The 133462-nt window shown below is 63.7% G+C and overlaps 6 protein-coding genes and 2 non-coding genes across 15 annotated transcripts in view; 6 read left to right on the top strand and 2 right to left on the bottom strand.

Annotated features, from left to right (window-relative positions):
• Window positions 1–39212, top strand: part of DNMT3A (DNA methyltransferase 3 alpha) — a 57734-nt gene extending 18522 nt beyond the window's left edge. For 2 of the 3 annotated variants that reach the window (XM_062571262.1, XM_062571261.1), the window contains 20 exons: window positions 3141–3480; window positions 20021–20067; window positions 20408–20554; window positions 34035–34247; window positions 34563–34721; window positions 34941–35048; window positions 35141–35297; window positions 35614–35763; window positions 35942–35986; window positions 36202–36281; window positions 36436–36548; window positions 36725–36908; window positions 36997–37081; window positions 37173–37318; window positions 37614–37704; window positions 37793–37941; window positions 38107–38192; window positions 38305–38374; window positions 38459–38577; window positions 38664–39212. In XM_062571262.1, coding sequence (XP_062427246.1) covers window positions 3141–3480; window positions 20021–20067; window positions 20408–20554; window positions 34035–34247; window positions 34563–34721; window positions 34941–35048; window positions 35141–35297; window positions 35614–35763; window positions 35942–35986; window positions 36202–36281; window positions 36436–36548; window positions 36725–36908; window positions 36997–37081; window positions 37173–37318; window positions 37614–37704; window positions 37793–37941; window positions 38107–38192; window positions 38305–38374; window positions 38459–38577; window positions 38664–38805 — 2631 coding nt within the window. In that variant the 3' untranslated portion in view covers window positions 38806–39212. Of the gene's footprint in view, window positions 1–3140; window positions 3481–20020; window positions 20068–20407; window positions 20555–34034; window positions 34248–34562; window positions 34722–34940; window positions 35049–35140; window positions 35298–35613; window positions 35764–35941; window positions 35987–36201; window positions 36282–36435; window positions 36549–36724; window positions 36909–36996; window positions 37082–37172; window positions 37319–37613; window positions 37705–37792; window positions 37942–38106; window positions 38193–38304; window positions 38375–38458; window positions 38578–38663 lie in introns of those variants that run through there. The other variant, XM_062571263.1, reaches the window with a different exon arrangement.
• Window positions 39213–51786: 12574 nt separating this feature from the next.
• On the top strand, window positions 51787–62393 carry DPYSL5 (dihydropyrimidinase like 5). Its single transcript, XM_062571259.1, has 12 exons — window positions 51787–52047; window positions 53204–53362; window positions 54186–54365; window positions 54463–54531; window positions 55400–55444; window positions 55622–55697; window positions 55796–55952; window positions 56736–56877; window positions 57105–57247; window positions 57339–57546; window positions 57878–58046; window positions 62308–62393. Exons 1-12 carry the CDS (start codon window positions 51787–51789, stop codon window positions 62391–62393), a joined length of 1695 nt encoding a protein of 564 aa, XP_062427243.1.
• A 3829-nt stretch (window positions 62394–66222) lies between these two features.
• On the top strand, window positions 66223–76954 carry MAPRE3 (microtubule associated protein RP/EB family member 3). 3 transcript variants are annotated; one of them, XM_062573354.1, is made up of 7 exons: window positions 66223–66319; window positions 72993–73120; window positions 73210–73355; window positions 73443–73599; window positions 75321–75472; window positions 75571–75723; window positions 75932–76954. In XM_062573354.1, the coding sequence occupies exons 2-7, from the start codon at window positions 73000–73002 to the stop codon at window positions 75998–76000; spliced, it is 798 nt and encodes a 265-aa protein (XP_062429338.1). In that variant the 5' UTR covers window positions 66223–66319; window positions 72993–72999; the 3' UTR covers window positions 76001–76954. The 3 variants fall into 3 exon arrangements, with proteins under 3 accessions (XP_062429338.1, XP_062429336.1, XP_062429337.1); XM_062573352.1 differs by having other exon boundaries at window positions 73443–73644; XM_062573353.1 differs by lacking the exon at window positions 66223–66319 and adding an exon at window positions 66987–67005 and having other exon boundaries at window positions 73443–73644.
• A 1190-nt stretch (window positions 76955–78144) lies between these two features.
• LOC134139339 (U1 spliceosomal RNA) lies at window positions 78145–78308 on the bottom strand. The gene has a single exon (XR_009958119.1). It is a non-coding gene; the product is annotated as a U1 spliceosomal RNA (small nuclear RNA).
• Window positions 78282–102510, top strand: TMEM214 (transmembrane protein 214). Its single transcript, XM_062573141.1, has 19 exons — window positions 78282–78300; window positions 79274–79364; window positions 79664–79779; window positions 80787–80992; window positions 83442–83592; window positions 85075–85209; window positions 87293–87375; window positions 88224–88329; window positions 89600–89681; window positions 91995–92096; window positions 93477–93618; window positions 94716–94807; window positions 95560–95608; window positions 96783–96896; window positions 97480–97597; window positions 98132–98228; window positions 98488–98656; window positions 99411–99562; window positions 100746–102510. The coding sequence occupies exons 1-19, from the start codon at window positions 78282–78284 to the stop codon at window positions 100870–100872; spliced, it is 2151 nt and encodes a 716-aa protein (XP_062429125.1). The 3' UTR covers window positions 100873–102510.
• Window positions 102511–103151: 641 nt separating this feature from the next.
• TRNAA-AGC (transfer RNA alanine (anticodon AGC)) lies at window positions 103152–103224 on the top strand. The gene has a single exon. It is a non-coding gene; the product is annotated as a tRNA-Ala (tRNA).
• A 201-nt stretch (window positions 103225–103425) lies between these two features.
• AGBL5 (AGBL carboxypeptidase 5) lies at window positions 103426–129715 on the top strand. Of its 4 annotated transcripts, XM_062573347.1 has the most exons (17): window positions 103426–103677; window positions 103796–103967; window positions 105252–105418; window positions 107146–107323; window positions 108285–108463; window positions 110175–110733; window positions 111423–111592; window positions 118223–118358; window positions 119064–119251; window positions 120039–120247; window positions 124843–124956; window positions 126202–126366; window positions 127897–127985; window positions 128264–128310; window positions 128475–128632; window positions 128761–128849; window positions 129035–129715. In XM_062573347.1, exons 1-17 carry the CDS (start codon window positions 103475–103477, stop codon window positions 129110–129112), a joined length of 2901 nt encoding a protein of 966 aa, XP_062429331.1. In that variant the 5' UTR covers window positions 103426–103474; the 3' UTR covers window positions 129113–129715. The 4 variants fall into 4 exon arrangements, with proteins under 4 accessions (XP_062429331.1, XP_062429332.1, XP_062429334.1 ...); XM_062573348.1 differs by lacking the exon at window positions 124843–124956; XM_062573350.1 differs by lacking the exons at window positions 127897–127985; window positions 128264–128310; window positions 128475–128632; window positions 128761–128849; window positions 129035–129715 and adding an exon at window positions 125097–125180 and having other exon boundaries at window positions 126202–126286.
• OST4 (oligosaccharyltransferase complex subunit 4, non-catalytic) lies at window positions 129673–130615 on the bottom strand. The gene is made up of 3 exons (XM_062573351.1): window positions 130513–130615; window positions 129906–130033; window positions 129673–129826 (listed from the first exon to the last, which is right to left on the bottom strand). Exon 2 carries the CDS (start codon window positions 130030–130032, stop codon window positions 129919–129921), a length of 114 nt encoding a protein of 37 aa, XP_062429335.1. The 5' UTR covers window position 130033; window positions 130513–130615; the 3' UTR covers window positions 129673–129826; window positions 129906–129918.
• Window positions 130616–133462: the final 2847 nt, after the last annotated feature.

Raw genomic sequence — 133462 nt, 5'->3', positions numbered from 1 at the left:
CGCGCCCTGCCTGCGTTCCCGCGCCCTGCCTGCGTTCCCGCGCCCTGCCTGCGTTCCCGCGCTGCACTGGCGTTCCCATGCTGCGCCGGCATTCCCGTTGCCATGCAGTGACGCCCCATTTCCTGAAACCGGAGCGGGCCTGGAACGAGCCGGCCGTGCCCGCAGGAAGCTCTGCGAGCGCCGCTGCGAAGGGGCTGCCAGGGGAAGAGCTGGCGCGGGGCCCGGGCTCCGTCCCGGCGCTGCAGAGGCACAAAGCCGAGCGGCGGCATCAGCTCGGCGCGGCCACGGCCCCGGGCCGGCGGCAGTGGTGCAAGAGTTAACAGCGGCGCTGCGGGGGGGCCGGGCGGGCGCGCGGAGCTGCCCCTCCGGGGGGACCCCGGGGGCTCCGGGGAGGGTGGCCGAGCCCCGTGCTGGCCCGGCGCGGCGCCGGCCCGGACGCTCCCAGGCTCCCCCGCGCCGCTGTTGCTGCTGCGCCGGCCCTCGCCGCCGCCTGGTCCGAGCCGGGCCGGGCGGCCTCCCGCTCCCCCCCCCCGGCTCCTCCCCGCTTCAGGCCCCCTCCCCGAGCCCCCGGCCGGGCGACGCCGCGCGCGGTGCCCGGCCCCGGGCAGGGGGCCAAGGCGGCAGGTGCCGCCCGCTTGGGAAGGCCGGGGGGCGGCTGCCGGCTGCGGCTGCTCGCTGGAAGGTTGGCGGCTCCCTCGGCCCCGAGGGCTCCACCGCCGGAGCCAGGCGGCTCCCGGAGAGGGGCCGAAGTGGGGCCGTGGCGAGCGGGTGCACGTGTGTGCGTGTGCATGTGCATGTGTGTGCACATGTGCATGTGTGCGCGTGTGCCTGTGTGTACGTGTGCGCGTGTGCCTGTGTGTACGTGTGCATGCGTGTGTGAGCACATGTGCATGCGTGTGCGTGTGCACGCGTGCTGGGCGCTTGCAGCGTCCTTGCGCCCCCGGGCCAGTGCCTGCTCTCGGTGCCGCGGGGCCTGGCAGGATCGTTGGGCGGCACACGGGCCGAAGCATGCCATGCCATACCGTGCCGTGCTGTGCCATGCCAGGCCACCCCCAGCACGAGTGGTGCCAGCGCCCCGCAGGACTGGGGCAGCAAGGGGAGAGCAGGCGGCAGCGCTGGCTCCGGCTCGCCCCGGTGTCGGCGTTGCAGCCAGAGGCCCCGCGGCAGCCATCCGGCTCTGGGTGCCGGCGGGCGGCCGGGCTTGCAAAGGGTCCCGCCGCGCGCGGAGCCGCCGTCGCCGTCCCACCCGCGCGGCCCCTTCCTCCGGGCTCGTCCCCTCCTTCCCGGCTCCGCTCGCCGCCGCCGGGCCGCCAGCGAAGGAAGTGACTGTGCCGGGAGCCCGGGCCGGGGCCGAGCAGGAAGCGGCAGCCGCGGGGAGGAGGCGCCTAGCGCGCAGCAGGCGCCCGCCGGCCGGGGCCTCGGCGCCGATCCGCGGGGGACGCGCCATGGTAAGGGGCGCCCCCCACCCCTGCTCCGCCGTGGGGGGCGGCGGGGCAGGCGGGGAGGGGGGTCCGCCGCATCCCGGCATCGCGGGGGGCGCGGGGAGCCGCGCGGGCGGCCGCAGGGCGCGCGTGGCACGCGGGGCGCAGCGCGGCGTGCACCTGCCCCGAGCCGCCCGGGCGCCCTCGCCGGCGCCCGGCCGCCTCCCCGCCGCCCGCGGGCGCCGCGTCCTGGCGCGGGTCGTCCACGGGGCGACGGTGCCCGCGGCGGGCGGGCGGCCCCGGGCCCCCCGCGCTGCCGGGCGCCGGGGCCGTGCCGGGGCGCCGTGCCGGGGCGCAGACGCCCGAGCACTTTCACTCTCCCCGGCCACCAAAACCGCCGAGCCGGGCGGGCTCCTTTCGCTCTGACTCCGCGCGGGCGCCGCCGGCCGCCCCGGCTCCCCCGGCCGGCGGCTTTCCGGCAGCAGCTGGAGCCGCCGGAAGGGGCCGGGGCCGGGGCCCGGCTCGGCGCCCGCAGCACGACGGGAAGAGCAGCGCCGCGGCCGGCGGCCGGCGTGGGCACGCGGGTGCCGCGGCCTCCCGCCGCCGGCCCCGCGCGTCCCGCTCGCCGCCGCGTCTCCCACGGCGCCGCTCTGCTCTTCCTGTCCCGGGCACACGCACGTGTGCGCGACGCGGGCCGTGCACTACCCGTCATGCACACGCACGCACATGCACAACCTTGTCACCGGCCCTAGGTCTTCCTGTCGCGTGCGCAGGGCGTGCTGCCTGCCACGCGCACACCTGTGCGCACACACGCGCGTCGTGATCCCCGGTACTGCCCGTCTCCTATGCAAACATGCGTAGTGCAGTCCTTGCACGTGTGTCACACACACACACATGTCGTGATTCCAGGTTCTACCTGGCTCTTGCACAAACACACATAGTGCAATCCTTGCACGTGTCACACACACACGTTGTGACACCCAGTTCTGCCTGTCTTACACAAACACACACAGTGCAGTCCTTGCACGTGTGTCACACACAGGTGCACACCGTGCTGCATGCACGCACGAACACAGGGCCGCTGTGTCAGCCTGCCGTAAACACCTGTGTCACGGGCCCTAGGTGGACACACAGGCATGCCCACGCACCACGGTGCTGGTGAAGCGTGCGTGCACGTGCGAGCTCGCACAGCTCTTGCTAGATGTGCCGGCACAGCCTGCACCGGCCCGGTGTGCCCACGGGCAATGGGGGCTGACCCCGTGGGGCCTCAGCGTTGGAGGGGCTGATGATGGTGGCTGTGGTGGTGATTGCCATGGTGGTGGTGGCCATGGTGGTAGTGGCCATCTCAGTGGGGGCCGCGGTGGTGATTGCGGTGGTGGTAGTGGCCGTGGTGGTAGTGGCCATCTCAATAGGGGCTGCTGTGGCAGTCGTGGCTATGGTGGTGGTAGCCACCTCAGTGGGGGCTGTGGTGGTGATTGCCATGGTGGTGGTGGCCACAGTGATGGTGGCCATCTCAGTGGGGGCTGTTGTGGTGGCGGTGGCCATGGTGGTGGTGGCCATCTCAGTGGGGTCTGTGGTGGTGGTTGCCACAGTGGTGGTGGCCCAGGTGGTGGTGGCCGTGGCAGCGGTGACCCTGGCAGCAGTGGCCGTGGTGTTGATGTCTGTGGCAGTGGTGGCCATGGTGCCGAGCTCTCAGCCGCTCCCTCTCTGCCTCGGCAGGTGGAAAGCAGTGAAGCACCCAAAGACGCCGCTGCCGTCCCCAAGTGCCCCCCGCCCTGCCCGGAGCCCGGCGCCGCCGAGCAGGTGCCGAACGGAGACGCGGAGGCGGACGGCGCCCAGTGGAAGGGGTCGGAGGAGAGCAACGCGAGTCCCAAGGGCGGGCGCCACGACGAGGACGAAACGGAGAGCCTGCCGGACGGCGAAACCGGCCGGACCCTGGAGAACGGCCGCTGCACCCCGAAGGAGGGCCTGGACCCCCAGGCCAATGAGGGTGAGCTGGCCCCTTCCGACCCCCAGAAGAAACGAGGCAGGAGGAAACTCTTGGAGGCAGCCGAGAAAAGTAAGACCTTAGCGTTTAGGGCTGCCCGCTACGGGGCTGCCGGCAGGACTCAGGAGCGCGGCGGCCCCGGCCCCGCCGAGCCCCCCGGGGACCGCCCCCCGGCATGCCGCGTCCCCGGGGCGAGGGAGGGTGGCCCCGGGCCTGGGCGGGGGGACAGCTCTCCGAGGGCCCCCCGCGCCGCGCATGGCAGCCGCGCGCGTGCGCGCCCGAGGCGGGTCGCGAGGCTGCATGGCAGAGCCGGGAGATGCATGTGCATGGGCACGGCTCCGGCGCGGCCCCGCGCCCCTTCCCGAGCCGGGAGCCTCCCGGCCCGGCCGGCCCGAAGCGCTCTGCCGGGCTGCTGGAGCCGAGCCCGGTGTGGCGGCCGGGCGGCCAGGGCACAGGCACTAGCGTGGTCCAGGTGGCATCCAGGGGACAGGCGCTGGTGTGGCTGGGTGGCATCCATAGGACGGGCTGGTGCGTCTGCGCTGTGTGCTGGTGGCATCCAGGCCAGAGGTGCTGGTGTGGCTGGGTGGTGTCTAGGTGACACGTGCTGGTAGGGCCAGGATGTTTTGCAGGAGATGCGCTAGTGTGGCCAGGTGGCATCTAGGGGACAGGCACTGATGTGGCCCAGGTGGTGTCCAGGTAACAGGCCCTTGTGTGGACAGGGTGGTGTCCTGGTGACAGGGGCTGGTGTAGCCACAGAGGTGTCCTGGTGACAGGTGTTGGTGTGGCTGCGGAGGTGTCCAGGGAACAAGCACTGCTGTGGCTGGCTGCGTCCAGGACATAGGCGGAGGTGTGACCAGGTGGCATCCAGGACACAGGCACTGGTGTGGCTGTGGTGGTGTCCAGAGGACAGGTGCTGGTGTGTGTGTGGTAGCATCCAGGACACAGGCACTGGTGTGGCTGCAGTGTCATCCAGGGCACGGGAACTGGTGTAGCTGCAGTGATGTCCAGAGGACAGGTGCTGGTGTGTCTGCGGTAGCATCGAAGACACAGGCAGTGGTGTAGCTGCAGTGCTGTCTAGAGGACAGATGCTAGTGTGTCTATAGTGGCATCCAGGACACAAGCACTGATGTGGCTGCGGTGGTGTCCAGGACACAGGCACTGGTGTAGCTGTAGTGGTGTCCAGAGGACAGGGAGTGGTGTGTCTGCGGTGGCATCAAGGACACAGGCACTGGTGTAGCTGCAGTGATGTCCAGAGGACAGGCACTGGTGTGTCTGTGGTGGCATCCAGGACACAGGCAGTGGTGTAGACATGGTGGTATCCAGAGGACATGTGCTGATGTGTCTGTGGTGGCATCCAGGGCACAGGCAGTGGTGTAGCTGCGATGGTGTCCAGAGGATATGTAATGGTATGGCTGTGGTGGTGTCCAGAGGACAGGTCTGGTGTGTCTGCGGTGGCATCCAGGACACAGGCAGTGGTGTAGCTGCGGTGGTGTCCAGAGGACAGACACTAGTGTGGCTGTGGTGGCATCCAGAGGACAGGTGCTGATGTGTCTGTGGTGGCATCCAGGGCACAGGCACTGTTGTGGCTGTAGTAGTGTCCAGAGGACAGGCACTGGTGTGGCTGCGGTGGCACCTGCGACACAGGTGGTGGTGTAGCCACGGTGGTGTCCAGAGGACATGCGCTTGTGTGGCTGCAGTAGCATCCAAGACACAGGCACTAGTGGAGCCGTGGTGGTGTCCAGGGCACAGGTGCTGGTGTGTCTGTGGTGACATCCAGGACACAGGTGCTGGTGTAGTAACGGTGGTGTCCAGAGGACAGGCACTAGTGTGTCTGTGGTGGCATTCAGGACACAGGCACTGGTGTGTCTGTGGTGTCCCGAGGACAGGCGCTTCTGTGTCTGTGGTGGCATCCAGGACGGAGGCACTGGTGTGGCTGTGGTGATGTCCAGGACACAGGTGCTGATGTAGCCACAGTGGTATCCAGAGGACAGATCATAGAATCATAGAATCAGTAAGGTTGGCAGGGACCTCTGGAGATCATCTAGTCCAACCCCCCTGCTCAGCAGGGTCACCTAGAGCATGTTAGACAGGGTTGCATCCAGGCAGGCCTTGAAGATCTCCAGAGAAGGAGACTCCACAACCTCTCTGGGAAACCTGCTCCAGTGCTCCGTCACTCTCACAGTGAAGAAATTCCCCCTCACATTCAGGCAGAACTTCCTGTGCTTCAACGTCTGCCCATTGCCTCTTGTCCTGTCACACGGGACAACTGAAAAGAGTTTGTCCCCGTCCCCCTGACACCCTCCCTTCAGGTACTTGTACACATTGATCAGATCCCCCCTCAGTCTGCTCTTCCCCAGGCTGAACAGGCCCAGCTCTCGCAGCCGTTCCTCACAGGGCAGGTGCTCCAGCCCTCCGATCATCTTTGTAGCCCTACGCTGGACTCTCTCCAGTAGCTCCATGTCTCTCTTGGACTGGGGAGCCCAGAACTGGACACAGTACTCCAGATGAGGCCTCCCCAGGGCTGAGGAGAGGGGCAGGATCACCTCCCTCCACCTGCTGGCAACACTCTTCCCAATGCAGCCCAGCAGACCATTGGCCTTCTTGGCCACAAGGGCACCTTGCTGGCTCGTGGTCAACTTGTCCACCAGCACCCGCAGGTCCTTCTCTGCAGAGCTGCTTTCCAGCAGGTCAGCCCCCAGCTTGTCCTGGTGCCTAGGGTTATTCCTCCCTAGGTGCAGGACTCTGCACTTGCCCTTGTTGAACCTCAGGAGGTTCCTCTCTGCCCAACTCTCCAGCCTGTCCAGGTCTCTCTGAATGGCAGCACAGCCCTCACGTGTGTCAGCCACTCCTCTCAGCTTGGTATCATCAGCAAACTTGCTGAGGAGGCACTCTGTCCCCTCATCCAGGTCCTTGATGAAGAAGTTGAACAGGATGGGACCCAGTCCTGAGCCCTGGGGGACTGCACTAGCCACAGGCCTCCAACTGGACTCCACGCCACTGATGACGATCCTCTGAGCTCTGCCTTTCAGCCACTTCTCAATCCACCTCACTGTCCACTCATCTAACCCACACTTCCTGAGCTTATTGAGGAGGATGTTATGGGAGAGTGTGTCCAAAGCCTTGCTGAAGTCAAGGGGCACAATGTCCACTGCTCTCCCCTCATCTACCCAGCCAGTCAGTCCATCATAGAAGGCTATCAGGTTGGTTAAGCAGGGTTTCCCCTTGGTGAATCCGTGCTGGCTACTCCTCATCACCTTCTTCTCCTCCATAAGTCTGGAGATGACATCCCGAATGAGCTGTTCCATCACCTTTCCATGGATGGAGGTGAGGCTGACCAGCCTATAGTTTCCTGGGTCCTCCTTCTTGCCCTTCTTGAAGACTGGAGTGACGCTGGCTTTCCTCCAGTCCTAAGGCACCTCTCCAGTTCTCCACAACCTTTCAAAGATGATGGAGAGTGGCCTGGCTACAACATCCGCCAGCTCCCTCAGTACCCATGGGTGTATCCCATCTGGGCCCACGGATTTGTGGATGTCCAGCCTGCCCAGAAGGTCTCTAATCCTTTCCTCCTCAACCAAAGGAAAGTCTTCCCTTCTCCAGACTTTCTCCCTCATGTCCAGGCTACGGGATTCCTGAGGGCTGCCCTTAGCAGTGAAGACTGAAGCACAGAAGGCATACAGTAATTCTGCCTTCTCCGTATCCCTTGTCACCAGGGCCCCCGCCCCATTCAGTAGCGGGCCCACATTTTCCCTAGTCCTCCTCTTGCTGCTGATGCCTTTGAAGAAGCCCTTCCTGTTGTCCTTGACATCCCTTGCAAGACTCAATTCCAGCTGGGCCTTAGCCTTTCTCGCCACATCTCTACGTACTCTGATTGCATTCCTGTAATTCTCCCAGGTAGCCTGTCCCCTCTTCCACGTTCTGTGTACTTTCTTCTTTTTGAATTTGGCCAGGAGCTCCTTGCTCACCCATGCAGGTCTCCTGCCCCTTTTGCTGCACTTCTTACTCATAGGGATGCAACACTCTTGAGCTTGAAGGAAGTGATGTTTGAATACTAGCCCGTTCTCCTGGACCCCCCTTCCCTCTAGAGCCTTAACCTGTGAGATTCCTGCAATTAGGTCTCTGAAGAGCTCAGTGTTCGCTCTCCTGAAGTCCAGGGTTGCAATCCTGCTTGTTGCCTTACTTCTTTCGTGCAGGATCCTGAACTCCACCATCTCGTGGTCACTGCAGCCAAGGCTGCCCCCAACCTTCACATCTCCAACCAGTCCCTCTCTGTTGGTTAGGACAAGATCCAGCAGGACACCCTTCCTTGTAGGCTCCTCCACCATTTGTGACAAGAAGTTATGCTGGTCTGTCTGTGGTGGAATCCAGGACACAGGCACTGGTGTAGCTGTGGTGGTGTCTAGAGGACATGTGCATGTGTGTCGGTAGTGGCATCCAGCACACAGGCATTGATGTGGCTGCAGTGGTGTCCAGAGGACAGGTGCTGGTGTGGCTGTGGTGATGTCCTGGGCACAGGTGCATGTGTATCTGTGGTGGCATCCAGGTCACATGCACTGGTATGTCTTTGGTGGCATCCAGGACACTGGCAGTGGTGTGTCTGTGGTGGAATCCACGGCACAGGCACTGGTGTAGCCATGGTGGTGTCCAGAGGACAGGTGCTGGTGTGGCTGCAGTGACATCCAGGACACAGGCAGTGGTGTAGCCACGGTGGTACCCGGAAGACAGGTGCTGGTGTGTCTGTGGTGGCACCCAGGACACAGGCAGTGGTGTAGCTGTGGTGGTGTCCAGAGGACAGGTGCTGGGGTAGCTGTGGTGGCATCCAGGACACAGGCAGTGGTGTAGCTGTGGTGGTGTCCAGAGGACAGGTGCTGGGGTAGCTGTGGTGGCATCCAGGACACAGGCAGTGGTGTAGCTGTGGTGGTGTCCAGAGGACAGGGAGTGGTGTAGCTGCGGTGACATCCAGGACACAGGCAGTGGTGTAGCTGCGGTGGTGTCCAGAGGACAGGTGCTGGGGTAGCTGCGGTGGCATCCAGGACACAGGCAGTGGTGTAACTGCGGTGGTGTCCAGAGGACAGGGAGTAGTGTGGCTGTGGAGACATCCAGGACTGAGGCACTGGTGTGGCTGCGGTAGTGTCCAGAGGACAGGCAGTGGTGTGTCTGTGGTGGCATCCAGGACACAGGCACTGGTGTAGCCATGGTGGCATCCAGAGGACATGTGCTGGTGTGTCTGTGGTGGTGTCTAGAGGACAGGTGCATATGTGTCTATTGTGGCATCCAGGACACAGGCACTGGTGTAGCTGTAGTGGTGTCCAGAGGACAGGTCTGGTGTGTCTGTGGTGGCATCCAAGACACAGGCACTGATGTGGCTGCAGTGGTGTCCTGAGGACAGGCAGTGGTGTGGCTGTGGTGACATCCTGGGCACAGGTGTGTGTGTGGCCAGGTGGCATCCAGGTCACATGCACTGGTGTGACTAAGGTGGTTGCCAGGTCACAGGCGCTGGTGTGGCCGGTGGCATCCAGGGCACAGTTTCTGGTATGGCAGAGTAGCATCCAATGCACAGGCTTTGGTATGGCCAGGTCGGCATCCAGAGGACAGGCACTGGTGTGGCCAGGTACCCAGGCCATAGACGCTGCTGTGGCCTGTGTGGCATCCAGGGGAAGGGTGCTGGTGTGGCCAGGTGGTGTCCATGGAGACAGATGCTGGTATGACCAGGATGGCATCCAGGGAACAGGTGCTGGTGTGGCCAGGAGGTGTTACCAGCACAAGCGCTGGTGTAGCTGGGTACTATCCAGGACACAGGAATTGATGCAGTTGGAGTCATGTGCAGGGGACAGGCACTGATGTGGCCATGTGGCATCCAGGCCAGAGGCCCTGGTGCGGCTGGGTCGTGTCCAGGTGACAGATGCTGGTATGACCAGACTGTTTTCCAGGGGACCAGTGCTGGTGTGGCAGGGTGGTGTCACAGAAACACAGAATGGTTGAGGTTGGCAGGGACCTCTGGAGATCATCTAGTCCAACCTCCCTGCTCAAGCAGGGTCACCTAGAGCATGTTAGACAGGATCGCGTCTGGGCAGGTTTTGAGTATCTCCAGAGGAGGAGACTCCACAACCTCTCTGGGCAACCTGGTCCAGTGCTCTGTCACTCACAGTCAAGAAGTTCTTCCTTGTATTTGGGTGTAAGTTGCTGTGTTTCAGTTTGTTCCCATTACCCCTTGTCCTGTCACTTTGCAACACAGAAGAGAGTCGGGCCCCATCCTCATTGATGTGATCCCCTCTCCATCTTCTCTTCTTCAAGCTGGACAGGCCCAGCTCTCGCAGCCATTCCTCACAGGGCAGGTGCTCCAGCCCTCGGATCATCTTCATAGCCCTACGCTGGACTCTCTCCAGTAGCTCCATGTCTCTCTTGGACTGGGGAGCCCAGAACTGGACACAGGACTCGAGATGAGGCCTCCCCAGGGCTGAGCAGAGGGGCAGGATCACCTCCCTCCACCTGCTGGCAACACTCTTCCCAATGCAGAAGGCCACAATGCTAGTGGCCTTCTTGGCTGCAACACCACATTGCTGGCTCACAGTCAACTTGTTGTCTACCAGGACCCCAAGGTTATGCTCCACAGAGCTGCTTTCCATCAGGTCAGCCCCCAGCCTGTCCTAATGCATGGAGTTATTCCTCCCTAAGTGCAGGACCCTGCACTTGCCTCTGTTGGATTTCATGCGGTTCCTCTCCGCCCAGCTCTCCAGCCTGTCCAGGTCTCTCTGACTGGCAGCACAGCCTTCTACTCGTGGGTCAGCCACTGCTCTCACCTTGGTATCAGCCGCAAACTTGCTGAGGAGGCACTCGGTCCCTTCATTCAGGTCACTGATGAAGACGTGGAAGAAGACGGGTTCCACTACTGACCCCTGGTGGACACTGCTAGCTACAGGCCTCCAACTAGACTGCGCCACTGGTGACAACACTCGCTTTTACTTTCAGCCGGTTCTCGAGCCACCTCACTGTCTGCTCGTCTAACCCGCACTTGCTGAGCTTACCTAGGAGGATGTGATATCTTCTTGTGCAGGGCACAGACCTTGGTGTGGCCTAGTGGTGTCCAGGACACAGGCGCTGATGTGGCCAGGTGGCGTCTATAGGTCAGGCACTGTTTTGGCTGGTGTGGTGTCCAGGGGACAGGCACTGGTGTGACTGGGTGATGTCCAGGACACATGCACTAGTGTGATCAGGTGGTGTCCGGGGCACAGGTGCTGGTGTGACCAGGTGGTGTCCAGGGGACAGGCACTAGTATGACCAGGTGTTGTCCAGGGCGCAGGCACTGGTGTGACCAGGTGGTGTCCAGGACACATGCATTAGTCTGACCAGGTGTTGTCCAGGACACAGGTACTGGTGTGACCAGGTGGTGTCCAAGGGACAGGCACTGGTGTGACCAGGTGGTGTCCAGGACACATGCACTAGTGTGACCAGGTTTTGTCCAGGGGACAGGCACTGGTGTGACCAGGTGTTGTCCAGGGCACAGGCTCTGGTGTGACTAGGTCATGTCCAAGGGACAGGCACTGGTGTGACCAGGTGGTGTCCAGGACACATGCACTGGTGTGACCAGGTGTTCTCCAGGGGACAGGCACTGGTGTGACTGAGTGTTGTCCAGGACACATGCAGTGGTGTGACCAGGTGTTGTCCAGTCCACATGCACTAGTGTGACCAGGTGGTGTCCAGGGCACAGGTGCTGGTGTGATCAGGTGTTGTCCAGGACACAGGCTCTAGTGTGACCAGGTGGTGTCCAAGGGACAGGCACTAGTGTGACCAGGTGTTTTCAAGGGCACAGGCTCTGATGTGACCAGGTGTTGTCTATGGCACAGGTGCTGGTGTGACCAGGTGGTGTCCAGGGCACAGGCAGTGATGTGACCAGATGGTGTCCAGGGCACGGGCACTGGTGTGGCTGGGTGTTGTCCAGGACACATGCAGAGGTGTGATCAGGTGTTGTCCAAGGGACAGGTGCTGGTGTGATCAGGTGTTGTCCAGGACACTTGCACTAGTGTGACCAGGTGTTGTCCAGGGCACAGGCGCTGGTGTGGCTGGGGTGGTGCCTGGGCACAGGCACTGGTGTGACCAGGTGTTGTCTGGGGCACAGGCAGTGGTGTGACCAGGTGGTGTCCAAGACACAGGCACTGGTGTGACCAGGTGGTGTCCAGGACACATGCAGTGGTGTGACCAGGTGTTGTCCAGGGCGCAGGCACTGGTGTGACTGGTGTTCTCCAGGACACAGGCACTGGTGTGACTGGGTGATGTCCAGGACACATGCACTAGTGTGATCAGGTTGTGTCCGGGGCACAGGTGCTGGTGTGACCAGGTGGTGTCCAGGATACATGCACTAGTGTGACCAGGTGTTGTCCAGTCCACAGGCGCAGGTGTGACCAGGTTTTGTCCAGGGTACAGGCACTGGGGTGGCCAGGTGTTGTCCAGGACACAGGTGCTGGTATGACCAGGTGTTGTCCAGGATACATGCAGTGGTGTGACCAGGTGTTGTCTAGGGCACAGGTGCTGGTATGACCAGGTGTTGTCCAGGGCACATGTGCTGGTGTGACCAGGTGTGGTCCCAGGGCACAGGTACTGGTGTGACCAGGTGGTGTCCAAGGGACAGGCACTAGTGTGACCAGGTGTTGTCCAGGGCATAGGCACTGGTGTGACCAGGTGGTGTCTAGGGCACAGGTGCTGGTGTGACCAGGTGTTGTCCAGGGCACAGGCACTAGTGTGACCAGGTGTTATCCAGGGGACAGGTGCTGGTGTGACGAGATGGTGTCCAGGGCACAGGCAGTGATGTGACCAGGTGTTGTCCAGGACACATGCAGTGGTGTGACCAGGTGGTGTCCAGGGCACAGGCGCAGGTGTGACCAGGTGGTGTCTAGGGCACAGGTGCTGGTATGACCAGGTGGTATCCAGGGCGCAGGCACTGGTGTGACTGGTGTTGTCCAGGACACGGGCACTGGTGTGACCAGGTGTTGTCCAGGGCACAGGCGCAGGTGTGACCAGGTGCTGTCCAGGGCACATGTGCTGGTGTGACCAGGTGTTGTCTAGGGCACAGGTGCTGGTGTGACCAGGTGCTGTCCAGGGCGCAGGCACTGGTGTGACTGGTGTTGTCCAGGACACGGGCACTGGTGTGACCAGGTGGTGTCCAGGGCACAGGCACAGGTGTGACCAGGTGGTATCCAGGGTACAGGCACTAGTGTGACCAGGTGTTGTCTAGGGCACATGTGCTGGTGTGACCAGGTGTTGTCTAGGGCACAGGTGCTGGTGTGACCAGGTGTTGTCCAGGGCACAGGCACTAGTGTGACCAGGTGTTGTCCAGGGGACAGGCACTGGTGTGACCAGGTGGTGTCTAGGGCACATGTGCTGGTGTGACCAGGTGCTGTCCAGGGCACATGTGCTGGTGTGACCAGGTGGTGTCTAGGGCACAGGTGCTGGTATGACCAGGTGGTATCCAGGGCGCAGGCACTGGTGTGACTGGTGTTGTCCAGGACACGGGCACTGGTGTGACCAGGTGTTGTCCAGGGCACAGGCGCAGGTGTGACCAGGTGCTGTCCAGGGAACATGTGCTGGTGTGACCAGGTGCTGTCCAGGGCACAGGCACTGGTGTGACTGGTGTTGTCCAGGACACAGGCACTGGTATGACCAGGTGTTGTCCAGGGTACAGGCGCAGGTGTGACCAGGTTTTGTCCAGGGTACAGGCACTGGTGTGACCAGGTGTTGTCTAGGGCACAGGTGCTGGTATGACCAGGTGTTGTCCAGGATACATGCAGTGGTGTGACCAGGTGTTGTCCAAGGAACAGGCACTGGTGTGACCAGGTGTTTTCTAGGGCACAGGTGCTGGTATGACCAGGTGTTGTCCAGGGCACAGGCAGTGGTGTGACCAGGTGTTGTCCAGGGCACAGGCTCTGATGTGACCAGGTGTTGTCTAGGGCACAGGTGCTGGTGTGACGAGGTGGTGTCCAGGGTACAGGCACTAGTGTGACCAGGTGTTGTCCAGGGGACGGGCACTGGTGTGACCAGATGTTGTCCAGGACACAGGCGCAGGTGTGACCAGGTGCTGTCCAGGACACATGCACTGGTGTGACCAGGTGTTGTCCAGGGGACAGGTGCTGGTGTGACGAGATGGTGTCCAGGGCACAGGCAGTGATGTGACCAGGTGTTTTCCAGGACACATGCAGTGGTGTGACCAGGTGGTGTCCAGGGCACAGGCGCAGGTGTGACCAGGTGGTGTCTAGGGCACAGGTGCTGGTATGACCAGGTGGTATCCAGGGCGCAGGCACTGGTGTGACTGGTGTTGTCCAGGACACGGGCACTGGTGTGACCAGGTGTTGTCCAGGGCACAGGCGCAGGTGTGACCAGGTGCTGTCCAGGGCGCAGCACTGGTGTGACTGGTGTTGTCCAGGACACGGGCACTGGTGTGACCAGGTGTTGTCCAGGGCACAGGCGTAGGTGTGACCAGGTGCTGTCCAGGGCGCAGGCACTGGTGCGACTGGTGTGGTCCAGGGCACAGGCACTGGTATGACCAGGTGTTGTCCAGGACACAGGCACTGGTGTGACCAGGTGCTGTCCAGGGCGCAGGCACTGGTGTGACTGGTGTTGTCCAGGGCGCAGGCACTGGTGTGACCAGGTGCTGTCCAGGGCACAGGTGCTGGTGTGACCAGGTGCTGTCCAGGGCGCAGGCACTGGTGTGACTGGTGTTGTCCAGGGCGCAGGCACTGGTGTGACCAGGTGCTGTCCAGGGCACAGGCACTGGTATGACCAGGTGCTGTCCAGGGCGCAGGCACTGGTGTGACTGGTGTGGTCCAGGGCACAGGCACTGGTATGACCAGGTGTTGTCCAGGGCACAGGCGCAGGTGTGACCAGGTGCTGTCCAGGGCGCAGGCACTGGTGTGACTGGTGTTGTCCAGGACACACGCACTGGTATGACCAGGTGTTGTCCAGGGCACAGGCGCAGGTGTGACCAGGTGCTGTCCAGGGCGCAGGCACTGGTGTGACTGGTGTTGTCCAGGACACACGCACTGGTATGACCAGGTGTTGTCCAGGGCACAGGCGCAGGTGTGACCAGGTGCTGTCCAGGGTGCAGGCACTGGTATGACCAGGTGCTGTCCAGGGCGCAGGCACTGGTGTGACTGGTGTTGTCCAGGGCGCAGGCACTGGTATGACCAGGTGCTGTCCAGGGCGCAGGCACTGGTGTGACTGGTGTGGTCCAGGGCACAGGCACTGGTATGACCAGGTGTTGTCCAGGGCACAGGCGCTGGTGTGGCTGGGGTGGTGCCTGGGCGCTGGTGCAGCCGCGTGGTGTCCGGGACGGAGGCGGTGGCCTGACCGCTGGCTGTGCAGGTGCCAGGAGTGGCCCCGGTGCCCGCGCTGCCCCGGGCGCCGCGGCGAGGGGCCGGCAGCGCCCTGCTCCCGTTGCGCTAACGAGCCGCCTTGCGGGCGGGCGGCCCCGCCGAGGGCTCGCGGCCCCGCCGAGGGCTCGCGGCCCCGCGCTGCCCCGCGGGACGCGGCTGCGCCGGCGCTGCCTGCAGCCGCGCTGGCGCCAGCCGTGCGCGCGGTGCCGCCGTGCCCGTGCGGCTCGGCAGGGCCCGCGGTGGCAGGGCCGCGGGCACGGCCGCCTGCCGCCGCGACCCATCTCCCCAGGGCTGCTCGCCGACCGCCGCTGGCCCCCGGCGCCTGGCACAGAGCTGTCCCCTGCCTGGGGAGAGGCTCTGTCCCAGCACCTTCCTCCCTCGGCTCCGGCTACCAGCCCTGGCCCACTTCGCTGGCACGTACCAGGCTGTGAGCTGGCCCTAGGTGGTGGGCTGGGGGCCTCTCACCTGCCCCCCGTGTCTGCGCAAGGAGGGCATGGCTGTTTGGAGGGCGTTGGGTGCTGTCTCGTGGTGGCGTCTCGAGGTGGAGCGGTGCAAGGTGCCTGCTGGCAGTGCTGGGTGTGCATGAGGGCGAGGAGCACCCATCCGACCTGCCCAGGCTGCTCCCCAGCAAATCCTCCCGCTGCCCCTGCTCCCACAGCCCATCCCTGGCGTCTGGGCAGGTGGCACTGAGAGGACACCACAGCAGCCACCAGCAGCTGGGGCCTCCTACCCTGAATGAGTCTTCTGTCCTAGCTCTAAGCCACGTCCTAGAGCATCAGGGGCTTGTAGGAGATGCAGAGCTTCACCAGCCTGAGCCATAACTTGCTCGCAGAAGTGTGTGATGGGGCCAGGCTCGGAGTCCTTGGGGGCTGAGCGTCACGGCCCTGCTGGGAGGTCTCAGGAAGGAACCACTTGCTCTCTGGGTGCATGGTGGGGAGAGCTAGCCTGGCCACTGGCTGGGTGCAGGCTCCTCTCTGGTGTGGCTGCTCCCCAGACGTCAGGCAGTTGAGACGCTCCCCAGCCAGAGCGGCCAAGGTTCCCCCACCGCAGATGGGATGTGGCACAGGGTCTCTGAGGCACCAGCCTGGAGGGGTTGTCGAGCTGGAAGTCCTGGGAATTCAGGGGTGGATTTCAGAGGTTTAATTCTCCAGAGCCAGAAGGTTTTAGCATCGCTTTGCTTCGCTTCTGGGGAAGTTTAGGCAAATGTCCTTTATGCTCTCATGAGGCCTTGCACCTTCTCCCTGGGCTGCCAGAGAGGCAGAGACAAGACAAACACGCCTAAAGCAGCGCTGGGAGCGCAGGGCAAGGACCCAGCAAGGGCAGCTTGGTTTGGCTGGAGGGGCCCAGGGCTGCAGTGCTCCTTTGGCCGCCGGAGGCAGAAAGCTTTGGCCATTCTGCAGCAGCAAAGGGTCAGTCCGACGCCCGGCTGTGCCGGGGGGCCAGGCTGCCTTGCCCGCGTCCTGCTGAGGCTGGGATGAGGCCGAAGCGGCGCTGCGCGGAGCGGAGCAGATGGATGGGGATTTCCTCTGCGGCTGGAGGAGGTTCGGCTGCACTCCCGCCCAGCGACGGGGCTGCCTGGGGGCTGGGCTCTGCGTGCTGAGCTGGAAGGCAGGACCCTGCCGGGCAGACAGACAGCCCCGTGGGTGGGCAGGGTCCTTGGGAAGCCCGGAGAAGAAAAGGTCAGGGTCACATCCTAGCAGCGCCCGGCCCAGCATTGCGTGGGCAGGGGGAGCACGAGGTACCGCAGGAGGGACCTGCACAGCCGTGCACGGAGCAGGCAGCATGGGCCGCTGCGGGTGGAGCGGGAGAGCCCGGCGGCGCGGGGCTGAGAGCACCGGCAGGCAGCTCGTGACAGCAGTGGGTGGCACTCGGTGTGGTGAGGAGGAGGTGGAGATGAGCAAGGCAGGGGGGATGACGGGGATGAGCGAGGCCAGGCTGGGGATGGAGATGAGCAAGGCAGGGGGGATGACGGGGATGAGCGAGGCCAGGCTGGGGATGGAGATGAGCGAGGCAGGAGGATGACGGGGATGAGCGAGGCCAGGCTGGGGATGGAGATGAGCGAGGCAGGGGGGATGACGGGGATGAGCGAGGCAGAGCTGCGGATGGAGGCTGCTTCTCCTCCACCTGTGAGTCACCCACGCTGCGAGCTCGGTGCCAGCCGGAGCCTCTCGGGTTTCCAGGCGCCCTCCATCTTGTCCTGGAGCAGCCCAAGGGACTGAGCATAAGCAGGCATCTGCTCCTGCATTCAGCTCGTCCCGCGGCTCTTCCCTGCCCTCCGCCTCCTCTCTGGGCACCGTCTCCGAGCCTGGGTGGTCAGGGTGTCCAGGCGCCGTCTCCGAGGTCGGACACGCAGGGTGTCCAGGTGCCATCTCACAAGCTGGGCGCACAGGGTGTCCGGGTGCCATCTCCGAACCTGGGTGTGCAGGGTGTCCGGGTGCCGTCTTCAAGGCCGGGCACGCGGGGTGTCCAGGTGCCGTCTCCGAACCCGGATGTTCAGGCTGTCCAGGTGCCATCTCCCGAGTCAGGCGTGAAGGGTGTCCGGGTGCTGTCTCCAAGGCCGGGTTTGCAGGGTGTCCGGGTGCCATCTCCCGAGCCAGGCACACGCTGTGCAGGCACTGTCTCCGAACCCGGGTGTTCAGGGTGTCCAGATGCCGTTTCCCAACCCGGGTGTTCAGGGTGTCCAGGTGCCGTCTCCGAACCCGGGTGTTCAGGGTGTCCGGGTGCTGTTTCCCAAGCCGGGTGTTCAGGGTGTCCAGGTGCCGTCTCCGAACCCGGGTGTTCAGGGTGTCCAGGTGCCATCTCCGAACCCAGGCGTGAAGGGTGTCCGGGTGCTGTCTCTGAACCCGGGTGTTCAGGGTGTCCAGGTGCCATCTCCGAACCCGGGTGTTCAGGGTGTCCAGATGCCGTTTCCGAACCTGGGTGTTCAGGGTGTCCGGGTGCCGTTTCCCGAACCCAAGCGTGCAGGGTGTCCGGGTGCTGTCTCCAAACCTGGGTGTTCAGGGTGTCCAGGTGCCGTTTCCCAACCCGGGTGTTCAGGGTGTCCAGGTGCCATCTCCGAACCCTGGTGTTCAGGGTGTCCAGGTGCCGTTTCCCAAACCCAGGCGTGCAGGGTGTCCAGGTGCCATCTCCGAACCCGGGTGTTCAGGGTGTCCAGGTGCCGTCTCCAAACACTGGTGTTCAGGGTGTCCGGGTGCCGTCTCTGAACCCGGGTGTTCAGGGTGTCCGGGTGCTGTTTCCCAAACCCAGGCGTGCAAGGTGTCCAGATGCCGTCTCCGAACCCAGGCGTGCAGGGTGTTCAGGTGCCGTTTCCCAACCCGGGTGTGCAGGGTGTCCGGGTGCCGTCTCCGAGCCCGGGTGTTCAGGGTGTCCAGGTGCCGTCTCCGAACCCTGGTGTTCAGGGTGTCCAGGTGCCGTCTCTGAACCCGGGTGTTCAGGGTGTTCAGGTGCCATCTCCGAACCCGGGTGTTCAGGGTGTCCGGGTGCCGTCTCCAAACCCTGGTGTGCAGGGTGTCCGGGTGCCGTCTCCGAACCCGGGTGTTCAGGGTGTCCGGGTGCCGTTTCCCAACCCGGGTGTTCAGGGTGTCCGGGTGCCGTCTCCGAACCCGGGTGTGCAGGGTGTCCAGGTGCCGTTTCCCAAGCCGGGTGTGCAGGGTGTCCAGGTGCCGTCTCCAAACCCTGGTGTGCAGGGTGTTCAGGTGCTGTTTCCCAAGCCGGGTGTTCAGGGTGTCCAGATGCCGTTTCCCAACCCGGGTGTTCAGGGTGTCCGGGTGCCGTCTCCGAACCTGGGTGTTCAGGGTGTCCGGGTGCCGTCTCCGAACCCGGGTGTGCCTGCGGCTTCTTCGCGCTGCGTGGCCCTCGCTGTTTTGATGCGAACGCTGTGCGTTGGGAGCCGACCGCCCCGCGCCGGCGGTTGCTGTTACTGGCCAGAGCCGCGGTCGCCGCGGAAGGAGCCGCCGCGGTTCGTTCGGTCGGACCCGTCCGGGCAGCGCTGCGTTCCTGCGCCCGGCTCCTCCCTGCCCGGCGCCCGGGGTCGGCGCCCGCCTTCCGGCCCGCTCGCGCCTCTCGGTCTTCGTGGACTCGGCGCCGTCGGAGCGGCTGCAAGCCGGTGTCCTCCGCCGACGGGCGGTGGGCGATGGCGTGTCCGGCCGCCCCTCGCGGAGGTCGCCCGCTTTCCTCCCGGAAAGGCCCCCAGCGACCTCCAGGAGCTTTCCGTCCCCAGGCCTTTCCCGGAAACGTATTTTCAGCGCCTCAGCCGGGTGCGCCCCGTGTTGCATCCGCACCTTGCCGTGACGGACTTGCCTTCCCGCCGGGGTTTCCTCGGCCCCGCGGCCCCGGCCTGCCTCCGGGCCGCCGGCACAAGGCGTCTCCCCAGCTCTTCCGTTTCCCCTCTCCGAAGTCCCGCGCCTCCCGCCTCGATCGCTGCATCCTCTTCGTTACACGGCGGCTGCTCACTCCTCGTGGCTGCCCGGCGCGGCGGCGCCCGGCCCGGCTCCCCGGCCGGCGGCCGCTCCGTCCTCGCCCGCGGCAGCGAGGTCCCGGCGCGCGCGCGCAGCGCCCGGAGCTCTCAGCGGCGCCCGGCGCGAGCGACGCTGAGCGTCTTTTCCATCTGCTGCAGGGAGCCCCCGGCAGGCGCCCGGCCCCGGCGACGCCTCCGCAGCCGCCTTTCTTCCCCGGCCTCGGAGAGAAGCGGTCTGGGAGCGATTCGTCCTCTAGTCTGAGTCAATGGTGTGTAGCGGACCCCAGGCTCCCTCCCCGGCTTGGCCGGGGACCACGTGAGTCCGCGTGCCGGCAGGCCCCTGCCGCCCCGGCGCTCGGGAACCCCGAACCTTCCCGGCCTTCTCCCGCAGAGAGCAGAGACGGGGACGGAATAACCGGGCCACGGCGGGAGGCCCGGGGGCCGCCCCGCCGGGCGTCCGACGGCGCCCGGGACCGCACGGCGGAGCGGAGGCGCAGGCGGGACGGCCGCGGCGTCGGGGGGCTCCCGCTCGCCCGGCGCCGGGCAGGTGCCGTGCGTCGGCGCCGCGCGCTGCTCCCCGCCGGCGCGGCCCCCCGGCCCCGGCCCCGGCCCCGGCGCGGGGGCCCGCAGGGAAGGAGCGGAGGGGCCGGGCGCCCCCCGGGCGGAGAGCGACAGGAGAGCCGCCGGCCCGGCGCCCCGCTCCCGCGGGACGCTCCCGGCGCCGAGCCCCCGGCGGCCCCACGGCGCCCCGCTCGCCCCGTCCCGGCTCACGGCTCCTCTCTCTTCTGTGTCGCAGGCAAGGAAGAGAAGGAAGAAAACAACTTCGACAGCCTGAAAATGGAGGCAAGTATGTCCTGGGGCCGGCCGGCCGCGGCGACCGCCCCGGAGGAGCCCGCGGCGCCCGCGTTTCCCGCGCCCCGGCAGGCAGCGGCAGCAGCCCGGAGGCGCGGGGATGGGCTCCGGCGCCCTGCGCCTGGCGAAGCCCCGCGGCCCCCCAGCCCTCGGCACGGTGCCCCGGCGCGCCGCAGCAGCCGCTCGGCCCCGGCTCCGGCTCTGCCGCCCCGCGCCTGCGCTCGGCCCCGCGGCCGGCAGAGCCCCGCGCGGCCCCCGCCCGGCCCCGGCGCCCCCTCAGCCTCGTCTCTCTCTCTCTCTCTCTCTCTCTCTCCCCGCCGGCGGCTCGCAGGGCTCCCGAGGGCGGCTGCGCGGAGGGCTGGGCTGGGAGTCGAGCCTGCGCCAGCGGCCCATGCAGCGGCACACCTTCCAGGCCGGTGACCCCTACTACATCAGCAAGCGCAAGCGGGACGAGTGGCTGGCGCGCTGGAAGCGGGAGGTAAGCACGCCGCAGGACGGGCTGCGCGCTGGGAGGGCGGCGCGGCGGTGGGCAGCTGGCGCAGGGTGCGGGCGGGAGCAGGAAGGGTTGCCGCCGCCCTGGCCGGCACCGCCGCTGCGGCTGCCTGGCCAGCGGGGCCACACACCCCAGGTGCCAGCCGCGCTGTGCTGCACCGTACTCTGCACCGCTCTGCACCGTGCAGTACTGCGGTGCACTGTGCTGTACTGCAGTGCACCGCTCAGCACCGTGCAGTACTGCGATGCACTGTGCTGTACTGCAGTGCACCGCTCTGCACCGTGCAGTACTGCGGTGCACTGTGCTGTACTGCAGTGCACCGCTCTGCACCGTGCAGTACTGCGGTGCACTGTGCTGTACTGCAGTGCACCGCTCTGCACCGTGCAGTACTGCGGTGCACTGTGCTGTACTGCAGTGCACCGCTCTGCACCGTGCAGTACTGCGGTGCACTGTGCTGTACTGCAGTGCACCGCTCTGCACCGTGCAGTACTGCGGTGCACTGTGCTGTACTGCAGTGCACCGCTCTGCACCGTGCAGTACTGCGGTGCACTGTGCTGTACTGCAGTGCACCGCTCTGCACCGTGCAGTACTGCGGTGCACTGTGCTGTACTGCAGTGCACCGCTCTGCACCGTGCTGTACTGCGGTGCACTGTGCTGTACTGCAGTGCACCGCTCTGCACCGTGCAGTACTGCGGTGCACTGTGCTGTACTGCAGTGCACCGCTCTGCACCGTGCAGTACTGCGGTGCACTGTGCTGTACTGCAGTGCACCGCTCTGCACCGTGCAGTACTGCGGTGCACTGTGCTGTACTGCAGTGCACCGCTCTGCACCGTGCTGTACTGCGGTGCACTGTGCTGTACTGCAGTGCACCGCTCTGCACCGTGCAGTACTGCGGTGCACTGTGCTGTACTGCAGTGCACCGCTCTGCACCATGCTGTACTGTGGTGCACTGTGCTGTACTGCAATGCACTGTGCTGTACTGCAGTGCACCACTCTGCACCACGCTGTACTGCGGTGCACTGTGCTGTACTGCAATGCACTGTGCTGTACTGCAGTGCACCGCTCTGCACCGTGCAGTACTGTGGTGCACTGTGCTGTACTGCAATGCACTGTGCTGTACTGCAGTGCACCGCTCTGCACCATGCTGTACTGTGGTGCACTGTGCTGTACTGCAGTGCACCGCTCTGCACCGTGCAGTACTGTGGTGCACTGTGCTGTACTGCAGTGCACCACTCTGCACCATGCAGTACTGTGATGCACCGTGCAGTACTGCGGTGCACTGTGCTGTACTACAATGCACCGTGCAGTACTGTGGTGCACTGTGCTGTACTGCAGTGCACCACTCTGCCCCATGCTGTACTGCGGTGCACTGTGCTGTACTGCAGTGCACCGCTCTGCACCGTGCAGTACTGCGGTGCACTGTGCTGTACTGCAGTGCACCGCTCTGCACCGTGCTGTACTGTGGTGCACTGTGCTGTACTGCAATGCACTGTGCTGTACTGCAGTGCACCGCTCTGCACCGTGCAGTACTGCGGTGCACTGTGCTGTACTGCAGTGCACCGCTCTGCACCATGCTGTACTGTGGTGCACTGTGCTGTACTGCAGTGCACCACTCTGCACCATGCTGTACTGCAGTGCACTGTGCTGTACTGCAATGCACTGTGCTGTACTGCAGTGCACCGCTCTGCACCGTGCTGTACTGCAGTGCACTGTGCTGTACTGCAATGCACCGCTCTGCACCGTGCAGTACTGTGATGCACCGTGCAGTACTGTGGTGCACTGTGCTGTACTGCGATGCACCGTGCTGTACTGCGATGTACCGCTCTGCACCGTGCTATACTGTGATGCACCACCCTGCACTGCACTATACTGCAATGCACCTCGCTGCACCATGCTGTACTGCAATGCACCGTGCTGTACTGTGATGCTCTGCGATGCAGTGTGCTGTATAGTGATGCACTATGTTGTACTGCAGTGCACAGTGCTGCATCATGCTGCACTGTGATGCACTGCACTACACCGTGCTGTACTGCAGTGTACACTGTTGCACTGTGCTGCACTGTGCTATACTGTGATGCACCATGCTGCACTGTGCTGTACTGCAATATACCGTGCTGTACTGCGCTGCGCTGTGCAGCACCATGCAGTACTGTGCTACACCACGCTGCACTGTGCAGTGCTGCACTGCACCGTGCTGCACAATGCTGTACTACGATACACTGTGCTGCACCGTGCTGTACATTGATGCACCGTGCTGCACTGTGATGCACTGTGCTGTACTGCAATACATTGCACTGCACCGTGTTGCACCGCACTGCACCATGCTGCACTGCACTGCACTGTACTATACCGTGCTGCGCTGTGCTGTACTACGCTGCACGACGCTGCACTGCACTGTGCTGCACCACGCTGCACTGTGCTGTGCTGCACTGCACTGTGCCGTGCCATGCCATGCTTTGCTGTGCTGTGGAGCCATCGCCGGTACCTCTGGCCACGGTGCTGCGTGTGCCGCTCCGGCAGCCCTTGCAAAGGGGCCCGGTGGCGGCGGCGGCGGAGCTGTTCCCCGCCTCGTACGCGGTGCAGGTCCACGCGGGCGCTTTCATTTGCTGCTTCTGGTCAGCCAGGGATGCAGCCTGGACGCCGGCGGTGCCGGCCGCTCAGCTCCCGATGCCAGCGGCCTGCCACGGAGGAAAAAGCCTTGGCGGGGCGCGTGTCCCTGCGCCCCGCTCCGAGCGGCACCCCGGCGGTGGCAGCCCGCACGTCGGCCCTGTCCCCACAGCGCCTGGCCGCTCCGGCCTTTCCTGCCACGTCCCGGGGGAGGCGGCGCGATGCGGTGCAACGGGGGAAGGGGGCAGCAGCGGGGACCTGCCCGCGCCGCGGCCTCCCCGTGCACGCGAGGAAGGGAGCCGCGCGCCCGCGTCCCTGCTGCAGCGCTCGCCGCAGCCTCCTCTCCCTGGCAACACGTCCCCAGGCGGCACTGCCGCCCGCGCCGCTATTTATAGCCCTGCGCGCCAGCCGCCCGCCATGCCTTCCCGCCGGCACCGGGCTCGGCACGGGCAGCCGGCACGGCCGGCACTGCCAGGCATCCCCGCAGTGCAGCGGGCCCAGCCGGGGGTCGCTGGGGGGTGCAGCGTGCAGAGCAGGGAGTGCAGCCGGTGTCGCAGCCGTGCAGGGGGCCATTCGGGCCTGTCGGGGGGTCACCGTGGAGTGCAGCGCATGGAGCAGGGGGTGCAGCCGGTGCCGCAGCCGTGCAGGGGGCCCAGCGGGCCCGTCCGGGGGTCGCCGTGGGGTGCAGCGCATGGAGCAGGGGGTGCAGCCGGTGCCGCAGCCGTGCAGGGGGCCCAGCGGGCCCGTCCGGGGGTCGCCGTGGGGTGCAGCGCATGGAGCAGGGGGTGCAGCCGGTGCCGCAGCCGTGCAGGGGGCCCAGCGGGCCCGTCTGGGGATTGCCGTGGGGTGCAGTGGGTGGAGCAGGGAGTGCAACCGGGTGTCGCAGCCGTGCAGGGGGCCCAGCGGGCCCGTCCGGGGGTCACCGTGGGGTGCAGTGTGCGGAGCAGGGGCTGCAGCCGGTGTCGCAGCTGTGCAGGGGGCCCAGCGGGCCCATCTGGGGGTCACTGTGGGGTGCAGTGTGCAGAGCAGGGGGTGCAGCCGGTGGCACAGCCGTGCAGGGGGCCTGTCCGTGGGTCGCCATGGGGTGCAGCGCGCGGAGCAGGGGGTGCAGCCGGTGCCGCAGCCGTGCAGGGGGCCCAGCGGGCCCGTCCGGGGGTCGCCGTGGGGTGCAGCGCGTGGAGCAGGGGCTGCAGCCGGTGTCGCAGCTGTGCAGGGGGCCCAGCGGGCCCGTCTGGGGGTCACTGTGGGGTGCAGCGCGTGGAGCGGGGGGTGCAGCCGGTGCTGCAGCCGTGCAGGGAGCCCGTCCGTGGGTCGCCATGGGGTGCAGCGCGCGGAGCAGGGGGTGCAGCCGGTGCCGCAGCTGTGCAGGGGGCCCATCTGGGGGTCGCCGTGGGGTGCAGCGCGTGGAGCAGGGCGTGCAGCCAGTGTCCCAGCTGTGCAGGGGGCCGGTGCCCGCTCCCGCTCCGTGCGCCCGGCGAGCGGGAAACGAGCCCGGCCTCGTTTCCCCGGGTTGGCGAGTCCGCTGGGGCCGTCTGTTTTCTCCCCCCGCGGTCCCCGCGCGCTGTAATCAAGTCGCTTCCGGTGGCCTCCCTCCCTCCCCGGCATCATTTTTAGGTTTTCTCCTTCTGCGATTTCTTGACAGTGTTGGCAGTAGCAAAGGTTTGTGCCCGGTGCCGCACACAGCGGTGTGCACAGCCAGTGCACGGCACAGCCGGTGCACGGCACAGCCGGTGCGTGGCACAGCCGTCACTCGGCACAGCCCGCACACAGCACGTCCGGTGCACGGCACAGCCGGTGCACGGCACAGCCGGTGCGTGGCACAGCCGTCACACGGAACAGCCATCACTCAGCACAGCCCGCACACAGCACGTCCGGTGCACGGCACAGCCAGTGTGCGGTGCAGCCGGTGCACGGCACAGCCGGTGCATGGCACAGCTGGTGCACGGCACAGCCGGTGCGTGGCACAGCCGTCACACGGCACAGCCATCACACGGCACAGCCCGCACACAGCACGTCCGGTGCACAGCACAGCCAGTGTGCGGTGCAGCCGGTGCACGGCACAGCCGGTGCATGGCCCAGCTGGTGCACGGCACAGCCATCACACGGCACAGCCTGCACACAGCACGTCCGGTGCATGGCACAGCCGGTGCGCGGTGCAGCCGATGCACAGCACAGCCAGTGCGCAGCACAGCCAGCCCATGGCACAGCCGGCCCATGGCACAGCCACCCTGGAGACACGTCTCCACCACAGCTGGTCCTCTGAGGAGCCTGGAGGGGCATTGCCCAGGTTACCCCCAGTCCGGGTTATCCCTAGCCCAGGTTATCCCTAGTGGGGATTATCCGTAGCCTAGATTATCCCTAGCGGGGGTTACCCCCAGTCTGGGTTATCTCTAACCTAGGTTATCCCTAGTGGGCTTATCCCTAGCCCAGGTTATCCCTAGCGGGGGTTACCCCCAGTCTGGGTTATCCCTAGCGGGGGTTATCCCTAGCCCAGGTTATTCCTAGCAGGGATTATACCTAGCCAGAGTTACCCCCAGTCCAGGTTATCTCTAGCCCAGGTTATTCCTAGCAGGGGTTACCCCCAGTCTGGATTATCCCTAGCCCAGATTATCCCTAGTGGGGGTTATCCCTAGCCCAGGTTATCCATGGCGGGGGTTACACCAGCCCTGGTTGTCTGTAGTGGTGTTACCCTAGTGGTGTTACCCACACCTGGGGTTCCCCCAGCCCGTTATCCGTAGTGGTGTTATCCGTGGCGGTGTTCTCCCCAGCAGGGTCACCCCAGCCCCAGTTCTCCATAACAGGGTTATCCGTGGCAGTGTTCTCCCCAGCGGGGTCCCCCCCGCCCCAGTTCTCCATGGCAGGGGTCCCCCCAGCCCCGGTTCTCCCTAGCAGGGTTATCCGTGGCAGTGTTCTCCCCAGCGGGTCCCCCCCGCCCCAGTTCTCCATGGCGGGGGTCCCCCCAGCCCCAGTTCTCCCTAGCAGGGTTATCCGTAGCAGTGTTCTCCCCAGCGGGGTCCCCCCCGCCCCAGTTCTCCATGGCGGGGGTCCCCCCAGCCCCAGTTCTCCATAACAGGGTTATCCGTAGCAGTGTTCTCCCCAGCAGGTCCCCCCCGCCCCAGTTCTCCATGGCACGGGTCCCCCCAGCCCCAGTTCTCCCTAGCAGGGTTATCCGTGGCAGTGTTCTCCCCAGCGGGGTCCCCCCCCGCCCCAGTTCTCCATGGCACGGGTCCCCCCAGCCCCAGTTCTCCCTAGCAGGGTTATCCGTAGCAGTGTTCTCCCCAGCGGGGTCCCCCCTGCCCCAGTTCTCCATGGCACGGGTCCCCCCAGCCCCAGTTATCTCTAGCAGGGTTATCCGTGGCAGTGTTCTCCCCAGCGGGGTCCCCCCCGCCCCAGTTCTCCGTGGCCCCGGTTGTCCTGTCCGCAGCGGGCTCTCCGCAGCCGGTGGCCGTGCCCGCGGGCAGGGCCGGGCCGGCTCGGGGGGCGGCGGGGGGGCTGTTAGCCGGATGCGGCCATCGGCGCCGGGATGCCCGTTAACGCCTCGCTAATGGCTCATCGCTGCGGGATGGGAGATTTCCTGGCCCGGCGCCGGCCGGCAGCAGCCCCCGGCCCGCCGGCGCCTCTCCCCGCTCCGGCTCGTCCGTCCCCGGAGCCGGCAGCTCCCGGCCCGCTGGGGGCCGCCCCCGCTTTCCCGGGGCCCCCCTGTGCCCCGGGGCCTCGTCCCGTCGGGGCCCCCGCCGCCGGCTCTGTGCCGGGCTCCAGAGCGGGCTGGGGGGCCGCCCGGGGGCCGGCTGGGACCCCCAACCCCCTCTCCCCCCCCCAGCGGGGCCGCGGTCCGGGGCTGCGAGTCCCGCGGGGTCCCTGGCACCAGGTGCCCACGCCGCTGCTGTGGGGCCGGCTCCAGGGGGGGGCCGCACGGGGGGCTCTGATGGCAGCCCCAGTCCCCAACCCCATCCTCCTTCCCCCTTCCCCAGCCCCATTCCCCAGCCCCCCTCTACTCCACATTCCCACTCCCCATCCTCATTCCCCATTCCCCAGCCCCCACCCCACTCGCTGCTCCCCATCTGCATTCCCCATCTGCGTTTGCCTTTTCTTTCCCCCATCCACATTCTCCATCCCCATTTCCCATCCCCATCTCCATTACCCACTCCCCGTTCCCCACTCCTCATCTCCATCCCCATTCCCCCCTCCCCATCCTTATTCCCCATCCCCAGTCTCCATTCCTCATTCTCCATCCTTATTCCCCACCCCCACTCCCCATCCCCATTCCCCATGCCCACTCCGCCTTCCCCCTTCCCCACCTCCACCCCCAACCCATTCCCCAGCCCCACTGCCCACCCCCATTCCCCGCTCCCCTTCCAGCCCCGCCGGGCAGCCCCAGCCCCGGGGGCAGCGGCCATCGGCCCCTTTTGTCCCGCTGCTCTGCAACACAAAGCGGCCCCGGGCGCCGCTCTGCATGACACAGCGGGACAAGGGGCAGTGCTTCCCGGGTGCTCCCGGCACTCCTGGGGTGCAGGGCACCCTGAGCACCTCCCCTCACATCCCAGGGCAGGCGGGCCTTGGGAGATGCCTCCTCTCTTCACTCTGCAGAGTAGCTCCCTTCCAAAAAACAGATGATGCTGGTGTGCCGGAGAGGAAACCTCATGCAGCATGTTGCGTCCGTGTCCGTGTCCGCGTCCATGCTGCAGTCTGGCCCCAGAGCCCTTAAAGGCGCACTCAGATCAGCGCCCTGATGGCCTGACCAGAGCTGCACCCGTGGTCAGCCCATTCAGGCTGCTTGGCAGCACCTTGGCTTTTGTGTGTGGGACCCGTCACCCCTTGCCTGTGCAAGGGCGCGCAGGAGCTCAGGTCACTGTGCCCTGCTCCGACAGCGATCAGATCCGTGCAGACACCTCTGCTTGTACCCAGGCACCTCTGCGTGCACCATGACACCTCTGTGTGCACCAGGGCACCTCTGCATGCGCCGGGGCACCTCTGCGTGCCCCATGGCACCTCTGTGTGCACCCAGGCACCTCTGCGTGCACCAGGGCACCTCTGCGTGCACCATGACACCTCTGTGTGCACCAGAGCACCTCTGCATGCGCCGGGGCACCTCTGCATGCACCATGACACCTCTGTGTGCACCATGACACCTCTGTGTGCACCAGGGCACCTCTGCATGCACCAGGGCACCTCTGCATGCACCGTGACACCTCTGTGTGCACCATGACACCTCTGCGTGCACCGTGACACCTCTGCGTGCCCCATGGCACCTCTGTGTGCACCCAGGCACCTGTGCATGCACCAGGGCACCTCTGCATGCACCGTGACACCTCTGCATGCGCCAGGGCACATCTACGTGCACCCAGGCACCTCTGCATGCGCCAGGGCAACTCTGCGTGCACCCAGGCACCTCTGCATGCACCAGGGCACCTCTGCATGCACCATGACACCTCTGTGTGCACCATGACACTTCTGCGTGCACCGTGACACCTCTGCGTGCCCCATGGCACCTCTGTGTGCACCCAGGCACCTGTGCATGCACCAGGGCACCTCTGCATGCACCGTGACACCTCTGCATGCGCCAGGGCACATCTATGTGCACCCAGGCACCTCTGCATGCGCCAGGGCACCTCTGCGTGCACCCAGGCACCTCTGTGTGCACCATGACACCTCTGCGTGCACCGTGACACCTCTGTGTGCACCAGGGCACCTCTGTGTGCACCATGACACCTCTGCGTGCACCGTGACACCTCTGTGTGCACCAGGGCACCTCTGTGTGCACCAGGGCACCTCTGCATGCGCCGGGGCACATCTGTGTGCACCGTGACACCTCTGCGTGCACCGTGACACCTCTGTGTGCACCAGGGCACCTCTGTGTGCACCATGACACCTCTGCGTGCACCGTGACACCTCTGTGTGCACCAGGACACCTCTGCGTGCACTCATGCACCTCTGCGTGCACCCACACACCAGTTCTGGCACCCTGTGGGTCCAACCCTTCAGCCTCTGCCTGGCGGGGAGTCAGGACGTGCAGGCAGGCTGCCGGGCACTGGCACAGGGCTTAGCCCTCGGGGTTGAGTTGTTTGTTTTAGGGGAGCCAGGATTATCCCCTCCGATGTTGAGCAATGAAGACAGGACTAGACTTTCCATGGAGAACGGGAGCCGTGGCCGTAGGGAGACGCAGAAGGAGCAAGGTGCTGCCTTTCGCCTTCCTGCAGCAGTTGAACCCAAGGGCAGCTCTGTTCCCAAATTCCTCCTCTGCCTTCACAGAGCGGCGAGGCCGTGCCTGGTGTTGTGCCAGGATCCTGCCTCCGTGCATTTGCCTTTCGCCAGCGATGCGGAAGGAAATCCCGCAGCCTCGCTGGTGGTGCGCGCAGTGCACCGCGTGCTAATTAGTGGAGGGTCGGGCTGTAGGCTGGGGACCGCACCGCGGGCTCGAAGGCGCTGAGCGGACGTGGGAGATGTGCTGGAGCACGTGCTGCTGGCCGCGTGGTACAGCGCTCCCAGGCTGCTGGTGCCGCGGAGGAAGCGCCGGTTGGAGAAGGCTCCTGGGGCGGCTCGGCGGGAAGCCGCGGGGCTGGAGGGCGGCCGGGCGGCCCGGCTGCTGGTGGCGAGTGCGCGGCAAACCCCTTGCTTGCTGCACGCCAGCAAGGCTTAAAACGTGACGGTTTGAGCTGAGAGGCCAGCGCTGAGACGGCCGCCATGGTGGGACCTGGCCTCGATGGCCAAATGCTGCCTTGGGGGCTCAGCAGAAGACCTCAGGCCGGCTGCAAGGGGGGGGGGGTCTGGCTTTGCTCCCGGCTGTCCCCGTGGCTGCTGCCGATCGCGCAGGAATGCACCGGTCCCTCTCCTGCTGCCCTCCAGGGAGGGTTTCCAGTCTATCTGAAGGGTGGCAGGGCCCGTGTCTATCCCCGCTCCCTGGGGAAGGTGATTTCTTCCTTCCTGCGCTGGTGCCATGCAGCTACTGCGTGGGCTCTGGGCTGCCAAGGGCTCAGTCCCCAAGGCGACCCACTGCGCTGGCAGAGCCTAAGCGAGAGCCCAGGGGAGCTGGCGATGGGCGCCAGGACTCTGGTCCTAGGAGATCACGGCGTCACAGGTGCATCTTCTCCATCTCCGTATCGCAGAATTGCCGAATGGTTGAGGATGGGAGAGAGCCTGGAGACCTTCTAGTCCAGGTCCCCTGCTCGAGCAGAGTCACCTAGAAGAGGTTCCCCTGCCCCGACTCCCCCTCAATGCCGAGGTAGCCCCAGGCACCCAGCCCTCGTCCATCACACTCCCCAGCTGCTGCTGCCCCATCCCGATTCCAGGGGCCAGGAGCACCGTAGAGCCCCCAGGCTCTGCCTCTGTGCTGAGGGGGGGGGACATACTGGGGCAGCTGCCTGTTGTGGGGACATATGTGGGGTATATGACTGCTGGGGGGACGTGCATTGGGGTGCCTGCCTAGGGGGACCTGTCCTGGATATCTGGCTCTTGGAGGGACATGCTTTGGCACAGCTGGCTGTGAGAGGGACGTGTTTTGAGTCATTCTTCTCATCTTGCTGTAGCTCCCCCTCAGGGCTGGCAGGTGACCAGTAGCTGTGCCTCCCTCCCACTGATCTGTGGAACAGTGACCCCCTCACATCCCCAGGCTCAGGTGTCTGGTGTCCTCCACCCCACCCCACCCCCATCCAAAAAAATCCACTGTGGCTTTGCTCAGGGCTTGGTGCTCGTGGCCCATGGTGAGCAGCGTTGTGGGTGGGGAGGGTTATGTCTTGTCTTGGTGGGCCCCCCTGCAACCATCCTTGTCCAGTGTCTCCGTGCTCATTTGGCTCTGGCTGGCCAAGGGGGCCTTTTGGTGTGCCCAGGGCTGTCAGGAGTCTGCAGTTCCCTGAGGGAATGGGACATGGGGTCGTGGTGGTGAGTACATGGTGGCTTTCCTAGGAGGAGATGAATAGGATCAGTGCTGCTCGGCAGGACGTGCAGCCTGTGGGCAGATGTTGCCTCCCAGATGCTGCTGAGCCGAAAGGCCACCATCTCCAGCTGCCAGGCTCTGCCTTCAGCTGGCGGAAGTGGCCTCTTGGAGCTGCTGGAGGAGCTGTTAGCAGGACTGCATGCTACTGCATCTTGGTCAGGGTGCACGGGGCTCTCTGGGGTGCGTGGGGCCGCAGCCACGGTGCCCAGTCTGCAGATGGGCTGAACCAGGTCAGCTGGAACCAGACTGGTCCAGTGCCAGAGTATGCAGATGGGCCAAACTGGGTCAAACAGGATGCAGATTAGTCTAGTGCCCATGTGCACAGACAGGCTGAACTGGATCAGCTGGACCCAGACTGGTCCAGTGCCAGTTTGTGCAGATGCGCTGAACTGGAACATCTGGTCCCAAACCAGTGCTGGTGTCCAAGAGAGGACAAATGGGCCAGCCATACCCGAAGCGGTGCCGGCGTGCATGGAGGGGAAGGCTGGACCCGAAGCAGTGCCGGTGTGTGCGGAGGGGCCGAATGGGCCGGCTGGACCCAAAGCAGTGCCGGCGTGCGTGGAGGGGCCGAACGGGCCGGCCGGACCCGAAGCGGTGCCAGCGTGCGCGGAGGGGCCGAACGGGCCGGCCGGACCCGAAGCGGTGCCAGCGTGCGCGGAGGGGCCGAACGGGCCGGCCGGACCCGAAGCGGTGCCAGCGTGCGTGGAGGGGCCGAACGGGCCGGCTGGACCCGAAGCGGTGCCGGCGTGCATGGAGGGGAAGGCTGGACCCGAAGCAGTGCCGGTGTGTGCGGAGGGGCCGAACGGGCCGGCCGGACCCGAAGCGGTGCCGGTGTGCGCGGAGGGGAAGGCTGGACCCGAAGCGTGCCGGCGTGCGTGGAGGGGCCGAACGGGCCGGCCGGACCCGAAGCGGTGCCGGCGTGCGCGGAGAGGCCGAACGCAGCCAGTCCCAGGGGAGCCGAGCGTGCCCGGGCGGGCAGCGGGAGCGCCGGGCCGGGCCGGGCCGGGCCGGGCCGGGCCGGGCGGCGCTCGCGGCCCCCCGCGGAGCGCGCCGCGGCGCCGGCAGCCCCATGCCCGGGGGCGCGGGCCGCCCCCCGCTTTTGTCCTGCTGCTCTGCAACACAAAGGGGCGCTGGGCGCGGCGCGGCGGCACAAAAGGCCGCGCTGGCCGGCGCCGGGCGGGAGCCGGGCCCGGCCGCGCCGCCGCGGGCCGAGCCGAGCCGGGCCGCGCCGCCGCGGGCCCGCCGAGCCGCGCCGCGCTGCCGCCGCGCCGTCCCGCAGGCCGCCGCGCACGGCCGGTGAGTATCGCGGGTCCCGCCGCCGCCCGGCCCGGCCCGGGGGAGCGGGGCGGCACCGAGCCCGCACGGGGAGAAGCTCTGCTGCGGCCCGGCCCGGCCCGGCCCGGTGCAGCACTGAACTCGCACGGGGCACGGCTCCGCTGCAGCCCGGTCCGGCCCGGCCCGGGAGAGCGGGACAACACCGAACCCGCACGGGAAACAGTTCCGCTGCACCGGGCCGGCCCGGCCCGGGAGAGCGGGCCAGCACCGAACTCGCACGGGGAAACGGCTCCGCTGCAGCCCGGCCCGGCCCGACCCGGCCCGGCAGAGCGGGCCAGCACCAAACCCGCATGGAGAGCGACTCCGCTGCGGCCCGGCCCGGCCCGCTGCCCTCTGGGCCGCTCGCCGACTCCTTCTCCCAGTGGGCCGGGCCGGGCCGGGCCGGGCCGGGCCGGGTGCTGGGCAGGACTGTGGCGGGCCGCGGCAGTGAGCAGGTACCGGACCGGGCCGTGCCGGGTGAGGCCGAAGCCGACCGTACACGCTGAAGAGCGGGGTGGTGGACCGGGCCGTGAATACCGGGGAGGGGGAGTGAATCGGACCGTGCATGGTGCAGAGGGGTACTGGACCGGACCGTACATACCGGGGGGATACTGCACCGGACCGCCGTGCCGGAGAGCGGTATTGGACCGGACCAGGCGTGGCGGGGAGCGATACTGGACCGCGCCGTGGATGCGGGGAGGGGGACTGGACCGGACCGCGCGTGCCGGAGAGGAGTGCTGGACCGCACCGTGCCGCGGCCGGGGAGCTAGTGCCGGAGCGGGCCCGGGCCGCACGGGGGAGGGGACCGGACCGGGCCGGGCCGGGCCGGGCGGCGGGGGCGGGGCGGCCGCAGCCGGGTGCCCCTCGCCGGGCGCGCAGCCCCCTCCCGCCGCAGCCAACCAGCCGGGCCGGGAGCGAGCATGTGACCCGGAGTTGGCAGACAAAGAGCCGGCGGCCCCGGAGCCCGGCCCGGCCCGGCCCGGCCCGGCCCGGCCGCGGCGCCCGCATGGGTGGGTGCTCGCGCGCGGCCCGGCCCGGCCCGAGTGAACTCCGCGCCCCGCGCGGGTCCTGGCCGTGGGGACAGCAGGGTCCCCGGCGCGGGCGGGCGCAGAGCCGTGGGCGCCCCGACGGGGGGGTCCCCGGCGCGGCAGCCGCCGGGCGTTTGCAAGGAGGGGCGGGCGGGCAGCGAGACCCCCGGGGAGGCCGGAGCGGCGGCGCTGGCACCGACGGGGACCGCAGCGCTGGGCCGCGCGAGCCGTGCCCCATCGGGGCGGAGGGAGCGGGGCCGGAGCGCCCCTCCTGCGCAGAGCACCCTCGGGCTGGGGCACGGCGTGGGGCGGGGGGACACGGAGCCAGGGGGGACACGGAGCCGGGGCCACAGCGCTGCCAGCGGGAAGGGGAGGTGGTGGGAACGGCCTCCCTCGGGCGGGCGGTCGAGGCACCCGAACTCTGGCCAAATCCAGGTGGCCTTGCAGGTCCTGCGTGGGCATCGCTGCCTCCGTGCAGCGGGCGCCTGGCCCGGCCGGGCTTCCCGGAGCTGCCATCTCCGAGGCCGGGAGCCGCTGTGGGTCAGCCGTGGAGGTTCCTGGCATCTCCCCATCTCCTTCCCGGCAGGCTGAGAAGAAGGCCAAGGTCATCGCCGTGATGAACGTGGTGGAGGAGACGCCGCGGGCCGAGCCCCAGAAGGAGGAGGAGGCCAGCCCGCCAGCCTCGCAGCAGCCCACGGACCCCGCCTCGCCCAACGTGGCCACCACGCCTGAGCCAGTGGTGGCCGACGCCGTGGACAAGAACACGTCCAAGTCGGCCGACGACGAGCCCGAGTATGAGGTGAGCGAATCGGGGACCGCAGGGCTGGCGTGGCACGGTGCAGAGAGCACGGGTGCCCGTGGGAGAGGAGACCTTGCAGCCCCGTGTGTCATCTCTTGGAGAACATCAGTTGGGTGCGCATGCCGGGCAGCCCGCGGCGCGTCCCTAGCTTGGGATGCAGCCACCCCTGCAGCCCACCCGTGGATGCGTCGCGACAGTCACTGCTCCCGCGTCGCTCCGCTCGCCCCTTGGCCTTCGCCGTGCTCCCACTGCGCGCCCCGCTGCCGCCCAGCCTCTGACCCTGCCTCCCCATCTCCTCTCCCCGCTCCGGCGCAGGACGGCCGAGGCTTTGGCATAGGCGAGCTGGTGTGGGGCAAGCTGCGCGGCTTCTCCTGGTGGCCCGGACGCATCGTCTCCTGGTGGATGACCGGCCGGAGCCGGGCGGCCGAGGGCACGCGCTGGGTCATGTGGTTTGGGGACGGCAAGTTCTCGGTGGTAAGTGGCACCTCCAGGTCCAGGCAGGTCCCCAGGGCTTTGGCCAGCACCATTGCCCCGTGGTCACCCACAACAGCCTCCAAAGACACGGTCTCCCTTGCTTGCCCCTCTCCTGTCTCCATCTGTCCCCATCTCCGTCCTTCTGTCCCCCTTGGAAAGGGGAATGGGGACACGGCCCCCTGCCTGGGCCGGCATCTCACAGCCGCCCTGTCGCCACAGGTCTGCGTGGAGAAGCTCCTGCCACTCAGCTCCTTCTCCAGCGCCTTCCACCAGGCCACCTACAACAAGCAACCCATGTACCGCAAAGCCATCTACGAGGTGCTGCAGGTGAGAGGGGCCGCCGGGCCATGGCGTGGGCTGGGGGCTGGGGGGGGGTCCGTGCCATGGCGGTGACGGCCCCCACTGCTCTGCCTTTACAGGTGGCGAGCAGCAGAGCGGGCAAGATCTTCCCCGCCTGCCCCGAGAACGATGAGACGGACACCTCCAAGGTGGTGGAGATCCAGAACAAGCAGATGATCGAGTGGGCTCTGGGGGGCTTCCAGCCTTCCGGCCCCAAAGGCCTGGAGCCCCCCGAAGGTGAGTGGCCAGCGCCGGGCCCTGGACTCTGTGTCGGCCCCCCGAGCCCCCTGCGCAGGGTTCTGTCCCCAGCCGGAGGGGGACATGCTCGGTGGTGACCTTGGAGCTCGACCAACATCTGCCCGGGCAGAGGTGCCTGGGCACCCACCTCAGCCGCCGCTGGCGGGGGGCCGCATCCATAATCCCTGAATCCCTGACCTTTCCCTCGGCACCAACCGTTGCAAACCGTCCCCGGGGCCATCGTGGCCCCACGCGAGGTGGCTCGGCCGGGCCAGGGCGGGGGGTGGTCTCACGCCTCCCCGCCGGCGTTTTGCAGAGGAGCGCAACCCCTACAAAGAAGTTTACACGGAGATGTGGGTAGAGCCGGAGGCGGCCGCCTACGCCCCACCCCCGCCAGCCAAAAAACCCAGGAAAAGCACAACGGAGAAGCCCAAGGTCAAAGAGATCATCGACGAGCGCACCCGAGGTACCCGTCCCGGCGGGGCGCCGGGGACGCCGCCGTGCCGGCCCGCCCCGCGGTCCTGCCTCGCTGCTTGGCCGGCGCGCTCGGGGCCCCGCGCGGGAGCCGGTCCCGCGTGCCGCGGCACGCCGCGCCGTGCCGCGGCACGGCCGGCCCTGAGCGCCGCGCTCTTCTCCCTCCGCAGAGCGACTCGTCTACGAGGTCCGGCAGAAGTGCAGGAGCATCGAAGGTGAGCGCGGAGCAGTGCCGGGGCGGGGGGCTCGTGGTGGGACCACCACCACCTCGCGGGGCCGCCGGCCTGGCGGAGGGGCAGGGCTGGGGGCGGCGGAAGGGCTGCGCCTGGGCCGGGCCGGGTCCGTCGCGGGGCAGGATGCCCCGGTCTGGTCTGGCAGGGGGTTGTCTGCAGAGCCTCCGGGGTAACTCTCCTCTCCTCCCACCGCCCAGACATCTGCATCTCCTGCGGGAGCCTCAACGTGACCCTGGAGCACCCTCTCTTTATCGGAGGAATGTGCCAAAACTGCAAGGTCGGTCCGTATGGGGGGCGTGGGACGGCCCCGCAGGGGTCCCGGGGGGAACGCCGGCGCCCGCGGCGGGCGGCAGAGCCGCGCAGCGCCCAGCCGGGCTCGCCGCGGTGCCGCGGGCACGCCGCGGGCTCACGCCCCCTCCGCCTCGCCCCAGAACTGCTTCTTGGAGTGCGCCTACCAGTACGACGACGACGGCTACCAGTCCTACTGCACCATCTGCTGCGGTGGCCGCGAGGTGCTCATGTGCGGCAACAACAACTGCTGCAGGTGGGCGCCGCCGCGGGCGCGGGTCCCGCCGCCAGCCCGGCGGGTGCAGCGGGTCTCCTCGGCGCCCGTCCGGGGGGCCGTGCTGGGGAGCGGGGCAGCGGCGCCGACCCGCCTCCCGTCCCATCCCGTCCCGTCCCGTCCCATCCCGTCCCGTCCCATCCCGTCCCGTCCCGCAGGTGCTTCTGCGTGGAGTGCGTGGACCTGCTGGTGGGCCCGGGGGCGGCGCAGGCGGCCATCAAGGAGGACCCCTGGAACTGCTACATGTGCGGCCATAAGGGCGTCTACGGGCTGCTGCGGCGGCGGGAGGACTGGCCCTCCCGCCTCCAGATGTTCTTCGCCAACAACCACGACCAAGAATTTGTGAGTGCGCGCCAGGAGCCCGCGCCGGCCCCCCGCGCCGCCCCCCGCCCTGCCCGCCGCCTTCACGCCCCGCTGCGTTTGCTCGCAGGACCCACCAAAGGTTTATCCGCCGGTGCCGGCCGAGAAGAGGAAGCCCATCCGCGTGCTCTCGCTCTTCGACGGCATCGCCACAGGTGGGAGCCCCACGGAGCGGCGGCCGTGCCCCACGGGGACGGGGCGGCCGCCCTCGTGCCACTGACCCCCCCCACCCCGGCTCCCCGGCAGGCCTGCTGGTGCTGAAGGACCTGGGCATCCAGGTGGACCGCTACATCGCCTCCGAGGTGTGCGAGGACTCCATCACCGTGGGCATGGTGAGGCACCAGGGCAAGATCATGTACGTCGGGGACGTCCGAAATGTCACCCAGAAACACGTACGTCCTGCCGGCCGGCCCCCCCCCCCCCCCCCGCGCTGCGGCGGCCCCTCTCCCCGCTCCCCGCAGGCGGCGGACCCCCACTCCCCCCCCCCCCCCCGGGGCACGGAGGGACGTCTCGCCCCTCCGGCGCAGCCCGGGACCCCGTGCCCGTCTCCCTTCCTGCAAGACGGGACCGTTTCCCCACCCCGCGGGCAGGCTCGGCCCTCCCCGCGCCCCCTCCCCGCCCGTTCGGCGCCCGCCCGTCCATCCGTCCGTCCGTCCCGCTCACGCCGCGGGGCTCTTGCTGTTGTAGATACAGGAATGGGGCCCTTTCGACCTGGTCATCGGAGGAAGCCCCTGCAACGACCTCTCCATCGTCAACCCGGCCAGGAAGGGCCTCTACGGTAGGTGCCCGCCGGGCGGGCTTGCCGCCGCGGGCCGGCGCCGCCTCCCCGCCGGCGCTGACCCGGCCCCGCGCTCTCTCCTGCCCAGAGGGCACCGGGCGGCTCTTCTTCGAGTTTTACCGCCTCCTGCACGAAGCCCGGCCCAAGGAGGGCGACGACCGGCCCTTCTTCTGGCTCTTCGAGAACGTGGTGGCCATGGGGGTGAGCGACAAACGGGACATCTCGCGCTTCCTGGAGGTGAGTGCCGCCGCCGCCGCGCTGCTCCGCGCCGGAGGGTCCGTCCGTCCGTCCGGAGGCGCCGGGCGGGGGGGGGGTCGTTGCAGGAGCCGGGCGAAGCCCCGGGGGTCCCGGCGCGGCCGGCGGCGAGGCCCCGCCGACCCCGCCGCGCTCTCTGCCTCGCAGTCCAACCCCGTTATGATTGATGCCAAAGAAGTGTCTGCAGCGCACAGGGCACGGTACTTCTGGGGGAACCTTCCCGGCATGAACAGGTTGGTGGCGAGAGAAGCCCGGCCGGGCGCCGGGTGCCGGCCCGGCCGGGGGGCACGCTCGGCCGCGCCGGCGCGGGTCCCCCGTGCCCACCCCCGTCTCCGTCCCCCCCAGGCCGCTCGCCTCCACGGTCAACGATAAGCTGGAGCTCCAGGAGTGCCTGGAACACGGCAGGATAGCCAAGGTGAGCCGCGCGCGGCGGCGGGCGCGGGGAAGGGGCCGGGCGCCGTCCGGCCCCCGCGCCCTGACGCCCCTGTGCCTCCTGCAGTTCAGCAAGGTGCGAACCATCACCACTCGCTCCAACTCCATCAAGCAGGGCAAAGACCAGCATTTCCCCGTCTTCATGAACGAGAAGGAAGACATCCTGTGGTGCACGGAGATGGAGAGGTACGGCCGCGGCGCCGGGGGCGCGAGGCCGGCGGCGGCCCGGCGGGGCCCCCGGCTCACCCTCCCCTTGCTCCGCTCCCCGGCAGGGTCTTCGGCTTCCCCGTCCATTACACAGACGTGTCCAACATGAGCCGCCTGGCCCGGCAGAGACTGCTCGGCAGATCCTGGAGCGTGCCGGTGATCCGCCACCTCTTCGCCCCGCTGAAGGAATACTTTGCCTGCGTGTAAGGGACGCGCGCAGGGACTGGTGACGCGGAGCGAGTCAGAAACAAAAACCATCCCCGAGAAGTGAAAACGCGGAACGAGAGAAGAATCAGCACCCGGCAGAGAGGCAGGATTTCGCAGCCCGACGGGAATCCGGCACACGTCTCCCCGAGCGAAAGGGTTCGGTGTCCTCTCCTGAATTTCCAATGTTCAGCTTTTAGCCTATTTAAAAAAAAACAAACAAAAAAAAACCAAGCAAAAACAAAAAAAAAACACAAAACGGGGAAAAAAAAAACAAACCAAAACCATATTTTGGGGGAGGGGGGGGTAAACCTTTTAATTTTCCGCTCTTCTCCGGCTGGGTTTTTCTGTTAGTTTGGTTTCTGCTTCTCGGAGGCGCCGCGGCCGGCGCGCCGCTCCCGGCGGAGGGCGCAGGGCAGCCGCGGGAGCCGCGAGCGGAGGCGGGAGCGCGCCGGGAGCTCGCGCGCGGCCGCGGCGCCGCCGGGCCGGGCTCCTTCCCACCAGCACCCTTCGCTGGTGCCTGCGGAGCAAAACCACCTAGCAGGGAAGCCGGGAACACGACACACACACACCACACACACCACACGTTTTCTACAGTATTTTGGGTGCCTACCACACAGGAAACCTTGAAGAAAGCAGATCCTAGAAGCCGCTGTTACCTCTTGTTTACAGTTTATATATATATGATAGATATGAGATATAGATATATATATATATAAAAGGTACTGTTACTACTGTACAACCTGACTTCATAATGGTGCTTAAAAACAGCGGGGTGAGTCGAGACATCAGCTTCCACGTTGCCTTACGTGCCAGGCCTGCCCGGCGCCGGCACGGGCGGGGGGCCGGGGCGAGGGGCGGCCGCGGCGCCGGGGCCCGGCCGCCCCCCGCGCGGCACCGCCCGCGGAGCCGTCTCCACCCCGAGTCATGCAATAACCTTTTTCTGTCCCAAAAGGAAAAGCGCCTCCCTTCGCGGCGGCGGCGGCGGCGGCGGCGGCGGTGGCGGGCGCCCACCCGGCCCGGCCCCGCCGTCCCCGCCGCCCGCCGGGCCCTCGCGGGAGAACCGACGACACACAAACGTACTGGTGCTGTTCTGCGTACGTGGCCCCGGGGCGCCGGCCCCGGGGCGTCCCCGTCCCCGTCCCGTCCCCCCCGCCCGGCCGGAGCCGCGCTCCCGCTCCTCCCCGCGCCCGGCGGCTGCGGGCCGCGCGGAGAGCCTGGTGCCGGTGCAGATGCCCGTCTGCACCACGGGGTGCACGGTGAGGCTGACGATGGTGCAGGTGCTCATCTGCACCACGGGGTGCACGGTGAGGCTGACGATGGTGCAGGTGCTCATCTGCACCACGGGGTGCACGGTGAGGCTGACGATGGTGCAGGTGCCCGTCTGCATCGTGGGGTGCACAGTGAGGCTGATGATGGTGTAGATGACCATCTGCACCACGGGGCGCACAGCGAGGCTGGCAATGGTGCAGATGCTCGTCTGCATCGTGGGGTGCACAGTGAGGCTGGTGCCGGTGCAAATGACCATCTGCACCACGGGGTGCACGGTGAGGCTGGTGGTGGCATAGCAAGGTTGGTGCCAATGCAGATGTCCATGTGCACCACAAGTTGCATGGTGAAGTTGGTGCTGGTGTGGCAAGGTTGGTGCCAATGCAGATGCTTGTCCACACCACGGGGGTGCATGGTGAGGCTGGTACCAGCATGGTGAAGCTGGTGCCACCACAGCAAGGTTGGTGCTGGTACAGATGCTCATCTGCACCACGAGGTGCAGAGTGAGGTTGGTGCTGGTGTGGCAAGGTTGGTGCCAATGCAGATGCCTGTCTGCACCATGGGGTGCACGCTGAGGTTGGTGTTGGCACAGTGAGGCTGGTGCTTGTGCAGATATCTATCTGCACCTTGGGGTGCCTGGTGAGGCTGGTGCTGGTGTGGCAAGTTTGGTGCTAATGTGGATGCCTGTGCACTGCAGTGTGCACACTGAGGCTGGTGCTGGTGCAGTGAGGTTGGTGATGGTGCAGACACTCATCTGCACCACGGGGTGCATGGTGAGGCTGGTGACAGTGTAGATGCCCCTCTGCACCACGGGGTGCATGGTGAGGCTGATGCTGGTGTGGCAAGGTTGGTGCCAGTGTGGATGCCGGGCTGCACCACAGCGTGTGCAGTGAGGCTGGTGCCGATGCGGAGAGGCTGGTGCCGGCACAGTGAGGTTGGTGCTGGTGCAGATGCCCATCTGCACCATGAGGTGCATGGTGAGGCTGGTGCTGGTGTGGATGCCCATCTGCACCATGGGGGGTGCATGGTGAGGCTGGTGCCAGCATGGCGAGGTTGCTGCTGGTACAGATGCCCGTCTACACCATGGGGTGCTCGGGGAGGCTGGTGCCGGTGCAGTGAGGCTGGTGCTAGTGCAGAGAGGTGCAGATGCCCATCTCTGCCGCGGGGTGAGGCTGGTGCCGGCACGGTGTCGCTGGTGCTGGTGTGTTGAGGCTGGTGCTGGAGCAGACGCCCCTCTGTGCCGTGGGGTGGGCGGGCTGCCCCCCACCCCCCGTGCCTGCCTGCTCCTGCCTGCAGGTGCTGCCTGCCGGGGTGGCGCGGGGCCAGGTCCCCCGGCACCGGGTGCTGCAAACCAGGCTGGGGCCACGGCGGTGCCGAGCCCGGCAGGGACGCAGGCAGGGACGCAGGCAGGGCGGGGTGCGGAGAGCGGTGCCGGCACGAGGGCCGGCGGGGCCGAGAGCGGCTCGGAGGGCACGGTGGCGTGTGCGGGCCGGCGGGCCCTGGTGCTACGTCTCGGGCGCTGGTGCTACATCTCGGGCGCCTGGCCGGGCTGGTCGGTCGGTGGTGACGTGACGGCAGTGGGGCCGTGCCGGGTGCCGGGCGGGCAGGGACGGTGCTTGTGCCGGGGCCCTCGGTGGCCCCGCTGGCTGCCCTGCCCTCGGGTTTGACTTCTTTTGCTGCCCGGGCTGTTCAGGGAGCCGCTTTCCTCCTTTCCGAGCGTGCTTTCGAAGCAGGCTAAGCAATCCTCTCCCATCAGCGCGCGCTCGGGCTCGGTGCCCCGCACCGGGCGCCGGCCCAGCCCCATTCAGCCCCCGCTTTTCCGCAGACGTGGCACCCCAGAGCATGGGCCGGGGGGCCCTGCCTGCTCCTGCGGTGACAGTGGGTGCTGCAGGAGGCTTTGCAGGGCACCCAGTGCTCTGCGGGGTTGCACCGCTTTACGGGGCACTTGGTGCCCTGCAGGGCTGCACCGCTTTGCAGGATGCCCAGCACCCCACGGGGTTGCACCACTTTGCAGGGCGCCCAGCACCATGCAGGGTGCTCAGTGCCCTGCAGGACTGGGGTTGTGCTGCTTTGCTGGGCGCCTGACACCCCACGGGGTTGCAGTGCTTCACAGGGTGCTCGGCGCCCCACAGAGTTGCAGTGCTTTGCAGGGTGCCCGGTGCCCCAGGGCGTTGCAGGGCGCCCCATGAGGTTGCAGTGCTTTGCAGGGTGCCCGGCACCCTGTGGGGTTGCAGTGCTTTGCAGGGTGCCTCGCACCCCATGAGGGTGCCCGGCACCCCACGGGGTTGCAGTGCTTTGCAGGGTGCCCAGCACCCTGTGGGGTTGCAGTGCTTTGCAGGGCGCCCCGCGCCCCATGAGGTTGCAGTGCTTTGCAGGGTGCCCAGCACCCTGTGGGGTTGCAGTGCTTTGCAGGGCGCCTCGCGCCCCATGAGGGTGCCTGGCACCCCACGGGGTTGCAGTGCTTGGCAGGGTGCCCGGCGCCCTGTGGGGTTGCAGTGCTTTGCAGGGCGCCTCGCGCCCCCTGAGGTTGCAGTGCTCTGCAGGGTGCCCAGCACCCCACGAGGTTGCAGTGCTTTGCAGGGTGCCCGGCACCCCACGGGGTTGCAGTGCTTGGCAGGGTGCCCGGCACCCCACGAGGTTGCAGTGCTTTGCAGGGTGCCCGGCACCCCGCAGGGCTGCAGTGCTTTGCAGGGTGCCCGGCACCCCACGAGGTTGCAGTGCTTTGCAGGGTGCCCGGCACCCCACGGGGTTGCAGTGCTTGGCAGGGTGCCCGGCACCCCACGAGGTTGCAGTGCTTTGCAGGGTGCCCAGCACCCCGCAGGGCTGCAGTGCTTTGCAGGGCGCCCGAGGGGGCTGTGCCGCGTGCGGGTGCGCGGCCGGGCTGTGCCCCGCGGGTCGGTGCCCTGGCTCGGGTGATGCCGCGGGGAGGCGCCGCGGCGGGAGCACTGCCCGGTCGCAGGGGGCCGGGGCAGCGTGCGAGAGGCGTTGGCAGCGCGGCGGGCGCCCGGGGTGCCCCCGGCGCCGGTGCGGCGGCAGGACGGGGGCCGCCCAGGCGGCAGCAGCTCCCCGGCGCCGCGGAGCGGGGGCACGCGGGAGGAGCCGCGGGGACTGGTGCTAAGGTGCGGGGAGGGTCGGAGGGTCTCCGGCCCCCCACCGCCGCCGCCGCCTCCTCCTGTAACTGTGAATGGTGCCGGGGCGCCCGCGCTCCCGCCCGGCCGCCGGCCGCTCGCTGCGGGGTGCTGGCTAATTCGCAGCGAGCCGTGCCGGCGGCTGCCGGGCCGCGCAGGGCGCTCGGAGAGGTGCTAGGAGCCACGGAGGCGGCGGCGGGCGGGGGGCGGCCCCGGGGGCCCCCGTCCCACCGCCGCGCTGGTGCTAGGAGGAGCTGGGGGTCCCGCTGGGCTACGGGCGGGGGTCCTGAGCCGCCGTGGCGAGCCGTCGCCTCGCAGTGCATTGCGGCCGCGGGGCTGGGCACCAGCTGGCTGCGCTTTACCTTTTGCTAAAGGAGGGAGGCAGGATGTGGCCCTTGTGGCCCCCCCCCCCGGTTCCCGGCTCCCAGCCCCAGGCAGCTCTGAGACCCTTGCGCTGGCTCCGGCTTGGCTCCAGGTCTAGGTCTCGCGTGGCTGCACGTGGGTTCGGGTCTTGTGCGGCGTTGCGGTGCCGAGTGCAGGTCTCCGGGTCCCTGCAGCGCTGCGTGCAAGCCTCGCACAGCCCTGCAGCGCCGGGTGCCAGCCTTGCACCGCCCCGCAGCGCTGGATGCGGCCTCGCAGTGCTGCGTGCCAGCCTCATGTCGCCCTGCAGCACTGGGTGCCAGTCTTGCACGGCCCTGCAGCGCTGGGTGCAAGGTTTGCACGGCCCTGCAGCGCCCAGTGTGAGATTTGCACGGCCCTGCAGCGCCAGGTGCAAGGTTTGCACGGCCCTGCAGCATTGGGTGCAAGGTTTGCACGGCCCTGCAGCACCAGGTGCAAGACTCATGCAGCCCTGCAGCGTTGGGTGCGAGGTTTGCACGGCCCTGCAGCGCCCAGTGCAAGGTTTGCACGGCCCTGCAGCGCCCAGTGCGAGGTTTGCACGGCCCTGCAGCGCTGGGTGCAAGGTTTGCACGGCCCTGCAGCGCCAGGTGCAAGGTTTGCACGGCCCTGCAGCGCCCAGTGCGAGGTTTGCACGGCCCTGCAGCGTTGGGTGCAAGGTTTGCACGGCCCTGCAGCGCCAGGTGCAAGGTTTGCACGGCCCTGCAGCGCCCAGTGTGAGATTTGCACGGCCCTGCAGCACCAGGTGCAAGACTCACACAGCCCTGCAGCGTTGGGTGCGAGGTTTGCACGGCCCTGCAGCGTTGGGTGCAAGGTTTGCACGGCCCTGCAGCACCAGGTGCAAGACTCACGCAGCCCTGCAGCGTTGGGTGCGAGGTTTGCACGGCCCTGCAGCGCCGGGCGCGTGTGGCACAAGGTCCCGCGCGGCTCCTCCGCCGGGGCCCCGCGCCGGGAAGCAGGTTCCTGTCGCTCCACAACTGGAAAGGCGTCCGGGCGGGCGGCGCGCCGGCCCGGCCCCAGCCCTCGGGGATTGCATCGCCGCCCCCACACCAGCTGCCGGGTCTTCGTGGGGGACCGTGGGGACGCGTGGGGGAAAGAGTTCAGTTTTTAACGTACCCGACTCACGTCTTTTTTTAAAACAAACAGGAAAATTTTGTTGCACAGCCCTAGATTTAAACAGAAAAAAAATAAAAAAAAAAAGCCTAAATTCCTTAAGATCCGCCGAGGGAGTAGGTGAAAAACACGGTGCTAAAACATTTTATTAAAAATATATATTGTTAAATTAAGTCTGCTGTCTGGACAATGACTGTTTGTTTTGTTTTCTTGTAGTGGAGTTTCAAAGAGCACTATTATTTTACTCTTATATATTATTATTAAAAAAAAAAAAACAAAAACAAAAAGGCATTTTAACTTTGTACTTGAAAACTAAATGAGAGATTTCATGTGTTTTAGCCTAGACATTGAAGTAGCTGACGCTTAACTATTTGTGGGGAATCATGTATCCATACTGAGGAATAAACGCGTAGCGCCTTGGACCCCTCCTCGCCTGTCCGTATGATTTGGCTCCCGCCCCGCGCCCCGTCCGCAGCCGCGGCCCCGTCCTCCGCCGCCGCCCTCGCCCCCTCCCTGCCCTTGCGGTGATTTCTGGTTCCAGCATCCTTCAGCTGCTGTTTGTCCTTTTGGGTTTTTTATTGTTATTATTATTAATTCCCCCCCGCCCCCCGGTTTGTTCCTTTTTTTTTTTTTTTTTTTTTTTTTTTTTCTCTCTCGTCGTCGTTTTGGTTTGGTTTTTTTAGGGTCGCTTCTCTATTTATTGACGGTTAATACTGTACATTTCACCGTATGGTTCTGGCCCGCGGCGGGCTTGCCCGGCACTCGTTGTATCTGTGTAAGTATTGCTCGTGACATAGCTGTTCTGAACTAATTAAAAGGTCAATGCGTGCAGCAGATGTAGAAAGTCTGTCCGTTCCGCTTTCATCCCATCTTCCTTTTCTTATTTTTTTTTCTTTTCTTTTCTTTGGTGCCCGGAAGACTATAATAAAGACGAGCTCCTTTCTAATGTACTTGTGCTGGAGAACACTTGAATAAATGTACTGTTTTTGTGCAAAAAAAAAAAAAAAAAAAAAAAAGAGGAAAAAAAAGAAAAAAAAAACCCACCTTGCGCCCGGTGCTGTGCTTTGTGTCGCGCGGGCGGGCACGGTGCGGCCGCGGCCGTCCCTGCCCCGGCGCCCTGCGCTTCCTCCCCAGGGACCCCGCCGAGACCGCGGGGTGCTGCCGCGCTGGGCATTGCTGGGCGCTGCTGGGTGCTGCTGTGCTGGGCGCTGCTGGGTGCTGCTGGGCAATTGCTGGGCGCTGCTGGGTGCTGCTGGGCATTGCTGGGTGCTGCTGAGCTGGGCGCTACTGGGTGCTGCTGGGCATTGCTGGGTGCTACTGGGTGCTGCTGTGCTGGGCACTGCTGGGTGCTGCTGGGCAGAGCTGGGCGCTACTGGGTGCTGCTGGGCATTGCTGGGCACTGCTGGGTGCTGCTGTACTGGGTGCTGCTGGGCATTGCTGGGTGCTGCTGAGCTGGGTGCTGCTGTACTGGATGCTACTCAGCATTGCTGGGTGCTGCTGTGCATTGCTGGGTGGTGCTGGGCTGGGTGCTGCTGGGCATTGCTGGGTGCTGCTGGGCATTGCTGGGTGCTGCCGGGCTGTGCTGGGCGCTGCCTGGGTCTGCTCCCCAGCACGGGGTGCAGGGGCTGACGCAGGCAGCTGTGGGGCAGGAGGCACTGGGGTGCCGGTGGCCGTGGAGGGCTGGGGAGGGGGGCAGAGGAAATGGGGGGGCATCAGTAGAGGGTGCAGTGCATGTGGTGGGGGGGCACCATTGGGGCCATGTGGGTCGGGATGGGGGGGTGCAGTAGATGTGTGGGACATGGACAGGTGCAGCGATGGGGCACTGTGTGTGGGGGGGGTCCGTGGAGGAGGGTTTTAGGGCAGGAGGGGCAGTGGGGGGGCTCTGAGGATGCAGGGAGTGGGGTGGGAATGCGATGTGGGGGGGGTCTCAGGGTGCACTGAGGGCATTGGGGGCTCCCAGGTTGCAGTGGGGGCTCCCTGGGAGGCTGCAATGGGGGGGGGGTGCAGTGGGACTCCCAGGGTGCAGTGCAGATTCGGTGCAGTGGAAGTGCAGTGGGGTTCCCAGGGTGCAGTGAGGCTCCCAGGGTGCATTGGGGGTACAGTGTGGAGCAGGTGCAGCGGGGCTCCCATGGTGCAGTGAGGAGCGAGTGCAGTTGAGGGTGCAGTGGAGCTCCCATGGTGCAGTGCAGCTGCAGTGCAGCTCCTAGGGTGCACTGGGCGTGCAGTGTGGAGCAGGTGCAGTGGGGTGCAGTGTGGCTCCCAGGGTGCAGTGCAGCTGCAGTGCAGCTCCTAGGGTGCACTGGGGGTGCAGTGTGGAGCAGGTGCAGTGGAGTGCAGTGCGGCTCCCAGGGTGCAGTGTGGAGCATGTGCAGTGCAGGTACAGTGGAGGTGCAGCAGGGCTCCCACGGTGCAGTGAGGGTGCAGTGGGGGTGCAGTGGGGGTGCAGTGGGGCTCCCAGGGTGCAGAGAGGGTGCAGTGTAGTGTGGGTGCAGTGGGGTGCAGTGGAGCTCCCAGGGTGCACTGGACGTGCAGTGCGGAGCGGGTGCAGTGGGGCTCCCAGGGTGCAGTGGGGGTGCAGTGAGGAGCGGGTGCAGTGAGGTGCAGTGGGGCTCCCAGGGTGCAGTGGGGGTGCAGTGCAGAGTGGGTGCAGTGGGGCTCCCAGGGTGCACTGGGGGTGCAGTGCAGAGTGGGTGCAGTGGGGGTGCAGTGAGGAGCGGGTGCAGTGGGGCTCCCAGGGTGCACTGGGGGTGCAGTGCAGAGTGGGTGCAGTGGGGGTGCAGTGGGGCTCCCAGGGTGCAGTGCGGGTGCAGCGCGGAGGGTCCCGGGCTGCGCAGGGGAGGTCCGTGCCCCCCCCCCGCCGCCTTTGTGCGGGTCCCCGTCGCCATGGCAACCCCGGGCGGGCAGGTGGCGGCGGGGGGCGTGGCCTAACGAGCCGGCCCCGCCCCGGATGCGGCCCCGCCCCCTCCTGCCCGTCCGTCAGGCGAGCAGCTACCCGCCCCCCCCGCGCGCAGCCGACCCTGCTGGGGGCCTGGCCCCGCCCCCGGCGCGGAGCGCGGGCGGCGATTGGCCGAGGCGGCGGCGAGACCCCGCCCCCGCCGCGCAGGTTCGGGTGAGAGGCGATCGCGGACGGGGAGCGCGGCGGGCGCAGCCGGAGCGGGAGCGGAGCGGAGCGGAGCGGGAGGTACCGTCGGGGACCGGGCACCGGGGCGGGCCGGGCCAGCGCAATACGACACCCGTCCGGGCCGCACCTGGCTTGTCGCGACTGTATCGCGACGGGTGGGATCGTCGCGACAGGTGCGGCTGTCGCGACAGACGGGGCTTGTCGCGACAGGCTCGGGGAGCGAGTCCCGCCACCCCCGCGGGGGCGCCCCGCGGGGCAGGGCATCGCGGAGCCGCCCCGGCCGACGTGCCGCGGGTCGCCCATCGCGACAGGGCCGCGGTGTCGCGACAGCCCGGAGCGGCGTGGGGCGGGGCGCGGCGCGGAGGGGTCGCGACGGAGCCGCTCCGCTCCGCTCCGCTCCGCCCCGGCGGGCGCGGCGGCGGCGGCGGCGCCGTGTCGCGACGGGCGCGGAGCGGCAGGTGCGCGGGGCGGGGCGCGGCGGGCGCGGGCCCCGCGGGACCGGGCCATTGTTCGCGGGGCGCCGGGCCGGCCCCGCCCCGGCTCGGGCCTCCCCTTTGTGCTGGGCGGCGGCGGCGGCTCCGCGCTTTGTCTGCGGGGCCGCGCCGGGGCCGCCCGCGCCCCGCGCCGGGGCCGCACCTTGCACCGTGCCGGGGCTGCCTGCACCCTGCACCGGGGCTGCACGCTGCACCGCGCCGCCCTGCACCGCAGCTGCACCTTCCACTGTGCCGGGGCTGCCTGCACCCTGCACCGGGGCTGCACGCTGCACCGCGCCGCCCTGCACCGCAGCTGCACCTTCCACCGTGCCGGGGCTGCCTGCACCCTGCACCGGGGCTGCACGCTGCACCGCGCCGCCCTGCACCGCAGCTGCACCTTCCACCGTGCCGGGGCTGCCTGCACCCTGCACCGGGGCTGCACGCTGCACCGCGCCGCCCTGCACCGCAGCTGCACCTTCCACCGTGCCGGGGCTGCCTGCACCCTGCACCGGGGCTGCACGCTGCACTGAGCCACCCTGCACCATGTTGAGTCTGCCTGCACCCTGCACCAAGGCTGTGCGCTGCACTACCCTGCACCACGGCTGCACCTTGCACTGCGCCGGGTGCTGGTGCAGCTGGGGCTGCACCCTGCACCAGGGCTGCATTCTGCACCGAGCCACCCTGCACTGTCCTGGGGCTGCCTGCACCCTGCACTGGGGCGGCATGCTGCACTGTGCTGCCCTGCACAAGGGCTGCACCACGCCGGGGCTGCCTGCACCCTGCACTGGGGCTGCCTGCACCTTGCACCGCACTGCCCTACCCCACAGCAGGGCTGTGCCTGGCCCAGCACCAGGGACTGGGGCAGGTCGGTCCAGCCCCCTGCCCCTTCGCTGCCAGCTGCCCTGCCTGGCAGGGGTCCCCCAGCAGAGCTGGCTCCGCCCAAGCAAGGACAGGTGGGACCTGGTGGTGTTGGTGCATGCAGGGAGCCCACCCTGGGTGGGGACCAGGCCGGCTGCAGTGACAGCTGCTGCGCACCCACCGCTCGGCCCGGCGGCTGGCGCCCAGCGTGGGAGGGGTCTCTGTAGCAGCCTGGGCCGGTGGGGCAGGATACGGCCACAGCGCAGCGCAGCGTGCGCCTGGCGCTGGCTCGGGTGTGGCCAGGCCCGGCGTGGCTTCCTCCACGTCCCTGCAGCCGGGAGCCCATCTCCGCCCCGGGAGCCGGCCGGCACGCTGCTCCGGGCCCCAACACCCCGAAAGAGCGGGGCGCCGCGGAGGGCGCCCGGTCTGCGCGCGTCCGAAGCGGAGCCGGCGCAAAGGCAGGGTCAGCGGGCGCCTGGGCGGTGTCGCCCGCCCGCAGCATCCCCAGCAGCTGGGGCCGGCTGTCATCCCCGCGCTCCATCCCCGCGCTCCATCCCTGCGCCCCAGGGCCGGGAATCGCGGCGCTCGGCCGCGGCTCCCGGACAAAGGAGCCCCCGGGCGCTCGGCCGCGCGTGGATCCCCCCCGCGCCCCAGCGTGGGGGTCTCCGTGGCATGCGCTGCCCCTGCTCCCCCAGCAGCCGCTGCAGGCCTTGGCGCCGGCTCCGGGCTGCGGCAGGGAGCCCACGGCAGCAGCCCGTCGCCGTGGGTCGTGCCGGGCAGGGGGGGCCGGGGCCGGCCGGCGGGAACAAAAGCGCGGGGAGGGCGGCGGGGGGCTGCGGCAGGCGCTGCGGGCGCCGCGGCTCCGCCTGGCCGAGCGGCTCCGGCACAAAGGCGGAGGCGCGCGCCGGCGGGCTGGCGGCCGGGGGCCCTTCCCGGCTCGTACGGCGCCTTGCACCGCCGGTGCGGGCGAGCCGAGGCCGTGCGGCACTTGCAGCCGGCCCTGCCTCTCCTCCCGCCTCCGTCCCGCGCGTGCCGGGGGCCGGATCGGCCCTGCCCGCCCTGGGGGGCTCAAAACAAAGAGCTTCGCCACGGGGAGAGGGGGGCACCGCTCCGCCGCAGCTCCTGGCGCCGCTCCCGTGATCTCAATCCGTCCATCACCGCGACCCCCTTTCCTCGCCGGGCGCGCCATCCCGCCTGGCACGCGTCCCCGGGGCGCCGCCGCGGGGCATCCTGCTGGTGCCCGCCGGCCCCGCGCAGGCCGGGACCCTCTTTGCACCCGGTTTCCTGCGCGTGGGGCTCTCTGAGCCCCCTCCTCGCCGCCGGCACCCGTCCGGGGCCGCCCCGCTGCAGGCTGGCCTTGGCAGGGAGCCCGCAGCTCTGGCCCGAACTGGGGAGAAAGGAGGAAAAGCTAAATGATGCATGGCACGGCTGGTGCGTGGGCAGTGCCCCGTCCCGCGGCACCGAGGTCGCTCAGCTCAGGCCGGCCCCAGAGCCGCCGTGGGCTCCGACCCGCAGCCATGCCGGCGATGCCGGGCAGCCGCGTGCCGTCCACGCGCCGCCTTTGTCTGCAGGGAGGGAGACGGCACTGCCTGGCACGGCCGAGCGCAGCCCCGGCACCGCGAGCGGGCAGCGCTTTGTGCCCGCGTCCTTGCAGCGGGGTCTGTGCAGTGGAGTCTCTGCAGCTGGGGTCCCTCCAGCGGGCTCCCTGCGGCAGTGGTCCGTGCAGTGAGGTCCGTGCAGTGGGGTATCTGCAGCAGTAGCCCATGCTATGGGGTCCGTGCAATGGGGTGCGGGCAGCAGAGTCTCTGCAGCAGGCATCCATGCAATGGGGTCTGTGCAACGGGATCCGTGCAGCGGGGTCTCTGCAGCAGGAGTCTATGCAGCGGGGTCCATGTTACGTGGTCTGTGCAGTGAGATCTGTGCAGCAGGGTCTTTGCAGCAGGGATCCATGCGGTGGGATCCATGCAGTGAGGTCTCTACAGCAAGCATCCATGCAACGGGATCTCTGCAGCAGAGCCCATGCAATGGGGCAGGCAGTGGGGTCCATGCAGCAAGGTCTCTGCAGCAGGGACCCATGCAATGGGGCCTGTGCAATGAGGTCTCTGCAGCAGGGGTCTGTGCAATGGGGTCCATGCAATGGGGTCTGTGCAGGAAGGTCTGTGCAATGGGGCCTGTGCAATGAGGTCTCTGCAGCAGGGGTCCGTGCAATGGGGTCCATGCAATGTGGCCTGTGCAGGAAGGTCTCTGCTCCCAAATGCTTCTGGGGCTTTCTGGCTGCGGGGTGGTGGGGGGGCTGCAGGTCGGGGGCTGGCATGGGGCCTCCCGGCTGCTCCGCGTGGGCGCGGGTGCCTGCGGAGGGCCGGAGCAGGGCGCTGGCCTGCCGCGTGCACCGGCCTCCGCGGGCCGCGCTCCCCGAGGCGCCCGTGCAGCTCGCGTGCGCCGCGGCCGCGCTGAGACAGGTCGATGGCGTTTGACCTTCATCCACCCGATGAAATATAGATCCTGTCTGGGGAAGCTCCTCGCCGGCCGCGGCAGGGGAGAGGGGCGCGGGGGCGGCCGGGTGCCGACGGCGCGGGGGCCGCGGGCGGGCGGCCGGCCCGGGCTGACGCCGTGCCCTCGCAGAGCCATGCTCGCCAACGCGGCCACGATGCGGATCCTCATCAAGGGGGGGAAGGTGGTGAACGACGACTGCACGCTGGAGGCGGACGTCTACATCGAGAACGGCATCATCCAGCAAGTGGGCCGCGAGCTCATGATCCCCGGCGGGGCCAAGGTCATCGACGCCACCGGCAAGCTCGTCATCCCCGGCGGCATCGACACCAGCACCCACTTCCACCAGACCTTCATGAACGCCACCTGCGTGGATGACTTCTACCACGGCACCAAGGTACCGCCCGGCTCGGGGCCCGGGGGCCGCCGGCTGCGCCCGCGGGGGCCGCGCGTGCCCCCGGCACCGGGGCAGCGCTGCGCCTCCCGCCCCGGTTCCCCGCGCTGCGGCGTGCGGGGGGCTCCCGGGTCCCTGGCCGAGAGCTCCGAAAGGCGCCGAGCAGGCGGGCACGGCGCTCCGAGCGAGGCCGCCTGCTGACGCGGGGCGGCTATTTAAAGTCGCCCTGTTTTCCCGCGGATTATCCTGCCGCCTCCGGGGCCGGGAAAGCCCCGGCTCCCCTGCCCGGCCGGGCCGGTGCTGGCGCCGGGGGCCGCCAGGCAGGGACGGGTCCCTGCAGAAACGGACCGGGCGCCTGCAGGAGCAGCGCTTTCTGCCTCCGGGCCCCTCGCGGCGCTGCTGGGCTGGGGGCGGTTTGCACGGAGCAGGGAGCGCTCGGCCGGCGGGCGCGGGCCGGGGCGGCCTCGCTCCTCGCCTCCGCGCGCGCTCGTGGCGGTGCCGGGAGCGAAGCTGCGCTCGGCGCCCCGGCTGCTCCCGCGCCCCAGCTGCTCCGAGGGGCAGGGCTGCAGCCGGAGCTGGGGGCCCGGCTGGCTCCCCCAGCCCCGGGGAGCGCCGCGGGGTCTTTGCATCAGACCCGCTGCCTGCAGCGTCCGCGACCTGCTGCAGCCCGGCACAGAGCAGCCCTTGTGCGGCGCTGGCCGTGCCTGGCCCCGCGGCGGGGACGGGGCGGGCTGGGACGGGCTCGGCGCCGCCGCGACGGGGCTGGAGGGACGCGGCGACGTCCCGGCAGTGCCCCCGTGCCGTGCCGTGCCATGCCGAGCAGGGGCCGGGGCTGCGCCTGCCCCCGGCGCCCGGCCCAGCGGGCTGCCGTGCTGCACCGCGCCGTGCCGGATCGGCTCGGCCAGCCCGCAGCAGCCTGCCAGGGCGGACGGGCAAAGGAGCTTTGGGGATTAGGCGGGCCGGGTGAGCCGGGGACGCCGCCGGGGCGCCGCGGCTCTCGCCCGCACGCCGCGCCGGGGGGGCGGCAGCGCCCGGGCGGCCCCGTCGCGGCCCGGGTCCCGCGGGCCCCGTCCCGCCCGTGCTGGGGCGGCGGCGCGGCGGCCGCGTTCGGCGCCGGGGGGGGCTCCCGGTGCGTGCCGCTGACGCCCGCCGCCCGCAGGCAGCCCTGGTGGGAGGGACGACGATGATCATCGGCCACGTCCTGCCCGACAAGGAGACGTCGCTGCTGGACGCCTACGAGAAGTGCCGCAGCCTGGCTGACCCCAAGGTGTGCTGCGACTACGCCCTGCACATGGGCATCACCTGGTGGGCGCCCAAGGTGAGTCTGGTGCCAGCCTCCGCGGGCAGCGCAGCCCCCCCGGCCAGCACGGCCGGCGCAGCCTCCCCGGCCATGCAGCCTCTGCAGCTGTGCAGCCTCCTCGGGCAGTGCAGCCTCCTCAGACAGTGCAGCCTTCCTGCCAGTGCAGCCTCCCTGGGCCGTGCAGCCTCCCCCAGCTGTGCAGCCTCCATGGCTGGTGCAGCTTCCCACACCCGTGCAGCCGCTGCAATTGGTGCAGCCTCCCCGGGCCGTGCAGCCTCCCCCAGCTGTGCAGCCTCTGCGGTTGGTGCAGCCTCCCAGGGCCGTGCAGCCTCCCCAGGCTGTGCAGCCTGTGCAGCTGGTGCAGCCTCCCCGGGCCATGCAGCCTCCCCGGCCATGCAGCCTTTGCAGTTGGTGCAGCCTCCCCGGGCCGTGCAGCCTCCCCAGCCGTGCAGCCTCCCCGGCTGTGCAGCCTCTGCAGCCTCCCCGCAGCGAGGCGGGAGCGGGGCTGCGGGCGGCCAGCTGCCGCGGCCGGGGTTAATTCCTGCCGCGGCCCCGCCGGCGCCGGCCCGGGCCGCTGATCCCATTAGCTGCTTGTTTGGGTGGTTTGGCGCCGGCCCGCGGGCTCCCCGCAGCGCTGCCTTTATCCGGCAGCGCGCCGCGGCTCCGCGCCCGGAGACGGGCGCCGCTCCGGCCGCCGGCATCCCCCGCTGCCCATGCCCGCCGGCGCGGCGGAGCGTCCCCATCCCGCGGGCGACATCCCCGGGGGGGGGGGGGGCCGGGCCCCGTGGCGTCGCCCTGCGCCCGCCCCACGGCGCTGACCCGGCGCCCACCCTGCGCCCAGGTGAAGGCGGAGATGGAGACGCTGGTGCGGGAGAAGGGGGTGAACTCCTTCCAGATGTTCATGACCTACAAGGACCTCTACATGCTGCGCGACAGCGAGCTCTACCAGGTCTTCCGCGCCTGCCGCGACTTCGGCGCCATCGCCCGCGTGCACGCCGAGAACGGCGAGCTGGTGGCCGAGGTGAGCGCCGGGGCGGCGCGGCGCGGGGGCACCGCTGCGGCGGGCGGCCCGGGGCAGCCGGCCCGCGCGGCGCCCGCCCTCACCCCCGTTCCCGCAGGGAGCGAAGGAGGCGCTGGATCTGGGCATCACGGGGCCCGAGGGCATCGAGATCAGCCGGCCTGAAGAGGTGGGTCGCGGCGGCTGCCCCGGCCGGCACGCTGCCGGCAGCCCCCCGCGCGCGCCGGGCCCCTGCGTGCCACCGGGCATCCTCCCGCACTCGCCCGTGCGCGGGTCTGCATCTTTCCACATGCCCCTTTGTGCATCCCCCTGCACGTGCCTCTGTGCACCGATCTGCAGCCGTCCACGTGCCTGTTTGTGCTCCCTCCTGCCCGTGCATGTGTGCGCAGATCTGCTGCCATTCACGCACCCCTTTGTGCATCCCCCTGCACGTGCATCTGTGCACGAGTCTGCAGCCATCCATGTGCCTGTGTGTGCTCCCTCCTGCACGTGCGCCTGTGCACGGCTCTGCAGCCATCCGCAAGCCTGTGTGTGCTCCCTCCTGTGCATGCGTCTGTGCACGGAGCTGCTGCCGTTCACACACCCATTTTTGCTCCTTCCTGCACATGCATCCGTGCACGGCTCTGCAGCCATCCACACATCCGTTTGTGCATCCTTCTGCACGTGCATCCGTGCGCGGATCTGCAGCCGTCCGCATTCCCCCCTGTGCACCCACCTGCACCCCTGTCCGCACACCACCCTTTTGTGCACCCGTCTGCACACCCATCCGTGCCCCTGCCCATACACTCACCCGCACACCTGTCTGCGCCCCCATCCTTGCCCCACGCCCCCAGTGCAGCACGAGGCAGCACCCAGCACAGTGCCCGGTCGCAGCAGGACCCCGAATGCCCCTGTGCAGCCCTGGTGCTGGATCTGCTCCCAGCACCGTGCCCCGTCCCGCACGGTGGCCCCGGTTCGGCCTGCTCCTGGCCGGGCCTGACCCTGTGCCGTGCCGTGCCGTGCCGTGCCCGGCGGCTCAGCACCTGCTCTCTCCGCAGCTGGAAGCCGAGGCCACGCACCGCGTCATCACCATTGCCAACAGGGTGAGTTGCCCCGAGCCGTGCGCGGCCGAGGCCCCGCTGCGGCCCGGGGGGCAGCACGCGTCGCGGGGGCACCTGCCCGTGCAAACCCGCCGTGGGGGTCCTGCAACCCCGGAGCGTCGATCGCGGGGTGCGGGGCAGCGTGGGGCGGCGTGGTGGCACTGACCCCGCTCCCCGCAGACCCACTGCCCCGTCTACCTGGTGAACGTCTCCAGCATGTCGGCGGGGGACGTGGTGGCCGCCGCCAAGATGCAAGGTAGGGGGGGTGCGGTGCGGGCGCCCTTGCACGCCCTCCCCTCGCGCGGCCGCACGCCGGCGGGCGCCGGCACCCACAGCCTGCCTCCGTCCCGGCAGGGAAGGTGGTGTACGCGGAGACGACCACGGCGCACGCCACGCTCACCGGGCTGCACTACTACCACCAGGACTGGTTCCACGCCGCAGCCTACGTCACCGTGCCGCCCCTCCGCCTGGACACCAACACCTCCGCCTACCTCATGAGCCTGCTCGCCAAGTAAGGGACCGGGACACTGCGCCCCACGGGCCCCTCCGCCGGACCGCACTGCTTGCTGCCTGCTGCCCGGGCAGCCCAGTGCCTGGTGCGCCGTTCCCCTGCTCCGTGGGGCCGCGCACCCAGGACGTCCCGCTCCCCGATGCCATGCACCCCAGGGCCGCGCACCCGGGGCGTCCCGCTCCCCGGAGCCTGCTCCGTGGGGGCCACGCACCCGGGGCGTCCCGCTCCCCGGAGCCTGCTCCGTGGGGGACACGCACCCGGGGCGTCCCGCTCCCCGGAGCCTGCTCCGTGGGGGCCGCGCACCCAGGACGTCCCGCTCCCCGGAGCCTGCTCCGCGGGGCCGCGCACCCAGGGCGTCCCGCTCCCCGATGCCGTGCTCCCCGGAGCGTCCCGCTCCCTGAGGCCATGCACCCAGGGCCGTGCTCCCCGGGGCCGTGCACCTGGGGCCGTGCACCCAGTGCGTCCCGCTCCCCGGGGCCGTGCACCCGGGGCATCCTGCTCTCCGGGGCCATGCACCTGGGGCCGTGCACCCGGGGTGTCCCGCTCCCCGGGGCATCCCGCTCCCTGGGGCCATGCACCCGGGGCCGTGCTCCCCAGGGCCGTGTACCCGGTGCATCCCGCTCCCCGGGGCCATGCACCTGGGGCCGTGCTCCCGGGGCGTCCCGCTCCCCGATACCATGCTCCCCGGGGACGTGCACCCGGGGCGTCCCGCTCCCCGATGCCGTGCTCCCCGGGGCCGTGCATCCCTGCTAGCAGCAACGCTGCTGCCGTCTCTGCCCGCAGTGACACGCTGAACGTCGTCGCCTCCGACCACCGGCCCTTCAGCACCAAGCAGAAGGCCATGGGCAAGGAGGACTTCACCAAGATCCCGCACGGCGTCAGCGGGGTGCAGGACCGCATGAACATCATCTGGGAGCGAGGCGTGGTGCGTGCACCGCTCCGGCAGCGCCGGGGCGTCCGGCTGGGGCTGCCGCGGAGGGCCGGCCCGCGGGAGCGTCCCGGGGTGAGGGGGGGGTGTTGACCCCTCGCTCTGGAGCTGCGTGGTGCTTCCGCGCCTCCTCCAGTGGGTCCGAGCCGGAGCGGCCGGGGCGGGCGCCCGGGGAGCAGGCGGGATGGGGCCCGGGAGCGCCTCAGCCCCCTCTCCCGCCACAGGTCGGGGGCAAGATGGACGAGAACCGCTTCGTGGCCGTGACCAGCTCCAACGCCGCCAAGATCCACAACCTGTACCCGCGCAAGGGCCGCATCATCCCCGGGGCCGACGCCGACGTCGTCGTGTGGGACCCTGAGGCCACCAAGTACGTGCGCGCGGGCGCCCGGGGCTGCGCTGCCGGCCCGCCGTGGGGCCGGGCGCTCCCGCCTCACCCGCCCCTCCGCACCCCCGCCCAGGACCATCTCGGCCAGCACCCAGGTGCAAGGGGGAGACATCAACCTCTACGAGAACATGCGCTGCCACGGGGTGCCCCTGGTCACCATCAGCCGCGGGCGCGTGGTCTACGAGAACGGCGTCTTCATGTGCGCCGAGGGCACCGGCAAGTTCTGCCCCCTCCGCTCCTTCCCGGACTCCGTCTACAAGAAGCTGGTGCAGCGGGAGAAGGTAGGAGCGGGGGGCGGCGGTGGGGCACGGCGCGCCCCGGCCCCGGGGCCGCACGCGCGCATGCACGCGGGCGGCAGAAGAGGACGGAGGAGCCCCGCGCGGTGGCCGCGGCGCGGAGGTTTGGGCGCGCGGCTCGGCGCGCTCCCGGGACGCCCCGCCGGCCCGGCTGCGCCCGCTTGCGACCTGCTCTGCCCCCGCGTCCCGAATCCCGGGAGGGGAAGGGGCCCCCCCCCCCGGCGGCCGATCCGCACCCCGCCGCCGCTCGCCGAGCCCGGGCGCGCCGCCGGCGCTCGGCTCACGGCTCTCTCCGCTTTTGTCTCCCTTCCGGCAGAGTTTAAAGCTCAGGGGTGTGGATCGCACCCCGTACCTGGGGGACGTGGCCGTGGTTGTGCATGCCGGGAAAAAAGAGACGGGGACGCCCCTGGCCGATACGCCCACCCGGCCGGCCACCCGACACGGGGGCATGAGGGACCTTCACGAGTCCAGCTTCAGCCTATCCGGTAAGAGCGGGGCCGCCGCCGGCCCCCGCCGGGGCGCCCGGCCACCCCGGCGGGGCGCGCGGGGACGGGGCGCTTCCCGGGCGCCCCGGGGCAGAGCAGGGAGCCCGGCCGGCACCCGCCCTCCCCCTGCGCCGGGCGGCTCCGCGGGCGCTCGGCGGGGACGCGCGGCGCAGGAGCAGGGCGGACCGCGGCGGCAGCGGGCTCTCCGGGCCGCCCGGCGCCTGCCGGGGCGCGGGGCGCGCCCGTGGGGCCGCCGGCCGTGGGTCTCGGGCCGCAGGGAGCGCCGGGGGCCTCTCCGGACGGTCTGGGCTGACGGTCAGCTCTGCCGTGCTGCTGTCCGCGAGTTGCGTCGTCACGTAAAGGAGTTACGGGAGGACGTCAGGAGGCCACGAAGCGTCCATGGAGATGAGCAGGAGATAGACATGGCACCCTCGGAGACCGTCCTGCTCCAGCAGTCCCAACCCCCTGCAGCAGCGGACCTGCCGGAGGGCTCTGTGCCAAGGGAAATGGTGCATCATAACGTGTGGACGAAGGCTAGAAAGCGGCCGCTTCTCGTGGCAGGGGAGAGACCCTTCCTCCTCCTGAAGACTTGCAGTTGAGGAACAGGTTTACTGCTCTCCAGGCTCAGGAGGAGCTGGGCACGGCTTCTCGGGAAGCACCTGAGCAGACAGACCCTGTGCCTCGCGGGAACACCCCGAAGAAGCGGCGAGTGATTGCTGTGGGTGGCTCCACGCTGCGGGGGACGGAGGCACCTGTCTGCCCGCCTGACCTCTCGTCTAGAGAGGTCTGCTGCCCGCCGGCGGCTCGAAAGACTGCCAAGGCTTGCCCACGCGTCAGACTGTTTCCCTCTGCTGCTCTTTCATACGGGTGCTAATGATACCAAGGGCAAAGTGGAAACCACCAAAGGGGATGTCAGAGGCTGGGGGTGGTGGACGAGGGTCTGGGAGCCCAGCCTCAACGCCGCCAAGGAGGGGGAAGGATGGGAGAAGGAGGAGACGGATTTTCCAGGTTAACAACTGGCCGCGCCGCTGGTGTCGGCGACAGGGTTTTGGCTCAGATGACCATGGGACCAGCCTGATAAGGAGGGCTTTAAACTAGGAAAGATGAGCGAAGGGGACAGATATAGAGACAGGGGAGCCAGCAAAACACGGCTCAAGTCGGGATGCCTCCAGCAGGTGCATGCAGCTGGGGCAGTGCGTATGGGACGTGGCTAAGGGGGATCCTCTCCTCTCGCACCCCTCCTGGGAAACCTGCAACCTCGGTCACCTCTCTGAAACGCCTGTCCACCAACGCATGCAGCATGGGGAATAAACGGGAGGAACTGGAGATCCATGTGTGGTCGGAGGGCCATGATCTCCTTGCAATTACTGGGACAAGGTGGATAGCTCCCATGACTGGAACACTGTCATGGATGGCTATGTGCTTTTTAGGAGAGAGAGGCCAGGAAGGCGAGGTGGTGGAGTTGCTCTCTATGTGCGAGAGCAGCTGGAATGCATCGAGCTCTGCCTAGGCGGGGAGGAGGAGGAGGCAGTCGAGAGCTTATGGGTAAAGATCAAAGGGCAGGCTAGCGTGGGGGACACTGTTCTGGGTGTCTACTACAGGCCACCTGACCAGGCAGAGAAAGTTGATGAGGCCTTCTATAGACAGCTGGAGGTAGCCTCACCGTCACAGGCCCTGGTTCTCATGGGGGACTTCAACCACCCTGACATCTCCTGGAGGGACAACACAGCAAGGCACAAACAGTCCAGGAGGCTCCTGCAATGCACTGATGACAACTTCTTCTCACAAATGGTGGAGGAGCCTATGAGGAAGGGTGTCCTGCTGGACCTTGTCCTTACCAACAGAGAGGGACTGGCTAGAGATGTGAAGGTTGGGGGCAGCCTTGGCTGCAGTGACCATGAGATGGTGGAGTTCCGGATCCTGCGTGGAGGAAGCAAGGCAATAAGTAAGATTGCATCCTTGGACTTCAGGAGAGTGGACTTCAGCTTCTTCAGGAACCTTCTTGGAATCCCTAGAAGGAAGGAGGAGGGGAGAGCTGGTTTATCATCAAACATCACTTCCTCCAAGCTCAAGAGTGGTGCATCCCTATGAGTAAGAAGTCCAGCAAAAAGGGGCAGGAGACCTGCATGGGTGAGCAAGGAGCTCCTGGGAAAACTCAAACAGAAGAAGGAACTACACAGACTGTGGAAGAGGGGACAGGCCACTTGGGAGGAATATAGGAATGTGGTCAGAGTGTGCAGGGATGAGAGGAGGAAGGCCAAGGCCCATGTGGAATTAAATCTGGCAGGGGATGTCAAGGACAACAAGAAGGGCTTCAAATACCTCCGTAGCAAGAGGAGGACTAGAGAAAATGTGGGTCCGCTGCTGAGTGGGGCAGGGGCCCTGGTGACAAGGGATACAGAGAAGGCAGAATTACTGAATGCCTTCTGTGCTTCAGTCTTCACTGCTAAGGGCAGCCCTCAGGAATCCCAGAACCTGGAGACAAGGGAGAAAGTCTGGAGAAAGGAAGACTCCCTTGATCAAGGAGGATCAGGTTAGAGATCGTTCAGGCAAACCTGACACCCACAAATCCATGGGCCCAGATGGGATGGACCCACGGGTACTGAGGGAGCTGGTGGATGTTGTTGTCAGGCTGCTCTCCATCATCTTGGAAAGGTCGTGGAGAACTGAAGAGGTGCCTGAGGACTGGAAGAAAGCCAGTGTCACTCCAGTCTTCAGAAAGGGCAAGAAGAAGGATCCAGGGAATTTCAGGCTGGTGACTGTCACCTCCATCCCTGGAAAGTTGATGGAACAGCTCATCCTGGATGTCATCTCTAAGCATTTAGAGGAAAAGATGGTCAGAAGTAGACAGCATGGATTCACCAAGGGGAAATGATGCTTAACAAATCTGATAGCTGCCTGTGATGGACTGATTGGCTGGGTAGATGAGGGGAGAGCAGTGGACGTTGTGTACCTTGACTTCAGCAAGGCTTCTGACACTGTCTCCCATAACATCCTCCTAGAGAAGCTCAGGAAGTGTGGGTTAGACAAGTGGACAGTGAGGTGGCTTGAGAACTGGCTGAAAGGCAGAGCTCAGAGGGTCATCATCAGTGGTGTGGAGTCCAGTTGGAGGCCTGTGGCTAGTGGGGTCCCCCAGGGCTCAGGACTGGGTCCCATCCTGTTCACCTTCTTCATCAAGGACCTGGATGAGGGGACAGAGTGCCTCCTCAGCAAGTTTGCTGATGATGCCAAGCTGGGAGGAGTGGCTGACACACCTGAGGGCTGTGCTGCCATTCAGAGAGACCTGGACAGGCTGGAGAGCTGGGTGGAGAGGAACCTTCTGAGGTTCAACAAGGGCAAGTGCAGGGTCCTGCACCTAGGGAGGAATGACCCTAGGCATCTGTACAAGCTGGGGGCTGACCTGATGGAAAGCAGCTCTGCAGAGAAGGGCCTGGGAGTGCTGGTGGATGACAAGTTGACCATGAGCCAGCAATGTGCCCTTGTGGCCATGAAGGCCAATGGTCTCCTGGGCTGCATTGGGAAGAGTGTTGCCAGCAGGTGGAGAGAGGTGATCCTGCCCCTCTCCTCAGCCCTGGGGAGGCCTCAGCTCGAGTCCTGTGTCCAGTTCTGGGCTCCCCAGGACAAGAGAGACATGGAGCTACTGGAGAGCGTCCAGTGTAGGGCTACAAAGATGATCCGAGGGCTGGAGCACCTGCCCTGTGAGGAAAGGCTGCGAGAGCTGGGCCTGTTCAGCCTGGGGAAGAGCAGACTGAGGGGGGATCTGATCAGTGTGTGCAAGTACCTGAAGGGAGGGTGTCAAGGGGACGGGGACAAACTCTTTTCAGTTGTCCCGTGTGACAGGACAAGAGGCAATGGGCAGAAGTTGAAGCACAGGAAGTTCTGCCTGACCGTGAGGGGGAATTTCTTCCCTGTGAGAGTGATGGAGCCCTGGAGCAGGTTTCCCAGAGAGGTTGTGGAGTCTCCTTCTCTGGAGATCTTCAAGGCCTGCCTGGATGCAACCCTGTCTAACGTGCTCTAGGTGACCGTGCTGAGCAGGGGGGTTGGACTAGATGCTCCAGAGGTCCCTGCCGACCTCAGTCCTTCTGTGCTGCTGGCGTTGCGGTGCCCGGGGGCTGCTGGTGCTGCGGTTCCCATGGGTCCGGCGCTGCCGTGCCCCGGGGCCGCCGGCGCGGCTGTGCTCGGCGCTGCCGCTGCAGCCGTGCCGGAGCCGCTGCCCGCGGGCGCGCGCCGCCTGACGCGCCGCCGTCTCGTCTCCTCGCAGGTTCGCAGATCGATGACCACGTTCCAAAGCGAGCTTCGGCCCGGATTCTCGCTCCCCCCGGAGGCCGGTCGAGCGGCATTTGGTAAAGCCGGCGACCTGTCCCCCAACTAAGGACGGAGGCGCAGCGCCCGCACCGCCCCCCACGCCGCCCGGGCCCCCGCGCCGCGGGCCCCCGCGCCCCGGCCGTGCCGGCGGCCGCCCCGCGCCCGCGGGCCTCCCGCTGCCGGGCGGCGGGCCGGGGCCGGGGCCGGGGCCGGGGCGGCCCGGGGGCCTTTTCCGTTTGCACGTTGGGATTGGATCGGTGATTGATCTTTCTTTTTCTTTTTTTTTTTCCTCTTTTTTTATTTTTTGACTTGTTTGTGCATCACGTGGAAATACTCTCGAGTGGTTTGTGTCGCTAGCAATAGGGGAGAAGCGGGAGAAGCAGGGACCCCAGCCCAGCCCTCCCCAGCACCCCAGGGCGGCGAGGACGCGGGCGCGCGGCGCTGCGCAGGCAGTGTGCGGCCAGCTGCCCGTGCGCCGGCGCCCTGGCACACGCGGGTGCACTCACGGGTGCACGTGCGGGTGCATGCACCGGTGCATGTGCGCATGCATGCACTGGTGCATGCAAGTGCAGGTGCACGCTAGCACAGGTGCATGCACGGGCGCATGCACAGGCGCACGCAAGCACAGGTTCATGCACAGGTGCACGTGCGGGTGCATGCACTGGTGCATGTGTGCGTGCATGCATGGGTGCATGAAAGTGCGGGTGCACACGCAGGTGCATGCGTGGGTGCACACATGCACAGGTGCATGCGCGGGTGCACACACGGGTGCATGCAAGCACAGGTGCATGCACAGGTGCACGCAAGTGCAGGTGCATGCACGGGTGCACGCAAGCGCAGGTGCATGCACAGGTGCGTGCACAGGTGCACGCGCGGGTGCACGCACGGGTGCACGCAAGCGCAAGTGCACGCACGGGTGCACGCAAGCACAGGTGCATGCACGGGCGCACGCACGGGTGCACGCAAGCGCAGGTGCATGCGCGGGTGCACGCGTGCCCCTCTGTGCACACTTAGTGCTCCTCAGCCCCGGCACGGGCGCGCGGCGCCCAGAGCGCGCCTCGGCCCCTCCCGGCCGTGCTGCCCGCGGGTCCCCGCAGCGCCAGCGGGGTCTGTGCCCGGCTGCCGCCCGCCGCCCCCCCCTCCCGCCCTCCCTCCCTCCACGCTATGGTGCTACCCGCGGGGCCGCGCCGGCCTCGCTCCCTTCTCCCGGCTCCTCCGCCTCGTTCCTTCGGGATAGTGTGAAATGTGAAATGTAACTTGTGCACTTTTTCCCCCGCTCGTTGGTCGGTGCAGGCGCGCGGGCGCCGGCGGGCGCCGGGCAGCCCTGCCCGCCGCCGGGTTAGTAGCGTGTCGGCCGGTGTAGGAACCTGCAGTGCGTTTCTGTTTGCTCATTAAAGACGGTTCTCACAGCGCCTGGCGTCGCTGCGTGCCGGGGGGCGGGCGGGGGGCACGCGCCGCGCTCTGCCCCGTCCCCTCGGCACGGCTCCCTCGGCACAGCGGGGCTGCGGGGCGCCCGAAGCCCCCTCCGCCGTGGGCGCCCCCCTGCGCGGGGGCTGCGGCCGCGAGCTGCCCCACGCGCGGGCCGGGGGGCCGGGGCGGGTGGGCGCAGCGGGGAGCAGGGGGGTCCGGCACTGCCCCGGGGCTCGGCCTGTGCATCCCGCCGGGCTCGGAGCGGCGCCGAGGCTGCCTGGACAGACACCCCCGGACCCCCGTCCCCCTCCAGGAAGAGGAGCCGACCGCCTCCGTGCCAGCCCGGCAGCAGGGTGCTGGGGTGGGGGGAGGGGGGGGTGGCACCGTGCCGGGGTCTCCGGCTCCCCGGGCAAGGCTGGGAGCAGGGCCGGGGCGGCGGGGAGCCCCATCCCGCCGGGAGCGGCACGCCGGCACAGGGCACGCGAGGATGCACACATCTATGCACGTGTGCATGGATGCATACATGCACGCACACACATGCACGTGTGCACGCGCACACGCGTGCACCGCACACGCAGGCTGCCTTCCGGCTCTTTGCCGTGACGGCACCGAGCCGCCTGCGGAGCCCCGCGAGCGCCGAGCGCGACGGGGGCGCGTCGCAGGGCCACGCGCGCCCGGCCCGGCGGTGTCCGCGGGGCGGCACATGTGTCGCCACGTGCAGCCCCCCGGGCCCGAGGGCTGCGATCGCCGGGCGCCCGGCGGGGCAGAGCCGGCCACGCGCCGGAGCCGTACCGTGCCGCACGGGGGTGGAAGGGGCCGCCCGGACACGGGGCCGTGCGGACACGGAGCTGGCGCTGCCGCCGCCGGCGAAGGAACTGCAGCCGCGCTGCCGGGGAGGGGATGGGGGGGCTGCGGAGGCTGGAGCACACACGCACATGCATGCTCTGCTGAGCCGTGCACACACACACACACACACACATTACACATACACATGCACACATGCACATGCATGCACTGCTGAGGTACACACACGTGTGCACATCTGCATGCACACATGCATGCATGTACTGCTGAGATATGCACATGCACTGCTGAGATACACACACATGCATGCACACACATGCATATGCACATGCATGCATGTACTGCTGAGATACACATGTGCACACACATGCTTCTGCACAAGCATGCATACATGCACTACTGAGATACACAGATGCACACACACGTGCACATGCATGCACTGCTGACATACACACACACATGCACATGCATGCATATGTGCACTGCTGAGACACACACACACACACACACACGTGCACATGCATGCATATGTGCACTGCTGAGACACACACAGACACACGTGCACATGCATGTGTACATGCACTGCTGAGGTACATGTACACAGTTGCACACATGCACAGGTACACGCATGCACTGCTGAGACAGACGCATGCACACGTGTGCACATGTATGCATGCATGCACTGCTGAGACAGATGCATGTGTGCGCGCACACATGCACGTGCACACACAGGAGTGCAGGGGGCTCTGGGGTGGAGATGGGGCACGGGGGGCTCCTGGTGCAAACAGGGCACAGCTGGGGGGAGGGAGGGGCTCTGGGGTGCAGGTGTAGTGTGGGGGTCTAGGGGAGGTCCCGGGGACCGTGGGGCTGCCAGGAGGTGCTGGGGGGTCCCATGCAGTATCAAGGGGTCCCAGGGAGGCTCTGGGTCTCCCCAGGGGGGGGCTGACAAGCTCTGGGTGTGGGGGCTGGGGGCTCCTGTGGGTCCGGGGGGGGCTCTGAGGGGCTTTGGGGGATCTCAGGGATCACGGAGGTCCTGGGAGGGCTCCGGGGGTTCGGGAGGAGGGTCCCCGGGGGGGCTCTGGGGCTGGGGGAGCTGGGGGAGGGGTTGGGGATGCTCTGGGGGATCGCTAGAAGGATCTTGTGGGTCTCGAGGGGCTCGGGGAGATTCCGGGGGGGGGGGCTCTGGGGGTCCCAGAGGGGCTGTAGGGGATCGGGAGGTCCTGGGGGGGGGGGGGGTCTCAGGGATCCCAGAGGTCCTGGGTGGACCAGACGGATAGGGAGGTCCTGGGGGGGCTCTGGGGGTCCCGGGGGGGATCGGGAGGCCTCGGGGGCGCTCTGGGGGTCCCGGGGGGGCTCAGGAGGCCTCGGAGGCGCTTGGGGGTCCCGGGGGGCTCTGGGGGCCCCAGGGCTCTCGGGGGGTCCCGGGGGGCTCCGGGGGGTCCCGGGGTCGCCGCGGTCCGGGGGGGGCCGGCGCTGCCGGTGGCGGCCGCCAGGGGGCGCCGCGGCGGCGCGAGGCGTTGCCATGGCGACAGAGGGCGGTGGCGCCCCCCCCCCCCCCCGGTTGCCATGGCGGCGGCGGCGGCGGGCGGGGACGGGGCGGGGGGGGGGGGGGGCGGTGGCAGCGGCGGCGGCGCATGCGCATGCGCGCGCGGCCCGTCCGGTCCCGGCCCGGTCCCGGTCCCGGTCCCGCAGAGCCCGGCTGGGTGCTGACGGAGCCAGAGCGGCGGCCGGGGCGACCCGCCGGCCCGAGCGCGGTGAGTGCGGCGCCGGGCGCCCCCGCCACCCCTCGGCGTTTTGGGGGGAGAAGGGGGGAGCGGGCCGCGGACTGCGCGTCCCACCGGGCCGCGGCTCGGTATGGCACGGCACGGCGCGGCGCGGTATGGCACGGTACGGCCTGGCACGGCGCGGCCCGCGGCACGGCGCAGTACGGTATGACACGGCTCGGTACGGTATGGCACGGCGCAGTACGGTATGACACGGCTCGGTACGGTGCGGCACGGCGCAGTATGGTATGGCACGGCTCGGTACGGCACGGCACGCTGGGAGCTGTAGTCCGCGGCCCTAGCGGCCGGCAGCGGGGCGCCAGCAGCGGCGCCGGGGCCGGGTATCGCCGGGGCCGGGCTGCGCCGGGACCGGGTATCGCCGGGGCCGGGCTGCGCCAGGACCGGGTATCGCCGGGGCCGGGCTGCACCGGGGCCGGGCTGCGCCGGGGCCGGGCTGCGCCAGGACCGGGTATCGCCGGGGCCGGGCTGCGCCGGGACCGGGTATCGCCGGGGCCGGGCTGCGCCAGGACCGGGTATCGCCGGGGCCGGGCTGCGCCAGGACCGGGTATCGCCGGGGCCGGGCTGCACCGGGACTGGGTATCGCCGGGGCCGGGCTGCGCCAGGACCGGGTATCGCCGGGACCGGGTATCGCCGGGGCCGGGCTGCGCCAGGACCGGGTATCGCCGGGGCCGGGCTGTGCCAGGGCCGGGTATCGCCGGGGCCGGGCTGCGCCGGGACTGGGCAGTGCCAGGATTGGGTATTACCGGGACCAGTTATTGCTGGGACTGGGCTGCACCAGGACCAGGCAATGCCAGGACCGGGTCGCCCCGGTGCCAGGTGGCGCCAGGCCCGGGCGGCACCGGGGCTGCAGGGCGGTTGGGTGCTCGCGGCCCGCCCGGCACCGCGGCGGGGCGGGGGCTCCGGGGCCCGCGCCAGCAGCGCGGTGCCGCCGTTCCCGTCGCCCTCCCCGCGATGCGCCGACGAATGGGTTTTTTCCCCGTGCTGGCAAACGCTCCTGCTTTTCTGCAAGCTTGCTTTGAAAAACACCGAATCTGAATCATCACGAGGCTCCGGCATTAATATTTCAGAGGATATTGTGCAGGGTAATTATACTGGAGCAGGAGACTCCGGGCGTACAGCGGCTGAAGGGAGGCGGTGGGAAGCGCCGCCGGAGCCAGCAGCGCTCCGCACGTGCTCCTGACGCACGCTATTTAAAGTTATTTAGGTTAGCCAGGGTCCCTCCGGCCGCTCCGCTGCCGGCAGGGCCGGGCCGGTGCCGTCCCGGGAGCGCCGGGCTGGCTGGGAGTGCTGCCCTCCGGTAAACCTGCGGGAAAACCAGGAAAGCTGCTGGAAGGAGGGAGGGGGGGGCGAGGAACCACCCGGAGAGGAGCGGGTGTTTTGCCAGCCCAGCGGCCACGGTCGCGCTGGAGGTCCGTGGCTCGGGTCCGGCCTCGGGGAGCAGGGAGGAGTCGGGATGCCGGGACGACATGCCCGGAGTCGCCGCCTCGGAGAGGAAGGACCCGGAGGAGGCCTCCGTGATCCTGCCTGCATCCGCCTGAGCCCTGCGAGAGGATCCCTGGCCGCGGGACGGGGGCTCTTGCCAAGCCGAGTGAATCAGCCGGCTTCTCCGGGCGCGGGCACGTGTGAGCTCTGAGCTGCGCGCGCGGCCTCCAGCCAGCTCGTCTGCCTCTCCCGCCTCCGTCGCTCGGAAAGCCGCGAGGATGCGGCCCCGAAATAGCAGCTGCGAGTCGCTGCTGCGGCGGCGGCGGCGAATTCCTCCTCCTCGGGCGACTCGCCCGCGGGAGCCCTGCGCCCGCCTCGGCCTCCGGACCTCCTCCCGCGCCGGGTTGCCCGAGCACCGCGGGTGCCCCCGGCGCGGGACGCCAGCCCGGCCGCGGTTCCTCCCCCGCGCCGGGACAGGGAGCCGCGCCGAGCGCGGGGTCGGGACGGTGCGGCCAGTGAACACCCGTCCCAGCGTTTTATTTGCAGTTGGTCGTTGATTAACCAGCATTCAGCAATTTGACAATTAAAATGCAGTGGTAAGCTCGATTTTTTTTTTTTTTAAAATCCCTCCCTGCCCTGTAAGCACGTCTGGCTCGGAAAGGGGAAGCTTCTCTGGATGGTTTTGGAAAGTAAGCGCGGAGCAGGGGGGCTCCCGGGGCGCCGGGCGCCCACTCGCCGGCGCAAACCCTGCGTGCCCCTGGGCAGAGCGCCGCTACCTGCCGCGCTGCCGGAGGCGCGGGCGTCCTTCAAGGGCAGCCGGAGCGGGGAAGCGGTGTAAAAATAGCCTCCGCTCTCCCAGGCTTTGCCCGGCCCCGCTCCTGTTTCTCCGGAGACCGGATCCGAGTGGCGCGGGGGCTCCCGGCGGAGCCCGCGCCCTGCTCCTGCGTGGCAGCCGAGGCCCCCAGCCGCGAGTGTGCTGAATCTTCCACGGAAATACCTCCTCTCCCAAGCGTCTGCCGGGATTTGGAGCTAAATCTTTTTTCCTTTTTTCTTTTTTCCCTTGCACACAAACCCCCCAAACACAGATGCAATGTGCTAAGTGGTCTGTGGGCTAAAGGCACCCTGCTGAGTTCGCCCCGGCTGCGGGGATCCTGACCGACGGGACGCTGCGCGGAGCGCCTGCCCCCTTGCCGTTCGACGCCCAGGTGCACTTTCTGCAGCACCGGAGTCGCCTTAAAGCCTTAAAGCCGCGCTTGGGCCCGGCGTGGCGTTCCCGGGGCTGGAAACGCGCGCCAGGGTGTCCCGCGAGCGAGCACGCCCCGCAGGTGCAGGGAGCCGGCGGTGGCTCTCCGGGGCGGACGCGCTCCCCGCGCCGTGCCAGGGACGCCTCGTCCGTGCCGATGGCGCTCCACGCCGTGCTGACTTGGCGGGAGGAGAGAGCTGGGCAGCGGCGTCCCCTCTGCGGCAGGTTCGCTTGTGCCAGGCAAAATCTTGGCCTTGTTTTTGTGCGAGGAAGAACCCGTGATTGCACCAAGGCACGGAGGTCTTCGGACATGCTGTGGCTCTTGGCCGTGCAGCACCGGCGCCGCTTGCGCTGGTGCCGAGCAAGGGCCCTCCGGAGGCAGAGGGGGGCCCGGAGGAGCCCCCGTTTCGGTCTGGCTCGTCCGTGCTCCCCGTTGCTGCCGGCAGTGCGCGGGGCTGCGCAGTGCACGGCTGCCTGGCCCCGAGTTGCAGGCTCCTCTCACACTTGGGCCGAGAGATGGAGCGTTCCGGTTTGGGGGGTTGGATTTGGGCAAAATAATACCAAAAACGCTCGTTTTCCAGCTGGAAACTGCTGAAGTTTCCGCTCGGACTTGAAGAGCGCGGCGCCGAGCCGATGCCGGAGCTGGAGACCGTGGGTGGCCGGCACGGCAGAGCTGGTCTCGGGGGTGCCCCCGGGCCCGTCCCCGGGCATCGCCCGCCGCGAGGAGCGTCCCGGAGCCGAGAGGCGGCGGCGGCGGGCTGCGGCGGCGGCCGCGGCCGGGCTCGGTGCGGCGGCCGGGCTCGGTGCGGCGGCCGCGCCGCAGTGCGCGCCGCTCCGTGCCGCGCATGACTCAGCTCCCGCGCTCCCCCTCCCCGCGCCGCGGCCCCGGCCCCGGCCCCGGCCCCGGCCCCGGCGGGGGTTACGGCCGTTGTTTGCGCTGGCGGCTGTTGCAGACACAATAGGCAGCTTTAACTCTCGCCACCGGTGTCCCGCGGGGGCCGAGGCGCAGCCCGGGGCTGCCCCCCCCCCCACCCGCGAGCGGGGCCGGGGCTGAGCGCACCGCGCCGAGGGGCTGAGCGCTGCAGGTGCCTCCTCCCCAGCTGCTCCCGCAGCTAAAAATACCGACCCGTCCGCGCCCGCTGCGTGCGAGCAACGTGGCAGCCGGGCACGGCCGGGGGGACGGTGCCGGGCGGGCGGCCGAGGGACGCTCCCCGCGGGGGGCACGGGCCGAGGGACGCTCCCCGCCGGGGGGCACGGGCCGAGGGACGCTCCCCCGAGCGCCCGCTGCCGCCTTTGGGTGCCGAGACCTAAACCGGAGCCGCTTTGCGGCGCGCCCCGCGGGTGCCGAGCCAGCCGGCGCGGCGCAGAGCTGCCCCGGGCTGCGGGACCGGCCGGGCTGCGGCGCATCCTCCCGCCGCGGCGCCCGGGCCGAGCCGCCGGCTCCGGTGCTGAGTCACCGCGCCGCGGCGGCTCCCGTCCTGCGCGGGCGGAGGGCCGCGGAGCGGGGCGGGCAGCCCCCTCCTCCGCGGCGGCAGGCGAGCGGGGCAGGGCCGGGGGGCGCAGCGCTCCCCCCCCCACCGCCCCGGCAGAGCCCCCCGGCTCGCAGCTGGCCCCTAAGCCCCGCAGTCGCCGATCTGCGAGGAAGAGTGAAAGCGGATTAAAGCCCGGGAAAGTGCTGCCGCAGCCGTCGGGGGCGCCGGGCCCTGCCGGGGGGCCGCCGGCGGGCGGGTGCAGATGTGGGGCAGCCCGGGGGGCAGCGGGGCCGTGCCCCTCGCGTGCGTCGGCTTTTCCGGCGCGCTTGGCCGGCGCCGGTGCTGCAGGGGCCGGTTCCTCGCTGCGCTGTGCCGCTCGGCTCGCCCAGCGAGCGTTTCCAGGCGGGGGCCGGGGGGGTCTCTCCCGGGCTTAGCGCTTGGTGCCCGGGGCCGGGCGGAGGGGCCGGGGCCGGACTGGTCCCCTTCGGCCATCTGGGAGCGAGGCTGCTGCAGCGGCTCCTTGGCAGATGTTGTCCCTCTAAGCCTTTCTTTAATGGACCCCAATCCCAGCCCGGGCAGATTAGGAAGCAATCGAGGGCTCAGATGGGGAGGCCGTAAGCTCCTTATGGACCATCCGCGCGCCCCATCCCCCCGGAGCCCCCGGCCTGGGCTCGGGGAATAGCAAAGGTGGGAGCAGCAGGACGCATCGCAGAGCGGGGCCAAGCAGACCCCCGGGCGGGGAGCGGGGCTGTGCAGACCCCCGGGCGGGGAGTGGGGCCGTGCAGACCCCCAGGCGGGGAGCGGGGCCGAGCGGACCCCCAGGCATGGAGTGGTGCTGTGCAGACCCCCAGACACAGAGTGGGGCTGAGGGATCCCCGGGCGGGGAGTGGGGTGGTGCAGACCCCCGGGTGGGGAGCAGGGCTGAGCAGACCCCCGGGCATGGAGCAGGGCCATGTGGACCCCCAGCTATGGAGCGGGGCTGTGCAGACCCCCAGATGGGGAGCAGGGCCGAGCAGACCCTTGGGTGCAGAGCGGGGCCGTGTGGAGCCCCAGGCAGGGAGTGGGCCCCCAGACCCCTGGGCAGGGAGTGGGGCCGAGGGGACCCCCGGGCGCGGAGCGGGGCCGTGTGAACCCCCAGATGGGGAGCAGGGACGAGCAGACCCCTGGGCACGTAGCGGGGCCATGCAGACCCCTAGATGCGGAGGGGGGCTGAGGGACCCCCGGGCGGGGAGCGGGGCCGAGCGGACCCTGGGGTGCAGAGCGGGGCCGTGCGGTCCCCTGAGCATGTAGCAGGGCCGTGCAGAGCCCCAGATGTAGAGTGGGGCTGAGGGACCCCCGGGCGGGGAGCGGGGTGGTGCAGACCCCCAGGCGGGGAGTGGGGCCGAGCGGACCCCCGGGCAGGGAGCGGGGCCGAGCGGACCCTGGGGTGCAGAGCAGGGCCGTGCGGTCCCCTGGGCACGTAGCGGGGCCGTGCAGAGCCCCAGATGCAGAGTGGGGCTGAGGGACCCCCGGGCGGGGAGCGGGGCGGTGCGGACCCCCGGGCAGGAAGCGGGGCCAAGCAGACCCTGGGGTGCAGAGCGGGGCTGTGCAGACCCTCAGGCAGGGAGTGGGGCCGAGCGGACCCCCGGGCAGGGAGCGGGGCCGAGCAGACCCTGGGGTGCAGAGCGGGGCTGTGCAGACCCCCAGGCAGGGAGCGGGGCCGAGCGGACCCCCGGGCAGGGAGCGGGGCCGAGCAGACCCTGGGGTGCAGAGCGGGGCTGTGCAGACCCCCAGGCAGGGAGCGGGGCCGAGCGGCCCCCTGGGCAGGGAGCGGGGCCGAGCGGACCCCCGGGTGCAGAGCGGGGCTGTGCAGACCCCCAGGCAGGGAGCGGGGCCGAGCGGACCCCCGGGCAGGGAGCGGGGCCGAGCAGACCCTGGGGTGCAGAGCGGGGCTGTGCAGACCCCCAGGCAGGGAGTGGGGCCGAGCGGACCCCCGGGCAGGGAGCGGGGCCGAGCGGACCCCCGGGTGCAGAGCGGGGCTGTGCAGACCCCCAGGCAGGGAGCGGGGCCGAGCGGACCCCCGGGCAGGGAGCGGGGCCGAGCAGACCCTGGGGTGCAGAGCGGGGCTGTGCAGACCCCCAGGCAGGGAGCGGGGCCGAGCCGCCCCCTGGGCAGGGAGCGGGGCCGAGCGGACCCTGGGGTGCAGAGGGGGGCCGTGCGGTCCCCTGGGCACGTAGCAGGGCCGTGCAGACCCCCAGATGCAGAGTGGGGCTGAGGGACCCCCGGGCGGGGAGCGGGGCGGTGCGGACCCCCGGGCGCGGAGCATGCCCGGAGCACGGCGGTGTCACCGGCTCTGTGACCCGGCGGTGACACGGGGTGACCCGGCGGGGCGCAGCCCCCCGGCAGTCCCGCCGCCCCGGGGCATGGGGGCTGCAGCAGCCTGCAGGCTCCGCGCAGGTGAGCGGGCGCCGGGGGGGCCCCGCGGCGGCCGCGGGCTCCCGGCGCGACGCCCCGTCTCTTCCCGCAGCTGGGGCATGGCCGTCAATGTGTATTCCACGTCCGTGACCAGCGAGAACCTGAGCCGCCACGACATGCTGGCCTGGGTGAACGACTCCCTGCAGCTCAACTACACCAAGATCGAGCAGCTCTGCTCAGGTGGGGGCGGCGGGCGGGCGCGGCGGCGGCGGGCTCGGGGGGCGCGGGTGCTCGGTGCTGCGCGAGCCGCGGTGTCCGCCCGCCCGCAGGTGCTGCCTACTGCCAGTTCATGGACATGCTGTTCCCCGGCTGCGTCCACCTGCGGAAGGTGAAGTTCCAGGCCAAGCTGGAGCACGAGTACATCCACAACTTCAAGGTGCTGCAGGCCGCCTTCAAGAAGATGGGAGTGGACAAAGTAGGTCCCGGCAGGGCCGCGGGGCGGGGAGGGGGCTCGGGGGTCCCCGGCGGAGCAGCCCGCGAGCCGGCCCGTGCCTCCCTGCAGATCATCGCGGTGGAGCGGTTGGTGAAAGGGAAGTTCCAGGACAACTTCGAGTTCATCCAGTGGTTCAAGAAGTTCTTTGACGCCAACTACGACGGGAAGGAGTACAACCCGCTGCTGGCGCGGCAGGGCCAGGACGTCGCGCCCCCTCCAAACCCAGGTGATCAGATCTTCAACAAACCCAAGAAACCCATTGGCACTGCAGGTAATGTCCGGGTCCCTCCGGAGAGCGCTGCCCCCCGCCCTCCCGCCCGGCCTCCTGCGCCGCACGTTGCTACCGCGACGCTCAGGTGTCCCCCCGCGCCCCTGCCCTCGCCCCTGCATCCCCGGGCCGTGCGGGCTGGCGGCTGCCTGGGACCGTCGGTGCTGAGCAGGTTTGCAGGGCCGCCCGTGCCGCGGGTGGCTCCCGGGGCGAGGGGCTCAGCTGGCTCCTGGGGACGGCTTGCAGCAGCTTGCGTCCCCCCATCCCGCTGTGCTCCTGCCTGCTCCGGGTCTCCAGCTCCCCTCTGCCGGTCCCCTCTCTCCCCATCCTGTGCTCCCGTGGTGCCCCAAAGCTGCTGTGCTGCCCAGAGCTCCCCTGGCCGTGGTCCCTGTGGGCTCTGTGGTCCCCGTGGCCTCTGTGGACCTTGTGGGCTCTGCGGTTCCTGCAGGCTCCATAGTCCCCATTGGCTCTGTGGCCCCCATGGGCTGTGTGGTCCTCATGGTCCCCATTGACTCTGTGACCCCTATGGTCCCCATTAGCTCCATGGTCCTGACTGGCTCCATGACCCCCATGGTCCTCGTGGGCTCTGTGGTCCTCATTGGCTCTGTGGCCTTCACGGACTCTATGCCCCCCATGTTTCCCATGACCTCCATGGTCCCCATTGGCTCTATGGCCCTCACAGGCTCCATGGCCCCCGTGGTCCCCATTGGCTCCATGGCCCCCGTGGGCTCCATGGCCCCTATGGCCTCCGTTGGCCCCTATGGCCCCAGTGGGCTCCATGGCCCCTATGGCCCCCATTGGCTCCATGGTCCCCATTGGCACCATGGCCCCTGTGGCCTCCGTGGGCGCCGTGGCCCCCATGGGCTCCATTGGCTCCATAGTCCCCATTGGCGCCATGGCCCCTGTGGTCCCCCTTGGCTCCATGGCCCTCATGGGCTCAATGGCCCCCATGGTCCCCATTGGCTCCATGGCCCCTGTGGTCCCCCTGGGCTCTGTGGCCCTCACGGGCTCCATGGCCCCTGTTGTCCCGTGCCAGGACATGCAGCCAGGGCACAGCAGCAGCCTCTCTGCTCCCTGTGCCACCAGCACCTCCCCGGGGCCTGCCCCGGGCAGGGTGCACGAGGCGCCGAGCGGAGCCCATGCCACCTCCACCGCTGCCCTAGCGAAGGCTTCCCGCTGTGCGCTTGGGGCCAGAGAGGGGGCCGGAGGCGGCGGGCAGTGCTGCCGGGCTGCTCCCCCAGCACTGCCCCCCACCCTTGCCTGGGGGGGTCTCCCCACGAGGAGGGTCCCCAGGTGGGCAACGGCCCCGGGACCCCCCCCCCGCTGACGCCGCTTTGCCCTGGTGCCGCGGCGCGGGGCTCCCTGTGCGCACAAGCGCGCGGCCAGCCGGCTTCGGAGCGGGGCGGCCGAGGAGCCCGGCGAGCGCCCGCTCGCTCGGTGCCTGCCCGGGGAAGAGCCCGGCTCGGCCAGGGCACCAGCGCCGCCGCCGCCGCGGAGCCTGGCTCAGCCCCCGAGCGCTCGGCCCGCCCTTGCTGCCCCGCTGCTGCCCCTCGCTGCCCAGCTCGTGCCGCCCCCCGGCCCCGTGCTGGGGGGTCCCCGCTGCCCTGCCAGGCGCCCCGGGCGGGAGCAGCCCCCCAGGCCTGCGGTAACCCCGGCCCGTCTCTGGCTGCTCTGTCAAGTCCCCCAGAGGACCTCTCCCACCGGCCCCAAGAGCACGCAGAACCCGGCGCGCGTGAGCAACGTCCCCAGCAACATCCTGCGGAAAAACTCCCCCGCGGCCCGCAACGGGGGCACCGAGGCCGACGCGCAGATCCTGGAGCTCAACCAGCAGGTAGGCAGGGCGCTCGCCCGGGGCCCGTGGCGGTGGGAGAGGCGCGGCGCGGCCCCCGCCGAGCCGCGGCGTGAGCGGTGCCGCCCGCCCGCCCGCAGCTGATGGACCTGAAGCTGACGGTGGACGGGCTAGAGAAGGAGCGGGACTTCTACTTCAGCAAACTGCGGGACATCGAGCTGATCTGCCAGGAGCACGAGAACGAGAACAGCCCCATCATCACGGGCATCATCAGCGTCCTCTACGCCACGGAGGTGAGTGCCGGGCGGGCACGCGCGCGCGGCCGGTCCCCTGTCTGCAGCCCGTTCCCCGCCCCGGCGGAGCCGGATCCGGGATCGGCCCCGTGCACGCGGCCTCGCTTGCCGCCCGGGCTGCCCGGGAGGGGTCTGGGCTTGGCAGAGGTCTCCGCGGCGCGGGGCCGGAGCAGCAGCTCACGGCTCGCCGCACCGCCCGTCCCGCCAGGAGGGCTTCGCCCCGCCTGAGGACGACGAGATCGAGGAGCAGCAGCCAGAGGACCAGGACGAGTACTAGCCCCGGCACGCTCCCGCGCCCCGCGCCGAACCACCCCGCGTCGTTCCCCGACCATAGACATTGGAGGTTTTGAGTTTGTCCGCCTCGCCCTGCACTGTCACACATCGTAACAGCGTCCAACCAGCCAGGCAGCCGAGCCAGCGGTCTCCACCTCCAGCAGATCCTGCGGGAAGCCGCTGGCTGCATAATAAATATATATAAATACATAGAGGAGAACACGGTTGTAAATACGCCAGCGGCTGGTGGGTGGGGAAGGGCTCTGGCCGCCGTGCCCGGGGCCGCCAGCCCGCGCCACCTCCACCCCATATTTATTTCAGTCGTCGTCTTTGGTGTGAGTGCCGCAGCTGCCGAGGAGCCTGCTCCTGCCCGCCCCCGCCCGCCCCGCTGTACTATAGTTAAAGGTTAAGTCCGTTGTATATTTTCCCGGGGCGGATCTTACTTGCACTTTGCCTGCGCTGGCTGCGCCCCACCGGCCCCGGTGCCCCGTGTAGATGGGTTGGAGCAAACAGCGCTGGAGATCTCTGCGTTGGGGGTCGGAGCCCACCCAGCAGCCTGGGGGCGTCGGGGAGGACGCGGCTCGGAAAAGGGAGCTGGAAGAATAAGGAAAAATAAGAAAAATAACGATAATAAAAAAAGCCAGCCCGGCTGAAGAAGCGGCCGCTCGCCCCGCGGGCGGGCGGCGGGGGACGGCCACGGGGGGCTTTGCCGGCCCCGGGGAAGGGCGTCCCGGAGGCGAGGGGCCCGCCGGCGCCCTTGGGTGCTGCTCGCGGGGCCGTCGCGGTGGCGGCGCGCTCCGAGCCCCGGGGCAGGGGCAGCGCGCTCGGACGAGGATGGCACGCAGCGTCCGCCCCGGCCGTCTCCCCGTTCGCATTGCTTGTCCGGTCGGTCACACTGGTTGCAAAGCCCGCATCTGTGTTTAAGTTTTATTTAAAATAAACTCGTGTGGTAAAAGATTGTCGTGCCCGTGTCTGCCCTGACTCTTGCCCCCAGCGCGCAGCTCGGGCCCTGCGAGAAGCAGACGGAGGCCTGGTGTCCCCCAGGTGTGGTGGGGATATGAGGGATGTGGAGGCTTGGTGTCCCCCAGACGAGCAACGTGGAGGTTTGGTGTCCCCCAGATGAGCGACATGGAGGATTGGCCTCCTCCAGATGAGGGACACGGGGGCTTTGGGGCACCTTGGTGTCCCCCAGATGAGCGACATGGAGGCTTGGCCTCCTCCAGATGAGGGACACGGGGGCTTTGGGGGACCTTGGTGTCCCCCAGATGAGCGACATGGAGGCTTGGCCTCCTCCAGATGAGGGACCCGGGGGCTTTGGGGCACCTTGGTGTCCCCTAGACGAGTGACATGGAGGCTTGGCCTCCTCCAGATGAGGGACACGGGGGCTTTGGGGCACCTTGGTGTCCCCCAGACGAGTGACATGGAGGCTTGGCCTCCTCCAGATGAGGGACACGGGGGCTTTGGGGCACCTTGGTGTCCCCCAGATGAGCGACATGGAGGCTTGGCCTCCTCCAGATGAGGGACACGGGGGCTTTGGGGCACCTTGGTGTCCCCCAGATGAGCGACATGGAGGCTTGGCCTCCTCCAGATGAGGGACACGGGGGCTTTGGGGCACCTTGGTGTCCCCCAGACGAGTGACATGGAGGCTTGGCCTCCTCCAGATGAGGGACACGGGGGCTTTGGGGGACCTTGGTGTCCCCCAGATGAGCGACATGGAGGCTTGGCCTCCTCCAGATGAGGGACCGGGGGGCTTTGGGGCACCTTGGTGTCCCCTAGACGAGTGACATGGAGGCTTGGCCTCCTCCAGATGAGGGACATGGGGGCTTGGCATCCTCCAGATGAGGGACACGGGGGCTTTGGGGGACCTTGGTGTCCCCCAGACAAGCGACATGGAGGCTTGGCCTCCTCCAGATGAGGGACATGGGGGCTTGGCATCCTCCAGGTGAGCGATACGGAGACTTGGTGTCCCCCAGACGAGGGACGCGGAGGTTCGGCGCCCCCCAGAGGCTTGGTGTCCCCCAGGCGCGCCGGCCATCCGCCACGACCGGCCATGCCTCGTGGGGCCGGTGCAGGACAAACCCACGCGGCAGCGAGGACCCCCGTGGACCCCCAGCCCCCCCGACCCGTCTGTCTTTGCACCGGCGCTGCCAGGGGAGAGCGCGAACGCAGTCCCCCACTGCCACAAATTATGCAGTCGAGTTTCCCGCATTTGGGGAAATCGCAGGGGTCAGCACACCCGGAGTGCAAGGGATGAGCCTCGCCCTGGGAAAACCACCTGCCTGATCATGGTGTCTCCCCTGCCAGGTAAGTATGCCCCCGCCACCCGCCCCGCGCGCACACACGCCGCCGCACGCACACACACCTCACGCACACGCACGCAAGCGCACCCACTCCCGACGCACCCACGCCGCCACGCGCGCCCCGACGCCCCGCGCGCGCCCCGCCGCCGCCGACACGCGCGGCGCTCCGCCGCGCCCGCCGACACGCCGCCGCCGCGCTCTCCCGGCGGCCCCCGCGCGCGCCCTGATCTGCATGGGCACGCCCACCGCGCCGCCGACACGCCCCCCCCCCGCCGCGCTCTCCCGGCGGCACCCTCGCGCTCCCTGATCTGCATGGACACGCCCCCCCGCGCGCTCCCTGATCTGCATGGACACGCCCCCCCGCGCGCTCCCTGATCTGCATGGACACGCCCCCCGCGCGCTCCCTGATCTGCATGGACACGCCCCCGCCCCCGCCCCCGCCCCCGCGGCGGGCGCAGCGGCGCCGCGCAGGGCGGCCGGGCGCTGCCGCGCCCCGGCGCTCCCGGCGGAGGTGAGGGCAGTGTCCTCCCCGGCAGGAGAGGGGAGGGCCACGTCCGCTGCAAAGAGCAGGTCTAGGAGTGAGGCGCTGAGGTGGCTGAGGTGCCTCGCCCTGGGAGGGGGCCGCGCAGGCGCCGTGCCACGAGAGACGGCACAGCCTGCCTGGGGCGCCGCACAGAGGGACGCAGCCGGGTGCCTTCCTCCCGGAGGCAGCTGCTCTTTGCCCGACACGTCAGCTCGAGCTTTGGGGAAAGACCCGGCCGGGCTTCATTACACCGCGGAGCAGGCTGGGGCCTTCTTCCCCCTCGCCCTCCAGGGAGGAGCCAGCGCTGCCCACAGGCGCTGCACGACCCAGGGCGTGGTGGGAAGCGCCTCGGTCCTGCCTCCCCGGGCCGCTCGCCTCTCCGCGCAGCCCCGGGGAGGCCGCCTCCCCGGAGGAGACGCCTCCCGGGGCGCTGCGCAGCCTTCGGGACGCGCAGCCCGCCCGCCGCAGCAGGACGGCGGCGGCGTGGAGGGGCCGGTGGTCCCCTACGAGCACTACGCGACGGTGGCCGGGAAGGGCCCGAAGAGGTCCGGCCGCCCCCTAGCGGCAGGAGGGGACGGTGGCCGGGAAGGGCCCAGCCAGGTCGGGCCGGCCCCTGGGGGGGGTACAGGAGGGGACGGTGGCCGGGAGGAGCCATGCTTGGGCGGGGCAGCGGGCGGTGCCCCGCCCCCTCGAAGTCACGTGGCCCCCCGCGGAGGCGGGGCCGAGACGTGGCAGGGGCCGCGCGCAGCCAATCGGCATCGGCGGCGGGCGCCTGCGCGGTGGGGCGCGGCGCGGCGCCGGGGCTGCGAGCGCGGATGGCGGCGGCGGCGGGCGCGGGCCCGGCCTCGGCCGGCGGCGGCCGCTGGGAGGTGGTGCGGAAGGGCCGGCGGCCCGCGGGCGGCGCCGGCAGCCGCCGGGCCCTGGGCGAGGCCAACGCTGGCCGCGCGCTGCCTCTGGCCGGTGAGCGCGGCGGGGTCTCGCGTGGGGCCGGCGGCGGCCTCCGCGGGGGGGGGTGCGTGGGGTTGGATGTGGGCGGGGGGGATTCGAGGCGGCAGCGCCGGACAAGGGCTGCGTGAGGCTGGGGGGGGGGAGTCTCACGTGGGGGCAGCTCTGGGGAGGCCCCACGTGGAGCCGGTGCGTTCACGCGTGGGGGGCGGCTCCGGGGAGGGTTTGTGAGGGCAGGTGGTGGCTCGGTGTGGGGCTTGCGCGGTCTCGCAACGGGGAGTATCGGCAGCTCCATGGAGGGTCTGCGTGGGGCCAGTGGGGTCTCGCGTGGGCAGGAGTGGCAGCTCTGGGGAGGGCCCACGTTGGGCTGGTGCGTTCACGTGTGGGGATAGCTCTGGGGAGGGTCTAAGAGGGGCTAGAGAGGTCCCATGGGGCAAGGCAGCAGCTCAGGGGAGGGTCCGTGGAGGCATCTTGGGGTCTTCCCCCCCCCCCTTGCAGGGGGAAGCAAGGGGCAGCCCCAGGGAAGGCCCGCGTGGGGCTGGCAGGGTCGCGAGTGGCCTTGGGCTGGGGCTGGGTGCTGCAGTGGGGGCCGCAGCAGGGTGAGCCCCCCGGGGTGGGCGCAGTGCGTCCCCCGGGCCCACGGTCTCGGCTGCGCTCTGCTGCGTTACCCCACGGCAGCGCCCTGCGGTTCCATTCGCTGTGCTGCTTCCTGGCTTTCTTGCCCCATCTCCGTGACGAGGCCTGGACGGGGACGGTTTGGGGGTCAGAGTGGTTCCTCGTAGCACTGGGGTTTGAAATTGTTTTTTGTGTGAAGTTTGGTAACTTTCCTAAAAGCTGAACACGATGTTGTAACTCGTTTGTGCAGCTGCCCCTTGCACAAGTTTGGCAGGGACTATGCTCTGTGCTTGTTGTCAGATTTCTGTTATGCACGAGTGTTTTGCTAGTCTACGGGGGGTTTTTTGGTGCATATTGAAATACTCAGTCTCTCTGGGTCACTTTCTTTTGTTTTCCCTTGTTTTTAGCTCCAATTGCTACCTCAGACACGATCTTTGAGTTGGGGTTTGAGAAGACTGTGAAGAAGCAGAACAAAGAGCAGGTCCCTCCTGCTTCTGCACCTGAGCAGCAGCACAGGAAACATAACGCAGGGAAGAGTGCGAAGAAGTCATCAGCAAGTGATGCCGGGCTCAAGCAAGGCAAATTCCGAACGCTGGAGGAAGCTCTGAAAGCGGTGAGCGTGCCCAGCAGGCCTGGGCGCGCTGCGTGCCGCGTGCCGCTCCTCTGTAACCGACCCTGTTCTTACAGTGGCACGGATTCGAGGGTGCTTAGGCCGCTCCTGACCTGCGTTAACATGGCAGAGTTGAAGTTTCAAATGCCTTTGTTTCGTAGTCTTCGCTGAGCCAGGCTGGCATTCGGGGAACCTGTATTCTTTGCTGCTTTGTGAATGAGAGTCTCAGAACATTATTATTAATTCCAGTTGAAGGGAGTGGCGCAAAGGACACGGTGCCCTGTTTCTCCTCAGTCTTAATACAAAAGTTTATCATGTCTTGGGAGGAGAAAAGAAACTCCCACACCGGAGCCTCTTTGTGTCTGGGAGTTCACTAGGTTGATTTAAGTGTGCCCAGCCTTCCCCCAGGAAAAAGTACTACTTAGCTCTGATTAAAACTCAAAGTGGTCTTGCTGTGGGAGCAGAACAGATGGTACTTAGTGCTTTGGCAAACCATGCGTGGCTGGTCTGAGAGATTTTTCTATCTTATGCTTTAGGTTATACTTTTACTTTAGGCAGGAAGCAGTACGTGAGTAGATGGCTGGAAGGGAATTTCTGGTTGGTTTCTTCATCTCCTCTCTGTCTACTGCCTAGGAGGAATCCTGAGAAAGCATTGCTAGTGCAAATGTTCTCCTTGTCTTTCTTGCTGAGCTCCTCTGGAAGAAATTTCTGCAGCTCTTGTTCTCTGCATGTTAAATGAATCTGTAAAACTCGTTTGTCCTCATCCCTTCTCTGTTTTCATGGCTTCTGAGCACAGATTGGTTTTAAAAACAAACCCCAAGCTGAGTCCCTTATGTTAACACACCTCCCAGGGAAAGCAGCTGCCTGGTGACGGTCTCCTGCAGCAGCTGTCTGTCCACCTGTGCCGTTCAGTTCCTTTGCTTTAACCCCAGTGCTTGTGTCTTGCTCATGACTTGTGTTCTGACGTGTCTCTGATCCCCTTCCCTGCTAAAAGGGGTAGATATTTGCTCTCGTATCAGCTTGGGTTACGTTGACGCAATTAGATGCATACAGTTATAACCTATAGAAACGAATCAGTGTGAAATGAATATGTTATTTCTGCGTGTCATGGAAAACATCCTTCAGTCAGAGTGGCCTTGAGCTGGAAAGCATTACTGCCCTATGGCTTTGCTTTGCACAGCTCAGCAGTGACAAGTGCTATTGTGTGACTTTTACCACGTCAGCTTCACTGATAGTTTCATTTTTTTGATGTAGTAGCAGCTATTTATTTTTCTGTTCCTGCTTTCAGAATGTTTGCTTAAATAAAAAGGTAGTGGGAGGATAACCAACTCAAATCTGGTAATATGCTAGAACTGTAATTTACTACTTACAGAAAACAAGTCTCAGACTTTGTGCAAAACTTTGAAGAGCCATTAGGCCTATTGTATCTTCTAAACTCCTTGAAATTAAGATGTGGTATCTGGCCCTGCAAACTTGCAGGTAATTTGACTTCAAAAGTACATGTGCTTATCGTATTTCATGACTAATAACACGGAAGAGGGAAGGTGACAGGATGTGAACGTGCTGTACGTACTCATAGTTTGCTGATCATGGGTTGATAATTAAGTTGCTCTTGTCACTATTGGCCTTTTTCTCCTTTTAGGACTCTGGGTGCGAAGTTGCCCCGAAGTGCAGATACAAACTGGGTGTACAGCTGGGTGTAATGGTGGGCAGGTCTACACTAAATACAGCCTTGTGCTGTCTCCCATCTAGAGTCTGCCTTTGGTGACACCACTTGTGTTCCTTGGCCACTTATGTATGTAGCTTGGCATTGAACCAGTTGATCTGTAGGTGAAGCTCAATACATGGCACAGAGAAATGAAGAACAGCAGGCTCTGCGTGACTCCTCCAGTTGGTTTGGCAATGCCAGCAGGAGAGTGGAATGTAAAACAATGAACATTGCTTCCCAGATGCATCAAAGCCAGACTGAGCGGATCTGAGCAATGAGAAGAGTATATTTTTGATGTCTATGAAAGTGCAAGATAGAGCTTTCTTTTAATCTTTTTTCTGTTGTTTTGGGGGGCTTTCTACAGCCTTATTTTCAGTCCTGGGTAAAAGCAACTTTCTACATACTTTTTTTTTTCTTGTTCCTCAGTAGTAGTCTGTATTAATCTGGAGGAAACTTAACTGTTTCAAGTATAAAATTAAATAGTGTTTCAATACGACTGCTACTGTTTGTATTAATAATGTGGTGGATTAGGGAAGAGGTGCTGAAAGGTATGGCACCAGGGAGTTGGTGTTTTCTGTATGGGAAGAGCAGGGTTCTCAGAGTGAAAATCTGCGATGTCTGTGTCTTTACTCAATAGTTCTTTATGAGCTGAAGTTGATTTTGGTTTTCTTTTCATGCTTTTTGATCAGTTCTGAGCTCCTCAGTTTGAATTTATGTAATGTAATGCTTTTATATCATTTACAGCTCGATCTGGCAGATCTTCAGAAGGAGCTGGATAAAAGCCAGAACATGTTTCCCGAGAACCCATCTGTCTGGGTTAAAGACCTGGCTGGCTATCTCAACTATAAGCTGCAGGCCCCTAAGAGTGATCCCATGCTCAGTCAGCACACTCATGGTCAGTGATGTTTAACACGCTGTGCTGTCAGGCTTGTAATACCTGAGTATTCTGGGCTGGCCGTGGGGAAAATACAGCAAACTCTCACATGAATTACTGTGCTCAACTTGTGTGTGGTGCTGTAATAAATTTTGTGAAGCTAATGCGGCATGGGGGAGAAGGGCTTGAGCTCTCCAGGGGCTATATCTTCCTGCTGCCCTCGACTCGGTGAAAAGCATACCATTCTGCCAGCCAGAACGTGAGGGTGACGGGAAGCTTTGAGGAAAAAACAGCAGCCTCACGCTTTGTAAAGATGTGTGAACTGTATCTGTTCTGGCAAAAGTGCGCCTGTAGCTTAGCCTTGGATGAGTCCTCTCATGCCTGCAGTGGGAATGATGGAGGCTGTGGTGCACACAGAGCTGCTATTTCTGTGCAGAAGAGACAGCTCAGTCCGGTGCTTAAAAGCAAGCCAGCCTGCGTGGCCACGTGATAGCCAGCTCAAAGGAAAAGCCGGGAGCTGGGAGGCAGCTCAGGACACAGCACCCAGAGGAGAAGCAGCCCTATTTCTGCTCTAGTTCTTTTGTCCCTCCCAAGCAGATGTTGGTTCTAGAGGGAAGAGTTGGAGTTAGGTGCTGCATGAATCATTTTGGCTCACTTGTTGCAAGACTTACTTTGTGCAGATTTTTCAAGGGTAAAGGTTAAAGGACAGCTTGCTTAAGGGACAGTTTTCAGAAGTATCGGAGTGGACACGACCAAAACAGTAACTGGAATGTGAGAGAAGTCTTCTGTCCACATCGGAGATGAATCGGGTCCAGCCTGTTCCACAGTCTGTGCATGTTCCCTGCAAATTGAGATGTTTGAAGTTTTCTTTGCTTTTTTTTATAGACCTTTTTTTTTTTTCCTGCAAAAACCATCTTTAGTAGATGTTTAGGTAACTCGAGAATAGAGCACACTACTGTGTTATTTACACTACAAAGTTACTTAAAGTTTGGTTATTTAGCAATGTCACTGTAATTTGGGTTTTCTTTGTTTGCAAAGGCCCATAGAAGTGCCTTGCAGCTTATAGAGTTAGTAAAATAGAGCCTTTCTGTAGTCATGCCTTCTCCATGAGAATATGTAACTTGTATTCTGAAATTCAGGAAGCTGTTCACAAGTATCCACACTCATCTTTAAGAGATACTCTTGCTTTTATACATTGTCTGTTGGACCCTTTGAGAGCACTTGTTGCTGAGATGACAGTGGATAGTACAGCATAATATTTTTTCAAATCCTGTGCACATCCAGTGGTATTAACATTTAACAAAAAGCAATCATTTATTGCCAAATTAAACACACCTAATGCAGAAAAACTGAGGAAAGTTGCTTGTTGATCGTTTGGTGTATGAAAGCTAAGCGCTTCTCTGCAGACTGTTTCTTACCTGCTAGGCAAGTATTGTAGCTGCAGCTGATAGTTTTGTTAATTGGTGCTCACTGAATTCCTTCGTACTATTGTGTTGGCTTCAGATTATCCTTACTGTCTCGTGAACAAAGAGCTGAAGAATATCATCAAATCCCTGCTGGGAAGATCCTCCAGTGTGCTGGAGCTCTTCTTCGATCACTGTATTTATACAATGCTACAGGAGTTGGACAAAACTCCAGGTAAGAGCACAGTGAACATAAATATAAGGGTATTAGAGAATGCATATTAGACCCTGCTAGTGCAAGAGGTTATTTTATGTGGGAGTCTGGTGGGAGGAAGATTTTGTGGCTATAAGAATTTTTTACTGCGTGTAGTTTGATTTTTAATAGCTCTTCGAAATTCCTCTGCGTAGAACATGAAATGAGGAACTTGTTCTGTGCAGGAGCTGTTCCTGCCGGAGGGACTTATCAATACGATGAAAAACATTGCTTCTCAGACTGCTGGGTTTCAGACTTGAAAGAACCAGAGTAGGCCATGGCTGGATGTGAGACAGGAGCCCTGTACGACTCTGTCAGGGAGAGAGTCGCAGAGTGAAGATTACGTGGGGGAAAACGCCTTGCTGAAGGCTGTCACTTTGGTGCGTGTTTTGCTACAGCTTTTGAAATGGGATCTTTTGACCCTGTGAAACTGGATAACTGCTAATTCGTTGCTGTGTTCCCTGTGAACTGAGGATTCCCAATGTGAGCTTTCATGCCAGGAGAGGGGAGAGTGTTTCTTGCCCTCTTTGCGAATGGAATATACGTGCGCCTGACCACGTTTCCTGACTCTTCAGGCAGCCAGAAGTAGCATCCTGAATGAGGGTGATGGCCTGTTTCTTTCAGCGGAGTGTTAAATACAAAACCTAAATATCATGTTCAGTACCACCACTGTTAAGCAGTTAGTTGCTGGTTGCTTTAAGGGTAGCATCCAGCTACCGCCTGTCCTCATAGTCCCAAAGTGTCACTACACTGCGTGGTTTGCTAAACACCTTGATTGTTCCTGACTTGGTTTCTCAAAACCCAGCGCTGCTGATGGCTCCTGAGGCCGTGTTTCCACGATACAAGGTGTCTGGTGCGATGCTTGTTTCAGAACTGCCTTCATCTGGCTGCCGAATCCTGCCTTCTGTTGTGCTAACCCAACTGCTTGTGGGTGGCAAAAACATTTTTCAATCTGGGTCAAATTCCTGATTCAGTTTACAGTGTGGCTTCCTGAACAGTTGTAAGTGCAATTGTGAGGAGGTGTGTTGTATAGCAGAGCTAGACAAAGCCCAGCTGTTAGAAAGGAAATAGAAACTCTTTGGATTTTTGTTTTGGGGTGCTGTGTATTGCAGATCTGTGGCCGTGGGTGCAATTTGCTTCTCTCACAAAAAAGAACTGATTGATGAAAATTGAAGGATAAGAATAGCACAAAATAATGTTTTAGCAAATAGCTGAGGAATTGCTTTGCTGTGAGACTTGCACTCGTGTTTAATTCCAAAAGATCCTTTGCTTTCATCTGAGGTCACTCCATCAGGATTTAGTCTGTGTAGTGCAGCACCTTAAGGTTTAGTTAAGGCTATGGCCATGGCCAACATATGACCACTGCTGCAGCCTTGCCCTGCAACCACACGCCTCTGCTCTCCTTGCATTGGTTCTCGTGTTTGTCTGGCTGCACGGTAGACCAATTCTGCTGGCTAACCTGGCATAAAAATTGAACCTGTTCCAGAGCAGGGTAATGTAAGCATCAGAACTGCATGCTGGAGAGCAGGTCAGACCCTTCAGGTGGTAGCAGCCACTTTCGAAGCTAAGCTGTGCTGCCCTCTGCACGCAGTGTAGCAGGAAGGGATTGAGGGGTTCGGAGTCCACCGCTGTCCTCTTAACCCTTGTTCGTTTGGATGCAAACAAGGGTGAAGTTAGCCCTAGGAAGTTCCCAGACTTGTGGCTGTGACTGTGCTTACCTGTTGACTAATAGCCTCTATGGAGTGGAGCTGAGCCAGAGGCCTTTCCTTTAGGAAGCTGCTGGCGGTGTTTCAGGGGACTGTGGGGTTTCTGTGGGGTGGGAGCCCTGCAGTGGTGATGTCCTGAGTAGGAGGCTGGTTGGAAGGAGAATGGAGAGCAGGACAGGGAGGAAAATGGAGGGAGCAGAACCCAAACCTCTTTGGTGAGACTAGAGTCTGGAGTTCACTAGCTAATGAGCAGGGCAGACTTGTAGGCAAAGGGGATCATCCAAAGCAAAGGGAGATGTTTCAAAATATGTCCATGAACTGCTGGGGCTTGAGTATATCCCTTTTGTGCTGTGTTTCAGGTGAGTCTTTGCACGGTTACAGGATCTGCATTCAGGCAGTGCTGCTGGACCGGCCTAAAATTGCAACGATGAACTTGGGCAAGGTGAGCTGAATGTATTTGTTTTCACTGAGTCTGAGAGTGGACTACTTTTGATGTTGTAGTAAAACCCGGCAGTGTTCCTCCTCTTTCCTCCCCGAAGATCCTGCTGAACGTTCAGAATGGCCACGCGTGTCTCATAGTCAGGCCGTGAACAATCAGTTTCAGTTAATTAAAAGTTCTTGTCCTACATACAAACATTTCATGCTTTTAATGTGCTTTTAGCCTATCCAAAAGGAATCAGTGCCTCCTTTCCTCCCCAGATAAGTTGAAGCCACTGTTAATGTTGTCGTTCTACTGTGTTCACCCTTTGATCATGTTCAAAGCTTGTGCTCCCTCTCCACATCACATGTGCTGTGCATTCTCAGGGAGCAGGGAGGAAGCTCAGCATGCAGCTGCTAGGCAGTGATGGGACAAGAATGAAAGTTCTTGGTGTCACACTCCTTCAAAGCAAGCAGCTGAGCATGTGTTTAATGCAACTTTAATGTTATCCACCACTACTTGGTGTCAGAAACTCTGCTTCTCCAGACTATTGCAGTTTTCAGTTCAGTATGCTGTGGGCTAACACAACTTCTGGTCAATGTTATGAGGGCTTTCCTGGTTGTTAAGATGTCCTTCCTTAGCAGTGACAGAGCACACAAAGCTCCACCTCTGTGAGGCTCCCTGGGCTCTGACAGACTGCACCTTGCAATCCTGGCTGAAGCTGAAAGCTTTGTAGAGCCACTTCAGTCCTTTGGTGGCAGCCCTTTGAGCTACTGTAGAGGTGATGAACACCACTGGGTCTCTTATTGGTTGAAACAATGAGATGAGACAAACTGAAGTTCTTTTGAATTAACTTCTGATTTTCATCTCAGTACTTGGAGGTGTTACGGTCCCACCAGAACAGGCCAACAAAATGCCTTACAATCCTGTGGGCTCTGGGACAAGCTGGATTCACAGACCTCACTGAAGGCCTGAAAGGTGAGAGCTTCAGAGCTGATGGGCTGGGAGTAGTGCTCGGAAGAATCAGTTTCCCATTTCATAGAATCAGTAAGGTTGGAAGGGACCTCTGGAGATCATCTAGTCCAACCTCCCCACTCAGCACGGTCACCTAGAGCATGGTAGACAGGGTTGCATCCAGGCAGGCCTTGAAGATCTCCAGAGAAGGAGACTCCACAACCTCTCTGGGCAACCTGTGCCAGTGCTCTTCCCTGTGCTTGGAAACAATTGATGATTGGAGGTAGCAAGGGCAGGTCTCAGTCATACTTGTGTGCACCTTGACTTCCTCTGACTTTATTGGTTGAGTGTTTGATCTGCCTAAAACCACGTCATCCTACTGTTGAAAGTACAAAAGCCAGATGCTGATGCAGTGCATGGCAGAGATCCTAGGGGAGATGTGTACAGACAGGTCTCAGGTGACATTTCAAAATTAAGTTGTCTTTGAAACTGTCATATACAACTTGTTAGGTACTTCTTTGAGAACAAAATAACTGGTGTCCCTAGCATTTGAGATGAAGGCTGGGATTTAGGAAGCTTGCTTCTTGGCATAGCGGTAGAAGATATGTGACATTAGTGGCTCTTATTATCTAGTCCTTATAACCGCCCTTGTTTTTACCTTCAGTTCTTAGCCATTTATGTTAAATATTAGTTACCATTGCAGAAGGGAGGATGATTTGTATTGACCTGTATTTATAGATGTTGAAAAGTCAACATTTAGAATGGTGACATCTGTGTGAAATGGCTTAGTTTCATGGCAGTTTGAGATGTATCAAGTATGTTGTTTACAGAAAGAGTAAGTTCAGATCTCCTGCCAAGTGCTAATGGATTTTCTACAAAGACAAAAACTAACCTTAATTTGTCTAATTTCTAGACAACATCTTTACCTTACTGAGACAGTAGAGAATCACTAAATCTCAGCAGGAGCTGTTTGACCTGGCCAAGATGTGGAGCTTGTTTGCACTACTGTTCCTCTGAAAGCATCTGAGGTTGCTCAGCTGTGCTGTAACCATTTCTGAGGGATCTTCGTGCCTGGTTACCTACCAGATGTTTTGAGTAGGGACAAATAGAGTAGGGGGTTTGTTTTGGATTTAAATATAAACGCAGTTTTGGCACTTGAGTGTTCCTCTACATTTCAGTCACTGCTTGAGGACCTGAGGAGTGTTCATGTTTATGAAGTGGAGCTCTCACTGCTTCCTAGTACACAGAGGTACGCTCCTCCTAATACTGTCTGACAGCTTCCTCTCTTCTGCAGTGTGGCTCGGTGTTATGCTTCCAGTGCTCGGAATCAAGTCTCTCTCCCCGTATGCTGTTGCCTACCTGGACCGACTGCTGACGTGAGTTGCAGTTCAGTGTTATCAGAGTATCTTTGTTAAGAGTAAAGCCCAGATTGTTGGTGTTCTCTGTGTCTGCATTCTGCGTGTGGAAAAAACTTGAGTGAGGGCACGCAGACATATGGAAGAACATGAGCAAGCTGGTATGTGTACTCCCAGAAGGTTTCGGGGGCTCAGCACTGGAAGATCTGCAATGCATAGACTTGCAATAAAGGTTAGCTTATGTCTTAAATTTTCCAGTTCCCTGTTGTAGTGGGTGTCCAAACAGGACCAGTAGTGCCTACTAACAGTGTCTAATCTTGACTTTGTTGCTGGTGGCTCTCAAATGTGTCTGTGAAACATTGGTTTTCTACAGAGGTTTTCTCTCTGCTGATGCTCATCCCTTTCCTAAAATGAGAAGGCCATCAGTCTGCAGTACATTAGGAGCAGAATCCATCCTCAGCTGTCTCCTGTGATCTTTCTGAGAGAGTCAAATGGCTGTGAGGGTTGTCCATCTGCTGGAAGTTCAGAACAGCCATGCTTGGCTCCTGCAGTAGCTGGGAGAGTGGGACAGAAGTGATTTAATGCTGCAACTTGTTATCAAGTGGCTGTGGAAGCACCAAGTTCAACACTCCACACGTGCGAAGGCTTTGCATCCTTGACCGTGTCCCTTGGTATAGGACCCATGCCACTTGTATGTTCTGTCTTGTTGCACTGAAGAAACAGGCTTCTCCTGGGTGCAAATATGTCTTTGCTTGCCCCAACTAGTCTGGGAACGATCCGTTCCAGTGGTTTGGATCCCAGAGAGAAGGCTGGCACCTAGACAGAGCTCCAGGGGCATTTCCGTTGCCGGCGTGGCACTGTTAGATTGAACCAGTGCACTGAGGTTTCCAGCCACAGGGTCAGATGCTGGCAGAGTGTCAGCTGTGCTGAAATAGTTGAATTTTCCCTTGAAAGTAAGATCAAGGTAGTGTTTGACTGCAGATTGGGGAAAGCAGGTTCTGTCAGTCTTGGCACAGGTGAGCCTTACCGCTGTGTCTGGTGCTGCAGCCTCCAAGACTATATAAAGGAGCTGAACGTTATAGTGGCAGCTCCAGCAACCAGGATCAAAGGAAGTTGTGGGTCACGCAGCATAGGTAACCGATGGAGAAACAGTGCACTGTTACTGGAGGGGTTTAGGTATGGCGATGTAGCAGATACCCCCCATCTCCACTTTTGTGGTATCTCCTGAAGAGCTGGGAAGTCCTAGAGATTGAGTGTGGTGGGTTTCTTTCTTTTTTTTTCTTTTTCCTCCCTGTTTGGGAACCAAAAATGCTGCATTTGAATTTGGTTGATATTTATCAGAGGATTTCATGGAAGCTTTTTGAACCAAACTTAACAGAGCCTCCTAGTTCTGGGAGAACTTTTATTTAATTAGTTTTCTATCAGTTGAAAAGGCTTCATTTCTCTTTGATCAAGTTTCATTTAGCTGTCATCTGTCACAGGCCTGCTAGACTTCTAGTTATCTGTAGTCTCACAGAAAAAAAATAGAGTACCTAATACCTGTTTGTCTAGCTTTAAACCGAAGTATGAACGCCTCCCTTCTTGTCACTAAAAAGGAATGCATGAACCTGAGCATTCTGCCTGTAAACCCGTGGTGGGAGCGTGTGCCCTGCTTGTTAAATGGAGGAAGCAGAAAGCTGAAAGCATAAAAGAGAAGGCAGAGGTGTTACCTGAGCTCTGCAGGCCCCTGGAAAAGCAGAGTGAAGAAGCTTTCAGAGTAGCTGTGATCTGATCTGAGTAGCTGCTTTCCTCCTCTTGGGTATCCTCTAGGCTGTGGCCGAAGCACTCGTGGTTGTGGATTTCTGGTTCCGTCACCACACCATTTATAAGTATAGTTTCCCACACCCCATACTTCGTGTTGGGCCCTTTGCAAAGCTGACAAGGGACTTCTGTCACAGCAAGTGTGCCCTGAAATACAGGACAGCCAGATGCCTCTTGTTGTGGTGAAACCAAGACTGAAAGAGGTGTGGACTCTGAAATGTTAGTCCTACCACAGCTGTGTTATTGACTCTAAAGCCCAGGGAACAAAGTGCATGCTGATTTTATGCAAAATATCTTTAAATAGCAGCAAATGAAGACAATTTTGGTACCTGGAAACCACCTGTGTTTATCTGAGCAGTATTTTCAGTTAAATTGAAACTGTTTTGACTTGTGGGAGAATCTTGCTTTTTGAGGGCAGGTGCTGGCCCTGGAAGGGAAACCGTTTCCAGCATCGTAGACTGTTTTCAGGAGCGCTTTTAACTGTGCCCAGCAGCACAGCGGGCGTAAGTTGTGGGAATTGTTTCTGTTTTGCAGGATGCACCCAAATCTGACCAAAGGGTTTGGTATGATTGGACCCAAGGACTTCTTCCCCCTCTTGGACTTTGCCTTCATGCCCAACAACTCATTGTCGCCCAGGTAGGCCTGTGCTGCACTCGAGCTTGATGCTGAAACATGCGTTTTGTTTTTAGCCTATGTTTAAAACAAGTTAAGAAATGGACTGTGAGGAGAAGCAAGCATGGCTGGCAAGAATGCTTTTTAGGCTTTTTTATGCTTTTTTTTTTAGTGTGAAAAGTTGTCTTAAGACCTGTGGAGAGAACACTAGTATCTTAATTTGTTTGGCTGTGGGCTCAGCTGAGACGGTGACAGGACACTTTTCACAGAGTCAATAATGTGCCTCAGACATGCACTGTGAGAGCAAAAAAGAAACCTTTGTAGCAGCTTAATCTAATCCTGCTAAAGAGCTCCCAAAGGCTGCTCACTCCCGCTTGCAGCTGGCATCTGAGATGATTAGGGGAGGGAATGTTCTTTCGCAGAAGACTTTGGTGTCTGGTACAGTTGTATCTGTCAAGGAAAACACGGTACTCCTCTGCCAGGCCAGCAGCAGCAGCGGGATTCCCCAGCTCGGAGGAGGAGTAGAAGCTCTATCAGACCAGGAGTTGGAGAAGCTTCCAACAGATTTTGAGACCAAGAGCGTGCAGAACAAAGGGTGAGACAGGAAGAAACAGTGAGGGAGGAAAGCCCAAAGGGATGGAAAAAGGAGAGGCTTGGAAGGCTTGTGTCTGCAACATGAGAGAGAGCTCTCAGATGAGGTGTCCTTACTAGGCCTGGAATTATTCAGCAAGTGCTTTATGTGTTCTTGGAGCTGTTGGTAAACTAGAAGCAGAAAAAGGATGGGAAGTGTATGTAGAAGACCAAAAAAAAAGAAAAATGCTTTCTGGTCCTCTCTTTATGTGTGCAGAGCTACGAAATTCTGCGCTTGGGGGAGGATTCAATTATGACTACAGTGTTGTGAATCTCAGACCTTTCTAGTAACACTAGATACAAGTCAGTGAGACTGCTGGCAGGACGGTGGCGGGAGCGGAGTCAGGTGGCAGCCGGCATGCCTAGCTAAAGCAGGGTCGTTCTCTTTGCCGTGGGCCTAGTGCAGCAAGAAAGCAGGTGCTTCTGCAAGAGGGGGTTCTTGCTGGATGCTGCCCCCTAAAAGGGCAGTTCCTCTGCTGCCTCCTGGGATGCTGAGCTGGCTGAGAGCTCTGCAGGAAAACTGGCTGGGATTTCTTCATCTGTGTAGGATCTGCTCATACAGTTCACGGTGAAGGCAGAGGGGTCAGGGTGTGGGAGTCTGGAGGGAGCCTGATGCTTAGTTCCAGTGTAGCCTGCTCTGAGGCAGTTTGACAGCCTGCTCTGCCTGTCATGAGCTCTGCCTTGCGTTCCAGTCCCCTCCCAAGCAGTTGTGCAGAGGGCACGAATGAAACTGCTGCCTGCAATTTCAGGGACCTTAATGTGTTGTCTCCTCAGCCTGCAGGAGCAGTTACGGCAGCTGTATCCCCGGCTGAAAGTACTGGCGTTTGGCGCTAAACCAGAGACGACGCTGCACACCTACTTCCCTTCCTTCCTTTCCCGAGCTACGCCAAGCTGTCCACCTGACATGAAAAAAGAGGTGAGCCCCAGGACAGGTGATAGGGCGTATGGCTGCCTCCCTCCGACGCAGCCGGGCTGGCGCCGCAGAGACCCTCCGTATCTGTGAGCACCTCTGCGCTTGGCTCAGGGCTGTGCCTGCCCTTGAACGGCCACGAGGGGAGGATGACACAGAAAATTCCTTGGGGGTCCATTTATCTCTGCTGCATCAGCTGTGGCTTTCATGGGACTGTACTGTGAACTGTCTCAGCTCGCCAGCACAGCAGAGGACTGACCATCTCTCTTGCAGGCTTAGCAGTCTTGTGTTAGGAGGCTGAACTGGCAGATGAGTCGGACAGGTGCCATAACGAGCGCAAGATAGTAAGTGTTGAGCCCTGGTAAGGGAGGAGAGTAGGACCTTTTATTCTGGTAGCAGCGAACATTAAATGGGCTCATCCCTTCTCATGGAACTGCACCCTAACTCGCCTCTGAGGCCATAAGGAAGGATGGGTTAGGTTTGGCTGCCCTGCAGATGCCAAGGGAAGATTGTTTTGAAAAAGGCCTTCTTGAAAGGTCACAGGCTGATGCATGTACTTCTTTCAAGCTTGAGACACCTGTGACAAAGAAACAAAGGAGGACGTTGGCTGGGGATTTTGTGCTTTGGGTGACCGCTGCGTTGGTGGAGCTGAGTGCATGAATGCTGCTGCAGCTCTAAACAGGCAGTCGGGGCAGGGAGAAGTGGGCTAGGGACAGTTCAGAGCAGAGGTTGGTTTGCTGCATCTTGGATGGCTGAGGTGGATGGCCTGTGTCTCCCATGCAATTAGCGGTGGTGGAGCAAGCTGAGTTTTGTTCTGAGACTGCGGTGGGACCTGCTGTGCCTGGCGAGCCAGGCAGGGAGGTTTTCGGAGGTGATGTGTGGACTCAGGGTCTGGAAGTGTCAGACCTGTGAGCATTTGGTATCCTAAGATATGGCTGGGAGGAGATCCCAAAGTGGCAAGTTTGGGCGGTATTTTACTATGCTAGCCCACAGCCCTGGGCATGTCATGTCCTGTGAGCCAAACTCGATTGACATGAGTCCCTGAGGGAGAGGACTGTGGGTGATCTGCTAGAAAGCTATGCACAGTGTGCTCTCCTTTCCAGCTTCTGAACTCCATGAGCCAGTGCCTGAGTGTGGACCCTCTGAGCTTCAGCGTCTGGAGGCAGCTGTACACCAAGCACCTCTCTCAGTCCAGGTGGGTATGTGCATCCTGTTTGCCATTGTCCTGAGCAAGTTCCCCGCTGACCTGTTGGAGACAAGCAGCTGCTTTCTCTTGTCTAAATTTGGCCCATGGCTGCTAGACAGGTTGGTTTCTTAAGTGCAAGGATGCAGAGCTTTCACCTGCTCTGTCTGCCTGTCACCAGTGTGGTCTCAGGAAGCTGGTGAGTGTTTCTAATCAGAAACTACCTATTGCCTGACTAGCTGGGCCTGTGTGCTGGGGGCAGCAGATGGATAACCATCAGTTCATCTTCTCACCTTGTCTGCACGCTCCCTGGAACTGGACCATGCTGCTGCTTGAATGCATTTCATACAGTATCCTGCTCTGGGAGCAGGTGGCTGAGCAGAAAGCAGGCTGCATGGTGTAGCCAGCGTGGCCACTGGCCCTCTTCAGAAACAGCCTTGCTCCTTGCAGGCTGATTTCCCTGGAAGATTACTGCATTTCTGCACTAGGCGAGTGGTAACTAGAATTTTGAGAATTTGGCTTATGATAGGAGCCAGCAATATGGAGAAGCCTCGTTGCTCCTCGGAGCTGCCAGTCTCATAGGGATGAAGTGGGGGATACTGGAGGAGAGATACTTAGAGCAGAAGCAGTGCCTGCCTACCTTGCTGGATTTCTGACCCAGGACTGGTCTCCTGGCAGGCCACTTGCACCTTTTCAGAGTATACAGGAGTGTTAAATTGTCTCAGAGATGTTGACTGAGCCCTTTATTTTCTTTTGTCCCACAGTCTGCTTCTGAACCATCTACTGGAGTCTTGGGACAGTGGCAGCAAGAAGGTAGGAGTGAACTGTGAGAAGGAGGAATTATGTCGGGCAGGGAGATGAAGTATGTGTGGCTCCTGGAGATCCTTTTACGGCAGCACCAACATGGGATTTGTCTGTGCCCAGCCCATAGCTGCTGCAGCATGGAGGCAGGTCAGCTGAGTGCCCTAACACAGGAGATGCATCTGCCAGTATATACTGGCTTGAGAGGCAGCACTTTGTCCCATCCTGGAAATGGACAACACAAGTGGCCATTTTTAGAGCTTTTATTTGCTTCTTGAGCTAAGAGGAGAGCCCTTTTCCCTAGCAGTGCTGTGCTGAGACTTGGATAGTCTAAATTCAGTTTCCCATTAGGCCTTTGGTGTTTTCATGTCTGGGGGAAGTAACACTCATCTTGGTTCAGCCATCTCCAGAGGAATACCAGTATTGCTATTGCTCTGGAGTGTTATCTTGTTGGATCAGCCTGATCTGCAGCTGTTGAGGCACTCTGAAAGTATCTGCACTACCTGATCTGTCCTGCAAAGCCCAGAGTAATTCTGCCTCATTCCATGCTCTTCTCCCTCTGCTCCCCTGTGGCCAGTGTTACCTGGCTTTCCCATGTCCTTCACTCCTGTATGGAGTGCCACCAGCCCTGGTCAAGTCATGCTGCTTCCCTGAGGTTTGTGAGAAACAAACTTGTAATTAAAGAGCACATGCACAGGGTGGATTTTTCAGTTTTCCTTTACAAGAGTCTCTGCTGGACTGAAGTGTGGGGGAGGGAACAGGGGCAATTGCTGGAGGAAAGGAATGGCAGGTTCTGCCTGGCGGCTGCTGCTCATGGCATGTGAGTGAGCTGGGCCAGCACTTGTGCTGTTTTGCTGTGTCCTGACCAACAGCTCAGTGCTTGGGAGGAGGCAGAGCACGCAAAATTGGCTTGTCTGTGTGTGCTTCTTCATGTGGATGCATGTAAGTGGTTGTCCAGAGCGGGCAGCAGCAGGAATATGAAATATGATGGGGGGGGGGGAGTGCACCTTAGATGGGTGGCCTGGGAGGAGGCTTATCTGCAGGCATGTCACAGGATGACTAGCCACCCTGTTGAGCTCCTGCAAGCCCTGCCAGTAACGGGGTTTTGTGGGCACGTGGTCCTGCTGGGGCTGGGTTCTTGGTGCTGCGCTGCTTTGTCTGTGATGAGATTCTTTATTTCCACAAGGTGCGACAGTCCCTGCAGGAAACGGTTCGTTCGTTCAAAGTAACTAATGAAGAACTTGCTGCAAGAGGGCCAAACAGGGACCAGGATGTAGCAGCCTGTGATGCTGCTTGCAAGGTAACTCCTGCGTGGGAGAAGCCCAGGGCTGGCCTGGGTGGTGCCTAGTATGAGCTGTCATTTGGATTTCTTCTCTGCGCTGGGGGTTACAGCTGGTCTCTCTCCTTCTTGCTGGCATGTATGAGGGTTGCTCAGTTCCCAAGTGCAGCAGCATGCAGCAGTATACAGTAGCAGTCCCGGGGTGTGTCTGCAGGACGTGCTTAGGACAGATGGTGCTGGCTCTTGTCCATTCTCCCAGCTGCTCAGCAGATAATGTGGGTTTTCACTGCAGAGCACCTGCAAATAAGGCAGCATGCTGTGAGAAGGGTTGTGCAGCTGTACAGAATGGAGGGAGGAGGAGGGGCCTGGCACTAGGCTCAGGTTTAAAGAGGGGAGAGGGGGATACAAAACGGGATAGGAGCTGGAAGAAGAGAAAAAATAAGGGCCAAAATGGCAAAGCAGAGGAGCCTAAAATTAATCCTTCCGTCTGTGAACAATATGATCTTTCAGAAGTTTTCCATTGCTGCCAGAGCCTCCCTGGGCCTCTGGAAGGCAGCTCAGAAGCTACTGCATGTGACAGAATCTGTTACTTTTGTTCCCTAAGAACCTGCTGCACAAGATGAAGGGCCGTGGCTTCCCATGGTCTCGGCTGCTGCTTGTAATCCTGGTCTTTGCAGCTGGCTTCCTAATGCATGATGTCCGGACGCAAGGGTCTTTCCAGGGTAAGGCGTTCACTGCCTTTCTTGTGGCTTTGTGAGAGAAGGGATGTGATAAAATGTCCTTGGAGGATAATAATTTCACGGTTTTCCTGAGTATACGTGACTGACTTTGAGAGATGTCCTTCCACACCCTTACCTTCATCCTGAGTCTTTGTGCTGCTGACTTCCTCTTAAACAATGTGCCTCTATAGATCCATATTTGAATTGCATGTGTTTTGGAGAGGGGTATGTAAGTCATGTTGGGTGAGAAGCTGACAACAAGTTGTATGGACAGTGTTCCTCCAAGGCTCTACCTTTTACTGTCGGGAATGTTTTCCCTGGGGCCACCATAACCCAGATTTCCTGCATGCATTGAAGTTTCTATACCACCTTGTCTCACTCTGAGTGTGTTCTGAGGCATCTCTCCAAAAGACCATGGAGAGAAGCCTTTTGGGGGTTGATATGCTGTCAAGAACCCCAAGGCCTGGCTGTGGGTGTAGCAGGGTGTAGCAGACCTAGCCAAAGGTTTATTTGGGGAATTGCTCTTTTCTCTTCCAGCCTCCTCTTCTGCTCGCATACTTCATTCTTCTGGCATCCTGTCTATCTCACAGCAAGCCTGGCATAAAGTTTCCCACTACTCCCTTGAAGGATACAGGTCAGTGACACTTATAGTTAGGCATTTATGTCTGAACATGTCAGAAATTGTTAATGCAGTACACAGTGATTTCTGTAGGGAGTCATTTTTGCTTGAAAAGTGTTCCACAGATGTTTCTGGGAGTGTTTTTCAGCTCAGCTCTTGAGTTTTCCCATATCCTTGGCTTGTGACAGCAGTTTCAAGGTATATGTGTACTCCTGTTGCTTTGCTGTCAATGTTAGGGTAGCTGGCACTGCCCCCAGCCTTTACTGTGTTCCAGGTGGTTGGAGAGGAATGTACCTGTTTATTACTCCCAAGTGGTAACCGTGTTGGAACCAAATCTGAAGCTGCTTTGGGCAAAGACCAGCGAGACAGCTCTGTATCTTTCTGAGAAATGTTCTTCTCAGTTATCTTGGATCAAAGACAACCTGCCCTGGTTTATTGAATGGGTAAGAATAATGCACTGTCTCCAGCTGCCAGGAGAAAGACAAATGCCTGCATGACCACTTTGTGTTTGGGCTTAGGAGACTGTTTTAAGAACCTGTGTTGAGGCTTCATGCTGGATGGCAACACTGCAGGCAGGAGAGCAAGAAGCTGGGTGAGAGAAAGGCAGTATCTCTGTAGCTGCTCTTGTCCTTACAAGAGGCCTTGAGCTCACCCGTGCTGGCCAGGGTACTAGGTGAGAAAGAAGCTCTATAGCAGTTTTCTGATGTTTTTATTTCCCCGATCCCTGTGGTTACCTCAGCCTGTGGTTACCTCGGTTCAAACTACAGTTTCAAATTTTAATGGAGCATGAATACCTGTTGGGAGCTGGGGGCGGGGGAGAGAATGGGGCCAGCTCTTCTCAGTAGTGCCCAGTGACAGGACAGGAGGCAACAGGCACAAACTGAAGTACAAGAAATTCTGGCTGAACACAAGAAAATGCTTGTCCCTGTGAAGGTGGTAGAATATTGGAACAGGTTGCACAGAGAGGTTGTGGACTCTCCATCCTTGGAGATATTCCAAACCTGGTTGGATGCAGTCCTGGGCAGCCTGCTCTGCTGACCCTGCCTGAGTAGGGTACTAAACTAGATGATTTCTAGAGGTCCCTGTCAGTCTCAACTGTTCTGTGATTCTGTATCCAAATCAAGCACATGCCTCAAGCATCTCTTGAAGATGAAGTTAGTGTTAAGTCTAAACCTATTTTCCCTGCCTCACCTGCAGCTCCAGTCTCGGATCCCAGATTCCATGCTGCACTTTGCAGAGTGCATCAAAGAGCTGTTACTCTTCCTCATAAGGAGCTGCCTGCTGCCACTGCTGGAATATGTAGCTGCAGCACTGGAGCGGGGATGGAAGCACTGTGTGGACTCCTGCAAGTGAGCATCACTGCCATTCTTGAGCTCTGTATGCTGCAGACTTGGGTTCTGCTCTGATCCTTTCTGGGATGTTCTCCAAGGCCCAGCTGTGACCCTTAACTGGGAGGGAGCAGAGAGGGTTGGTTCCCTTGCTGCAGGAGTGAGAACTCTCCCTGTGCTGGCTAAGGGGATAGTTTCTGGCCTTTACCCTCCTCTGAACAAGTGCTCTCGCAGAGGAGGTATTAGAACATGGCACCACATGGCTGAAGTGATTGACCTCAGGTCCTGCAGAGAGCTCATACCCTGATGAAAGCCAAGCATGTATTGTGGGGAACTGATTGGTGCCTCTGCCACAGAACCTGCTTCCTCCATAAATACTTTGAGCTTTTCTCCTGATAAAATGCCATGCGTTCTTCATTCCTTTGTCTCTGACTCCTGCTGGGGACTGAGAACATACGGATCTGTGAGCTTCTGAGAGCTGTGCTTCAGCCTTCCTGTTACTGCTGGGAGAGAGATGGTGGCTTTGAGCTTATGCTGTCCTTGTTGCAGTACCAGCTCCATGCTTCTTCCTGGGAGAGAGCAGGAGGTGGCACAGACCATGAAGGCAGAGCTGATGTTCCTAGGCAGGGTGTTTCAGAGGTGATTTGGGACCTACCTCTGCAGTGTTTGGGGTTCACACACAGATTCGGTGAAACGGCATGATATGGGAGAAAGAGTCTAACTAGCTATTTGTCAGCTTTCTTAACTATTTTACTGGCACCCATTAAGAGAAGCCCTGTGCAAATGTGCTGCCATTCAGGTAGCTGGGCTCGCTCTAGCTTGGCTCTGTGCTGAGCACACAGATGCGCTTGTGCCCTGGGAGATGGGCTGTGCAACAGCCCCTGCTCTAAGAGCTGCTGGAAGTGGAGGAGGAGCTGGGGCAGTTCCAGCACTGCTGCCTCCTGCTCTTGTGCTGATACTGCATGAGAATTAGGTTAAGCCAGGCTGGAGGGCAAGCGCCTCAGGAATCTTGCTGGTATGCCTGCTCTCTGTGCACCCTCTGGGCAGAGTTTCCCTGCAGCAGTTTGCCACTGCCTGCTCCAGCAGCTCGCATCTCTGTCCTGGGCTTCTAACATAGCTGGGTTCACTGCTGCTGCCTGTCTGTCTGCCCTGCCCCACAGCCCATGGATTCCATGCATATAACCTGTTCTCCTCGCTTTTCCAGTGGAGAAGTGTCGTGGGACTGCATGAGAGAACATCTGACAAGCTTTACCTATTCCTCTTGGATTTATCTGCAAAACACAACCATAGCTGTCAAAAACTGGGCTTTGGCTATGATTTCTGGACACTAATCTGCTTTCTGGAGAAGCGGGGACATGGTCAAGCCATTTCCTGATGTTCTGATGATGGAGGAGTGTCTCAGCTGTGCGTTTCCAGTGCAGCTTGCACTGGCTGTGGGGTAGAGAGGTGATAAAGGAGATGCACACAGGGACTTCAGGCCGGACTCAGGGCTCGCAGGGGAGGCTTTTACCTGGAAGATAACATGCCTGGGTTTTATGCACCCTGAGAATTAGCTTTGGCTTTTCCTGTCCCACTTTCCTCTCTCTAGGTCTCAATGGGGTAAGTGATCTGCTTACTGTTCTGTGCTTTGCTGTCTGCAAGTGGGTCTGCCCTGCTGCCCTGAAACATCAAACAATCAGGTGTTGACACCCGGACGTCTCATCAGCCTGCCCGAGGCTTGCACAGACTCTGCCCTTTCTCCATCCACTGCTCAGGCAGCTGCTGGGGAGCTAGCGTCCTGGGTAAATGAACCGGACTGATTTTCCTTTTAATCGGTGCATGTACTTTTTGTTCCTAATTGAAGATATGTCAGAAGCACATTGACTTGACCAGTCCCTTCAGCCCTCTGTGGCTGGATGTTCCCAGGCCTCTTACTGGGTTTCTCCAGTACCTCCTGTTAAGAACAGGCTCCAAAAGACAAAACACTTACTGCCCCTGTATGTGCCACTTGCAGCAACTTCAGTCCCTGAAAAACACTGTTTACAGTGTCACAGTTGTTTACAGCAGAGCTCTAGCCTGGGTCTCTTCCCCCCCTCCCCATCCACCCCCTACCAGCTCAGGGGCTGCCATTGCAGCTCTCAAAATGCTGTGAAATTGGGCAAGAGCAGCTGGCCGTGCACGTGTGTTTGGGCCGCAGAGGTCAGCAGCAGCACCCCAGCTCAGCCCGAGCGCCCGCCTGGGTGGTGAGGCGGGAGCTGCACGCTTCCCCCGCGCGCTCTGGCCTGTGCTGCTCCTCAACGGGCTCATCTAGCTCGGAAGTGGCCTGTGAGCAAATGCTGCCAGCCAAAGAGTTTCAGTCGGCCGCAGGGAGCGGTGCCCCGCAGGGGCGCGGGCCGAGCTGCGCCGCGGCCGGCACGCGGAGCCCTTCCAGCCCGTCCTGCTCCGGCAGCTCTGCGGGCAGGAGCCCGGGCTCGGCAGCCCGGCTGTGCTGGGCTCTGCCTCCCCGCTGCCCGGGGCTCCCTCCGCGAGGCAGGGCTCGCTCACCGGCCTGCTTTGCTGGGCTCGAGGGCCCCGCGCGGCGGGAGCCGCCTGGAGCTCCGGGGCCTTTCGTCGGGCTGCCAGGGCGGGAGCTGCTTGCGGCAGCCTCCCCCCCCCCCCTCCCCGGGGTTGGGGCACCAAAAAGCATCTGGGGCAGCGGGACTGGGTGCAGATGCACCTACACAAGCCATATTGCAGGAGCGGGGCTGGACGGGGGCTGCTCCGGGGCCTGTTTTGCTGCCCGTGCCCCAGCGGCCCCCGGCTCTTTCTCGCCGGGGATGGGGGCTGCTGGTTGGCGCTGGCGCGCGGCTGCGTCCTGCGCGCTGCTGCCGCCCTGGGCGTCCTTCACGCCGCGGGCTGAGCCCGGCCGCTCTCCTGGCCCCAGCAGCACGCCCAGGGCGCTAGTGAAACTGTACAGGCCTCTTCCCAAAGAAATAAAGGGAGATTTTCGACGTCTGGGCTCGGTGCTCCGCTGTGTGTTGCGGGGGGGGGGGGGGGTGTTGGGTCCCTCCCCGGCGGTTCAGGACTGCGACTCGGAAAGGCTCCTTCCCCGGTGGGCTGCCCCCGGCACCGGGGCGGCCCTGGCCCTCGCTGCCCCGGGTCGCTCGTTCTGGAGCCGCCTCGGCCCTCCAAACGGGGCGGCTGGCGGTGGTGTCTGGGGGCGATCCAGCGCACCGGTACTGGTCCTTTCCCTCTGGGCTGGGTCCAAACCTTCGGTGCCAGCTGAGTCCCACAGTCCTGGCCCAGTTGCTTGGTATTGGTCCAACCCTCGGCACCAGTCCAGTCCCCTGGTACCAGTCCAATCACTTGATACCAGATGACTCCTTAGTGCTGGTCCAGCCACTCGATACCAGGTCCAAGCCTTGGTACCGGTCCAGCTTCTCAGTATTGGTCCAACCCCTCGGTATGTCTGACCCTTCCCGGAGTACCAGGTCCAGCCGCTCGGTGCTGGTTCAACCTCTTGGTCCCAGAGCGACCCCTCGGTACCGGTCCAGCTGCTCGATACCAGCGCAGTTCCCCGCTGCCGGCCGGAGCCGCCGGGAGGCGCCCGGGGCGGCGCTAAGTGCGGCGGCGGCGGCGGTTCTCCCGCGGCGGGGGATTAGCTCAAATGGTAGAGCGCTCGCTTAGCATGCGAGAGGTAGCGGGATCGATGCCCGCATCCTCCAGGCGCTCCCTTTTTGCCGCCGGGGGAGGCGCTCTCTTTGGGCGGGGCTACGAGCGGTGCCGAGGCGCCGTCCAACGAGCGGGCGCGTTGCTAGGAGCGGCGGGCCAATGAGCGGGCGCGTTGCTGTTGCGAGGCGGCGCGGCGGCGGGCCGGGCCGGGCCCGGGGCGGCGGCGGCGGCGGCGTCGCGCCGGGGCCGGGGCCGCGGCCGGGGCGGCGATGAGCGCGCCGCGGCGGCGGCGGCCCCGCAGCCATGGAGATCCGGTGCGGCGGGCTTCTCTTCAGCTCCCGCTTCGACTCGGGCAACCTGGCGCACGTGGAGAAGGTGGAGCCGCCCGAGGGGGGCGGCGGCGGCGGCCCCGCGGCCTGCGGCGCCGCCCTCCCCGCCGCCGACTACGAGTTCAACGTGTGGACGCGGCCCGACTGCGCGCACACCGAGTATGAGAACGGCAACAGGTACCGGCGGCGGCCCCGGGGGCGGCAGCGCGGCGGCTGCCAGGCGCGGGCGGCTGCCAGGCGCGGGCGGCCTGACGCGGTGCCGCCCCCCCGCCCCGTTCGTCCCCGTCCCCGGCAGGTCCTGGTTCTACTTCAGCGTGCGGGGGGCCGCGCCGGGGAAGCTCATCAAGCTGCACGTGCTGAACATGAACAAGCAGAGCCGGCTCTACTCGCAGGGCATGGCGCCCTTCGTGCGCACCGTGCCCGGGCGGCCCCGCTGGGAGCGCGTCCGCGAGCGGCCCAGCTTCGAGGTGCGGCCCGCGGCGCGGGGGGGCTCGGAGCCGGTGCGCCCTGCCGGGGGGAGGAGGAGGAGGGAGCGCTCCTGGAGAAGGCCCTTGGCGGCGGCGGCGGCGGCTTCCGCGCGCGGGGGGGGGGGAGGGACTCCGGGGCTGTTGCTGCTGCTGCTGCTGCTCTCGGGCCAAGTCGCAGGGATATCCCGCCGGGTGGCCCCGCTGCCGGTGGCAAAGCGCGCACACGTGTCGTTTTCCTTCCTCTTCATCAGCCGTCAGAGCGGCTCCTAAGCAGCTTTCCGTGCTGGATCACAGCATGACCTGATTCCGGACAGGTTGCCCAGAGAGGTCATGGAGATACTCAAACCCCACCTGGACGTGACCCCATCTAACATGCTCTAGGTGACCCTGATTGAGCAGGGGTTGGACTAGGTGACTCCAGAGGTCCCTGCCAACCTCAGCCCCTCTGTGGTGCTGTGACCGGTGCCCTGACGAGGGAAACAGCACGGGCCGAAGAGCAGTAGTTTGAAAGCCCCGCAAAGGGAGGTCAGTAGGAACTGGGAGAGCAGCAGGGTGTCCCGTGAGCTGTTAACAGCCTCGTTAAGGTGTTTGGGTCTCACACGTGCTGCCGCAGGGAGTTTGGCACTGTCTGGCTTCGGTCACCGCTGCTCGGGGTTGTCTTTGCTGTGTGTGCAGCTGCGGCTCCTTGCCAGAGCGTGTGAGGGTGCTGAGCAGGGCCTAGCTAGAGTCTCCCCTGCCTCAACGTGGAGTAGAAAAAGTCTCAGCTTGGCCATACCAACTCCAGGGAGCGACACAGCGTACAGCTGAGCTTTGTGGTACTGATTAACCTTGCTAAGAAAGCCAAAATGGAGTGATTATTCTTCAGGCTTTAAGTATTGGCAGGTGAGCCTAAGGGCAAGAGCAAATCTGCTGGGTTTCCCAGAGAGCTTTACATAAGAGCTAGGCATCGGCGAGGCGTTCTGCATTCCTCTGGGGCTCGAGAACTGCGCTGCAGGAAGGCCGTGCAGCTAGGTGAACAGGGAAATCGAAGGTTTCTCCGGAACAGTTGGGCATTTCAGGGATACAAGCAGATGCAGGCTGGAGTCTGCACGGATTATAGCTTTGTTTTCTATCCCGCAGCCGCTGGTTAGAGATGAGGGAGCACACGCTAGCTGACACCTGATGCGTGAGGGGTGCGGCGAACTTCAGGACGCCTGTCCTGGAGGTGGCTCTGCGTGGCCTCTGGCTGTCTCCGCTCCCAGCAGCCATGCTCGGTGCTCAGCCTCTGCTTTGTGTCTGTCCCAGATGGTGGAGACCCAGTTTGTGCTGTCCTTCGTGCACCGCTTCCTGGAGTGCCGCGGCGCCACCACCTACTTTGCCTTCTGTTACCCTTTCTCCTACACGGAATGCCAGGAGATGCTGGCGCAGCTGGACAGCCGCTTTGAGGAGTGCAAGTACATGTCTCCCAGCAGGTGCGCACCGTCCGTTGCTCTCCTCCTGCCTCCTTGCTGACCTGCTCGTTTTTCCTCGTATCTCTGGAAATACAGTATTGTCCAGCCTCTCTGGCAGCAGCTGTTTGGAAGGTGGAGATGGGGTTTCTGTGACTTCTGCCCTTTCCCCTTAGCTCTGTGGTGCTTGATCTGCTCTGGCATGAGCAGCTGCAGCGATTTACCCAGAGCTCCGTGACTCCCCAAAACATACTTCTAGAGAGGAATAGGCAGCACATGGCTAGAGGGTCCTTTAAAGCTCAGGGCTAGATCCCCCTGATGTTCCCAATTCAGGGTCAGATTTGAGTCTACCCCAACAGGAGTGGGGTTTTTTTTGTTTGTTTTTTCGCTTCAGTTCTTCTGGGAAGTGAGGAAGCAGAGGTTGAAGAGGGACTGTGACAGAACTGCTTCCCTTTTTCAAAGAGGAGGAGTTCTCAGAGATCTGAGACCTCTTTAAGACAAGATTTTGTTTCCTTTTACCTTCCTGGCTGCAGAACATTCTCTTTGAGGCACCTCTCTTCCGTGACTTCCTTCCTTTACAGCTGCTGTTGTGAGGAGAGTAATGGCTTATTGTGAGATGTTCATTCCTTAAAATGCCATTTTATGAAGAATTATGAGAATTTCAAAGTGTGGCATTCACTCAGCAAGGATTTGATGGTGATATCTTCATCCTTGTGACTCAGACTCATCTATTGAGGAAAAGCCTCCAAATCCCAGGGGGCTGCAGCAAGGGTGGATGGGCCCAGCAGAGCCCTGGTGCAGGAGGCCGTGACCCCCCCTCTTTTGTAGTGGGAGCTGCTGCTCGTTCAGGGGGAGTTGTTAGCACAGAGAGCTGGAGGGATGTCTGTACGCTGCTAACTTGATCGCACTGCCCTCCGTGCCTTCATCATATCCCGTGCCCTGGAGTCAAGCTGACACCCAGTCCTCCAGCAGGAGTATCCGGGAGGCTTGTACGTGTTCAGGCCTGTCAGTAATCCTAGGTAAAGCTTGCTGCTTCTGGATGTTTGCTTTGGCCTTCTGCAGGCTGTCTCGAAGGAGAGCGTGCTTCTGCTTCCCCTGTTGTGGTGGGGGGTCCTTGAAGGAGGCCAGTTCCTTTTGTCAGTAAGAGGCTTTTTTTCTCTGTATGACCTGTCCTGTGCCTTCAAGGTGAGGTTTGTCTGACTGATGACTGCTGGCATCAACAGAGTGGCCGACTGTAGGAGCTAGTCACCCAGAGCTTCCCTTCAGCCGAGGAGAATCGAGGCAGCGTGGTCCCGAGGCCTGGGCCAGCACTGTTTCCTGTTAGTGAGCTGCTGTTGAGGAGTGCTCGTTCTCTTCACCAGCTCTGAGGGGAGCCCCCGGTGACTAGCTCCGCTGCAGATGCCTGCAGGTAGCAGGAGAAGGTTTCACTGTAGCAGTTGAGCTGAGGCTGCAGCACTCCACAGGGGCCAGGGGCACAGCCCTAGAAAAGCTGCTAGAGGCAAACCTCAAGGCAGTAGATGTGGGGAGCATCCCACGGCCCAGACTCGGAGCCCTTCGCTCCTGAGGGGGACCTCCAGCCGTCCCGCAGGGCGTGAGGGTTAGGCCGTGTCCCTCAGTCCTTGGTGTAGCAGCGCTCTTAGGAAGGGAGCTGCCCAGCGATGCCCCCTCCCCTTTCTCCCTCATGGGGAGAAGGCTGACCCCTGTGTTGCCAGCTGAACGGGAAGACTTCTCTCTCTCTCCCTTCCCTGCAGTCCCCTCGACTCTGTCTATTACCATCGAGAGCTGCTCTGCCACTCCTTGGACAAGCTGCGGGTGGACTTGCTCACCATCACCTCCTGCCACGGCATGCTGGAGAAGCGAGAGCCCAGGCTGGACAAGCTCTTCCCGGACAGCACCACTCCTCGACCTCACCGCTTCGCAGGAAAGCGGGTGAGTCGCTGTGCTGCGTTTGGGGCTGAGTCGGGACCTGGCTGCGCTGTTGGTTAGCGTGTCAGCTCTTGCCACTACTGCTGCTTCTCTGACTTGAAAGTTGTAGTATCCTGAAGGGTAGGAGTGATAAAGTGGGTGAAGTATTGGAAGCAGGAAATATCGGTGAGATGTTTCACAGAATCCCAGAATAGTTGCACTGCAGCTTGGGGAATCGGTAACATACCAGGAGCCTCCAGTGCATCTGTATCATCTTAGCACTATGAAACGTCTTCTGATAATACCACGTGTGTGTTTCTCAGGGCAAAAAATTGCACCTCACTTCCTTGGAGTTTTCTTTTGTCCTATTTGATTACTGTTGCTACACGAGGCTATAAAGGAATTGATAGAAGTAGTCCAGTATTTGGAGGCTGCTAAGGCAGGTACATCCTGCCAGCAAAGGAAGGGCAGGCAGTGCTGTCAGCAGTTACACAAAGCAGCTGCTGGTGTCTGTAGGGCAGGATGGACAACTGTGAGACTGCATACAAGTCTCTTGGGTAGAGCTTTCCAGGAGGTGTTTTATGTCTCCTTTGCAGTCAAGCTTGTTCTCTGATTGCTCAGGGCTCTTCCCTGGCGCTCCTTTACTGCTCTGCCTTTCCTTCACATGCGTTCTGGTTTCCTTGAGAGCAAGCTGTGGGGATTTTTGCACCTTAAATTTCACACAGGAATAACCAACCTCATTCCAAGCAGGAACTAGGAGAGAGGCAGTGTTCAAAGAAGTCACTAAGACCGTTGTGCTGCAACACATGGTGCCTAGGTGTATAATCCATATAGAGGCCTTAACTCCATCCTGGGTGGCATGATGCCCTACTATGGTGTAGGGGTAGAACCTTAGGAAGCATTTCTTCCCTGTGCTGAGCTATTGCATCATTTCCAGGGGGATGCAGGAAACTGCTGGCCATCATCAGTGTCTCTTTGCCCCCAGGTATTTTTCTTGAGCAGTAGAGTCCACCCTGGGGAAACACCTTCCAGCTTTGTCTTCAATGGCTTCCTGGATTTCATCCTGCGAGAGGAGGACCCTCGTGCCCAAATGCTGCGGCGGATGTTTGTCTTTAAGCTCATTCCAATGCTGAATCCAGATGGGGTGGTGCGAGGCCACTATCGGTGAGTGTCCTGCTGGAGTGGGTGGCAGGTAAGGGTGTAGCTAAGAGGCAACGTGGGGCAACAGCAAATGGGGAACTCCCCATGAGCACCACGATACAGCCTGGACACAACTGCAGGTTTGGCAGGGTTCAGGCTGGGCTCTTTTCTCCCTGTTTGGAGCCTGCTGTGCTGCTTCTGGAGTCTGTAAAGAGTAGTTCCAAGATTTGGTTTCACTGGAAGAATGAGCTGAGATGCGCGGGGAGCAGAAATCATTCCTTGTTGCCTCCCAGGATCTCTGACAAGGGCTTAGGGCTGTTCTTGCCTGTGTGGATGATCTCCAGAACTGGTGCTTCCCAGCTTGGGTAAGCAGTGCTGCTGTGTGCCTTTGAGGACTTTGCATGCTCTTCTGTCCATGGCATGTCAGAGCTGAGCCAGTTTCAGAGGAGAGGAGGGAGAGAGATCTCTCTATCTCTCTGTGCTCTGCCTCACTGAGACAAGTGCTACGCTAGGGTAGAGGTTTTCAGCTACTTTGGAGCAGACTCCCTGTCTTCCTCCCCATGGCTGTTTATGAGGTGGGGGTTTGTAGATGGATGGTTTGGTGAGTTGTCCTTTTTCCCAATTCTTGGGTCAGAAAGCTTGCAAAATGCAATGGCTTGTGTCCTTCAGGTGCCAGTGCCCTGCTGAAGTCTTGCAAAATGAACCTGCCATCCAAATCCTGGAGGTGTGGGTGTCGGAGGCTGGGCTGTGGTTGGGGGAGAGCTCTGGCCTGAGTCAGTCCGGGTGTGATGGTGGCGAGACCGGGCTGTTGCCTGGGGTGCAGTGCAGCTGTGGAGTTGGTCTGAGGGAAGGAGCACTGCCTTGTGGCAAGAACTTAGAGGGTGGGAGCTGGGCCTTTTGGGTGGTGAGGAGGCAGTGGGGGAACAACTTGGGTGCCAGAACTGACAGGGAGGGAGATGGCTGGAGCAGGGCTGTAACTGCTGCCACTGCTGAGAGCTGGGCCTGTTGCTGAAGGGGTGTTGTATAAAATGAAGTGCCAGCAATACAGCAGTGTTTCCCTCGCAAGACTGCAATGCTCTGCCTTTCTCCAGAACTGGGAGAGTTGCCTGGAAGGTCCCTAGCTCCTGCTGTTGGGAGGTAGCAAGGCTGACAGCAGACTGCCTTCCTCCAGCATCTCTTTCCCTGCTGGCAGCACTCAACCCCTCTTCTGCTCCCAGCACTAGCACTTGTCGGACCCCTCCTTTACTGACTGGCAGCAAACAAACATGATACACAGCAATTAAGTCTTTGCTGCTGGGTTAGCAAGTTAAATCAGTCTGGGGAGCGTTTGCATGAGAGTTAGGGATTGCATGGCTGGCAGCAGAGGTAGCAGTTGTGGTTCAGGTGGACGGTGGGACTGCAGCAGCTCCCATCTGGTGTTGTGGAACCGCACCAGGGAATTGTTTTGTGAGCACAGCTGAGCAGCTGCCGTCAGGACCCGCACCCCGAGGCTGTGTGGGGCTCAGCTGGAAGCAGAGAACAAGAACTGTACTCTGCTGACCTGCAGTAGAACAGGGGCAGCTGAGCCGCTTTCAGGGCAGGGCGCTCTGGTAGCGAGGCTGAGAGCCTGCAGCAGCTGGAGGCCTCTCCAGGGTAGAGCCCAAAGCTTTTGCCATTACAGCGTAGGTCAGGTCTGCCTTTACAGAACGAGAGCAGTGCGCAAAGGACCTCACTTCTCTGCTTTCTCCCTCTGCAGAACGGACTCCCGTGGAGTAAACCTGAACCGCCAGTATCTTAACCCCGATGCCGAGCTGCACCCTGCAATATATGGGGCCAAAGCTGTCCTCCTCTACCACCACATTCACAGCCGTGTTCTGCCAGGCTCTCCTGACTGGAGGACGTATGTCTCCCCACTGAGCACCAGCTCGCTAAGCACAAAATCTTCCAACCATTCCATTTGCAGCAGTGCCCTGTCGTTGGAGACACCCCTGTCTGAGCTGGAGAAAGCCAATAACCTCCGTAACTCGTCCAGCACCTGGAAAGCCAGCACTTACTTCAGCTCTTCTCAGGACCCCCAGCCCTCAGGAGCACCTGCCACTGAGCTGGGGAACAAGGACCAAGCTGTCTGGATTCTCCCTTCTAACCACACCGTGGAGCACTGTGAGGAGGACGCCAAGAGGCCTCCATCAACATCTCTCCCAGAAACCATCCTGCCCCAGGACAGTGGGCTGGCCTACTACGTAGATCTTCATGGGCATGCGTCCAAGCGTGGCTGCTTCATGTACGGCAACAGTTTCAATGATGAAAATGATCAGGTGAGGGCAGAACGTATGAGCACCTGGATCCTGGGCTCTGGGATCTTTCCACTGTTCCTCCCCCTCTCCAGGGTCCTGCATGCTGCCTCTTGCTCCGCTGGGAGAGGAGGATGGCAAGTTTCAGAGTCGCGCTAGAAACTGGGCTCCGCGTTAGGACAGGGGCCGGCACACAGGCGGGGGGCAGGACATTGTCCCAGAAGGGGATGTTGGGCTGAGTGCCTCAAAAGTGATTCTGCCCTGCCAGTCTCTGGTGCTCAGTGGGATTTCCTCTCCGCTCCCAGGCTTGTGACTGGGGCAGCTGCAGCAGTCCTTGCCTACTTCCATCTGGAACTGGTGTGCAGAGGGCGGGGGAGCTGCCCCTGTTTCCTGTAGTTGATGAGGAGAGTAGGGAAGTGCTGTACTGCTGGGCTCCTCCTCCTCCTTTCTTGCTACCTCTGAGAACAGTCTGGTGAGAAGGCCACCTAGCTGGCTGCCTCTCTCTGCTGGAGATCGGACGTGAGGGCAGGCAGGGGCAGGAGATGTTCCCCAGGTAGGGCTAGAGTCTGAGAGAGGCTGGAAGTGGGTAGACTGGGCCTAGCCTCCACCAACATCCCATTGTGTCCTGGAGTTTGGTGCTGCTAGTGTTAGAGCAAAATGAACAGCCAAGGGCTCCACAGAAAGTCATTTGTTGTCTTCTCTGTGCATCATAGGTAGAAAACATGCTGTTCCCTAAACTCATCTCCTTGAACTCACCTCACTTTGACTTCACGGGCTGTAACTTCTCGGAGAAGAACATGTATGCCAAAGACAAACGAGATGGGCAGTCGAAAGAGGGCAGCGGGCGAGTGGCCGTCTACAAAGCCTTGGGTATCATCCATAGGTAGGCAGACCTCTGCTTCAGAGCTGTGCTGCACTCCTCTCACTTGCTTAACCTCTGTGCTAGCTGACTTGATCCATCCTGGAAAGAGGTGGTCTTGCTGGATGCAGGAGGCTAAGGAAAGTTTAAATCAGTTCTGTGATGGTAGGTATGTCTTGCTTTGGCTGTCCAGTGTGGTTGAAACTTGTCCATGGTCTACACAGGCCGAGAAAAGTATTATAAGCGCAGTGTAACCCAGCCTTGCATGGCACTACTGCACTCTTGACCTGTTGGCTTTGACCTGACTCACAAGTTGTCTCCTTTATCTCTTGTACCCTCTATTCTCTTATATCCCTCCAGGGGCTGTTCTGCCTTTTTGTCCTAGCTTTTGTGGAGCTGCTTGTTCACTGCTTTCCACAATGAATTCTCCTCTTTCCCATACGCATACATTTAGCTCTAATGAAAACCTACTTAGTTGTAATGGGCTGGCTTCCCCAGTGGCCCACCTGTCATATGGTAAGATTGTGGTGTGTAAAGATTAGGGTATTCCTTTGATTTGTAGCAGCCAGATGATATTCTTGGTCTGTTTTGCTCTGTTACGGTTGCTGGGAGCATAGAAGTACCTGTGCCAGTCAGACCAGCATCCCATCTTAGTCTGTTCTGTCTCCAGCAGTGGCTAGTAGCAGGTGCCAAGAGAAGCGTGTAAGAAAAGTGTATACTGCTACTTGAGTAGATCTCCCATTCCCCAGGAATTTGTGGAAGTATGCAGATAGCACTGGGCCTCGTAGCAACGCTGGAGTCCCACTAGAGCCCCCCCGCATCACTTGTCCTGCTTTCAGAGAGTGTGATTTCCCTGTTGGTGTAAGCTGACATGGGACCAGACTGCCAGCTGAAAGGGTGATCCTGTCTCCTTCCTTTCCTCCCTTCTCAGCTGTTGTTGAGCATTTTGCTGTTTCTCTGCATCAGATCCTGCAATCATGTGGTCACTTGGTGACCCAGGTGAGCATGTTGATCCAGCTAAAACTAACCTACAATAATAAATACACTAGTTCTTCAGGATCGCCTTGTTGTGGCGGCTTGCTCTGCAGCTATTTGATTGCCATGGGTGACAGGGAACAGCCCATGGTTAATCAAATAGCTTACTCCTGAAACATGGTGTGCCATCTGCTCGTGTCAGGAGTGCTTGTTTTTGGTGGGAATACTATGCAGTACTGTGTGGGCATGTAAAATGGGTGGGGAGAAAGAATCTCTGGGTTAACAAGCTCTCTCTGTGTGGTCAGAGAAATATGAAGGCGTAGGAGGGAAGGGGAGATCTCTTGGCAGCTGCAATCCATTTGATCAGCCAAGCAGTCTCTTCTGGTCACAGCTTAGACATGTACTTTGCCGGTATCTGTTACGTATATGCGCTTGTTTGTACGTACTCATGAGACATTTTTTTCCTAAGAAAAATGTTTGACAAAACCTCTTTGCCTTAGAACCATGCTTGCCATTGTTTGCAGCTTCCTGCTGGAGAGAGAAGCGTTTGTTGTGGAGGAAGGCGAGGAACAGGTACAACATGCCATGTTGTTGGAAACAGCGAAACAAAGCGTGGAAGCCTTTGTGGTAGGCCATAGTACAAGACAAAGTGGCACTCTAACTGCTGTGCTGCTAGCAGCCTGGCAAGAGTATTTATTCCAGCAGATACAATTGCTTGGACATGTCTTGACTTCTCTCCCTCTTGTGAAGCTGGTTGCTGCATCTGTGAGCCAGTCTGTTCCACGCTGACCGTTATTTTCTTTATTTCATTGCAGTGCCTGTTCTTGTTCCCACCTCATCACAATTTCTAATTTAGAAAAAAAAAAGAAAGTGAAGTTGGAAGAGGTAATTTATAACTGCCTGCTAAAGCAAATGACACATCAGTCCATTGATGAGTACTAGTACTAATCAGATGTGCTGGCTAGTGTATCTGCCAACTAAAGAAGTGAACTGTACAGCTGCTGCTAGCTGCTGTAACTAAGCAGGATTTTCCATCTGTTAGTAAGATACCTAAACAAAATAATGGGAAGGAGCACAAGTTCTTCACTTAAAATAACACACTTATCAATGTTTTTCCTGTACTGGGGCTGGGGGTCCTGAACCAGGTGCATTACATAGCTGTGGTCTAGCGAGTGCAGAGTGAAGGGAGAGCACCTCTTCCCTCCATCTCCTGGCTGTGGTCCTGTTCGTGCAGCCCGGGGTGCCGGTGGCCAGGGCACACCACTGGTGTGCACCGAGTGTGCATCTGCCAAGACCCCCAGGCCTCTTCCAGCAGCGCTGCTCCCCAGCCTGTCCGTCCCCAGCTCCTATCGCTGCCAGGAGTTCGTCCGTTCTAGGGCAGGACTTCTTGTTTATCCTGGTGAAGTTCCTGTTGGCCTTTTCCTCCAGCCTGTCCAGGTCCCGAGAGATGTCTGTGTCATCCATGTCCCCTCCCAATATGGTTTCATCCCCAAACTAGATGAGCAAGTGTTCTGCTGCCACTTCCTCCAGGTCATCCACAAAAATGCTGCCCAGGAAAGGTACCCGGAGAGCCCTGCAGTTCACTGCTTCTCACCAGCCTCCAGGCAGAGATGGCCCAGGATCTGCAACTCTGTGCCTAGCCACCAACCAGCTACGCCTCTCTGGTTGCCCCTCCTCTGCACTGTAACATCCCAGCTTGGGCACAGGAATGCTGCAAGAGACAGTTGAAAGCTGTGCTAAAGTCAAGCTAAATGGCAGCCACTGCTGTCCCATTGCCCACAAATCTAGGCATTTTGCTGCAGAAGGCAATCATGCTGTTCAGGCACAACTTACCTTTGGCAGGTCTGTGCTGACAGCTCCCAGTCACCTTCTTCTCCCTGAGCGTGGACACGTGTCCTGGGAGGGGCAGTCTGGGGCTGCTCCTGGGATGCAACGAGGCTGGCTGGCCTGGCTTTCCCAGGACTGGCCCTGGCCTTTTCTATGCTGGGGGCAGCATTTGCCTTTCACCTGGCATCGTGGCCTCCCCGGTGTCTGTGACCTTCCAGAGGTGACAGAGCGGTCTCACAAACATCTTGACCACATCTCGTACCCCTGGGTGCAGCTTGCCAGGGCCCGTGGACTCATACGGGCCGTGGTTTTTCAGGTCTCCCTGGCTGGACATTTGCCTGCTGCCAGTGGTTCTCCTCCTTGAATCCTGTCTCTGGCCACAGAGGCCTGGGAGACCTTGCTGATGAGGACTGAGGCAAAGGTAGCACTGAGTCCCTCTGCTTGGTCTGCATCTGCTGTCACTAAATCACCTGTTTCACGCCATAGCGGGCCCATGTTTTCCTCGTCCAGTCTTCTGCTACTAACGTAGAGGCAGAAGCTCCCCTTGTTGCCTCTGGCAGCCCTTGCAAGCCTTGACCCTAGTTGGGCTTCAGTTTTCCTAGCTCCATCCCTGCATGCCCAAACAATGTTTTTAAGTTCTTCCTTTGTAGCCTGTCCTCAGTTCCCTCTCCTCAGTGCTGCTTTTTGCTCTGGAGCTCAGTCATGACTTCACTGCTCAGCCAAGCCAATCTCCTGATATCTCTGCTTGTCTTCCTGACTCTTGCGATGGACCCTTCTTGCACTTGGGGAATGCTGTCCTTAAAAGATTGCCAGCTTTTCTAAGTGCCTTATCCTCCGGAGCTGCCTCCTGTGGGATCCCCCCTACCAGTTCCCTGAATAAGCTGCAGTCTGCTCTCCTGAAGTCCAGGGTCTGCACTCGGCTGCTCTTCTTCCTCACTCCCTTCAGGATCCTGAACTCCACAATTTCATAGTCGCTGCTCACATTAGAAGCTGAGGCTGCTAATAAGTATCATCACACAGAATCACAGAACGGTTGAGGTTGGCAGGAACCGCTGGAGAACACCTAGTCCATCCCCCCTGCTCAAGCAGGGTCACCTGGAGCATGTTAGATGGGATCGCATCCAGGTGGGTTTTGAATATCTCCAGAGAAGGAGACATCCCCAGCCAACAAGCTGTGCCTCACCCCCGGGTGGCCCACTGAGGACCCATAACTTCTGAATATGGGTATATCTTCAGCGCCCTACAGAAATGTGGAGGACTCCCTGATTTGCCCAGGGAGAGAAGCAGTAATATTTCTTTCATGACTTTTTTTCTTAGTGCTTTGGAACACGGGCAGATTTCTAGCACCCACGGCACCGTGCGGCAGAGGTCCACAGGGCGAGCGGGAGCCGCTGCTCGTTTTCTCTACCTGCCAAGTTTGATGTCCCTGGCCATGCGAGCCGGGGACTGTGAACGATCATTGCTGTTCACCGGGTGTCATTTAGGATTTTCATGAACTACTTCTTGTTCCTCTCCCAACTGTTTCTTACCTAGACTGTCAGCTCCCAGGCTGCTTAACTGTTTTGCTAATGGAGGCCTTCCTGTGTTGTGCTTAACTGATTATTCCTATCACTTTCTTGCATTTGCTTTTTCTTTCTTCTGTGTTGTCTTGGAGATGGGGGAAGAGAGCTAAGATTTAGGCTTGCCGTGAACTTCTGCAGTTTCTGTAGTTTCATAGCAATGGTTTCTATTTTGTTCTGTTGTTTTTCCTAATTCCTGTAGCTCAGCTGGGATTGGTTTTTTTTTAGACAGCTGTTGAACATTGAACCGCATTTCACTGAACTTCTTGCTTTGTAGTGACCTTGTTGAGCAATCATAGTGAGTTCAGGATTCATTACTGTTAATGTGAAATTGGAATTGCTTCTGCTCGTGTGCATCACTTTGCAGTTCTCAAACCTGGGCTTTCCCTGCTGTGTTATTCCCCATTCCCTCAGGATCGCTCAGAGCTCAGTTCTTCACAGTCATCTTTCACTTTTACTTCTCCAAAGTTTGCAGATGTTACGAAGTTATTAGTCATTCTGATCTGGGCTGCTCTTAGTCCTGTTGGGGGTGTGCAGCAGAATGAACTCATTTTAATGAGATTTGATATTTGCATCCTTTTGCAGTTCTCTGCACTTTCTATGTTCAGTGCTAGTTTCTTTTCTTGTGGCTTTTCTGGTTCTAACTGCTGCGTTTTTGTCCGAGTTTGGGCTTTGACCATCCATGTATTGCTGCTTCTGGCGTTTTTCTTTTCTTTCTTCTTTTCTTTCTTTCTTTTTTTTCTCACATTCTTTAAAAAAAAATCTGATTTTTCTTTCTTTCTTCGCTGTGTGTATCTTTTTCTTTCAGTCAATTTTATCCAACTTTCCCCAGCTGTGGGAAGCTAATGCAGAGGAAGAAGTAAAAATATGTTACTGTGACAGTTTTACTGGTATTGCAGAATTACAGCAGCGTGGATACTAGAAAAATATCGTAGTATCTTGACAAATTAAGGCGAGTTTTTTCTCCCATCAGTAGTCTGTGTGGCAGGCTTTTCTCCCCAGCTGAATCCCTCCTATAGCTAAGCTGTGCAGCCCCTCTATCGCACTGATCTTCCCACGAGGTTTTGGCTTTGCTGGTTGTATCGGGTTTCCTTGGTAAGAGTTCCCGATTCCCCTTGCTCGTTACCACGCTCCTGGCGTGGGTTTGCAAACAATCCAAACGCGCGTCTTTGCCATGGGGGTTGTTGTAAACACCTCGGCTCGGTGCACGTGCTGCACGGTGAGCCGGAGCCCCTGCCCCTGCAGCCCCTCCTCGGTGGCTGGCTCGGGCGTTCGGCGGCCGGCCGGCAGCTCGCAGGCCGCCTCTGCGCAGAGCCCGCTCCTCCGCGCGGTGCTCCGCGCCCGCGGAGCCTCGGTGGCACACCCGCGGGTCAGCCCGAGCAGCTGCTCTCCCAGGTTCCCCAGGAACTGGAGGGGCGAGAGAGTCGCTCTGACCTCTTCTTCCGCGCTCTTCCCGTTTCTCTGAAGTCTCCTAAATTCCTGCGCTGCGCCACGTCGATCGTTCCAGTGTGCCATTGCCGGAAAAACTAACGGTCCAGCGTGTTCTCGTCACTGCAGTGGGAAGCTTTGCTCCTTGGGAATGATGTGCCACCTATTATCCTGTGTCGTTTGCTGAATCTCTTATCCTGTTCTTAGTGGGAACTCACCAGTGATGACTACAAACCTTCTTAAGATGGCCGAAGAACATCTTTGGGTAGTTGCTTCATCCTGGAAAGTCATCAGTTGAGGCGTCCTTAGCAGCTTTCTGTAGGTGCCTCGATTGTTGATTTGCTGCATGTCTGATCGCAGTCAGCACTTCGGCTCTTTGGAAGCCCCAGGCTCCGAGGTCCCCAGCCACTCCTCTTTCTGCTTTCCAGCTCCCTAATGGCTCGTCCTTTCTTTGGCACTGATTTTGGAGTCTGGGTCCTTGGATCCTGTGTCACAGATGCCTGCGCATCGATACGCATCTCCTGTCCTTCAGCATGCCTCTGGCTTCCACCTCATGGTCAATGGCTCAGTGGCTTATTTATTCTTTTTTTACCTCTGCAGATGACAAAATGCAGTGCATGCAAAGCAGACTCGGAGCAAGAGGTGCAGCTCAGTGGAAGGAGTCGCATCCTCTCTCTTCAGAGCCTGCCCCTCTTAGGGCTGCTGGCAGGGACGTTAGGTGGTCTCAGGCAGGGCGTCCTGTGCTTCGCTTGCATGGAGCTGCTTTCCAAGATGCGTCTGTGCTGTGCTCCCTGGCAGAGCACCGCAAAGGTTCGGGCGGTTTGGGTCCGTGCGGGCTAACGCGGGCTTCCCTTGTGTTTCACAGCTACACCCTGGAATGCAACTATAACACTGGGCGCTCAGTGAACAGCATCCCTGTGGCCTGCCATGACAACGGACGGGCGAGCCCTCCGCCTCCTCCTGCCTTCCCCTCCAAATACACCGTGGAGCTGTTTGAGCAGGTGAGCGGGTAGCCAGAGCCCCGGGCGCAGCACCGGGCTGAGCCGTGCCACTGGTGGTGCTGCCCGGGACGGAGCAGCGCTGGCAGCTTCTTCAGTCTGGCAGCCCCTGCGCCAAGGGAGAAATTTTCCAGTTCTGTTCTGTTTCTGCCCTTTTATGGGAAATGTCTCCGTGACAACAGCACAAATCTTGTATCAGTCAATGATGTGGGTTTGGAGAGGTATGTGGGGGATGGAGCTTTCTAAGCGTCAGCGTGCGAGGGCTTTCCGTACTTCTGTCCCCTCCCAGAGGACACTTGGTGACTGCCCAAGCTGTTAAGTCTCCAGCTGAAAAAAGCTTTGCTTGCCCCGTCGGCTGGAGCCGCAGACCCCGATGCCTGCCTCTTGGGCAGCCTGATGTTGCCCCTGCCTCGACACCCTGCGTTCCCTCCCAGACAAGTGTGCGGTCGCCTGTTTTTCTAGAGCCTGTGATGAGAGATAGCGAGTCCCTTTGGCCATCTGCCTCTGACTGACCCTTGTCCTGTGCGTATGCTATGTGCCCAGAGAGAATTCCTAGGGGAACATGCTTGTTCTGGTAGAGACACCTGACTGGAACCTGTAACCAAGATAAAATGAGCTCTCGCGGGGGGTGTTTTGCTGCATCAAGTCCTTAAGCAGCTGCTGCTCTTGTTTGAGACGTTTTCTGTGCGTGTCCTCTTGCTCTGGCAGGTCGGGAGAGCCTTGGCTGTAGCAGCCCTGGACATGGCCGAGTGCAATCCGTGGCCGCGGATCGTCCTGTCTGAGCACAGCTGTCTTAGCAACCTGCGAGCCTGGATGCTGAAGCACGTGCGCGGCATGAAGGGTGCAGCTGGGTGTCCACGGAAGAAAGGTGCCAGGACCCCTCCAAAGAGCTCCACGTAAGGGCCTGTCAGGTCAAGTGCTCATGGCTCCAAAGACTCCAGGGCTCATTTTTCAAGAGCTGCAGGATAAAATCAGTTAGGTGTGATAAATGTACTCCAAGTGAGTCACCCTGCAGCTGAATGAAGCCAAGATTTATTTGCTGGCTTTTCTACTTTGTGGAGGCCTCTGCTGTGTCCCTGCAGGGTTTGCTTTGTGGACTGCAGAGGTAGATTCCCCCTCAGTGCTGTGTCATCAGCAGGCAGCAGAGGGATCCCACCGGGGCACACAGCTGCTCTTGTGCAAGGTTGTTATTCATCAGTCCCGGTAACCTGGGAAGTAGTTCTGTGCCTACAGAGAGAACCTTCTCTCCTCCTCCTCTTCGTCGTCTCTCCTGAATCCAGTCAGTGGCCCAGTCCAGGTGGATTTGGGATTAGGAGCGAGGGAGTAGAAACTTCCAAAATAATGCTGCTGCACTGAAGTTACCAGGACAGAGATATCCACTGTAGGACACAGAGGCTTTCTGTCACTCAGAGATGGCCAGTTGTAACACTGGCTCTGTTACTGTCCTGAAAAATGGAGCTGCTTACCAACTTCCAGGACGATAGTCCAGAAATCTGGGGGTCTAAAAGAGATCTGCGTCTCAGCAGCAGCAGGCTGACCTCGGTGCCTGTGCTGGGGATGGGGCATCCTGCTGAGCAGCAGCAGGGAGCAGCTGGCTAAGAGGGAACAGGGGAGAGCAGAGGAGCTGTTGGCTCAACAGCTCGCAGAGCCGAGCTGATGCTCCCATTTCTCATTCCCTTCCAGTGGGCTCCCGACCTCAACCTCTGATAATGCCCTGTCCCGCGTGAGGAGCTTCAGCAACGGCACCAGTGGGAGCAGCAGCAGCCAACAGGACTTGCCACAGATCAAACCCTCGCCCAGTTTCACCTTCAGCTGCAGCAGACCCTCCGGTGCAGCCCCTGCGAGCCAGGGCCCTCAGAAAGGCAGCACTAGAGCCCCAGGACTGGTCAGAGGTAAGCTGGGCTGGGAACCTCTTGTGCACTTGATCCAGTACCTGAGCTGCTGTGTGAAGCCACAGCCCTGAGGAGAGTTCTGTGCCGGCGTAACTGTTTGCTTTAACTTAATAAAAGTGGTGTTGCGTGGAAGAAGTGCGTGTGAACTGCTGCCCCATCCCCTCAGAAGGGTCCTGGATGCAGTGCAGAGCTCAGCGCTCCGTTTCAAGCGGAGTGGCCTTGGCTGGGTCAGGACAGACACTGCACAGCGAGACTTGACTCCTTCAGCTGCGCTTCTGCAGTCGGTGCAGTGGCCAAGCTGTGCTCCTGCCCAGCTGCTTTGCAGCCCCTGGCTGGACAGAACGTGTCCACTGCCTCTGTTGCACTAGAGACTGTAGGAGCTCTGTTCATTGTGGGCTGCCTGGTGAGATGGTCCTTTTCTGTGCTGGTAATGCAGGTGTCCCTATCTGAATTACTGCGTGGGGGACAGATGCGATGTGGCTTCTAGAGAAGTCAACATGGAAAACTTCTGCTCTGTTTTCCTCAGCCTCTGCTACTCTTAAAACAATCCTGGGGCCTCTGCTGGGCTTTACCAAAGTGCCTTTTTCCTTCCCAGGCACCTGCTGAGAAGCAGTAGATCATGGCACATGACTCTGTGGTCATAGGTGACACAAATTGGCTGGCAGAGCTGTAATAAGTAACTGGGGGATTTGAACAGGCCCACGGGGCCTGACTCACAACACCAAACTGCACCAAGCCACCTGCATGGCTTGGAGGAAAGGACACAGCTCACCACCCCTGCCTTCAGCATCCTGCCAGTTCTGGGGTAGGTGCCGAGACCAAACTGAGCAGCTGTGGGAGGTGACAGAGCAAGGCAAGGTACGAGCTGTGCCCCTTAGGTGCTGGCTTCCTCGCTGCTGCGCGAGGGGCTCGGCACTGCTGGCAGGCTGGGCAGGGCAGCGGCGCTGCTCGGGGCTCTGCTGCTGCTGTAGGCGGCTGGCTGGTTGGGAGCGCGCTAGTGTCCCGTGCTGCTCCGTGGGCTGGTCCCACCGCTAAGGACACAGCATGTGCCAGACTGGGGCTTGGCTGGGAGCTCCACGCGGCTGTGGGGCTCCAGTCCCCAGCGATCATCGTAGCCTGAAGTATCTCATTGCCCAAAGAGCAGCGGCACGTGAGCAAGAACCTCCCCTGCCACCGGCCGCTGGACAGGGCGCTTTCGGGGTGGAGGGTGCTGCCTGTGTGTCTCTGGGTGTGACTCAAAGCTGTTGTGTAAAGGCTCTGTACCGACGCTGTTCTCTTGAGAGTGATCGCTGAATTTCTCACTGTCGGCTTGTTTCCTGTGCGCTGCCTGTGTTTCACCCATTGCTTCGTCCTCCGTGTTTGCTTTCCCGCACTTTGTAGTGACTGTTTCTCATCTGCCGTGAGAACATGGTGGGGAGGAAATAAAAGGCTTATGTTCTCATGGGCACGTTGTAACGTCTGTTCCTTCTGCCTTGCACGTTTGTCCGCCTGAGCCAGCGGGAGCAGTCCGCTGGCCTGAGGTTGTGTGGTGAGCGCAGAGCCTGGTTCCTCGCCACCTCGCACAGGTCATCGCGGCGTTTTGTGACAGTTGGGCGCCTTAGCGAGGACGGGCCTCCCCGGGGCTGGAAGGGAGGAGTCGGTTCCGCTTCCCCAGCTCGCGTCCTGCTTGTTGGCTGCTGGGCGAGGCGGCCGGGATGCCGCCTGGATGACTGCGGGGGCCGGCAGCGCGGGGCCTCGCCGCAGCGCGGGGCCTCGCCGCGCTCGCCGCGCTCCCAGCTGCTCCAGCTCTTAGGACTCGAGGACGGCGGCTCTGCGTTCTCTGCCCCGGCCCCGTGTGGCAGCTTGGCCTCCCTCGTGCCCGGTCTGTCCCGGCAGCTGCCGGAAAGGCCGCTCGCGCTGGGCGGGAAGGGCGGCGTTAGCGTGGAGGCCTGGAAGCAGCGGGGTCGCCGCAGCTCAGGGTGGCGGCAGCACCCCGCACTGGGCTGTGGGAGCGCTGGGTCCCGAGAGCAGCCTGCTTGCCCGCGCCGTGCCCCGCGGTCGGCCGTGCCCGCGGTGAGACGCTGGCCCTGCCGCTCGGGGAGGCTGCTGGCGCTGTGCTGGCAGTGCCCTGGTAGGACAGTTATCTCCAGCGCTCTCCGCCTTCTCGGGCAGCCGTGCTGCTGCTCTCCGAGGGTGGGCAGCACCAGCACAGGCTCGGGGGCTGCTGTGAAGCTTGGCCTAAGAAGCCTCTGACCCCACAGCTTTGCCTTGTGAACGCCACGTCGTTACCCCTCGCTGCTGGCCGTCCCTTGGTGCTTCCCAGATGCCGTGCTCGATTCTTCCTCCCTCGGGTGGCTGGGGAAGCGGCAGTAGGAACACGCACGTCCTCCTGCACCTGCAAACCCCACGCTGCAGCCAGGCAAGCGTGAAAGGTGCTGGGGCGCCCAGAGTGCGGCTGGATGCCGTGGGGTGAAGACGTTGCGTCCCTGTCACATCCCATCTTGTCCCCTTCGCGTACTGCCGAGAGTTCTGCTCACGTGGAGCGGGCCAGAGCGTGCAGCCTCGGGCGAGGCGTCGGGGTACGGGACGGTGCCCCGCTGGCCGGCTGGCCGTGCTCGTGCAGGACGCGGGGCTGTTCTCCCTCCGTCCCGGCAGGACAGCTGTCCCCTGGTGCTGTCCGAGCAGTACCGAGCAGGTCCTCCGCGGCCTGGGCCTGGGCAGCGCGTGGGCTCAGAACGGTCGGAGATGAGCCCCTCTCCCCACTTGCTTCCCCTGCGCTCTGCAGGGCTGGAGGTGCCAGCCGCAGCCTCTGGCGTGCTCCTGCCGCGGCGTCGAGCCTTGGGCGCTGCGGGGGCGCGTTCCCTGGGGCTCGCGTGCCCGCCTCGCCCGCCGGGAAGGGCTTCGGGCTCTCGGCGCTCTGTGCTGTGGCCCCTCTTCTTCCCTGCCTGCCTGAACCGTGTCTGCCAGCCCTCTGGCCCCCGTCTCACCGCCGCACTGCGCTCGCTTGCAGGGCTCCCGGGAGCCGCCTCTGTGCCAGCTCGTGAGCCCCGTCTGCGGTGGGGGCTGGTGTCCCGCAAATGCGGCAGGGGATTCGCTGGTCGGCTGTGGTCGGCGGAGCAGTTGGGCCCTGGTAGGGCTCGTTGCTTCTCGCATCTGGAACGTGCGAGGAGCAGCGCCTGGCAGGGGAGCCAGGGGGGGTAAAAGCCGGGTCTCCGCGTTGGCGCGGAAGGACTCGGGTAAACCCCATGCCTGCTGCCTCGGCAGTGCTGCTGTAGGACTTGTTTTCCCACGGGCTCTTTGGCTTCTCCTCGGGCCTCCTGTGCTCCAGCCCCGTCCCCATCTTCACTGCCCTCCCTGGGGCTTGCTGAGCCGTGCTCATCTGCCGAGCCCCGGGGAGCCCGGCCGGGCCTGGCGCTCCCTGCGCGCTCCCGTGAGCAGGGGCGGTCTCTCTATCGGACCGACGCTCTCGTTAACGTGGCTTAGGCTGCGGCTGCCCTTTGCTGGCTGGAGTTCCTGATTGCACCATCAACCCAGTTATACTTCTTAAATTTAGGTCGGTTGGTTTTAGTAAAGACAAGTCCGAGGTGCCATTCGTTCGCAGTAATCCAGAGAAGTGCTTCCACACACCTTAACCCGCCAGAGTTTCGCTCCTGCCCGCAGGGTCTCCCTGCTGTGGGGCTGGCCGTTGTTCGGTGCTCGCTCAGGCTTTTCATGTGTTGTTGATCCTTCGGGGGACCCAGATGTTGTCCGTGTATCAGGCAAGCCAGTTTCTTCCTTCTGGGTTCCTGGCCAGCCCTATTTGGGCATGCCAAGGACGGTCCCAGGCCTTATCTTCCGAGGCTCTGTCTTCCTTCAGCTGGAATGACCTGGCAGTCGTTTCCTGTTTCTTGCATTCCTCAGCTCTTCTGGTGCCTCACGGATATCTGTGCTCGTGTTTCCTTGCGGCACCCTTGCTGACACACTGCTCGTTCCACTTCCCTCTTGTTGGCTGCCTGTTTATTGATCTTTTTCGTGCATGTGGGGTTAGCTCCTGAACACCATCACCTTGGCTGCAAAATGTGCTTATTAGGCAGTTGCGGTAGCGTACTGGTGCTTGGGGGACCTGTTCACGTCCGACGCCTTCAACGCTGCCGGACACGCTGCTGGCTTGTGTTCGACTTGCTGTCCGCCAGGCCCCCCCAGGCCTTCTTCTGCGGAGCTGCTGCCCAGCTTGCCGTGTTGCGTGGGGTTGTTCTGGCCTTCGCCCCTGAGCCGCAGGAGGTTTCTCTTAGCCCATTTCTGCAGCCTGTCGAGCTCCTCCTGAATGGCAACGCTGCCCTTCCGTGCATCGATTACTTCCCCCAATTTGGTGCCGCCTGTGAATGCGCTGGAGGTGCAATCCAGCCCATCGTCCAGCCTGTTGAGGCAGGCGCTGAGCAGCGTTGGCCCCGGTATCGACCCTTGAGGAAAACCAGCTACCCGTCGCGCCTCGAGCTGTGGACCCCCATCTGTTCAGCCCAGCAGCCCGTCCAGTCCGTCCCTCTCCCGTGCGGCTACGAGGATGCTGGGGGAGACCGTGGTGAAAATTTGGCTAATGTCAAGGTAAATGACATCCGTCCGCTGTCTGTTCTCTCCAGACACGTCCACCGCCTCCCGGGAGGCGGCAGCCCAGCGCTTTGATGGGTCCTGCGTGACGCTTGTTGGCACATTCCCTGCGATTAGAAAGTCATTTCCCTCCTCGGCACTCTCAGGTCAGCCCGGCACGACCTGCTTTTTATCTGCCTTCCGTTTATCTCCATATCTTTGGCTGCTTCTTCTAAAACTGATTACAGGGACAGGATTAGGCTTGTGACCGGGGCAAATGCAGCCTGCTCTCTTGCACTTGTTTTAGAGCTCGCTGTGTGCGGGCCATCCGGGCACACCCGCCACTGCCGCCGAGGACGCGCCTGCTGCCTCTGGGGACGAGGGCAGTGAGGTGGGTACCTGGAGCTCCCGCTTTGTTTCTGCCTGGATGCAGTTGTTTCCGTTTCCGTTTCCCTGTGCGTGCCCTCATTAGCGGCCCTGTCTGCCCTGCCTATCTTCTCCGTCACTGCTGCTGAAATTTAGCAGTCTGAAAGCTCGGTCTTTAGCCACAGTACTGTCCCAGCCCAGCATCTTGTGCTTGCTTCTCTTCGGCGCAGCCGTCCGTTTCCGCTGGGTCCTCCGTTCCCGTGCTGAGCAGTGCAGTTAGCTGTTACGTTCCTCCCCGCAGTGTTTCAGCGGCTGCTAACACGGCTCCTCTTGCGCTCGAGCTTTGGCCTGTGTAACTGTTTTGCATTCACGTGCTGCTGGTGCGCTCGGCGCTGCAGAGGCGCTAAGGCAGTTCCCCAGCAAGGAAAGGAAAAGCAGGCGTGCCGTGACCCCCGGAGGGCGCAGGACGTGGGCAAGGGGGCTCGCTGCCTGGCTGCTGCAGTGCGTTCAGCGCCGGCCCGCTCGGCCAGCGTAGCTCCCCCGCGCCGCGTCCCGGAGAGTCCCGGGCGTGCGTCTGCCCCGGGGCACCCGGCAGGACGCGGTGCCGCCCACGCCCACGCTGCTCAGGAGGCGCCAGGCCCTTGGCGGCCGCTGCAGGCCGTTGCGGCTGCCGGAGTCGTTGCTCCTGCCTGGAGCTGAACGGCACAGCCTGCTCCCGGGGCTCGGCCGGGCACCGCCAGCACGCGGGCACCTCTGCCGCCGTCCCCTCCTCGTGCCGCCCGGGCTGTGCCGGGGCCTGGCTGCCCCTGCGCGCTCGCAGCGTGGGGTGCGGGGCTGGCGCAGCACGTGCTGCCGGCGGCGCAGCTGGGAGGAAGCCTGCTGCCCCTGGGGCAGGGCTGTGCTGGCAGGAAGGGCGTAGCGGTCACCGCGCAGCATCCTGCCTCGGGAATGGGGTCCCGGCGGCGGCGACGGGTGGCGGGGGGATGGTCCGAGTGCCGCCACGACCTTTCTGAATTGCCTTTTTCTAACTCCTTCCCTCCCCTTAGAGCCGCGAGCCCTGGACAAGCAGCACCAGCAGCACCCGAGCCTGCTGCGAGCAGCAGCCAGCAGCATCCACCTGCCTCCTCTCCCTCCCTGTGCCAGGAGCCTGTCGCGGTCACAGCCGCCTCCCCGCGTTGGCCCCTGCTCCCTCCCAGCCTCCCTCAGGCCAGGTCTGTATCCCGTCCAGCCCCCCGTCCTCTCCACGCAGCGACGGCAAGTTTGCTCAACCAGGCTGTGAAGCAGCAGGGTCCCCACTCTGCTTCACCCCAGCCTGCCTGCGCCGGGCTTCTGGCCCGGGAGCGGCGGCAGCGGCAGGGCCGAGCTGGGCTGGCGTGCGCGGTGCTGGCAGAGGCAGCGTGCCCGAGGCACCGTGCCCCACCGCGCTGGGAGTTGCTGCAGGGACACAAGCCGGCACGGGTGGGCTGTGCCGCGCGGTGCCGGGGGCCTGGCTGCAGTGCTCGGGGTCCAGCCCCGTTCTCTGCCCGCCCTGCGTGGTTCTGTGCCCAGACCTGGGCTCCGTTACACGCGGCTCCCGTTCTGCTCCGACGGGCCGAGCCGGCTGGCGGGAGCGGGGCCACCGAGCGCGCGCGGTGAGGCCTGCGAGCGGGGCCGGGTACGCCTGCTGCCAGGCTCGCGGCGCCCTGCTCCTGGCGTGAGAGGGGCGCAAGGGAATAGGAAGAGCTGTGGGGTGAGAGGGGACCAGAGGAGCGTCGTCCCTGCACCGGGACGGTGCTTGCAGCCACCCCGGGCGGTCTCCGGGCTGGAGCGGCACGGGCCGGGTCGGTCCCGGTCCCGGTGGCAGGGCTGGGCTCTGCGGGCGGCCGTCGCCTTGCAGCTGCAGCCCTGGGGCAGAGGAGCCGCGGGGCCTCCCGGCAGGCTGCTCTGTCCGCGTCGTCGCACAGCCCGTCCCCGCACATGCGTGGCGAGAGGGACTCGCTCCCACCCCGGGGAGGCTGGAGCTGTCCCGCGGCTCGGCCGCTGCCTTGCCCCGCTCTCCCCCGCGCGCCAGCGCTGCTCGGGGAGCGGCGCTCGGGGCTGGAACCCGCCTCCCGGGCCAGCGCGGAGGCTCTGCTGCGCCCCGAGGCCCTGCCAGCGGGGACGCGGCTCTGCAGTTCCTCCCTGCCCCTCTCCGAGTCCCCAGAGGATCCTGCTGAACCAGCCCCGAGCTACCTGCGGACTGGGGAGCCCTCGCTCAGGACTGGGTCTTCCTGCCGCTGGCGGAGCCACGGCCTCTGGAGCCGGGTGCTGCCCGCACCCGCATCCCGCCACCGCCGTTCTCCGGGATCGCCGGCGTCCCAGGCCCGCGGGGGAGAGGAGCGCTCTCGGCGGCCTCGGCGGCCCGGACAGGGCACCTCGTCCTTCCCGGCGAGCCTGAACCCGCCTCCGGAGCCTGCAGCGGGGTTTGGACTGTTGCTGTGCGCAGAGGGAGAGAGGAGCCGGCGCCCTGCTCGCGGCCCGCCGAGGAGAGGAAAAGGGCTGCGAAACGTGGGCTGGCCCGTCCCCGCCCGGCGCGGTGGCAGCTCGCGCCACTGCCGGCGACGACAATAAACGTGGTCCCAAAGTTGGCGTCCGGCTGGTTCTTTGCGGACCCCGTTGGCCCCCGCCGCCCTTGGCTGGGGCCACGGCTGGGGCCGGCTGCGCCGTGGGGCCGAGCCCCCCTTGCCCGGCGCCGGCTGAGCTCCGTCTCCTTTGTCGCGCAGGGACCCTGCCCGCGGGCGAGCAGGCGGCGTGGGAGGCCCAGCGCCGCGGCGGGGAGCCCACGGCTCGGCACGGCACGGCACCGCTGCAGGTAAGGCCGGGGGCGTCCCGGGCGCTGGCAGGACCCGGGGACGTGCCGCGGCGAGCGCGTGGCTCCGGGCACTGCGGGCCCGGCCGGGCGCTGAGGCCGCGGCCCCGGGTCTGGCCTGGGAAGACGCCGGGCTCCCGGGATCCTGCTCGGTCGCTCCCGGAGCCCCGGGCTCGGCGGCCCCCCGCTCCGGGCACTGCCCAGAGCCCCACACGGATTCGTCCCAGGCAGCTCGGACGCTCTCCGTGGCGGGGCCCCGACCCTCCCCTCTCTCCGCACAGGTGCTACCGAAGAAGCTGAGCGCCAGGAGGGGCCTGGAGCAGCCCAGGTGGGTGCAGGCGCAGGCCGCAAGCGGGGGGCAGCCCAGACCCCTGGTCGGCCGCCCCCGCCGAGGGGAGCTGGTGCTGCACGAGGGCTCTGGGCAGAGGCACCCCCGACCCCGCTCCGCTCCCAGCGGCCCGTCTCTCAGGGGTGCTGCCTGGTTCCCCGCAGCCCCGGGGGGCTCCCCCCTCGCCCCAGTAGGATCCCCGTGCGGAGGAAGGGGGCAGCGGCTGGCCAGAGCCCGACAGGGCTGCGCTCCGACAGTGCCGCAGCCCGCCCGGCCTGGAAGCAGAGCTCCGGCGCGCCCCGGGCTGCACAGCCTCCGCCAGGTAGGGACCGGGGCTGCCCCAGCCCGGCCCCGAGGCTCTGCTACGGGGCTGAGCACCCGCCGGCACGGCGCTCGGCCCTGGGGCTGCCATGCCTCGCTGGCTGCCGACCTGGGTCTGTGTCGCTGCAGGGCTCTGCCAGGAGGCTCCAGCCCCTAGCGCAGGGCTGCAGACAGCGGGGCAACTCTTCCTCTGCGAGAGCAAGCGCCTGCACCCCAAGGTACTGCCCAGGGCACTGCCAGGGCGCGGGGACCTGCGAGGGCCGGGGGCCCGCAGCCCTGCTCTGCCCTGAGCCCGCGGGGCCGGCAGGGCTGCTGCTCTGCGGGACCCGCCCGGCCCGGCCCGGCCCTCCCTGGGGCAGGGCAGCCCCAGCGGCGCGCTTCACCCCGCTCTCCTGTGTTGCAGCGTCCAGCAGGCCCCAGCGCAGACTCCTCCTCGCTCAGCTCCTACCGCCAGCTCCTGTCCTTCTGCGCTGAGGCCTGACCAGCGGCGCCCGCCCCGCGCCGGGGCCCACGCACCTGCGTCAGGCAGCCGCTCCGGCTGCCCCTCAGCCCAAAGCTGCAGCTTGGTGCAGAGCCCGGGGGGAAGGGGGGGCGCAGACCTGCTCTGCCTCTTGCCCCTTTCAGTCTCTCCTGGGCCCTGCAGCACCCAGCACCCGACCGCGCAGCCGCCGGGGCCCGGCTCGGACATGCGTCGCCCTCCGGGGCCGCTCGGCGCGGACCCAAGCTGCTGGCACGCGCTGTGCTGCCCCTTCCCGAGGCGGCTCCCAGCCCCAGGGCCGCACATGCCGGCTCTGCCTGCGCCCGCACCCTCCCCACCCCGGCTGCCGGGGAGGCCCCCGGGCTCATCGCGGCTCAGAGCGGGGGCCGTGCCCCGAAAGCCCAGAGCTCCCAGCGCACGGCTGTTCCCTGCCGGAGCTAGGAGCCCCGTCCCGTGGGGCCGAGGGTGCTGGCCCTGGAGGCAGGCCCGGCCCGGGCAGCTCCCGCCGGCCCAGCGCTGTGGAGCCGTCGTCGGTGCGCTGAAGATATTTTTACGGAATAGGGTTTTGTCTTGTACTGCATTTCTATTAAAGTTTGTTTGGAAGAAGCGTGCCGTCCCACTTCAGCGCGGAGCCGGGGCGGCCAGCCAGCGCTCTGGGCAGTCGCCCGGGCCCCAGGCCCCGCTCCGTCCCGGCCAGCGTGGCGCAGCTGCGGGGCCCTGCGGGAGGGACAGCGGTGAGCGGCGCCCGGGGCCGGGCCGGGCCCAGGCGCCGGGTCGAGGCCGGAGCCGGTCTCACCTGCGGGGCCTCCTCACTCCTGCTTCTTGGGGTTGTTGACGGCCACGTAGTGGTAGAGCACGACCAGGAGGAAGAGCGACACGCCCAGCATGTTGGCGAAGATGGCGAGCTGCACGTCCGTGATCATCCTGCGGGCAGGCGGCAGCCGCCGCTGGGGCCCCCGGGCCGGGCCGGGCCGGGACCCCCCGCGGACCGGGACCTTCCTCGGATTTGACACCCCCCCCCCCCCCGGGGCCGGGCCAGACAACCCCTCCTTGGACTGGACCCTCCCCCACCCCGAGCTGGGATCCCCCCGGGCCAGGTCGGGGCCCCCCCCCCGAGACTGGATTTCCCCCCCCCATGCCCGACCGCCCCCCCCGAGGCCAGGCCCCCCCCCCGCCGAACCAGCCCCCCCGAACCGGCCCCCCCCCGAGGCCCGGTCCCTCACCCCCCCCGGCCCGCCCCCCCGGCCCGGCCCTTCCCCCCCCCCTCCCCGAACCAGCCCCCCCCTCCTCGGCCCGGCCCCTCACCCCCCCCCCCGGACCGGCCCTTCCCCCCCCCCGAACCAGCCCCCCCCTCCTCGGCCCGGCCCCTCACCCCCCCCCCGGACCAGCCCCCCCGCGCTCACGCGCTGGCCGGGCCCCGCTCGCGCCGCTGCCCGACACGTCTCGCTCCGCGCGCGCTTCCGGCCGCGGGGGCTCCTGGGAGCGCGCCTGAGAGGAAGGGGAGGGAGGGGCGCGGTCGCCGTGGCAACGGCGAGGGCGGCCAAGGCCCCCCCCCCCCCCCCCCCCGCCGGCCCCTGCGGGGCCCCGCGCGCGGCGACGTCACGGCGGCTCTTCTGTGACGTCACGGCTGCCGTGCAGCGCGGCGCCCCGCCCTCGGGCTCTGCGATGATGTCACTCCCCGCCCCCGCCCCCTGCCACGCGGGAGCGACGCGCTGTGACGTCACGGCCCCTGGCCCCAGCCCCGCGGTGACGTCACAGCCTGGCCCCAGCCCCGCGGTGACGTCACGGCCCGGCTCTGCCCGAGGCTGCGGCCGCGGCGGCAGCGCGGGAGCCGCCGGATCCGGCCCGGGAGGCGCCGCCGGGCCCCCGGGTGCCCCGAGGGCTGCGCGGCGCGGCCCCACGGCCGCCCCACGGCCGCCCCACGGCCGCCAGGGCCCCTGCCCCGCCGGGGGGCGGCGCGGTGCTCCGGCCGGGAGGGCGGCCCCACCGGGAGCGTGGCGCCCCGCGGAGAGATCCGCCGGCCCTGCAGTGCCCCACAGCACCCCCAGGGCGGAGACCAGCGCCCCACGGCCACCAGAGCCCCACAGAGCTCGTGGAGGCCACTGGGTGCCCCACGGAGCCCCCCCAGCCCCGCCCCAGCACCCCAGAGCTGAAGTCCCCAGGGGAGCCCGGGCTTTGGGGCTGGGGGGCAGAGAGCGACCCCCTCCAGCCCCACCTCCCGCCTCGTCCCCGCCTCCGCCCCCAGTGCCGCCCCCCACCTCCATCGCCCAGCCCCACCTCCAGCCCCATCTCCCCTGCCACCCCCAGCTCCAGCCCTGTTCCCACCTCCAGCCCCTGCCCCGTCCCCAGCACTGCCCCCCCAGCCCCATAACCCAGCCCCTGCCCCTGCCCCGTCCCCAGCACTGCCCCCCCAGCCCCACAACCCAGCCCCAGCCCCGTCCCCAGCACTGCCCCCCCAGCCCCACAACCCAGCCCCTGCCCCGTCCCCAGCACTGCCCCCCCAGCCCCACAACCCAGCCCCTGCCCCGTCCCCAGCACTGCCCCCCCAGCCCCACAACCCAGCCCCTGCCCCGTCCCCAGCACTGCCCCCCCAGCCCCACAACCCAGCCCCAGCCCCTGCCCCGTCCCCAGCACTGCCCCCCCAGCCCCACAACCCAGCCCCATCCCCATCTCCCGCCCCATCCCCACCTCCCTCCCCAGTGTCCCCCCGTGTCCCCCGGCCCCGGCCCCATCCCCACCTCCCGCCCCGGCCCCCCCTCCGCCCCCGGCCCCCCTCCGTCCCCGAGCGGGCGGGGGCCGAGCAGCCTCCGCTGGCCGCGGCCCAGCGCCCTCCCCCAGCCGCCGGCTTTCTCCTTACAAGGGCAGGCTCGGGGCCGCGGGGCGCCCCGACGGCAGCCCGGCCCTGCGCCAGCCCCGCCGTGGGGCCGCCGTGGGGGCGGTGGGGCCGCCGTGGGGGCGGCCGCGCCGCCGCCCGCCGCCGCCGCCGCCGCCTTGGCTCGGCCGCGCTGGGAGAGGCCAAGGCGAGCGGCTAATTATAGCTGCGCCGGGCCGCCGCGATCCGTGGGGCTGGGCCGCCGTGGGTCGCGCCGCGCTGCCCCCCTCCCCTCCGCCACCCCACGGCTTCCCTGGCACCAGCCGGCGGAGCCCCGAGCCGCCAGCGGTGTGTGGGGCTGGGACGGGGGCTGCCCCACGGAGCCCCGGGGCTGGGCGGACGCGGGCTCCCGGCGCCCCATTGCGCCGTGGGGCGGCGCGGGGCCTCCGGGGACGGCGCTGGCCCCGGCCCCAGCCCGGCTGCCGGCAGCTGCTCGCGTTCAAGCCGCGCTCGCTGCCCGGACAGCGGCTGGTTCCCGCGCTGCCGAGCCAAGCCGTGACGTCACCGCGGGGCCGGGGAAGCCGTGACGTCACCGCGGGGCCGGGGGTGACGTCAGAGCGGGGCTGGGAGCGGGGGCCTGCACAGCGCTGCGCAGCCCGGGGAAGCCGTGACGTCACCGCGGGGCCGGGGAAGCCGTGACGTCACCGCAGAGCTGGCTCTGATGTCACCGCCGGGTCCCTGCTGCGCCACCGCTCCCGTGACCCTGCTGCCCTTGTCCCCACGCCGGCCCCAGCGCAGCCGCGGCGTGGGGCGGCGTGGGGCAGGCGCTGCCGTGTGTATGCGTGCACGTGTGCGTGTGTGTGCACACGTGTGTGTGCATGTGTGTGCGTGCAGGCACCATGGGCGAAGGGAAGGGCGCTGCAGGGGCTCCGGGGTGTCCCCGCTGCAGCCTCCCCCCCCCCCCGCAGCGGGGCCGGGGCCGTGTCCCGCTCGGGGGCTCCGCAGCGGCGGGTGCTGCGGCGGCTCGGCCCCGGAGACGCCCCGCGCCCCACCGGGGGGCCCGGCCCCGGAGACGCCCCGCGCCCCGCCGGGGGGCCCGACCCCGGCGCCTCCGCAGCCCGTGCCGGCGTGCGCGGGCGGGGGGCTGCCAGCGCGGCCCCGCGGGACGCGTGGGCGGCCAGGGGGGCCGCGGCCGTGCAAGGGCCGTGGTGGCCCTGCGGGAAGGACGATGCGGCCAGGGAGAGCGTGGCTGGAGCTGTGCAGGGCCGTGAGGGGAGCCGGGAGCCGGGCAGGAGCTGGGAGCAGGGAGGGAGCCGGGAGCAGGGAGGGAGCAGGGAACAAGGAGGGAGCCGTCAGCCGTGCAGGAGCCGGGTGCCCTGCAGGAGCAGGGAGCGAGGGGGGAACAGGGAGCCGGGCAGGAGCCGGGAGCAGGGAGCGGTGCAGCGCCGGGGCCGTGCAGGAGCTGGGAACTGTGAGGGAGCAGGGAGCAAGGAGGGAGCAGGGAGCTGTGCAGGGCCGTGGCTGTGCAGGAGCCGTGCAAG

Source organism: Rhea pennata, chromosome 3, assembly GCF_028389875.1.
Source record: "Rhea pennata isolate bPtePen1 chromosome 3, bPtePen1.pri, whole genome shotgun sequence".
NCBI lineage: Eukaryota > Metazoa > Chordata > Aves > Rheiformes > Rheidae > Rhea > Rhea pennata.
Note: the sequence above shows the minus strand (reverse complement) of the source record. Positions and strands in the feature narration are given on the sequence as shown.

What these genes read in the sequence shown, in the direction of transcription:
- MAPRE3 (XM_062573352.1), top strand. Translation starts at nt 73,000, where the DNA reads ATGGCCGTCAATGTGTATTCCACGTCCGTGACCAGCGAGAACCTGAGC. An exon ending in AGAAGATGGGAGTGGACAAA is followed by an intron (nt 73,356 to 73,442) that starts GTAGGTCCCGGC and finishes GCCTCCCTGCAG; the next exon opens with ATCATCGCGGTGGAGCGGTT. An exon ending in GCGTCCTCTACGCCACGGAG is followed by an intron (nt 75,724 to 75,931) that starts GTGAGTGCCGGG and finishes CCGTCCCGCCAG; the next exon opens with GAGGGCTTCGCCCCGCCTGA.
- OST4 (XM_062573351.1), bottom strand. Translation starts at nt 130,032, where the DNA reads ATGATCACGGACGTGCAGCTCGCCATCTTCGCCAACATGCTGGGCGTG.
- DPYSL5 (XM_062571259.1), top strand. Translation starts at nt 51,787, where the DNA reads ATGCTCGCCAACGCGGCCACGATGCGGATCCTCATCAAGGGGGGGAAG. An exon ending in TGGGACCCTGAGGCCACCAA is followed by an intron (nt 57,248 to 57,338) that starts GTACGTGCGCGC and finishes ACCCCCGCCCAG; the next exon opens with GACCATCTCGGCCAGCACCC. An exon ending in GTCCAGCTTCAGCCTATCCG is followed by an intron (nt 58,047 to 62,307) that starts GTAAGAGCGGGG and finishes GTCTCCTCGCAG; the next exon opens with GTTCGCAGATCGATGACCAC.
- AGBL5 (XM_062573347.1), top strand. Translation starts at nt 103,475, where the DNA reads ATGGAGATCCGGTGCGGCGGGCTTCTCTTCAGCTCCCGCTTCGACTCG. An exon ending in AAGTACATGTCTCCCAGCAG is followed by an intron (nt 105,419 to 107,145) that starts GTGCGCACCGTC and finishes CCTTCCCTGCAG; the next exon opens with TCCCCTCGACTCTGTCTATT. An exon ending in GCAAGCGCCTGCACCCCAAG is followed by an intron (nt 128,850 to 129,034) that starts GTACTGCCCAGG and finishes CCTGTGTTGCAG; the next exon opens with CGTCCAGCAGGCCCCAGCGC.
- TMEM214 (XM_062573141.1), top strand. An exon ending in CACCTGACATGAAAAAAGAG is followed by an intron (nt 93,619 to 94,715) that starts GTGAGCCCCAGG and finishes TCTCCTTTCCAG; the next exon opens with CTTCTGAACTCCATGAGCCA. An exon ending in GACGCAAGGGTCTTTCCAGG is followed by an intron (nt 97,598 to 98,131) that starts GTAAGGCGTTCA and finishes TTTCTCTTCCAG; the next exon opens with CCTCCTCTTCTGCTCGCATA.